Source organism: Macaca nemestrina, chromosome 17, assembly GCF_043159975.1.
Source record: "Macaca nemestrina isolate mMacNem1 chromosome 17, mMacNem.hap1, whole genome shotgun sequence".
In the NCBI taxonomy this organism is placed as follows: Eukaryota; Metazoa; Chordata; class Mammalia; order Primates; family Cercopithecidae; genus Macaca; species Macaca nemestrina.
Window position 1 is genome coordinate 91,505,905 of NC_092141.1, and position 141,041 is coordinate 91,646,945.

The window sequence follows — 141,041 nt, forward strand, 5'->3', positions numbered from 1 at the left end:
CGAGCCCCAGCTCCTCAGCACTGTCATGAGGTGGGAGTCGGGTAAAGGCTCTGTCCGACCCTGAGGGGTTGAGGATGCTCGGGTGGTCCAGCCTCTCGCAGAACACTTCCCCGTCACCCTTGACGGACAGGTTTCTTCTCACACACAGCCCTGGCCCATCCACCCGCCATGCAGCCCTCTGTGCTCAGGGTGATGGAGCCCCCTCCATTCTGGCACGGCACTGCGGGCATGAGCTTGCCTTAAAAAGAAAGGAGAGGCTGGGCATGGCAGCTCTTGCCCTATAATCCCAGCACACTGGGAGGCCACGGCGAGAGGAGTGCTTGAGTTCAGGAGTTTCTACATGGTGAGACTCCGTCTCGACAAATTTTTTTTTTTTTTTTGAGACAGAGCCTCAGTTTGTCACCCAGGCTGGAATGCAGTGGCGCGATCTCGGCTCACAGCAACCTCCACCTCCTGGGTTCGAGCGATTCTCCTGTCTCAGCCTCTGGAGCAGCTGGGCTCACAGGCGCATACCACTGCGCCCGGATATTTTTTGTATTTTTAGTTGAGACGGGGTTTCGCCATGTTGATCAGGCTGGAACTTCTGACCTCAGGTGATCCGACCACCTCAGTCTCCCAAAGTGTTGGGATTACCGGCGGGAGCCACTGCACCTGGCAAAAAAAAATTTTTTTAAAAGGAGAAAGCAGTTTAACCATGGACAGTGAAACAGAGCTGGCAGACACCTGAAAATCCGCGGAACTGCGCAGCTGCACCCTAGGGCTCATCCCAGGAGAAGAGAGATGTCAGTGTGGCCGGAGGTGTCCTGAAGCACTGGGATTGGGTTAACTCGACTGGTGGCCTTCCCAGCCCTCCGTGCTGCAGAGCCTCTGTACGCTCGGCTGCCTTCATCTCACTCTGTGCTGTGCCTGTGCACCTGTCTTGTGGATAACTGCGTATATTGTGTTCCATTGCCTGTCTTGCTGGATGACTGCATATATCATATTCAGTTGTGTATTTGTTTTGCTTTCAGTCTATATACAGTTGGGTTTCCAACCTCTGATTCTGGAATAAACAGTTGCAGCGTGTCTGAGTGAACGGTTGAGTGAGCCTAGCCACCTGCTGCCCCAGCAGGGCCACATCTTGTGGTGCATTGCCGTCCTCACCACGGCCACGCCAGGTGGCCTCGCCTGTGCTTCCTGAGCTGCCACCTGGTGTGGAGTCAGGAGAGTCCTCTGTCTTCCTCCAGGAAGATGCTCACCAGGCCCAGAGCACCAGGAGGCGGCAGAGGGCCACCCTGCTACAGTGAAGAAATCACCTCCCGCAGTAACCACTGCACAGGGCACCACAGCTGGCCTGCCATGAAGCCATCCCTGCAGGTCGTGTGGGGCGGCCAGGCTGAGGGACTGGGCACCAACATGAGATGCTGGGGTCCCCGTGCCTGCTGGTGGGTTATAGCTATGGGGACCATGTGCATTTTGTTCTGCACAGGCGAAAAGTGGCGAGAGTTCCTTCATTATAACGGGAACGCTATTAGCGGCCAGACCAAGGTGCCTAGATGTGGTGCGAGGCAGCACGCTGGTTGGGGAGGATGGATGGTGTGCCCGGCCCGTGCCCGCTGGTGAGCCAGGCTGGTCCTGGTGCGAGGCAGCACACTGGTCGGGGAGGATGGATGGTGTGCCCGGCCCGTGCCCGCTGGTGAGCCAGGCTGGTCCTGGTGCGAGGCAGCACACTGGTCGGGGAGGATGGATGGTGTGCCCGGCCCGTGCCCGCTGGTGAGCCAGGCTGGTCCTGGTGCGAGGCAGCACACTGGTCGGGGAGGATGGATGGTGTGCCCGGCCCGTGCCCGCTGGTGAGCCAGGCTGGTCCTGGTGTGAGGCAGCACACTAGTCCAGGGGGATGGTGTGCCCGGCCCGTGCCTGCTGGTGAGCCAGGCTGGTCCGGGGGGATGGTGTGCCCAGCCCATGCCCGCTAGTGAGCCAGGCTGGTCCTGGCGTGAGGAGGAGGAGGAGAAGATGAGCCCTGGTGGCATTCCGTGCTGGCACCACCATGTAGGAACACGGCCATGTGTGCTCTGGTGCTGCTGTGTGCTGCAGGGGCCCGGACATGTCTGATCTGATAAACGTGTTACCGTCCCAGTGAATAGATCTGCTCTTCGGTGCCTGTGGTCTGAGCAGCAAAGCCCAGATTTCTCAATTCCATTTCCACCTGTCCTGAGAGCTTATACTTGTTGCAGCCAGTGTAGACTGTCCACACTGGTCCTTCCTCAGTGTTGCTGGAGTTGCAAACAGGCTCATCCACTGTGCCCGCCTGTTGGTTTGCCGCTTGCCTGGGGTGTGGATCTAGGGTGAACCCTTGGGTGTGTGCTGGCTTTGAGGGTGTCCCCTGGCCTCATCTGCGGGCCCAGAGCTGAGCAACTGAGGCGTTTGGACACATGGCCTCCCACAGTCGTGTGACCTTCATGCTGAGTCTAGACCAGAGATGTCAGAGGAGGGAACGGTGGCCCAGGCAGGGCTGACCTGCCAAGGCCACTTCGCCTCTAGATGGGGCCCGGTGTTTATGTTTCCACTGCAAACACAGCATCTGTGTAAATCAGATCAACCCTCAGCTCGTGGTGAGGAGCCCTCGGTCGGCCGCTGCAGAGGGCGAGCTGTGGGTTTTGGGTAGAGGCCGGCTCTGCTTTCTGAGGAGGAGCCTTGTGTTCTGAAATCAAGGAGAGCAGGTGCCAGGGCTGAATGCTTCAAAGCTGAAATGCAAATTGTCCGATAGGCAAAGGTTTTTATTAAGTATTCAGCACAGTAAGAAGAGGAAGTGCTCACGGCTGCTGGCTGGAGTGCAGTTTGGCAGTAACACCCCAACTTGATAAAAGTCGTATAGCTCACGCCTGTAATCCCAGCACTTTGGGAGGCTGAGACGGGCGGATCACGAGGTCAGGAGATCGAGACCATCCTGGCTAACATGGTGAAACCCCGTCTCTACTGAAAACATGAAACATTAGCTGGGCGTAGTGGCGGGCGCCTGTAGTCCCAGCTACTCGGGAGGCTGAGGCAGGAGAATGGCGTGAACCCGGGAGGCGGAGCTTGCAGTGAGCCGAGATCCGGCCACTGCACTCCAGCCTGGGCAACAGAGCAAGACTCCATCTCAAAAAAAAAAAAAAAAAAAAAGGTCGTATAGCTTAGCTGTTAGGAACTGTCCCTGGAGCAGTCCACCTCACAGGTGCCCAGTGCGCAGGACCTGGAGGATGTCTGTTCTACGTCTGCATTTGCTGTAAACAAGCTGCAACAGCGAACTAAAAGCCCACCGGGGCAAGTGTCAGGACATCCAAAGCTGGGGTTCTAGGAGTGGTTAAAGTACAAAATGGATGTTTATGTCCTGACATGGACTTTTTTTTTTTTTCTTCGAGACAGGGTCTGGCCCCGTCACCCAGGTTGGAGTACAGTGGCACCATCATGGCTCACTGCAGACTCAACCTCTCAGACTCAATCAATCCTCCCACTTCAGCCTCCTGAGTAGTTGGGACTGCAGGCATGCGCCGCTACTCCCAGCTAATTTTTTGTACTTTCTGTGGAGACAGGGTTTTGCCATGTTGCCCAGGTTGGTCTGGAACTCCTGGACTCAAGTGATCTTCTCCCTTCAGCCTCCCAAAAGTACTGGGATTACAGGCGTGAGCCACCGCACCAGCCTGGTTTGAAATTTGATTAGAAGAAGAAGGAAAACCTGCAAGGCAGAGTGACAGACACGGCATCTGCATGGCGAGTGTGGACGAGTGGCAGTGGAATTGGGAGGAGGGACTGGAGCGGGAGCAGTGGCTGCTAACCACTGCCAACACTTCGCCTCCTCTCTGATGCCCCTAAGCCTTCCTCTCACATCGATCTTGGCAGAATCCTCCTGTTCCTCTGTCTTCGGCTTTAGCCACCATCAGGGTGTCTGTCCTGCAATTTCCCCCCTCCTTTTTGCCCTGTCATGGAAAGACCATGTAGCAGCCGGCAGTCCTTCCCCACTCCAGGCCCAGAGCACAGTGTTTGCAACTGTCCTGGGCTCTGGTACCTGAGGAGTCTGTCCCTGAGCCAGTCTGGACACAGACAGCCAGGCAGCAGCACGGGCACTTTGGGATGTCAGTGCCATCCTCATGGGTACTGTGTCCACGTGGGATGCCGGGGCCTGGTGGTGGGATGTACGGGGAGTACTGCGGCTGCATTTCTCTCCTGTTGGAGCGAGGTTCTCACCTCCAGCTTCTGATGTCAGTGGAGCGGGAATGCCAACCCAGAGGGCCATAACATCCCAGCCCCAGCCCCCCCCCGCTTTTTTTTTTTTTTTTTTTTCCTGAGACAGGGTCTCATTCTGTCACCCAGGCTGGAGTGCGGTGGTGCAATCTCAGCTCACTGCAGCTTCGACCTACCAGGCTCAAGAGACCCTCCCACCTCCCAGGTAGCTGGGACCACAGGCGCATACCACCATGCCCGGCTAATTTTTGTATTTTTTGTGGAGACAGGGTTTCACCATGTTGCCCAGGCTGGTCTCCAACTCCTGACCTCAAGCGATCCGCCTGCCTCAGCCTCCCAAAGTGCTGTGGTTACAGGTGTGAGCCACTGCACCTGGCCTTGATCTTCTAGCCAAAACTAGAGAGAGAGAAAGACAGAAAGAAAGAACGTTAAAAGGGAAAGAAAAGGCAGGAACCCCTAAGCCCACACCCTCAGGAAAGGAAGGGAAGAGAGGATGGGGATCCAGCCAGACCCTTTTGGCAGGAGAACACTTGCTGGGTTCAGGAGGGGTCCCTGGTGAGTTGGTTGATGGCAGGAGGCTCCCTGGCAGGCGGACAGGGAGAAGGGTGCCAGCCTCTGCAGGCACCTTTGGCCACGTGGAGGAGCAGATCTAAGTGTGGCCAGGGAGGTTTCAAAGCCTCAAAAACGCTGCAGACAAAGGATGCATGTACTGTGCCCAGACCCTGTTCTCTAAGCCATGAGCAGGTACTGATGGGGGGGTCCCGGGCCAGGTGGACACACAGAGAAGAGGACTGAGGAGTACAAAACCCCTCCCCCGCTCTCAGGGAGGGTTCTTGCCCAGGCCAGGGAGTGCAGAGGGCAATAAGCCCACTACTGCCATCCTCATCCTTCCCGGGACTAGGCTGTGAGGCAAGGTGGGTTCACATCGAGATTTGAACTCGGATTGCTGCTGCTGCCCGTCCTCCGCGCCTTGACACGACCAGGGATGTTTACTGGGGCCTGGGGAGGAATTAGAAAGGGGCCCACAGGCTGCCCAGTCAGGAAGGAAAACAAGTCCGTAGCAGAGGATGGTTTCGATCCATCGACCTCTGGGTTATGGGCCCAGCACGCTTCCGCTGCGCCACTCTGCTGTGAGGGGGAAGCGTGAGTCAGATCATGACCACACGAGTCATCTCCCTGCAGGCGGCGACCTCTACTGGCCAACAGGGGCCAACCGAGGACTGACTGGGCAAGGCACATGCTCAGCCTACTCCTCTTCTCTCAACTTCTTATAGATAAAACTCTCTGAATTCATGTCCTTTTCTGCTGTTAAAACATTGGCTGGAGGCCGGGCTTGGGGGCTCACACCTGTAATCACAGCACTTCAGGAGGCCAAGGTAGGCAGATCACCTGAGGTCGGGAGTTTGAGACCAGCCTGACCAACATGGAGAAACCCCATCTCTACTAAAAATACAAAATTAGCTGCGTGTGGTGGCGCTCACCTGTAATCCCAGCTACTCGGGAGGCTGAGGCAGAATTGCTTGAACCCAGGAAGTGGAGGTTGTGGTGAGCTGAGATCATGCCATTGCACTCCAGCCTGGGCGACAAGAATGAAACTCTGTCTCAAAAAATAAGAAAATACGGGAGGCTGAGGCAGGAGAATGGCGTAAACCCGGGAGGCGGAGCTTGCAGTGAGCCGAGATAGCGCCACTGCACTCCAGCCTGGGCGACAGAGCGAGACTCCGTCTCAAAAAAAAAAAAAAAAAAAAAAAAAGAAAAGAAAATAAAATTAAAAACTGTTGGCCGGGCACAGTGGCTCACGCTGTAATCCCAGCACTCTGGGAGGCTGAGGCAGGAGGATCACTTGAGCTCAGGAGTTTGAGACCAGCCTGGGCAACACAGGGAGACCCCGGCCTCTACAAAAAATACAAAAAGAAAACATGGCCAGGGGTTGGCAGCGAGCGCCTGTAGTCCCAGCTACTGAGGAGGCTGAGGTGGGAGGATCGCTTGAGCCCAGGAAGCAGAGAGCAGAGATCGTGCCACTGCGCTCCAGCCTGGGCGACAGAGCCAGACCCCAGTCTCAAACAAAACAAAACAAAACAAAACAAAAACCTGAAACTCCTGGGATCCAACTGAAAGTATGAGCCGGGACACTGAAAGGAGACAGGTGCAGCTAGTCCAATGAACTGTCTGTGAGGAGCATCTTGACACGAGCCACGGTCAGCACGGAGGCCTGAGCCCAGCAGCCTGGACCCTGTGAGAGCTGGAGCTAATGGGATGGGCCACCAAACAGGAGGCATGGCTCTCCTGAGAGGAGCCATCGACCCTCGGCCAGGCAGAGAAAGAGCTGAGGAATACCCAAGCCTCTGCTCCACCCTCCAGTCTCCTTGCCAGTGCCTCCCATTGGCTGCAGCCCGTAGCTGTCTTGCCCGCTGCCTTCCAGACGGCCTCGGGTAAGAAAGGCGGAGGTGGGCCTAGAGCACACATCCCAAAGCACTACACGAAGCAGCTGTGGCCCTACGCGTATGGCCACGTTGCCAAGAGCACCGGAGGGAGGGGAGGCTGCAGCCAGGGAACTCTGTGATGCTGCTGGCACCCGGCAGGGCACAGGGTGCAGCCCTGGGCTCAGAACCTCCAGACTGGGGGCTGCCGATGGGGTGAGGATCCCTGTGCTGCACCCACAGGCCTGTACTGCAAACCTGCACCTCCGCAGTCTAATGGGTGTTGTGTGAGTCTTACAAACCCAAGCACACGGATACAGGAACAGAGGTGAAAAGGTGTCGACTGGGAGAAGACAGGGAAGTTCAGGACTGTCCCGGGCTGGGCCAAGCTGCTAGGCTCAAAACCAGATTGGAGGGTTGGTGTCAAAAGCTTGCTGATGAGGTGTGTAGGATGCACTTCTTGGAACAGGCCCAGAATTTGAGAAGAGATGGTCCCCACTCTTCTGGGTGTACCAGGCAATCTAAAGATGCGGGCCAGACTCTCTCCAGCCCCCTTAGTGATGCTTGTTTTACGGCATCGGACCAAAATGGTCATGAGGACACGGAAGGAGGGCACGCCCAGGCTTCTTTCTTCGTTCAAGCCTGCCCGGGCAAGGGCTCCTGCTAAAATGTTTTGGCGGCCAAGCACACATCGCAATACCAGTGGGGTGGGGCAGCCCGCCCCTGGTGACAGGTGGCCTCTCTCATCCTCCTCCTGTGGAAGGCGCAGGAGCCAGGCTGGAACAGACCCTGAGGCTGGACCTGGTCGGATCTGCGTCCCCGCAGGAACCCACTGTCGCTGCCCCTGCACGATGCCCGCCCGCCCGCCCACGGTGGCAGCAACAGGCGATGGGCCCGTGCAGGTGGGAAACCGATTTTCCTCTCAGCTGCTCGCCCTCCGCAGGCAGCTGGCCCCAAAGAGGGGCGTCGGGCGTCCTCCTCACACAGCCTTAGAGGGGAGGTCGGCACCAGCGTCTTTCCCACGCCCCTGGCAGATGCGCCCGCGGCTTCTACCCCGGATGCCCGAGCGTCAGGTCAGCGTCAGCCGCGCGCGCCGGAAGCGTTTACTCGTCCCGATCCCCGGCGCGGAAGTCCGACTACGAAGCTGCGACGCCTCAGGCCCCCACCCGACTCCCCCCGGGTTTGCGGACAGAGCTGGCGCCTCTGAAGGCGGAGGCGAGGGTCCCGCTCCTGGACGGCTCTTGTCCCTCAGCGGGAGCCGCCGGCGGTCACGTGGGGGTCACGTGGGAGGTCCCGTGGGAGGCCACGCGGGGGGGTCACGTGGGTGGTCACGTGGGTGGCCTGTCGGGTGCTCGGCGACACCTTCGCGCGCAGCCCAGGCCCTCACGGGGGCGTCCGGTCCGAGCATGCGCAGCAGGAGGCGCGGGTGTCCACAGCGCGGCGGGGCGGGAGGCCTCCCTGTCACCCCGAGCCCGCGGGTCTCTCACCCCCGGCCCCCGCCGACCTCCCTCGGCGCTCGGGACAGGCTCGGGACGCTGGGGCCGGGTCCGAGCACCGAGCAGCCCGCGCCTGTCCTTAGGAAACCCAGGGAGACGCGGGGTATTCGCATGCGGTCGGCGGGGAACGGGCGGCGCCCACACCCCCGCGCTCGGAGAACTCCCCAGGGCCGCCTGGAACGAACGCGGTGCCGCCCGACAGTGCGGGCTGCAGGCCCTGCCGCTTGTCGCGGCGATGGTTGGAGGCACCGCTCTGAGGAGAGGATAGAAAGGACCCTGTCTCCGTTCCCCGGTGGATGAAAACGTGCTTGTTACCGCGAGGCGTTTAGAAAAGCTTCTGTTCACTGTGGATTCTGCGGGTAGCGCCCCGGACACTTGGAGGGTTGCGGTCCGATCGGGCCGAGCCTCTCCTGTGTGCGGGGAAGGATTTCAGGCCTTTCGAGGGCCCCGCGCAGGGACTGGCCCGGAGTTCCGCGCGTCTTCCCCGTGGCGTGTTTCGTTGTTTTTGGTAGAGGATTGGGGGGGGGGGGGTCACACTTGCGCATGCTGGTCTCGAACTCCTGAGCTCGGTGGATCCTCCCGCCTCGGCCTCCTGCGCGCTGGGAGTGCGGGTGTGAGTCACCCCGCCCGGCCCAGAGCGGCTTGACACTCGCCTTCCATCGTTGTGATTGCAGGAGACACGCAGGCCGACTTCCATGTTGACCATTCACTCCTCTCCACTAATGACACCACGTACGTTCTGTTCCTTTTGCCTGTCCGTCAAGAAGAGGCCTCGTGTGTTTTTATGTGATTTCTGTGTGACCCAAGTCAACACATGCTTCGTGTGCTCTGCGGAGCCTTTGTGATTTTCCGGGGTTCTCAAGATACTCACCGATAGGGCCGGGCGCGGCGGCCCACGCCTGTAATCCCAGCAGTTTGGGAGGCCCAGGTGGGTGGATCACAAGGTCAAGAGATCGAGACTATCCTGGCCAACATGGTGAAACCGTGTCTCTACTAAAAATACAAAAATTAGCCGGGCTTGGTGGTGTGCTCCTGTAATCCCAGCTATGGGGAGGCTGAGGCAGGAGAACCATTTAAACCTGGGAGGCGGAGGTTACAGTGAGCCAATATCATGCCACTGTACTCCAACCTGAGTGACAGTGGGAATGTCTCAAAAAAAAAAAATTCATTGATGTGAAAGACTACCTGATGTGGGTAATGTCGGTCTGATTTAAAAACCTATACAACCAACCAACATAGGCAATGTTTAGTCTTAGGAAAGACTAACCAACATCAGGTAGCAGTTTTTCTGTTTAAAAAAACTTATTTTGGCCAGGAGTGGTGGCTCCTGCCTGTAATCCTAGCACTTTGGGAGGCCTGTGCGGACGGATTGCCTGAGCTCAGGAGTTCAAGACCAGCCTGGACAACATGGTGAAACCCCGTCTCTACTAAAATACAAAAAATTAGCGTGGCGTGGTGGTGGGCACCTGTAATCCCAGCTACTCGGGAGGCTGAGACAGGAGAATCGCTTGAACCTGGGAGGCAGAGGCTTCAGTGAGCCAAGATGGTGCCATTGCACTCCAGCCTGGGCGACAGAGCGAGACTGTCTCAAAAAAAAAAAAAAAAAATTGTTTCAAAACGTTTCGAGAAGCATCTGTTTTGTCTGATGTGTTTTAGTTAAGAAGTTGCGGGCCAGAGCGGTGGCTCAAGCCTGTAACCCCGGCACTTCGGGAGGCCGAGACGGGTGGATCACAAGGTCAGGAGATCGAGACCATCCTGGCTAACATGGTGAAACCCCGTCTCTACTAAAAAATACAAAAAAACTAGCCGGGCGAGGTGGTGGGCGCCTGTAGTCCCAGCTACTCGGGAGTCTGAGGCAGGAGAATGGGGTAAACCCGGGAGTCAGAGCTTGCAGTGAGCTGAGATCGTGCCACTGCACTCCAGCCTGGGCGACAGAGCGAGACTCCGTCTCGGAAAAAAAAAAGAAGTTAGGGGATTGGAATCTTGAACAATATATCTTTCACTAAAAAGTGTTGGGTGGAATCACTGCTCATCCTAACAGGTGGAATGAGACAGCCTGGTACTGAAATCAACAAATTCGTGGGTGTGTCTGCGGCCAGCCCAGTGTGTGTCCTGCTGACTGGACCATCTGTGGTTTTCCTGTCTGTGACCTTCAGCTTCCTTCTGCATCTTTGCTTTCTGTTTGGTGTGTCCTCTCATAATATCTGCATTGTCATTTTCTTTTTTTTTTTTTTTTTTTTGAGGCGGAGTCTCGCTCTGTCACCCAGGCTGGAGTGCAGTGGCCGGATCTCAGCTCACTGCAAGCTCTGCCTCCCGGGTTTACGCCATTCTCCTGCCTCAGCCTCCCGAGTAGCTGGGACTACAGGCGCCCGCCACCTCGCCCGGCTAGTTTTTTGTATTTAGTAGAGACGGGGTTTCACCGTGTTAGCCAGGATGGTCTCGATCTCCTGACCTCGTGATCCGCCCGTCTCGGCCTCCCAAAGTGCTGGGATTACAGGCTTGAGCCACCGCGCCCGGCCTGCATTGTCATTTTCATTCTCCATATTTTTTTAGTTACGACGATTCTTTTCCTTCATGGTTTTGACCATTAGTGTTTTAAATTTCTGTGTGATACAATACTTTGTCTTGAGCTCCACAATTGTGTGATAAAATAACAATACACTGGCTGGACGCAGTGGCTCACACCTGTAATCCCAGCACTTTGGGAGGCTGAGGTGAGCAGATCATGAGGTCACGAGATGGAGACCATCCTGGCTAACACGGTGAAATCCCATCTCTACTAAAAATGCAAAAAATTAGCCAGCCGTGGTGGCAAGCGCCTGTAGTCCCAGCTGCTCCAAAGGCTGAGGCAGGAGAATCGCTTGAACCCAGGAAGCGGAGGTTGCAGTGAGCAGAGATCATGTCCCTGCACTCCAGCCTGGGCGACAGACAGAGACTCAGTCAGTAAATAAAGTAACAATACACCCCACGTACTGACTAGCAAGTGTGTGAAGGGTTCTGTCCCGAGAACACACATCTCTTCAGCTACTTTTGCTGTGTTATTAGCAATTTGAGTGTTACTTCTTCTGGAACTTCCAGAATTTGTCGGGACAATTGCGTATGTTTCAGATGTGCAAAGCCTTGATGTGACTTCACACTCCAGGGCTCACGGTTGGTGCTGCCACAGGCGTGTGCCCTGCAAGCACGGGCATTCCAAGAAATGGCTCAGTGTAGCGAAATGTCAACTGCGGGGCGGGGGCCAGCTCCATAGGATCTGCCCTCCAGGAGGGATTTCAGGAGGGTTTTCCCTTCCTGACCAGCATTCAAGGGCAGGTTCTCTGCACACGCTGTGGGGGTCTGATGTTTGGAGAATGTTCCAGACTGGGTGCTGGGAAGTATTTCAAAGCTCGATCTCCCCGAGCATTGTGTGCTCTTCTTGCCTGGGGCTAGGGGTCAGGAGCCCCATGGGTCAACTTCTGGCCAGGTGAGCACCTGGCAGCTGGCCATAGCATAGCTGGGTCGAAGGGACTGCAGAGCCCAGCACACCCCCCATGCCTCCTCCAGTGCTTCCCCAGGAGGCAGAGTGGACACTGCCCTACCTGGGGCCGTACGGCTGGGCCTCAGATCTTCCCAGCCTCTTTGACCAGGTGAACTCAAACTCCTGGACTCCAGGGATCCTCCCACCTCAGCCTGGTGAGTATCTGGGACTACAGGCATGAGCCACCATGCCTAGCCAAAAAAAAAAAAAAAATTTTTTTTTCTTTTTTTTTTGTTTTGAGAGAGAGTCTTACTCTGTCACCCAAGCTGGAGTGCAGTGGTATGATCTCGGCTCACTGCAACTTCCACCTCCCAGGTTCAAGCAATTCTCCTGCCTCAGTCTCCCGAGTAGCTGGGATTACAGGTGCCCACCACCACCCCCGGCTAATTTTTGTATTTTTAACAGAGACGAGGTTTCACCGTGTTGGCCAGGCTGGTCTTGAACTCCTGACCTCAAGTGATCCACCCTCGGCCTCCCAAAGTGCTAGGATTACAGGCATGAGCCACTGCACCTGGCCAAAAAAGGTTTCTAAAATTATGGTTGTGGAGGTGTGGAGTCACTTGTCGCAGGAGCAAGAGGTGTAGACTTGATTGCACAGTGTCGGCAACAGCCACTGGAGACTGGGGCCCCAGGTCCTGCCTCCCCACCCTCCACCTCCACCCCCAGTGGAGGCAAAGACTTTGACTCTCAGTCTCCAGCTTTCTTCCCTCTACCAGGTCCCCCTAGCCCGGACACTCACATTCTCTGATTGTGTAGATAGCAGCGACTAAAAAACCTTTGCCGTGATCATGGCTAGTCAACGCATGAAAAGATGCACAGGCTGGGCACCGCAGCTCTCGCCTGCAACCCCAGGACTTTGGGAGGCCAAGGCTGGCGGATCACTTCAGGTCAGGAGTTTGAGACCAGACTGGGCAGCATGGCAAAACTGCATCTGTACAAAAAATACAAAGATTAGCCGAGTGTGATGGTGCACAGCTGTAGTCCCAGCTACTTGGGAGGCTGAGGTGGGAGGATTCCTTGAACCTGGGAGGTTGAGGCTGCAGTAAGCTGAGATTGTACCACTAGTACACTCCAGCCTGGGTGACAGAGTAGACCCTGTTCCCAAAAAAGAAAAAAAAAAAAAGATACTCAGCATCATTAGTCATTATGGAAATGCAAGTTAACACCACAGTGAAATGCTGCCACGTACCCACTGGAGTGACTGTGATGAAAGGAAAAGGTGGTCATGGCCAGGCGCGGTGGCTCACCCTTGGAATCCCAGCACTTTGGGAGGCCGAGGCGGGTGCATCACTTGAGGTCAGGAGTTCGAGACCTGCCTGGACAACATGAAACCTCGTCTCTACCAAAAATACAAAAATTGTTGGGCGTGGTGGCTCACCCCTGGAATCCCAGCACTTTGGGAGGCCGAGGCAGGTGGATCACTTGAGATCAGGAGTTCAAGACGTGCGTGGACAACATGGTGAAACCTCGTCTCTACTAAAAATACAAAAATTGTCAGGCGCAGTGGCTCACCCCTGTAATCCCAGCAGTTTGGGAGGCCAAGGCAGACGGATCATGTGAGGTCAGGAGATCGAGACCAGTCTGGCAACATGGTGAAACCCCGCCTCTACTAAAAATACAAAAATTAGCCAGGTGTGGTAATGGGTGCCTGTAATCCCAGCTACTTGGTAGACTGAGGCAGGAGAATGCTATGAACCTGGGGGTGGAGCTTGCAGTGAGCAGAGATCGCGCCACTGCACTCCAGCCTGGGCGGCAGAGCAAGACTCCGTCTCAAAAATAAATACAAATAAAATAAATAAATCAATAAAATACAAAAATTAGCTGGGCGTGGTGGTGGGCGCCTGTAATCCCAGCTACTTGGGAGGTTGAGGCGGGAGAATTGCTTGAACTCAGGAGGCGGAGGTTGCAGTGAGCCGAGATTGCACCACTGCCCTCCAGCCTGGGCAACAAGAGCAAAACTTCGTCTCAAAAAAAAAAAAAGTGTGGTCATGCCAAGCGTTGGGAAGAGCAAGTGGGACCCTGCTACATGGCTGGCGGGGTATAGAATGGGGCAGTCACTTTGGAAAGGTTTGGCAGTTTTTTAACATTTGTCCAAGGAGCACTGGCAATTCTGGTGAAGAATGGTGTTAGGAACCAACATCTGGGCACTGGGTGTGCACGTTGCTGCTGGAGTGTCATTGTTTGTCAGCATCTCGGGGGACGGAACCGGGAAATGTGTGTGCACTTGGCCCGTGTATGCAGGCATGTCTGGAACTGTTTGGTTTCTTTGTTTTTCTTTTTTTTTTAGAGACAGGGTCTCATTTTGTCACCCAGGCCAGGCTGCAGTGGTATGATCTCAGCTCACTGCAGCCTCAAACTCCTGGGCTCAAGTGAGCTCCTCCCTCAGCCTCCCAGGTAGCTGAGACTACAGGCACATGCCACCATGCTTGGCTAATTTAAAACAAATTTTTTTGGTAAAGACAGTGTCTGGCCGGGGTGATGGCTCATGCCTGTAATCCCAGCACTTTGGGAGGCTGAGGTGGGTGGATCACGAGGTCAGGAGATCAAGACCATGCTGGCCAACACGGTGAATCCTCGTCTCTACTAAAAATACAAAAAAAAAAGATTTAGCTGGGCGTGGTGGCGGGCGCCTGTAGTCTCAGCTACTGTCAGGAGGCTGAGGCAGGAGACTGGCGTGAACCCGAGAGGCGGAGCTTGCAGTGAGCAGAGATGGTGCCACTGCACTCCAGCCTGGGCAACAGAGGGAGACTCCGTCTCAAAAAAAAAAAAGACAGCGTCTTGCTTTGTTGGCCAGGCTGGTCTCAAACTCCTGGACTGAAGTGATCCTCCGCCTTGGCCTCTCAAAGTGCTGGGATTACAGGCGTGAGCCACCACACGTGGCAGAGGGATTTTCATTTGATTCTCTGTGCTTCACAGAATCTCGGAATAGGTTTTTGCATGAGTCAGTAACTGCTTGGAACATTACTTTTTTGTGAAATTTCTCCAGCCTGATTCTGCATCTGACAAGTGCTGACCTGGATCCCAAGCCCCCCTCAGGGCTCAGAGTCTGTTGGGGAGAAGGTGTGTGTAAGTGAATGGCTGTCCCAGACTCTGAGCTGTAGAGGTGATGCTAGGCATGGCAGCCACTCAGGAGAAGCAGCAGCCCTCACTGTGCAGTAGCAGGTGGTCGGGTGGCTGACGGAGGGGCCGTGGGGGCAGGTCTCGCACACTGGTGGGCAGGGCCATAAGCTGGGGCGCACAGGTGGGCAGAGGGCCTGAGGAATGGGGCTGGCAGGGTGTGAGGCATTTGGGTGCAGGTCCTCGGTAATGATGACCCAAGTCACAGCTGCTTCCATCCTGGCCTCATGAAGGTGGGGTCCATGCCCCTCTGCTCAAGTGGGCCCTGGAATCCGGCCCAGTGTCCAGTGTGAGAATGGAGGAGGGAAGTGTCCTGGATGAGCAAATGAGTATGCGGCAGCCCTGAGCTTTGGAGCCTAGGAGGTGGGAGGAACAGGGACGCCACCACAAACGTGAAGCATCCGCGGGAGCACCCGGGGGTGCAGATTCTGGGGAGCAGAGGCCCCGAGCTGAGGTGACACGGGCCGCTCCGTTTAAAAACAGCCTTTGCTGTCAAGCTGGAGTCTGTCCGACTGTCCGTGCGCTGCATGTGGATCTGCTTTTCCGTGTGAGCCTTGGGGAGCACCAGTTTCAGCACAGAAATTCAGAAGGGCAGCCCGGACCATCAGACTGAAGCAGGTAGAGAACTCTGTACATGATCACCAGGGGATGCCCGGCGCTGTGAGGGAGGCCCCAAGCCTTGTGCCCCCTTGAAGCTTCAGTTCCCCTCCCAGGCTGTCCTTGAGGCTCTTCTCACACTCAGATGCACGTGGCTCAGAACACAGAGGTTGCAGTGGAGCTCCTGCTGGGGCTGCCTGCACTCCAGGGCACGTCCCGAGGAGGCTCTTCAGACACGGTGCATTCACTTAAAAGGTCAGTCGGTATAACCTGAATATGACTGGAGTTCGTCTGGTGCCTCCCAGGACACAGCTACAATTGGGACACTGGGGTCAGCCTCCTTCTGGTCCCCTGGAGGGCATACGTTACGAACAGGCTCTCCAGGTCCAGGAGCTCCCGAAGGTCTGCGGAGAAGTTCAGGTGCAGGGGGCCTCAGAACCATAGTTCCTTTCAGATCCAGATAATATCAGTAAATTTAAACATTTTCTTGACCAGGCAAGGTGGCTAACGCCTGTAATCCCAGCACTTTGGAAGGCTGAGGCAAGCAGATCACTTGAGCCCAGGAGTTCAAGTGTAGCCTGTGCAACACACTGAGAACCCATCTCTACAAATAATAAAAATAAACAACATTGTCTTAGTATATTCTTTTAAAAATAGGTATTATAAGAGTTATCGCTGAAGCTCTCATTTGTTTAAAATGAGATTCTATTAGAAATATATGTATTATTCGGCTGGGCACAGTGGCTCACGCATGTAATCCCAGCACTTTGGGAGGCCGAGGCGGGCGGATCACAAGGTCAGGAGATGGATACCATCCTGGCTAACACGGTGAAACCCCATCTCTACTAAAAATACAAAAAATTAGCCGGGTGTGGTGGCGGGCGCCTGTAGTCCCAGCTACTCAGGAGGCTGAGGCAGGAGAATGGTGTGAACCTGGGAGGCAGAGCTTGCAGTGAGCCAAGATCGCGCCACTGCACTCCAGCCTGGGCGACAGAGCGAGACTGTGTCTCAAAAATATATATATATGTGTGTGTGTGTTTGTGTGTGTGTGTATTATTCCTCTGTTAATCTATAAATCTCACTTGTTCCTGAAATCTGGTGAGATTTAAAAGATTTCATGGCTGGGCGCGGTGGCTCAAGCCTGTAATCCCAGCACTTTGGGAGGCCGAGACGGGCGGATCACGAGGTCAGGAGATCGAGACCATCCTGGCGAACACGGTGAAACCCCGTCTCTACTAAAAAAAATACAAAAAACTAGCCGGGCGAGGTGGCGGGCGCCTGTAGTCCCAGCTACACAGGAGGCTGAGGCAGGAGAATGGCGTAAACCCGGGAGGCGGAGCTTGCAGTGAGCTGAGATCCGGCCACTGCGCTCCAGCCCCGGCGAGAGAGCGAGACTCCGTCTCAAAAAAAAAAAAAAAAGATTTCACTGGCCAGTCGCGGTGGCTCATGCCTATAATCCCAGCACGTTGGGAGGCCAAGGCAGGAGGATCACTTCAGCTCAGGAGTTTGACAGCAGCCTGGCCAATGTGGTAAAACCCCATCTCTACTAAAAATACAAAAAAAGAAATTAACTGGGGTGGTGGCAGCGCCTGTAATCGGAGGCTGAGGCAGGAGAGTCGCTCGATCCCAGGAGGCGGAGATTGCAGTGAGCCACGGTCATGTTCTTGCACTCCAGCTAGGGCGAGAAGAGCAAAGCTCCATCTCATTTAAATAAATAAATACATAAAAATAAAACATTTACCAATTTTTAACTTTTTAATTTTTTTTTTTTGAGATGGATGGCTGACTTAGTTCATTTTGTGTTGCTATAACAATACTAGAGACTGGGTAGTTTATAAAGAAAATAGGTTGATGTAGCTCATGGTTCTGCAGGCTGGGAAGTTCAAGGGCATGGTCATGGTTTCTGGTGAGGGCTTTTTTTTTTGAGACGGGGTCTTGCTCTGTCACCACCCAGGCTGGAGTGCAGTGGCGCAATCTCGGCTCACTGCAACCTCTGCCTCCCGGGTTCAAGTGATTCTTCTGCCTCGGCCTCCCGAGTAGCTGGGATTACAGGTGCCCGCCACCACGCCTGGCTAATTTTTGTATTTTTAGTAGAGATGGGGTTTTGCCATGTTGGCCAGGCTGGTCTCAAACTCCTGACCTCAGGTGATCCACCCGCCTCAGCCTCCCAAAGTGCCGTGATCACAGCGTGAACCACCGCACCCGGCCTCTGGCGAAGGCTTTCATGCTGCATCGCAACATGGTAAGAGTGGTCGAAGCGGAAGTGGTCACACTGAAGGAGTAGGGACCTCAGGGGTATCCTATCCTTGTAACAACCCATCCTCCCAGGAACTGAGCCGCTCCTGGGAGAACTAATCCAGGCTCTCGAGACTGAGAACTCACTCACCACCGTAAGAATGGCACCAAGCCGGGCGCAGTGGCTCACACCTGTAATCACAGCACTTTGGGAGGTGGAGGCAGGTGGATCACCTGAGGTCAGGAGTTCAAGACCAGCCTGGCCAACACGGCAAAACCCCATCTCTACTAAAAATACAAAAAAAATTAGCCAGGTGTGGTGGCGCATCCCTGGCGCATCCCAGGGAGGCTGAGGCAGGAGAATCGCTCGAACCCAAGAGATGGAGGATGCAGTGAGCTGAGATCGCACCACTGCACTCCAGCCTGGGCGACAGAGTAAGACTCCATCTCAAAAAAAAGAAAAAAGAATGGCACCAAACCATCATGATGGATCCACCCCCATGACTTAAACAAACACCGATAGATCCCACCTCCCAGCACCACCACACTGGGGATCATTTTTTTTTTTCTGTTTTTTTGTAGAGATGGGGTCTCCCTATGTTGCCCTGTTTGGTCTTCAACTCCTGGGTTAAGCAATCCTCCCAGCACTTTGGAAGATCAAATTTTAACATGAGTTTGGGGATCAAATTTTATTTATTTATTTATTTATTTGAGATGGAGTCTCGCTCTGCCGCCCAAGCTGGAGTGCAGTGGCCGCATCTCAGCTCACTGCAAGCTCCGCCTCCCGGGTTCACGCCATTCTCCTGCCTCAGCCTCCCGAGTAGTTGGGACTACAGGCGCCCGCCACCTCGCCGGGCTAATTTTTTGTATTTTTAGTAGAGACGGGGTTTCACTGTGTTAGCCAGGATGGTCTCGATCTCCTGACCTCGTGATCCGCCCGTCTCGGCCTCCCAAAGTGCTGGGATTACAGGCTTGAGCCACCGCGCCCGGCCAGGATCAAATTTTAACATGAGTTTTGGTGGGGACAGGCAAACCTTACCCAAAGCCCAGCACTGACCTTTCTTGGGACATAGACCATCGATCAGTGGTGTCCTTTGTGCCCACACCACACCGCGTGGCCATGACCACAGCCAGGACTGTTTGCCCCTTTCATTCATTTCTTCTTTTTTTTTTTTCTTTTCTTTTTTTTTTGGAGAGAGACTCTCACTCTCAGGTTCACGCGATTATCCCAAATAGCTGGGATTACAGGTGCCAACCACCACGTCGGCTAATTTTTGTTTTTAGTAGAGACCGGGTTTCGCCATGTTGGCCAGGCTGGTCTCAAACTCCTAACCTCAAGTGATCTGCCCACCTTGGCCTTCCAAAGTGCTGGGATTACAGGCATGAACCACCACGCTCAGCCTATTTTTTATTTTACTTAACTTATTTATTATTATGATTATTATGATTATTATTATTTATTTTGAGACAGAGTCTCACTCTGTCGCCCAGGCTGGAGTGCAGTGGCACCATCTCGGCTCACTGCAACCTCCGCCTCCCAGGTTCAAGATCCTCCTGCCTCAGCCTCTGGGGTTGCTGGGACTACAGCTGCCAACACAGACGGCTAATTTTTTGTATTTTTAGTAGAGATGGGGTTTTACCGTGTTAGCCAAGATGGTCTCGATCTCCTGACCTCGTGATCCACCTACCTCGGCCTCCCAAAGTGCTGGGATTACAGGCATGAGCCACCGTGCCCAGCCTCTTCTTATTATTAGAGACAGTGTTGCCTTGTCACCCAGCCTGGAGTGCAGTGGTGTGATCACTGTTCACTGCAGTCTCCACCTCTCAGGCTCAAGTGATCCTCCTGCCTCAGCCTCCTGAGTAGCTGGGAGTACAGGTGTTACCTACAGTTGTCCAGGTTCTTGGTGTTTTGAACAAAGACTTGGACAAAACGCACAGCAAAGCAAGGCAAGAATGAAGCAGAGATTGATTGAAAATGAAAGTACACTCCACAGGGTAGAGGCGCCCGAGCAGCAGCACAAGGGCCAGGGTTACAGAACCTTCTGGGGTCCTTAGAGGTTCTCCACTGGCCAGTTGGTCACACTCCATGCAAATGAAGTAGCAGCCTGTGATCAGTCTGATCTGTTTCGGAAAGCGGCCAATCAGAGGGACTTTCATTTTCCATCTGCCATGCAGAAAGCCGGGACGGGTTTGCAAAGGGAGTAGCCTCTGGTCCTTTAGTTATTTAGGTGTGGGAAGTTGGCGTTTTCCTTTTGATTCAGTTCTAGAAAGTCAGCGTGAATCAGCCTTAGGTTCCCTGCCTCCGTATCCTATTCTCCTGCCTCACAGGCACACGCCACCACACCTGGCTTTTTTTTTTTTTTTTTTTTTTTTTTTTTAGAAATGGGATCTCACTAAGTTGCCCAGGCTGGTCTCAAACTCCTGGGCTCAAGCAATCCTCCCACTTTGGCCTACCAAAGTGCCGAGATTATAGGCATGAGCCACTGTGCCTAGCCTAAATAAATTATTTAAAACGTCTTTTGGGCCGGGCGCGGTGGCTCAAGCCTGTAATCCCAGCACTTTGGGAGGCCGAGACGGGCGGATCACGAGGTCAGGAGATCGAAACCATCCTGGCTAACACAGTGAAACCCCGTCTCTATTAAGAAATACAAAAAACTAGCCGGGCGAGGTGGCGGGCGCCTGTAGTCCCAGCTACTCGGGAGGCTGAGGCAGGAGAATGGCGTGAACCCGGGAGGCGGAGCTTGCAGTGAGCCGAGATCCGGCCACTGCACTCCAGCCTGGGCGACAGAGCGAGACTCCATCTCAAAAAAAAAAAAAAAACCAAAACAAAAAAACAAAACAAAAAAAAAACGTCTTTTGGCTGGGCACGGTGGCTCACACCTGTAATCCAAGCACTTCAGGAGGCCAAGGTGGGCGGATCACAAGGTCAAGAGATCCAGACCATCCTGGCCAACATGGTGAAACCCCATCTCTACCAAAAATACAAAAATTAGCTGGGCGCAGTGGCAGGTGCCTATAATCCCAGTTACTCAGGAGGTTGAGGCAGGAGAATCGCTTGAACTTGGGAGGCGGAGGTTTCAGTGAGTCGAGATTGCGCCATTGCACTCCAGCCTGGGTGACAAGAGCGAGACTCCGTCACAAAACATAAATTAAAAAACAAAAAAAGGAATAAAATACACAATAATTTCTGTTAGTATTTTTTTTAAGGCTGGGTCTTCTGGTGATATTTTTCAGCTTTTGTTGATCTGAAAATTTCTTTCATTACCGTTCCTTAATTTTTTTCTTTTTTCTTTTTGTTTAATAGAGACAGGGTCTCACTATGTCGCCCAGGCTGGTCTCCAACTCCCAAGCTTAGGTGATACTCCCACCTCAGCCTCCCAAAGGGCTGGGATTACAGGAGTGAGCCACTGCACCTGGCCACACTTCCTTAATTTTTATTTTTTTTGAGGCGGAGTTTTGCTCTTGTCGCCCAGACTGGAGTGCAGTGGCACAATCTCTGCTCACTGCAACCTCCACCTCCCGGGTTCAAGTGATTCTCCTGCCTCAGCCTCCCAAATAGCTGGGATTATAGGTGTGCGCCACCACGCCTGGCTAATTTTTGTATTTTTACTAGAGACGGAGTTTCACCATGTTGGGCAAGCTGGTCTCGAACTCCTGACCTCAGGTAATCCACTCACCTCGGCCTCCCAAAGTGCTGGGATTAAAGGCCACTGTGCTCAGCCAAATTTTTTCTTTTCTTTTTTTTTTTTTTTGAGACGGAGTCTCACACTGTCACCCAGGCTGGAGTGCAGTGGCGCAATCTCTGCTCACTGCAAGCTCTGCCTCCTGGGTTCACCCCATTCTCCTGCCTCAGCCTCCCAAGTAGCTGGGACCCGCCACCACGCCCAGCTAATTTTTTTTTTTTTTTTGTATTTTTAGTAGAGACGGGGTTTCACCATGGTAGCCAGGATGGTCTTGATCTCCTGATCTTGTGATCTGCCAGCCTCGGCCTCCCAAAGTGCTGGGATTATAGGCGTGAGCCACTGCGCCCGGCCGAATGTAATGTACCTTTTAAAGTCTGCCTCTTTTTAGGACTTTTCTCGTTACCATTGGTTTTCAGCAGTTGCACTAGGATATGCTTTCATGTATTTTTCTTTGGCTGTATCTTTTTAGGAGTTTGCTGAGCTGTTTGGATCTGTGGGTTGGTATATTTTCACCAATTTATAAACTTCTTACATATTATCTTCTTAAATATTTCCTCTGCTCATTTTCTTTCTCCCTACTTCTTGGCAGTCAAATTTTACATTTATTTGACCATTTGATCTTGTCCCACAGGTCTCTAATACTCATTTCTGTTTTCTTTTTTTCTCATTTTCCTTCTTTTTTTTTAGTCTCGGCCTTTTGATTCAGATTATTTCTACTGATGTAACTTTGAGTTGAAAAATCTTGTCTTCAGCTGTTTCCAGTTTGGTGTTTAGATAATTCAATAAATTATCCATGTCATATATTTTAACTTTTTCTTTATACTGGTGAACTTAACACTAGTAAAGTTTACACCCCTTAACCCTAAAGCCCTTACTCCTAAGGTGTTCCCTTTCCGGGGTCTCAACTGAGTGCCCGGGTTGGACCAAGATGACTTACCTTTGCCGCCATGTCTCTCAGTCCTGTGTCCTCTGCAATCACTTTTCAGCTCCCTTGTAACACCAGCAATCAAAAGAGGTTCAAAAATCAGAGTTAGGTTGTAATAAAACTTCCTCTCGTTCTATTTATTTTTATTATTTATTTATTTATTTATTGAGACAGAGTCTCGCTCTGCCGCCCAGGCTGGAGTGCAGTGGCCGGATCTCAGCTCACTGCAAGCTCCGCCTCCCAGGTTCACGCCATTCTCCTGCCTCAGCCTCCCCAGTAGCTGGGACTACAGGCGCCGCCACCTCGCCCGGCTAATTTTTTGTATTTTTAGTAGAGACGGGGTTTCACTGTGGTCTCGATCTCCTGACCTTGTGATCCGCCCGCCTCGGCCTCCCAAAGTGCTGGGATTACAGGCTTGAGCCACCGTGCCCGGCCAGTTCTATTTATTTTTATGTATACATTAATGAAATAACAGGGATAATATTTATATACACCCTGCCTCATTATAGCAATAAGCACTTTTCATCAGTGGGTACATGAGTGAATTGTCAGGGGGGAAAAGCCCCAGACTTATTAAAATATGTATCTCCAATGTAATTCAATTTTTTGGTCTTTTTTTTTTTTTTTTTTTTTTTTTTTTTGAGACAGAGTCTCGCTTAGTCGCCCAGGCTGGAGTGCAGTGGCCCGATCTCGGCTCACTGCAAGCTCCGCCTCCCGGGTTCACGCCATTCTCCTGCCTCAGCCTCCCGAGTAGCTGGGACTACAGGCGCCCGCCGCCTCGCCTGGCTAATTTTTTTTGCATTTTTAGTAGAGACGGGGTTTCACCATGTTAGCCAGGATGGTCTCGATCTCCTGACCTCGTGATCCGCCCGCCTCGGCCTCCCAAAGTGCTGGGATTACAGGCGTGAGCCACCGCGCCCGGCCATTTTTTGGTCTTAATAAAAATTTACAGACTGAGCACGGTGGCCCACCCCCGTAATCCCAGCCCTTGGGGAGGCTGAGGCGGACAGATTGCCTGAGCTCAGGACTTCAAGGCCATTATAGGCAATATTGCAAAACCCTGTCTCTGCAAAAAAAAAAAAAAAAAATTAGCCAGGTGTAGTGGTGCACACTTGTAATCACTACCATGTCTGGCTAATTTTTTGTATTTTTAGTAGAGACAGGGTTTCTCTATGTTGGTCAGGCTGGTCTCGAACTCCTAACCTCAGGTGATCTGCCTGCCTCGGCCTCCCAAAGTGCTAGAATTACAGGTATGAGCCACCGCGCCCAGCTCTAATTTTTTTGTTTTTGTTTCAGACGGAGTCTTGCTCTGTCTCCCAGGCTGGAGTGCACTGGCACGATGTCAGCTCACTGCAAGCTCTGCCTCCTGGGTTCACACCATTTTCCTGCCTCAGCCTCCCGAGTAGCTGGGACTACAGGCACCTGCCACCACGCCTGGCTAATTTTTTGTATTTTTAGTAGAGACTGGGTTTCTTCATGTTGGTCAGGCTGGTCTCGAACTCCCAACTCAGGTGATCTGCCTGCCTCAGCCTCCCAAAGTGCTGGAATTATAGGCATTAGCCACCGCGCCCAGCTCTAATTTTTGTTTTTGTTTTTGTTTGAGACGGAGTCTCACTCTGTCTCCCTGGCTGGAGTGCAGTTGTGAGATCTCGGCTCACTGCAAACTCTGCCTCCTGGGTTCACGCCATCCTCCTGCCTCAGCCTCCTGAGTAGCTGGGACTACAGGCGCCCGCCATCACGCCCGGCTAATTTTTTGTATTTTTAGTAGAGGCGGGGTTTTACTGTGTTAGCCAGGATGGTCTCCATCTCGTGACCTCGTGATCTGCCCGCCTCGGCCTTCCTAAGTGCTGGGATTACAGGTGTGAACCACCGCGCCTAGCCAATTTTTCTATTTTTAGTGGAGATGGTGTTTCACCATATTGGTAGGATGGTCTCATCTACTGACCTCGTGATCTGCCCACCTGGGCCTCTCACAGTGCTGGGATTACAGGCGTGAGCCACCGCGCCCGGACTGTCCATCTTTTTTTGTTGTTCTTTTTTTTTTTCTTTTCTTTTTTTGAGACAAAGTCTCACTCCGTCACCCAGGCTGTAGTGCGGTGGGCCGATCTCGGCTCACCGCAACCACCGCCTCCCTGGTTAAAGCAATTCTCCTGCCTCGGCCTCCTGAGTAGCTGGGATTACAAGCATGTGCCACCATGCCCAGCTAATTTTTTGTATTTTTTTTTTTTTTTTTTTTTTTGAGACGGAGTCTCACTCTGCCGCCCAGGCTGGAGTGCAGTGGCCGGATCTCAGCTCACTGCAAGCTCCGCCTCCCGGGTTCACGCCATTCTCCTGCCTCAGCCTCCCAAGTAGCTGGGACTACAGGCGCCCACCACCGCGCCCGGCTAGTTTTTTGTATATTTTTTAATAGAGACGGGGTTTCACCATGTTAGCCAGGATGGTCTCGATCTCCTGACCTCGTGATCCACCCGTCTCGGCCTCCCAAAGTGTTGGGATTACAGGCTTGAGCCACCGCGCCCGGCCAATTTTTTGTATTTTTAGTAGAGACAGGGTTTCACCATGTTGGCCAGGCTGGTCTTGAATTCCTGACCTTTAGTGATCCCCCTGCCTCGACCTCCCAAAGTGCCGAGATTACATGTGTGAGCCACCACACCTGGCCTGTGTTTTTTGTTGTTGTTAAATGATACAATTCCTATTTATCATTTCCATAGTTATCTCAATGCCCCCTAAAACCCTCTAATATGGCCGGGCACGGTGGCTCACACCTGTAATCCCAGAACTCTGGGAAGCCAAGGCAGGCGGATCACTTGAGGTCAGGAGTTTGAGACCAGCCTGGCCAACATAATGAAAACCTGTCTCTACTAAAAATATAAAAATTAACCAGGGCCGGGCGCAGTGGCTCAAGCCTGTAATCCCAGCACTTTGGGAGGCCGAGACGGGCGGATCACGAGGTCAGGAGATCGAGACCATCCTGGCTAACACGGTGAAACCCCATCTCTACTAAAAAAATACAAAAAACTAGCCAGGCGAGGTGGCGGGCGCCTGTAGTCCCAGCTACTTGGGAGGCTGAGGCAGGAGAATGGCGTGAACCCGGGAGGCGGAGCTTGCAGTGAGCTGAGATCCGGCCACTGCACTCCAGCCTGGGCGACAGAGTGAGACTCCGTCTCAAAAAAAAAAAAAAAATTAACCAGGCATGGTGGCACAGGCCTGTAATCCCAGCTACTTGGGAAGCTGAGGCAGGAGAATTGCTTGAACCTGTGAGGCAGAGTTTACAGTGAGCAGAGATTGGGCCATTGCACTCCAGCCTGGGCAACAGGGCAAGACTGTCTCAAAAAAAAAAAAAAAAAAAAACCCGAAAAGAAAAGAAAAGAAAAAAAATCCCTCTAATATATAAGTGAATATTGAATGAAACAATTTTTTTCTGTCTAGGAAATCCTGCCAGAACACTTCGCACCTGTAGGAATTCACTATAATTACAAACACATATACGGCAATTAAGACATGTAAATGTAGGCCGGGCGCGGTGGCTCACGCCTGTAATCCCAGCACTTTGGGAGGCTGAGGCGGGCGGTCACGAGGTCAATAGGTGGAGACCATCCTGGTCAAAATGGTGAAACCCTGTCTACTAAAAATACAAAATTAGCCAGGCATGGTGGTGAGCACTTGTAGTCCCAGCTACTTGGGAGGCTGAGGCAGGAGAATCTCTTGAATCCGGGAGGTGGAGGTTGCAGTGTGCCGAGATTGCACCACTGCACTGCAGCCTGGGCAACAAGGGCAAAATTCCACTCAAAAAAAAAAAAAAAAAAAAAGACATGTAAATGTTACATTCAGAGGGACACATTAATTTCCATTTCTTTTTGAAAAAGCTTTTACCCACTGAACGAATGAAAATGCATGAACTGACCCTAATGTCTCTTGCCTGGGGCCCCCACTTGGCAGTTCCTGTTCAGGATTTCCTCTTTATCCTGCTCCGCTTAAGTCTAGTCTCAAGTCTTTCTACTCTAAACTCCTTTTGTACCTACATTATTATGATTATGATTATTATTTTGGAGACAGAGTCTGGCCTTGTCACCCAGGCTGGAACGCAGTGGTGCAATCTTGGCTCACTGCAACTTCCACCTCCCGCGTTTAAGCGATTCTCCTGCCTCAGCCTCTCAAGAATTTGGGATTATAGGCGCCTGCCACCACACCCAGCTAATATTTGTATTTTTAGTAGAGATGGGGTTTCACCACGTTGGCAAGGCTGGTCTCGAACTTCTAACGTCAAGTGATCCACCCACCTCGGCCTCCCGAAGTGTTGGGATTACAGGCATGAGCCACCGTGCCAGGCCTCTGTACCTAAATTATATCATTTCTGTCTTCTAATTGTTCTTTGCTATTTAACAAGCAGCAAATAGAGGAACCCTGGGGTGTTTGCTATAACCTGTATATAAAGGCTATAATAGGATCTTCTCACACACCCTGCAGGAACCACCATGTTGAAAGAAGTGAGACAATTCAGGGGGCAGTCCCTCCCCAGCAGAGACTAAATTAGTACCATTTGTTGCTATTTCAGTTTTGCGAAGATGCACTTGGAGCCTAAGCTGTGGTTTCTAGGGCTGACACTGACTTCCCACAGAATTCTTTCTGTTTAAGAGGTTGCAGACTTTTCACAATCCTGAACCTTGAACGTCTCCACAACTGGTTAAGTACCCGTGAGATACATTTACAGGATTTTTTCTTTCTTTTCCTTTTTTTTTTTTTTTTTTTTGAGACGGAGTCTCGCTCTGTAGCCCAGGCTGGAGTGCAGTGGCCGGATCTCAACTCACTGCAAGCTCCGCCTCCCGGGTTCACGCCATTCTCCGGCCTCAGCCTCCAGAGTAGCTGGGACTACAGGCGCCCGCCACCTCGCCCGGCTAGTTTTTTGTATTTCTTTAGTAGAGACGGGGTTTCACCGTGTTCGCCAGGATGGTCTCGATCTCCTGACCTCGTGATCCGCCCGTCTCGGCCTCCCAAAGTGCTGGGATTACAGGCTTGAGCCACCGCGCCCGGCCTTTTTTTTTTTTTTTTTTTTTTTTGAGACGGAGTCTCGCTCTGTTACCCAGGCTGGAGTGCAGTGGCGTGATATCTTCTCACCACAACCTCTGCCTCCCGGGTTCAAGCGTTTCTCCTGCCTCAGCCTCCCAAGTAGCTGGGACTGCAGGCGTGCCCCACCATGCCTGGCTAATTTTTATATTTTTATCAGAGACAGGGTTTCACTATGTTGGTCAGGCTCGTCTTGAACTCCTGACCTCGTGATCCACCCGCCTTGGCCTACCAAAGCGCTGGGATTACAAGTTTGAGCCACCGCGCCCGGCCCCAGAATTTCTTCTTTTTAATGGAAGGAATTTCATTGATTAGTAAACATCTGGACTATTGATCATCTTGATTTAGATGGGATCTCATAATTTTTTTTTTTTTTTTTTTTTTTTTTTGAGACGGAGTCTCGCTCTGTCGCCCAGGCTGGAGTGCAGTGGCGCGATCTCGGCTCACTGCAAGCTCCGCCTCCCGGGTTCACGCCATTCTCCTGCCTCAGCCTCCGAGTAGCTGGGACTACAGGCGCCGCCACCACGCTCGGCTAGTTTTTTGTATTTTTAGTAGAGACGGGGTTTCACTGTGGTCTCGATCTCCTGACCTTGTGATCCGCCCGCCTCGGCCTCCCAAAGTGCTGGGATTACAGGCGTGAGCCACCGCGCCCGGCAGATCTCATAATTTTTTAAACTGTGGCAAAATTCTGTTTTTTAAAAACTTAGTATCAGATTGGTTAAGACATTAACTATTCGTTCATAAGAGAGAGTTCATGTGTGTGTGTGTGTGTATGTGTGTGTGTATGTGTGTGTATATGAGACGTAGTTTCATTCTTGTTGCCCAGACCGAAGTGCAGTGGCGCGGTTTTGGCTCACTGCAATCCCCACCTCCCAGGTTTAAGCAATTCTCTTGCCTCCTCCTCCTGAGTAGCTGGGACTACAGGTGTGCCCCACCACGCCCGGCTAATTTTTTTTTGTATTTTTAGTAGAGCTGGGATTTCACAATGTTGGTCAGGCTGGTCTCGAGCTCCTGACCTCAGGTGATCCGCTCGCCTCGGCCTCCCAAAGTGCTGGGATTACAGGCGAGAGCCACCGCGCCCGGCCTCGTGTATATTTTTAAACTGCGTGCTGACGACAGACAAGTGAATGTGATTCACAACTTCTGGGTATTTTGCAGAACACTTTTGACACAATGACATGACCCGCTGGCCAGGAAAGATAACGACATCCAGTCCTGGAGCTGCTGGTTAAAAACGAACGTGTCACCGGGTGCCCTGGGTCTGAGGCCACGCGGCCCGCGGCCCCTCCGCGATGTTCCCGCACCTCGCGGGGAAAAGGCCGCTTGGCGGCCGGGCCTGGGCGCACTGGCCGTCGCCTATCCGCACCCCGGCGTCCACGCCGGGTTGGGGGCCGACGCGTGCCCGGCGCCCGCTGTGACCTTGGGCCCGGTCCTGCCCGCCGCGTCTAAGGCGCTGCCAGGCCGGGCTCAGACCCCCGGGCCCCCGCGCCCGCGCCGCCCCCCGCGCCAGCCCCGATCCCGTGCGGGTTCCCGGCCGTCCGCCCCGGGTTTTCCGCGGCGCCCGGAGTCGGGACTGCGTCGGGCGTCGCCGCCGGACGTGCCGGCAGCTCGGCGCAACGTGTCCTGCCATTGGTCCGCCTCGGTAGCCCCACTGCCGTGCGCCGCCGCCATTGGCCGGCGTGGCCGTCCGTCAGCGAGGGGCGGGCCCGGCACGCCGGCTCGGTGGCGCGGCCGCGCGTGCTCCCGCCCCTCGCCGCCGCTCGCTCGCTCGCCGGCCGGCGGCCTCGGCTCGGCCCCCTCCCTCAGCTCCGGTGCGCGGCGGCCGACGACCCGCGCGGCCTGGGCCTCGGCCCGCGCCACCGGCGCCCGCGCGGAGCGGCCTGGGGGCCCTCACGCAGGCCCATGGCGGCGGCCGCGGCGGCGCTCTCGGACGCGGGCACGCCACCCGCGGGCGGCGGGGCCGGGGGCGGCGGGGCCGGGGGCGGCGGGTCCCCGCCGGGCGGCTGGGCCGTGGCGCGCCTGGAGGGCCGCGAGTTCGAGTATCTGATGAAGAAGCGCTCGGTGACCATCGGCCGCAACTCGTCGCAGGGCTCGGTGGACGTGAGCATGGGCCACTCGAGCTTCATCTCCCGGCGCCACCTCGAGATCTTCACGCCCCCGGGCGGCGGCGGCGGCGGCGGCCATGGCGGGGCCGCTCCGGAGCCGCCGCCCGCGCAGCCCAGGCCCGACGCCGGCGGCGACTTCTACCTGCGCTGCCTGGGCAAGAACGGCGTGTTCGTGGACGGCGTGTTCCAGAGGCGCGGGGCGCCGCCGCTGCAGCTGCCGCGCGTGTGAGTGGCCTCGGGCGAGGCGGGCGGGGTCTGCGGCCTGCAGCGCCTGGCGGGACGGGACGGGACGGGACCCGAGTCCAGGCCCGGGACCACCCACGGCCGGGGCCCGACTCCGTCCCACGGCCGGGACCACCAGCGGGACCCAGGCCCAGCTGGATCCCAACCCTCGACAGCCCCTGGCCCCGACCCCGTCCTCCCGGTCCCCGGCCTGGCAGGTGCAGCCCCCGGTCTTTCCCCTTCCTGGAGCTGGAGCTGCGGGCGGCTGCGCGCGCGGGTCAGGGTTTCTGGGTTCGGTGCGTGCGGGGAGTTGCCATGTGCTGTTCCTAACCTGCAGCGAGGTCGCGCTGGACAGAAATGTTAAAACGTGCGGTGTGCGGTGGGAGGAACTGTCCCGAACTAAAACCTGTGCCTCTTAACCGATGAAGGGTTGTCTGTCGTCTTTTTGTTGTTGTTGTTCACTCGTTTTCAGTAGTGAGCTATTTCTAGAGTGCGGTGTTTTAAGCAGCAACGACTCCTTTTTCCCTGCCGTGTTTTCAGTAGCCCAAATTGGAAAGCTCTTCAAGCAGGATGGATTTTCAATCTGTGCTCTGAACCTTGAAATTTAGGGAAAACTAGATACTTTTCACTTTTCACGTAACTTTTACAGAAAGACGGTTGATTAGGAATTAGTTTAAGATCATGTAGAGTGTTAAGTGAGCCTCATGGGGTACTGTCAATCCTGCTACAAAACAATTTAGCTTGATCCTGTGGTTTTATGAAGTTATATCATTTACTCTGCTTGAAACACAAACTTGCTGTCTAGGAAATGCTAATTATTCCTCAGGGGATCGCTTCTAGATCGTTGCAAGTACAGCCTTTGTCCACACACACTGGAATTTTTGTGTTTTTTGAGACGGAGTCTCACTCTGTCGCCCAGGCTGGAGTGCAGTGGCGCGATCTTGGCTCACTGAAATCTCCGCCCTCGGAGTTCAAGCGGTTCTCCTGCCTCAGCCTCCCGAGTAGCTGGGATTACAGGTGCCTGCCACCGCGCCCAGCTAATTGTTTGTATTTTTAGTGGAGACGGAATTTCACCATCTTGGCCAGGCTGGTCTTGAATTCCTGACCTGGTGATCCACCCGCCTCGGCCTCCCAGAGTGCTGGGATTACAGGCGTGAGCCACAGCGCCCGGCCTACAAACTGGAATTTTTAACCGTTTTCAGTTGTTGGAGATGTTGTAGGAGCTGTTGCTTTTTTTCTTGACTTGCATGTGTGGTGTGTGTTTACATGTGCTGTTCTGTTTCTTGGGATGGAAAGGGGTACCAGCATATTCCTTAAACTTTGGTAGTAGCATTTTAAAGAATGTTATTTTCAGACCGGGCTTGGTGGCTCATCCCTGTAATCCTAGCACTTTGGGAGGCCAAGGCTGGGGGATCACGAGGTCATGAGATCGAGACCATCCTGGCTAACACAGTGAAACCCCGTCTCTACTAAAAATACAAAAAAAAGAAAAAGCCAGGCTTGGTGGCGGGCGCCTGTAGTCCCAGCTACTCAGGAGGCTGAGCCAGGAGAATGTGAACCTGGGAAGTGGAGCTTGCTGTGAGCCCAGATCTCACCACTGCACTCCAGTCTGGGCGACAGAGAAAGACACCGTCTCAAAAAAAAAAAATTTCAAATGAAAATACTGTTTATGTACGGTCTCTGTTACCTAGCCTGGAGTGCACTGGTGTAATGACAGCTCACGGCAGCCTCAAATTCCTGGGCACAAGCGATTCTCTTGCCCCAGTGTTCAGGAGTTTGAAGTTGCTGTGAGCTGTGATCTCACCACTACGTTCCAGGCCGGGAGTACAGGTGTGGGCTGTGGTCTCACCGCTGCATTCCAGGCCGGGATTACAGGTGTGAGCTGTGATCTCACCACTGCATTTCAGGCCGGGATTACAGGTGTGAGCTGTGATCTCACCACTGCATTCAGGCCAGGATTACAGGAGTGAGCTGTGATCTCACCGCTACATTCCAGGCCGGGAATACAGGTGAGCTAGGATCTCACCACTCCTTCCAAGGTGCTGGGATTATAGGTGTGAGCCACCACACACCTGGCTAAGATTTTGAGTTTTTTGGAATTCTTTTTTTTTTTTTTTTTTTTTTTGAGATGGAGTCTCGCTCTGTCCTTGAGGCTGGAGTGCAGTGGCGTGATCTCGGCTCACTGCAAGCTCTGCCTTCTGGGTTCACGCCATTCTCCTGCTTTAGCCTCTTGAGTAGCTGGGACTATAGGTGCCCGCCACTATGCCCGGCTAATTTTTTTTTGTATTTTTAGTAGAGATGGGGTTTCGCTGTGCTAGTGTGCTAGATGGTCTTGATCTCCTGACCTCGTGATCCGCCCACCTCAGCCTCCCAAAGTGCTGGGATTACAGGCATGAGCCGTCGCGCCTGGCCCGATTTTTAGTTTTTAAAGAAAATTCTCCTTACCATTCATCCAGAGCCATTTGTATTGAATTGAATTCTACCCACGCTAACGTGATAAACATCAAAATAAGTCGACTTTTCAGTGAGGGCCAGAATTCAGACCTTATTTTTTTGAGACGGCATCTCGCTCTGACGCCAGGCTGGAGGGCAATGGCGCGATCTTGACTTGCTGCAACCTCCGCCTCCCGGGTTCAAGCAGTTCTTGTGCCTCAGCCTCCTGAGTAGCTGGGATTACAGGCACGTGCCACCACACCCAACTAATTTTTGTATTTTTAGTAGAGACAGGGTTTTACCATGTTGGCCAGGATGGTCTTGATCTCCTGACCTCGTGATTCACCCGCCTTGGCCTCCCAAAGTGCTGGGATTACAGCTGTGAGCCACTGCGCCTGGCCGAATTCAGAACTTTTGAACAGTAATAATGAGCCTTGCAGTAGAGATGAGTAAGAAGGGTGGTGAGATGGAGGCTGGGCCTCCCACTTGTGCTCAGGGAAGAGTCTTGTGGCCACCGAGGCTAACATGTATCCTGGACTTCTCATGGGCCTGGGAACCTCTACTGGTACTGAGTACACAAGGGGATGAATGGCTTTTTTCACAGAAGGGAGCTTAGCATTTGTTTAGTGTGAATTACATTATTAACCTAGAGGATATTTCGGCACCTCCTTTTTTGTAGGGCATCATTTCCAAATTTTAACCTGGGTGGTAACACAGGTTAATGGAATAAATTGTAAAGAATTGGTACCAGTGAAATGCAGATAAATTGTTTAAAATCTTTTTTTTTTTTTTTTTTTTTTTAGACAGAGGTTTTCCTCTTGTTGCCCAGGCTGGAGTGTAATGGTGCGATCTCGGCTCACTGCAGCCTCTGCCTCCTGGGCTCAAGTGATTCTCCTGCTTCAGCCTCCCGAGTACTTGGGATTACAGGTGTGCACCACACCACCCCACCCAGTTAATTTTGTATTTTTAGTAGAGACAGGGTTTATCCATGTTGGTCAGGCTGATCTCAAACTCCTGACCTCAGGTGATCCGCTCGCCTCCGCCTCCCAGAGTGCTGGGATTACAGGTGTGAGCCACAACACCTGGCCCTAAAATCTTTTTTTCTGAATTTAAGCTCAGTGTTCAGGTTGATGATACAAGTTCTTTTTAAGTTTAAAAATCAAATTAAATATATAAGCTTAAAGCATACGTAACGTAGAGTAATTATGTAAAGGCCAAAGTGTTATTACGAGTCTCACTCTGTCGCCCAGGCTGGAGTGCAGTGGCGTGAATCTCAGCTCACTGCAACCTTGGCTTCTTGGATTCAAGCAATTCTCCTGCCTCAGCCTCCTGAGTAGCCACTGCGCCCGTCCTAAGGCCGAAATAGTATTAATGCTTATTTCAGATTCGCCTACTAAATTCAGCATCACTGTAGAGTGAGAAAATAATGTAACAACCCATGGTTGGTCCCTTATTTGAACCATAATGATTTTGTTAGAATTCCAACTTTAAAGTGAATTTATGTTTTGAATTTATATTAAAAATTATCAGAAATTTTGGAAGAGTACATAAGTAGTTTAGGTTTAAAATTTGGCTCATTTCATTGAAATACTAAATAATGTATTAATGTGGGGGAAGAGAGAAAGATGAGGACTGTGATCCTGTCCTTGGCTGCTGTATTTTAGTAATTTGACTAAGATGTGGATCCAAGTACCGTTTCCACAGTGGCTGGGGAGCCTCGAGCCCAGTGTGGATGGGTGGGGGCGCAGCGTGTACAAGATTGTCAGGGTGCATGGTTTTCCGGAAAACAAATGGCTTCTTCAAGTCCTTGATTTTTGGATACACAGGCTGCCGGGCTGTGTGTAAAGGAAGGCAGCGTTTTCCTCTCTCAGAGCCTCAGACTGGCTGGAGGCACAGGTGTTCCTGGGAGACTGGAGGGTGGGCTCCAGGGGGGTGTTCTGGGCCACCTGGGCAGGGCTCTTGGAGGTGAGCCAGTGGAGGTTGCCTCCCACATGTGACTGGCCCTGTAGCCTGGCTCTGGGGAACCTGGAATTCAGGCTGGAAGAGACTTTGGGGCAGATTTTAGAGCAGCTGGAGCGTGAGGTCTGCCTGTCTGGTGGGGAGTATTTTTACTTTGTCAGTGATAGACTGAAATGCCCTCTTTGAGGACAGGGTGTTTGTTTGTTTGTTTGTTTGTTTTTAAAGACGGTCTCACTCTGTTGCCCAGGCTGGGGTGCAGTGACACAATCTCCGCTCACTGCAACCTCCACCTCCCGCATGCAAGTGATTCTCCTGGCTCAGCCTCCTGAGTAGGTGGGTTTACAGATGCCTGCCACCACACCTGGCTCATTTTTATATTTGTATTTTATTTATTTATCTATTTTTTGAGACGGAGTCTCCTCTGTTGCCCAGGCTGGAGTGCAGTGGAGCGATCTCGGCTCACTGCAACCTCTGCCTTCTGGGTTCAAGCAATTCTTCTGTCTCAGCCTCCCCAGTAGCTGGGACTACAGGTGTGCGCCACCATGCCCGGCTAATTTTTTTGTATTTTTAGCAGAGACAGGGTTTCACCATGTTGGCCAGGCTGGTCTCTATCTCCTGACCTCGGGTCATCTGCCAAAAGTGCTGGGATGACAGGTGTGAGCCACTGCACCTGGCTAAGGACAAGGCACATATTTGTCCAAGGGCCTGGTTTGGAGCCTGTGACTGGTAAAGTGTTTTTAGGAAGATCAATTGGACAGGACAGTTTGGGTTTGTTGTTGCTATTTTTGTTGCCATGGTAACAAACTATATGTACTTTATGAATAAAAATAGGCAACTGTTTAACAGTTGTTTATACTTTGAAAATGTCAAATGAATTTGACACATTTTGATCAGTAAGATCCCAGAATATCTAATAGTCAAATATAAAAAGAACAAGTTGAATTTACTATTGCCTACGACAATTTAACGTGCTAAACTAAAACTGTGTTTATTTAGAAAAGTGACCCCTGTCCTATGCCAAAAGAACTATGGGTTCTGCCTAGTGGTAATTCAACACTTTCTTTCTTATGTGGCAGATTGTGTTTGGTAATGTCACATTTGAAGACTTGCTCATTAAATCAGATAGTATCTTCCAAGGTGAAGACTGGAGAGGGGTGAGCCGACAGCCAGTGGCTTCTGGAGCTTTCCAGGTGGAGACTCCAATAAATGAATTGAGGGAACTCATAGTGATTCTATCCTACTCAGAATACGGATAGGCAGAACTGAGCTTCCTGGAGAATACCAGTACCAGAAAGAAGAAGTAAGAAGGAGGGGGTCCTGGGAAGGAGATGGCCAAGGGACATGGCTTGGCAGTCAGGACAGTAGCCTTTGAGAGGGCTGTTGTCTCCAGGATAAGGAAGGAGGCTGGACATAGGGCTGGGGAGGAAGGAGGGAGTGGAGGTAGAAGGAGTGCATGTAAAGTAGGGGCCTTGTAAGGAGAGCAGGGTTGAGATTAGGGTTAGGAAGAGTGGAAACCTCATCACTAAACCAAGGTGAAGTGGCTGAAGGAACCACCAAGAAATGGGAGCCGAGGCCGGGCACGATGGCTCACGCCTGTGATCCCAGCACTTTGGGAGGCCGAGGCAGGTGGATCACAAGGTCAGGAGATCGAGACCATCCTGGCTCACACGGCGAAACCCCGTCTCTACTAAAAATACAAAAAATTAGCCGGGCGTGGTGGCGGGCGCCTGTAGTCCCAGCTACTCAGGAGGCTGAGGCAGGAGTAGTCCCAGCTCCTCAGGAGGCTGAGACAGGAGAATGACGTGAACCTGGGAGGTGGTGCTTGTAGTGAGCCAAGATCGTGCCACTGCACTCCAGCCTGGGGGACGGAGCGAGACTCCGTCTCAGGAAAAAAAAAAAAAAGATGGAGTTGAGACCTGGTCAGCTCTTTGGCCGAGTAGGCAGCAGATGACGTGTGAAGGAGGACAGCTCCCAGTGGAAAAGAAAACGAGATTGTCTTGTTTGAAGAGCTGAGCAGAGCGGGTCAGAACGGAGCTACTTGGAAAGTCTGATGTGTTTCCATATTGAAGGGCTGCAAGGGTGGCTGAAATGCCTTCGTTTTGCGACCTGAAACTCCTGACAAGCTTGTAAGTGGAGCTGAGCCTGGGACACAGGAGTTGGCATGTGTTGGCATAAATGGAAGTTCACAGCAGAGGGCAAATGCCGCTTTGCACTTTGAAAAGTGCTCAGTGTACAAGTCAATTGCCTTTAATAACTACTGTGTATTTAAGCTCCACCTCCCGGGTTCAAGTGATTCTCCTGCCTCAGCCTCCTGAGGAGCTGGGATTACAGGCATGCACTACCATGCTGGCTAATTTTTGTATTTTTAGTAGAGATAGCTTTTTTTTTTTTTTTTTGAGACGGAGTCTTGCTCTGTTGCCCAGGCTGGACTGCAGTGGCCGGATCTCAGCTCACTGCAAGCTCCGCCTCCCGGGTTTACACCATTCTCCTGGCTCAGCCTCCCGAGTAGCTGGGACTACAGGCGCCCGCCACCTCGCCCGGCTAGATTTTTGTATTTTTTAGTAGAGACGGGGTTTCACCGTGTTAGCCAGGATGGTCTCGATCTCCTGACCTCGTGATCCACCCGTCTCGGCCTCCCAAAGTGCTGGGATTACAGGCTTGAGCCACCGCGCCCGGCCGAGATAGCTTTTAAAGAAATTTTGGCTGGGCCCGGTGGCTTTTGCGTGTAATCCCAGCACATCGGGAAGCTGAGGCAGGCAGATCACCTGAGGTCAGAAGTTTGAGATCAGTCTGGCCAATATGGCTAAACTCCGTCTCTACTAAAAATACAAAAATTAGCTGGACGTGGTGGTGGGTGCCTGTAATCCCAGCGACTCAAGAGGCTGAAGCAGGAGAATCGCTTGAACCCACCGGGTAAAGGTTGCGGTCAGCCAAGATGGCACCCCTGTACTCCAGCCTGGGTGACATAGCAAGACTCCGTCTCAAAACCCAAAAGACTCATTTTGCAAATTGAGATACATTGTTATCACTGATTTGTAGACATGGAGCACAGTGCAGCTATTTTAGCATAATTGTTACTTTAAGTTAAAAACCCAGTAACCAACTTACTTCTTTCTCACCTAGTGTTCAGTACTTCATCCAGTGGTAAAACTCTGTGTTCCTTTTATTTTATTATTTAGAGTCTTACTCTGTCACCCAGGCTGGAGTACAGTGGTGCCATCATAGCTCACTGCAGCCTTGAACTCCTGGACTCAAGCGATCCTCCCACCTCAGTCTCCCGTGTATCTGAGAGTACAGGCCTGCATGGCCATTCAGGGCTAATTTTTTTTTTTGGACCTGGGGTCTTGCTATGTTGCCCAGGCTGGTCACAAATTCCTGTCCTCAAGCGGTCCCCCCACCTCGGTCTCCCAAAGTGCTGGGATTACAGGCGTGAGCCATCCCACCTGATCTATACATGTTTTCAAGTGCTGATCATTTACTAATAGGGAAGGGATTGTAGTCAGGCATGGCTCCCCCACTTACTGGCAGGTCCCATTAAGACCTGCGGTTGCAGAAGTACAGCACAGCCCCATGCGTTTTTGGTGGAAATATTCCAGGAGATGAGGCTGTTATAGTAACAGCAGATTTTTCCATTGTGAAAATGTAACTATTCTTGCTTTGTTGAGGAGAAAGGTTTTTTTGGAAAATGAAGAAAAGAGGGTTTCTAAGTTAAGGAAGCTTTTCATGAAGGCAGTTGGCATTTGGGTAGTGTTCTTATCTGTTTAACATTTTTGTGGGGCTCTTATTTTCTTTTATGTTTGGTTTTTGGAGCAATTTATAATATCTTAAATAATGACAGTCATAGCAAATCAACCTCCACACTTTTTCATGAGGAATTTTGGAATTTGCTGCTAAAATGCAGTCCATGAGGGCACGTTTGAGGCACATATTACCATCTCTACGATGTGAAGCGGGCTTTGAGCATGGAACAAGGTGTTACAGCTACACCCTAGGAAGTGGTGGCAGGGAGACCAGGAAGTACCTCACGCGAGAGCCACGGCCCCAGCGGCCCTGCTTTCCTCGTGCACGTCAGCTTAGAGTGCGTGTTGGGCTTCAAACGTCTCCGCTGATTTGTTAGGAACAGAGAAGGTGCTCTGCTGAGAATTCCATAGATTTTTAGACAGTATTTGGTTTTTGCTGCAGTTTGTCATTTGAGATGGAATACTTATGTTCTTTGTCCTGTGAAAGGCATTGGAGTATGACACCAGGATGAGTCTGCCTGCGTCCCCTCCCTGGGATGTTTGACAGTGTCTGGAGACACATTTGGTTAGCATAGACTGGGAGGACTGGTGCTACTGGCATCTAGTGGACAGAGGCCAGGGATGCTGCTAAAAAACCTTACAGTGCACAGGATGCAGGAGGGGAGAGCCGCCTGTTGCATAGCAGCCTAGCAGTTGATAATATAACAAGAATTGAGTATGACTCTTGGTCCTATTGGTGGTAAGTTTTGATAGTTTTTTTTACAGATGATTCCTGCTTAAAACTTTTATGCTACCAAAGCATCTGTTCAAAGTAAACCTGAAAGCGCCTTTTTTTTTTTTTTTTTTTTTTTTTGAGACAGGATCTGCTCTGTTGTCCAGGCTGAAGTGCAGTGGTGTGATCTCGGCTCACTGCAGTGTCCACCTCCCGGTTTCAAGTGATTCTCCTGCCTCAGTCTCCTGAGTAGCTGGAATTACAGACATGTGCCACCACGCCCGGCTAATTTTTCTTTGTTTTTTCAAGGTGGAGTCCTGCTCTGTCTTCCAGGCTGGAGTGCAGTGGCAAAATCTCGGCTCACTGCAACCTCTGCCTCGCGGGTTCAAGTGATTCTCCTGCCTTAGCCTCCTGAGCACCTGGGATTACAGGTGCCTGCTACCACGCGTGGCTAATTTTTTTGTTTTAGTAGAGATAGGGTTTCACCATGTTGGCCAGGCTGGTCTGGAACTCCTGACCTAAGGTGATCTGCTCACCTCAGCCTCCCAAAGTGCTGGGGTTACAGGCGTGAGCTATGGTGCCTCACCTGAAAGTGGCTTTTCTTTTTTTTTTTTTTTTGAGTCGGAGTCTCGCTCTGTCGCCCAGGCTGGAGTGCAGTGGTGCAATCTGGGCTCACTACAAGCTCTGCCTCCTGGGTTCACGCCATTCTCCTGCCTCAGCCTCCCGAGTAGCTGGGACTACAGGCGCCTGCCACCACGCCTGCCTAATTTTTTGTATTTTTAGTAGAGACGGAGTTTCACTGTGTTAGCCAGGATGGTCTCGATCTCCTGACCTCGTGATCCGCCCACCTTGGCCTCCCAAAGTGCTGGGATTATAGGCGTGAGCCACCGCGCCCAGCCGAAAGTGCGTTTTCTAAAACAGAGCCTGGGGGTTGAGACTCATTGCAGTCATAGGTAACTCCTCCTCCTTTGCAGCTTTGAAAGGACGCTCCTGGAATGCAGTTCTGTCTTGCTATCCCTGGTTGTGAGAAGGTTCAGCTAGGTCCCTTAAGGCAGTAGTAGCCTAGCACTGTTATACTTGTGTACTCATAGTCATATTTATTGACTTAATTAGGCTGATACATATAGTCTGAGAACTAGGAATACCTTAGTTACATTGATACAGACATTCTGAGAACGTTTAGTGGGATAAAAGACACTGAGCTGTAGCTGAATTGTTCCAGTTTTTTGTGTTCCTGGTTCCACTGGAGAATGAACTGATGATGTGACATCAGTGTTAGCACAGCCATGCTGGGAAAGACGGCTCTCAAGGTGCTGTTTTTAATGGTGTTTAGTCATTAATAATCGGCAGTAAGAAAACTCATCTTTTGACTTTTATTTGAACAGATGGAATATAGAAAACTTAAAATAGGCCGGGCACGTTGGCTCACGCCTGTCATCCCAGCACTTTGTGTGGTCGAGGCGGGCAGCTCTCCTGAGGTCGGGAGTTCGAGACCAGCCTGACCAACATGGAGAAACCCCGTCTCTACTAACAATACAAAATTAGCCTGGTGTGGTGGCGCACGCCTGTAATCCCAGCTACTCGGGAGGCTAAGGCAGGAGAATCACTTGAACCCGGGAGGTGGAGGTTGCGGTGAGCTGAGATGGCGCCATTGCACTCCAGCCTGGGCAACAAGAGCGAAACTCCATCTCCAAAAAAAAAAAAGAAAGAAAGAAAGAGAAAGAAAACCAGAAATAAGTAAATTTAAAACTACTGTTGTGTTTTTTTTGTTTTGTTTTGTTTTTTTGAGACGGAGTCTTGCTCTGTCACCCAGGCTGGAGTCTTGCTCTGTCACCCAACTTCCTCCTGCCGGGTTCAAGTGATTCTCCTGCCTCAGTCTCCCAAGTAGCTGGGATTACAGGTGCCCACCACCATGCCTGGCTAATTTTTGTATTTTTAGTAGGGATGGGGTTTCACCATGTGGGCCAGGCTGGTCTCGAACTCCTGACCACAAGTGATTCTCCTGCCTTGGCCTCCCAAAGTGCTGGGATTACAGGTGTGAGCCACTGCGCCTGGTCTACTGTTGTGTTTTCAAAGTGGCTTTTTTGGTCTTGTATTTTTCAGAATACAATAGCATTTTGAGTGTATAGAGAATGTTTTAAAAATTCTGTGTTTTTGCCATTTCTGAACTGTTGGAGGATGTCAGGGTAATGAACATCATTTTTATAGTCGTTTGAGCTGGGTGGAAGAAGATGTGGTTTAAATATAAACTGTCTGTTCTGGGTCCTCCGTGAGGACCTGTTCCCACCGCGCCCAGCTTCCCCTGGACTTGCCTACACGTAGTTAAACAACTCAAATCCTGTACACTGGAGTGAACTGCATGTGAGTGTTCTGTGGGCTGGCTGGGCTGATTCATCTTTACGTTGTACACTTCCTGGGGTTGTGGCCTTTGACCCCTGGGTGACCTCCAGGAATTCTGGGTACTCGATAGGACTCAAATGTTTATTGCTGAATTGGTTGGATGTAGGCTTCTGAGTTGGATTGGGTGAATACTGTACTGTAGAAAACCATGTAAAACAGTTATAAATGTAAGTCAGGTTAAATTCACTTCTGATTCTGCAGTTGCTCCCACTTTTTTTTTGTTTTCATTGATGGTAGACTCCCCAGAGTGGCCTTTTTGGCCTTGTACAGTCATGCATCACTTAACGGTGGGAATCATTCTGAGAAATGCATCGTTAGGTGATTTCATTGTTGTGCCAACATCATAGAGCATACTTGTGCAAACCTAGGTGATATAGCCTGCTACACACCCAGGCTGTGTGTACATCCTTTTGCTCCTACAGCCACAGGCTGCACAAACTTAAGCAACATGTGACTGTACTGAACGCTATAACGTGGTAGGTGTTTGTGTGCCTAAACATACTAAAACAGAAAAGACAGTAAAAATAAGGTACAAAAGACAAAAGATGGTGCAGTTCTCTAGGGCACTGAGTGTCAGCAGAGCTTGCAGAACTGGGTGAGTCAGTGAGTGAATGTGAAGGCCTAGGACATGGCCATACACCACTGTCAACTTTATAAACACTGGACATTTAGGCTACACTTTATCTATTTATTTGAGAAGGAGTTTCGTTCTTGTCGCCCAGGCTGCAGTGCAATGGCATGATCTTGGCTCACTGCAACTTCCGCCTCCTGGGTTCAAGCGATTCTTCTGCCTCAGCTTCCCGAGTAGCTGGGATTACCAGCGGTTGAAACCATGCCCAACTAATTTTTTCATTTTTAGCAGAGACGGGGTTTCACCATGTTGGCCAGGTTGGTCTTGAACTCCTGACCTCAGGTGATTCGTCCGCCTTGGCCTCCCAAAGTGCTTGTATTACAGGTGTGAGCCACTGTGCCTGGCCTAAATTTATTTAAAAAGAGTTTTCTTGTCAGGTAGAAGAAAAAAATTTTCAATAATAAATTAGCCTTAACATACTATAACTTTTTTTACTTTATAAACTAATACTTAGTTTAAAACACACATTATACAGACATAAAAAATATTTTTTGTTGTTTTTTTCTGAGACCGCGTCTCACTGTGTGGCCCAGGCTGGAGTGCAATGGTGTGGTCTCGGCTCACCGCAACCTCCACCACCTGGGTTCAAGCAATTCTCCTGCCTCAGCCTCCCAAGTAGCCACCTTGCCTGGCTCATTTTTGTGTTTTTAGTAGAGATGGAGTTTTGCCATGTTGGCCAGGCTGGTCTCGAACTCCTGACCTCAGATGATCTGCCTGCTTTGGCCTCCCAAAGCGCTGGGATTACAGGTGTGAGCCATGCGCCTGACCACAGAAATATTTTTGTATTCTTATTTGATAAGCTTTTTTCTGTTTGTAAAATTATTATTTTTTTTCTTTTTAAACTTTTTTTGTTTAAAAACTAAGACTGAAACACACACTAGCCTAGCCCTATACAGGGTCAGTACCAGCAGTATCACTGTCTTCCACCTCCACATCTTGTCCCACTCCAAAGTTCTCAGGGGCAGTGAACGGGTGCACGGAGCTGTCACCTCTGCTGATAATCACGCCTTCTGGATACTGCCTGAAGGACCTGCCTGGGGCTATTGTATAGTTAACTGTTTAAAAATAAGTAGAAGCAGTATACTCTAAATTAACAATAAAAAGTATAGTGCTGCCGGGCACAGTGACTCATGCCTGTCATCCCAGCACTTTGGGAGGCTGACGCGGGTGGATCACCTGAGGTCATCAGTTCGAGACCAGCCCGGCCAACATGGTGAAAGCCCGTCTCTACTAAAAAAATGTTAGCCGGGCTTGGTGACACACGCCTGTAGTCCCAGCTACTCTGGAGGCCGAGGCAGGAGAATTGCTTGAACCCGGGAGGCGGAGGTTGCAGTGAGCCGAGACCAAGCCACTGCACTCCAGCCTAGGCAACGGAGTGAGACTCTGTCTCAAAAAAAAGAAAAGTATAGTGCAGTAAATACATAACCAGTAACAGTCATTTATTATTGTCAAGTATTACATATTGTACGTGATCATATGTGCTGTACTTTCTTTTTTTTTTTTGAGACGGAGTCTCGCCCTGTTGCCCAAGATGGAGTGCAGGGGCGTGATCTGGGCTCACTGCAAGCTCCGCCTCCCGGGTTCACGCCATTCTCCTGCCTCAGCCTCCTGAGTAGCTGGGACTACAGGCACCCGCCAACACGCCTGGGCTGATTTTTTTTTTGTATTTTTAGTAGAGACGGGGTTTCGCCGTGCTAGCCAGGATGGTCTTGATCTCCTGACCTCGTGATCCGCCCGTCTCGGCCTCCCAAAGTGCTGAGATTACAGCTGTGAGCCACTGTGCCGGGCCATGTGCTGTACTTTCATATGGCTGTTCGCGTAGTGGGTTCCTTGACACCAGCATCCCCCTAGACTCGTGAGTAATTCATTGCACTATGACATCACAATAGCTAGGAATAGGAATTTTTCAGCTCCATCATAATAACGGGACCCTCATATATGCGGCCCATCATTGACTTGAAACGACATGAATTGTGTTAGCCGGGCCTGGTGGCGCGCAGTTGTAGGTTAGCCGGGCCTGGTGGCGCGCCGTGGAAGGTTAGCCGGGCCTGGTGGCGCGCAGCTGTAGTCCCAGCTACTCGGGAGACTGAGGTTGGAGGATCACTTGCACCCAAGAGGTGGAGGCTACAGGGAGCTGAGATCACACCAGTGCGCTCCAGCCCAGGCAACAGAAGGGGAGACCCTGTCTCAGGTAGATAGGTAGATAAGATTGGGAGACCCTGTCTCAGGTAGATAGGTAGATAAGATTGCCGTGCATGGCGGTGCACACTTGTAGTCCCAACTGAGTAAGACCCTGTCTCAAAAAAAAGTAGCCAGATGTTGTAGTGAGGACCTCTAGTCCTAGCTACTTGGGAGGCCGAGGTGGGAGGATCACTTGACCCTAGGAGGTTGAGGCTGCTGTGAACTGATTGCACTATTGCACTCGAGTCTGGGCAACAGAGCAAAACCTTGTCTCGAAAAAAAACCAAAAGATGGCTGATATGTGGAGGGGTAACCTGTGGAAGCCTGGCTGCACATGGACAGAATTTCTTGTGATTGAATAAAAATGTTCTAATAATGTGTGACAGGGAACGTGACTTGTGGTACTGCTTGATCGTTGTTAGGGCTCTGGTATCAGAACAAGTCAGACGGACCATGAAGTGGGTGGCTCGTTGTGCCTGAGCCTTTGCACCGACCCGGTGCTGCTGCTCTGCTTCTGCAGAGCCTGTGCACAGACCTGGCTCTTGGGTCTTCGTGCCTTGGGCTAGAGGAGGGGCTAGAGGAGGGGCCAGGCTCCTTCTTGCTGAGAACTTTTGCAGAGCTCTGGAGGCGACCCTCCTGGGATTGTGCTACTGGTGCACATCCTTGTCCCAGATGAGATGGTCTGTTGCTCTGATCCTTCCCACCACACGCCTCAGCCCCTCCAGATTTGACTTTAGTGACTAGGTGGCTCAGCATTCACTCTTGTTCCTGTCTCCTCTTACAGATGGTAACGAACTTGTTGAAACCTGTCCCCAAAAGTAGTAGTTTATTTTCCATGGATCTTTTATTTTGTTCTCTCTTAAAAGTTGTTTTTCAGGCTATGCATTTTCTTGTTGACACAAATCTACCTGTTAATTATTGAGTGCTGAAAAACACACATTTTTTTGAGGCAGGTTCTTGCTCTGTTGCCCAGGCTGGAGTGCAGTGGCACCTTCTTGGCTCACTGCAACTTCCGCCTCCAGGTTCAAGCGATTCTCCTGCCTCAGCCCTCGGAGTAGCTGGTATTACAGGCGTCTGCCACCACGCCTGGCTAATTTTTGTATTTTTTTTGTACAGATGGGGTTTCCACATGTTGGTTAGGCTAGTCTTGAACTCCTGACCTCAGTTTATCCACCCGCCTCAACCTCCCAAAGTGCTGGGATTACAGGTGTGAGCCACCATGCCCCGCCTTGGCCTTCATGATTTCTGATGAGAAGTCAGCTGTTGACAGTTATCCAGGCGCTTTTCTCTTGCTGCTGTCAAGATTCTCTCTTCTTTGTCTTTTGGCTTTCAACACTTTTATTAAAATGTGTTTCGGCCGGGTGCGGTGGTTCACGCCTGTAATCCCAGCACTTTGGGAGGCCGAGACGGGCGGATCACGAGGTCAGGAGATCGAGACCATCCTGGCTAACACGGTGAAACCCCGTCTCTACTAAAAGGTACAAAAAACTAGCCGGGCGAGGTGGCGGGCGCCTGTAGTCCCAGCTACTTGGGAGGCTGAGGCGGGAGAATGGCGTAAACCCGGGAGGCGGAGCTTGCAGTGAGCTGAGATCCGGCCACTGCACTCTAGCCTGGGCGACACAGCGAGACTCCGTCTCAAAAAAAAAAAAAAAAAAAAAAGTGTTTCATTTTGGGTCCTGTGAGTTTATCCTACTTGGAGTTTGTTGAGCTTCTTGGATTTGTAAAATTCTTGTCTTTCATTAAACTCGAAAAGGCTTTTTTCCATTATTTTTTCGAACATTCTTTCTGCACATTTCAGACTCCCATACTGTGTGTGTTGGTTGGTAAGCTGACATCTCAGGTCCCTTAGGCTCTGCCTGTTTTGTTCCTTTTTATATTTTCTGTCTCTATCGATAGTCCTGTTGGTTCACATACGCGTTGTTTTCCTTTTCTCTTTTAGTTGTGTGTGGGGTTTTTTGTTTGTTTGTTTTTTTTGAGACGGAGTTTCATTCTTGTTGCCCAGGCTGGAGTGCAGTGGCGTGATCTCGGCTCACTGAAACCTCTGCGGGTTCAAGCAATTCTCCTGCCTCAGCCTCCCAAGTAGCTGGGATTACAGGCATGCGCCACCACGCCCGGGTAATTTTGTATTTTTAGTGGAGACGGGGTTTCTCCATGTTGGTCAGGCCGGTCTTGAACTCCCGACCTCAGGTGATCTGCCTGTCTCAGTCTCCCAAAGTGCTGGGATTATAGGCGTGAACCACTGCACCTGGCATTTTTTGGTATTTTTAGTAGAGATTGGGGTTTCACTGTGTTGGCCAGGCTGGTCTCAAACTCCTGACCCCAGGTGATCTGCCCATCTCGGACTCCCCAAGTGCTGGAATTACAGGTGTGAGCCACGGTGCCCGGCCTGTGTTTTTATTTAAGTTTTTGAGCATGTTTAAGGCAGTTGTTTCAAAGTCTTTGTCTAGTAAATCCAGTGTCTGGCCTTCCCCAGAATAGTTTGTTAGTTTTTATTTCTTTGACTGAGTCATACTTTTCTGTTTCTTTGTGTGCCTTGTGATTGTTGTTGTTGTTGCAAACTAGACCTGTGATTATTACAACGCAGTAGTTCTGGAAATCAGATTCTTTTCCTTTGCTTGGGTTTGGTGGGTTTTTTGTTTGCTGAAGGATATAGGGGCCCTTTTATTTAATGACTTTCCCAAGCTGTTATTATTGCAGACTATCGTCCTTCGTTATGTAGTCACTGAAGTCCTTGTTCCTTAGCTTGTGTTTAGCTGGTGTTTTGCAAAGATTTCCTTGAATGTCAGGAACTCTTCCAGTCTTTGCAGAATGACTTTGTGCCTGAGCCCTCCTTGAACTCTTGGTCAGGCTTGCGCTTGGCCTGAGGATCAGCCCAGAGTGAAAGCAAGGTGGAGGCCTGAGATCTTTGCAAAGTGCACATTTTGCCCTGGGCATGTGCTAGCTTTCTGAATTTTCCAGCACAGGCTGAGGCCTCTGAATGTCCTGATTTCCCGGGAACACACCCAGGTTTTTGCCTTAGGCAGTCTGTTGTATGTTGGGACTGGAATCTTTTGCCCCAGGCAACTGAGAGTTGTTAAATGGGTTTGAAATGTTTTTAAGCTTTTTTACCCTTGGATCTGACTTAGGCAAAACAGAAGAGGAGTGCCTTGTGTCAGTCAAATCTCCAGACAGGTTGGAACAGACACACACAGTAGATTTTGAATGAGGTCTCCAGCAGCTTCTGGTAGGCACCTAAGGTTAGAAAACATTGTTTCGGAAAAGAACAGAACATAAAGCTTAGCGGCTGGTTGTAGAAGATTCTTGCTGCTGGATCCACTCGGCTACTGGGCACTTGGTGGGGGCCAGCCTCCAGCTGCCCAGTGAGTGGGACCCTGGGCCGGAGCTGCTGGTATTATGTTAGGGAAGTTATTCCTGAGAAATTCAGATACTTGTTGACTGAATTGGTATGATGCTTACAGTCTTTCTTAAATGATTAAAGTTTACTTTAAAATATTATTAATTTTAAAAATATTGTGAAATAATACTTCTTGTGGAACATTTAGACCGTAAAAGTGGATGTGAAAAAGTATCCATTGCTGGCCGGGCGCGGTGACTCACACCTGTAATCCCAGCACTTTGGGAGGCCATGGCTGGCGGATCATGAGGTTAGGAGTTTGAGACCAGCCTGGCCAGCTTGGTGAAACCCCATCTCTACTAAAAACACAAAAATTAACCAGGCTTGGTGGTGTGCGCCTATAATCCCAGCTACTCGGGAGGCTAAGGCAGGAGAATTGCCTGAACCTGGGAGGTGGAAGTTTCAGTGAGCTGCGATCACGCCACTGCACTCCGGCCTGGGCAACAAGAGTAAGACTCCGTCTCAAAAAAAAAAAAAAAAAAAGGCCGGGTGCACGGTGGCTCATGCCTGTTTGCCAGCAGTTTGGGAGGCCAAGGCAGGCAGGTCACGAGGTCAAGAGATTGAAACCATCCTGACCAACACGGTGAAACCCCATCTCTACTGAAAATACAAAAATGAGTTGGGCATGGTGGCACACGCCTGTAATCCCAGCTACTCAGGAGGCTGAGGCAGGAGAATCACTTGAGCCTGGGAGGCGGAGGTTGTGAGATCGCGCCACTGCACTCCAGCCTGGTGATAGAGACTGTCTCAAAAAAAAAAAATTATCCATGGCCGGGCACAGTGGCTCACACCTGTAATCCCAGCACTTCTGGAGGCTGAGGCAGGCAGATTGCTTGAGGTCAGGAGTTTGAGACCAGGCTGGCCAACATGGTGAAACCCTGTCTCCGTTAAAAATACAAAAAATTAGCTGGACTTGGTGGCAGGCACCTGTAATCCCAGCTACTGGGGAGCCTGAGATGGGAGAATCGCTTGAACCCAGGAGGCAGAGGTTGCAGTGAGCCGAGATCATGCCACTGTACTCCAGCCTGGGTGACTGAGCAAGACTCCGTCTGAAAAAAAAAAAAAAGACATAGGCCCGGTGGGAGGCGGGAGGGTTGCTGGAGGCCAGGAGTTCGAGACCAGCCTGGCCAACATGGTGATGCCACTGTCTCTACAAAAAATTTAAAAATTAGGTGTGGTGGTGCATTCCTCCAGTCCTAGACACTCGGGAGGCTAATTTGGGAGGTTCGCTTGAGCCCAGGACGTTGAGGCTGTAGTGAACCATGATCGTGCTGCTGCACTCCAACCTGGATGACAGACCGAGATCCTGTCTCCAATTAAAAGAACATTCAGTTCATTTGTCAAAGGAAAAATTACCATGCTCGCAGTTGCCTTTCTTGTTGCGGACAGAAGAGTGCCCTTGTCCTCTGTTGGTGGACACAGTCCCCACAGGAGCCGCATGGGGCTTTTCTGTGTATCAAGTACGGTATAAAAGTAAAAGAGCAAAATGCTCTGTGCCATGTTTTATAGGGAGTGAAAAACAACCCCACCAAACTTAGGATACATCTTTCCAGCCAGGCCCTTCCTGAAGCCCCTCACTGTCACCTCTGACCCCACTGAGGCCCAGCCCAGGGAAGGGACTTGTACGCCACACCATTCCCACAGTTCACAGCCACTCAGCCCAGTGTGGGTTGCCCTTGCCAGATCTTCCAAAGCAGTTAGAAGAGTAGTGATGAAGAGTGCTTCAGAATTTTCATTCTTCCTCTCCCGGTTTATCTTCTGGTGGGAAGAGGAAACACTTTTGGAATGTTTAAGACTGAGAGGTGATGGGATTTCTTTTTGAGGTAGAAAATGTGGTATGAGAGTGGGAGGGAGAAGTAGGAAAGTATTGAAGCTTTTAAAACTGTGAGGTGCTGGGCATCGTGGCTCAGGCCTGTAATCTCAGCACTTGGGGAGGCTGATACGGGAGGATCACTTGAGGACAGGAGTTCAACACCAGCCTGAACAACATAGTTGGACCCTGTCTCTACAGAAACAATGAAACAATTGGCTCTGTATGGTGGCACACGCCTGTGATTCCAGCTACTTTGTAGGCTGAGGTGGGGGGATTGCTTGAACCCAGGAGGTCAAGGCTGTAGTGAGCCATGATCATACCACTGCACTCCAGTCTGGGCAACAGAGTGAGAACATGTTTCTAAAAATAAAAAAGTATATATATATGTATGTATGTATATACATATGTATATATATGTATATATGTATGTATATATGTATACATTTGTGTATATATGTATATACATGTATGTGTATGTATATGTGTATATATATATATGAATGGGCCGGGCATGTTGGCTCACGCCTGTAGTCTCAACACTTTGGAAGGCTGAGGTGAGTAAACCATCTGAGGTCAGGAGTTCGAGACCAGGCTGGCCAACATGGTGAAACCCTGTCTCCATTAAAAATACAAAAAATTAGCTGGACATGGTGGCAGGCACCTGTAATCCCAGCTACTCGAGAGGCAGAGGCAGGAGAATCTCTTAAACCTGGGAGGTGGAGGTTGCAGTGAGCCGAGATCATGCCACTGCACTCCAGCCTGGGCGACACAGCAAGACTCCATCTCAAAAAAAAAAAAAATTGATAATTGAAAGCTGGTTGGATGTGGTGGCTCATGCCTGTAATCCCAGCACTTTGAGAGGCCGAGGCAGGCAGATCACCTGAGCTCAGGAGTTCAAGAACAGCGTGGCCAATATGGTAAAACCCTGGCTTTACTAAAAATACAAAAATTAGCCAAGTGTGGTGGCTTGTGCCTGTATTCCCAGCTACTTGGGAGGCTGAGGCAGGAGAATCTCTTGAACCTGGGAGGCAGAGGTTGTAGTGAGGTGAGATCGCGCCATTGCACTCCAGCCTGGGCAACAAGAGCAAAACTCTGTCTCAAAAAAGAATAAAAGAAGAAAAGAGTTACTTTTCAGAATGGTCTCAACCGCTTCAGTGATTTGGAGAATTGGAAGTAAGAGATTTTGGTGTTAGTGACTTTAACTTCCCTGTCTCATGTCCATTCTTCCTGCATGATTGTTGTTTCTGGGCATGTGTCCTTCTGCACGTAATCTGTTTGAAACCTTTCCAGTGATCCCATGGCATACCCCCATTCCCCAATTTAGCCATCCCATTGGCCTGGATGCGGGGGGATGGTTTGTCTACTCATACCCCTGTCTCTTCTCCTGGAGTTGGCACACTCTAGTCCAGCACCCACCCTCAGGCGTAGCCCTTTCCTTCCTCCCACGTGCCTGCCCACGGGATGCTACTCTGCAGCTGCCTCTCCTGTAAGACCAGCTGTGAAGATTCCTGCTCAGGTCCTTTCCTTTTGTCTGTCTCAGTGTCACCTAGGGAGGGAGCAAATAGTTGTAAGTTAGCACTTGCTTCTGTCTTGAATTCTCTAATTGTTTCATGCGCACTAACAAGGTTGACAGCTGAGGTCCCGTATCAGTAAGTGAGCTTTTATTGATTTTTTTTTCCCAGTGCATCACACCTGGGCTTGTTGAACAGAAAGGCCTTTTTGTGTGTTAATACTGTGTTGGACGGAAAGCCTTTTTATGCGTTAGTACTGTGTTGGCTTGAAATGGAGTGGCACCTTCAGGGGCTGACGCTGGCATAGCTTGGAGTGTGAGCTTTCTCAGACAGATGGGCCCGCCGTGGGTGTGTGGGGTGTGGGGTGTGGGGTGTGGTGTGTGATGTGTGGCTGCTGCCTCATTGTCCTTGGAGCGGGCTCTCCCAGCGTCGGAGGGTGTTCGAGACCAAGCACATTCCTGTGCGGGCAGCTCCATCTTCTCTGGTTCTGCTGATGGGTTCACTTTTTAGTGGAGGTGTCAGTGGGCCAACGTCAGGGTGTTCAGGGACAGGGATGAAGGGTGTGGTATAAGCACAAGTAGGCCTGAAATAGACAGGTTTTTGGATTTAGAATTTTAAAAAATAGTTGTAGATTCTAAATAACTAATGATTTACAGGTTTTTTTGTTTTTTGTTTTTTTGAGACAGTCTCGCCATATCGCCCAGGCTGGAATGCGGTGGTGCCATTTTGGCTCACTGCAACCTCCGTCTCCCAGGTTCAAGTGATCCTCATGCCTCAGCCTCCCGAGTAGCTGGGATTATAGGCGCCCACCATCATGCCCAGCTAGTTTTTGTATTTTTAGTAGAGACGGAGTTTAACCTTGTTGGCCAAGGCTGGTCTCGAACTCCTGACCTCCCGCGTCAGCCTCCCAAAGTGGTGGGATTACAGTCATGAGTCACCGTGCCTGGCCAAATTTTTTAATTTATTAATGCGTATCTGTGTATTACAAGTTGATGCTTGTGTGACAAGATAAATTTTTTTTTTAGAAAAACTGATAAATGTTTTTTTCATACTTAATGCACTGTACCTGTTTCGAGAGGTAGGAAGGGTGATCTTTTTTAAAATAGATGGAGTCTTACTTTGTTGCCCAGGCTGAAGTGCAGTGGTGCAATCATGGCTCACTGCTGCCTTGAACTTCTGGGCTCAAGGGATCGTCTTTACCTCAGCCTCCCGTGTAATAGGGACTAGCGGCACAAATCACTGCATCCAGCTAATTAAATTTTTAAATTTTTTTTGAGATGGAGTCTCACTCTCTTGCCCAGGCTGGAGTGCAGTGGTGCGATCTTGGCTAACTGCAACCTCCGCCTCTGGGGTTGAAGCAGTTCTTCTGCCTCAGCCTCGCAAGTAGCTGGGATTATAGGCGTGCACCACCACGCCTAGCTATGTTTGTATTTTTTGGTAGAGACGGGATTTTGCCATGTTGGCCAGTCTGGTCTTGAACTCCTGGCCTCAAGTGATCCACTTGCCTCGGCCTCCCTCCACAAGTTTTTTTTTTTTTTCTTATTTCTTTTTTTTTCTTTGAGACAGTTTCGTTCTTGTTGCCCAGGCTGGAGTGCAGTGGTGCGATCTCTGCTCACCGTAACCTCCGCCTCCTGGGTTCAGGCGATTCTCCTGCATCAGCCTCCCGAGTGGCTGGGATTACAGGCGCGCACCACCAGGCCCAGCTAGTTCTTTTTGTATTGTTAGTAGAGACGGGATTTCACCATGTTGGCCAGGCTGGTCTCAAACTGAACCCAGAAGATCCGCCCACCTCTGGCTTCCCAAGGTGCTGGGTTTACAGGCGTGAGCCACCACGCCTGCCCCCAATTTTTTTGTTTGTTTGTTTTATTCAGACAGGGTCTCGCTGTCCTGCTCAGGTTGGTATAGTACTACTGGGCTCAAGCAATCCTCCTGCCTCCACCTCCCAACCTTCCATTACAGGGATTACAGGTGTTTGCTGCCACGCCTGGCAGAAGGGCAGTGTTGGTGTTGATATGAGAAACGGCAGAGGACCCTGCTGGCAGGAGAGGACAGGTGCAGAGTGCGGCCAGAGCAGCATTACCAAGGGCTTGGTCAGCTCTACAAGTGGTCTCTGGGCCGGGTGTGGTGGCTCATGCCTAGTACTTTGGGAGACTGAGGCAGGAGTACAGGAGTTTGAGACCAGTCTAGGGAACATAGTAGAACCCTGTCTCTACAAAAAATAAAAAAAAATTAGCTGGTGTGGTGGTGTGCACCTGTAGTCCCAGGTACTCAGGAGTCTGATGTGGGAGAACTGCTTGAGCCCAGGAGGTTGAGGCTGTAGTGAGCCGTGATTGCAGAGTGAAACCCTGTATATAAGAATAAGCGAATGAATGGTCTCTGGTACTTAACAGGTTATTTACCTGGAAAGGAAAAGTAGAATGAGCTAAACTTCTTGAGTGTTGTTGCCAGAACGGCCAGTGGGACCCCAGCAGAGGACATTTCCCATGTGGGGGTTTCGTTTGATACTGTGATTTTTGTCTTATAACTATTTTCTAAATCCACTCCACAACTATTTGTAAATGCTTAGTAAATAAAACCAGACATGCCATCAGAAGACTATTTTGAGAGATCTTTTATTTCGTTTTGTTGTTTTCGAGATAGGGTCTTGCTCTGGTACCCAGGCTGGAAGTGCCAGTGGCCCAGTCATAGCTCTTACCGCGAACTCCTGGGCTCCCGTTCTCCAGGGAGGCTGTAGGTGAGAACTTTCGGCATCTGTCTGAAGGCGTCTTTGAAGGGGCAGACTGTGCTCAGTGCTGTGAGTACCTGCTGTGGGGGCGCTGTACCAGGAGCTGAGCAGAGTGAGTACCTGCTGTGGGGGTGCCGTACCAGGAGCTGAGCAGAGTGAGTACCTGCTGTGGGGGTGCCGTACCAGGAGCTGAGCAGAGTGAGTACCTGCTGTGGGGGCACCGTACCAGGAGCTGAGCAGAGGCTCACCGCAGCTGCCCACTTGGAGCCCAGAGCTCAGTGCTGTGAGTACCTGCTGTGGGGGTGCCGTACCAGGAGCTGAGCAGAGTGAGTACCTGTTGTGGGGGTGCCGTACCAGGAGCTGAGCAGAGTGAGTACCTGCTGTGGGGGTGCCGTATGAGGAGCTGAGCAGAGTGAGCACCTGCTGTGGGGGTGCCGTACCAGGAGCTGAGCAGAGGCTCACCGCAGCTGCCCACTTGGAGCCCAGAGCTTTGGCCGCTTCTGGCAGCTTCTCTTTGCCTGTTTGAATCGTTCTGGGCTCTGCTCTGAGAATGGTCGTGAGAAACTAGAGCAGCAGGAAGGCCTTGATAGGGAAGAGTCTTTCTTTTATTTTTAGTTTTTAGTGGAACAGGGTCTTGCTGGAGTGCAGCGGCGTGATCATGGCACACTGCAGCCTTGAACTCTTGGCCTCGAGTGATCCTCCTGCCGCAGCCTCTTAAGTAGCTGGGACTACCTGCCATCATGCTTCGCTTTTTGTTTTTTTATAGAGATGAGGTCTCACTATGTTGCACAAGCTGGTCTTGAACTCCTGGGCTCAGTCGACCCTCCCACTTCAGCCTTCTAACATGCTGGGATTGTAGGCGTGAGCCACTGTGCCCCACCTCATTTTATTTTGAAAATTCTTTGGCGTTTACATTTTATGCCATGTGCATTTATCATCTATTAGTGACAACAACAAAAATACTAATTGATCATCTCCTCTGGACAGTAGTTAAATGGATTTATTCTCTCTTTTTTTTTTTATGTAAGCTGCCTAATTTTCCCCTTAAATCAGAGTATTTGTGGAGAAAGTCCTAGGGAAATGGCACTGTGCTGGTACACACACAGATGCCGCCCAAACCCAGAGATGCTTTGGCATCAGAGCAGACTGGATTTACAACAGTAGCACAGCGTGTGTGCTGGGTATGATTTCTCTCTCCCAGCACTGCGTCATCGAACACGTGAGCATTTCTATTGCTGAACTCAGGAATATTCTCACTAAGTGGGCTAATTGAAGGGTATAATTAGCTTTTTCTCAGTTTGGGTCAGAATTGGCTGCCAGATGATTTCAGGTCAGAGTTTTTGGAGCTTTTTGCTTTTTGGAATTGTGGAAAAGGGATTGTGGACCTTTATGGGGCATAGAGCTACTCCAGGCAAGTGGCTGTGGGAGGGGTGTGCAGAGTGAAGTGCTGGTGGGTGGCCGTCCTCAGTGGCGTTGGGACCTGGCTTCCGTCCAGCTCTGTGTCTGCAGTGCCACTGTCCTTCTTTCCTCTTGTGAGCCAGTGCTGCCCACCCAGGTCCTGGGAGGCGTACCCCCTCCACGGTGTGCTCTGCTGCTCTGCGTTCACAGGGATGGAAAAAAATAATTAAAAAAAAAAAAAGAATTGTTGATCTGCCCGTCTGTCCTCCTCTAGCGTTTCTCAGATGTGTCACCTGCTCTTCCTCCTGCCCCATCTTGCCGTTGACCTAGCGGTTTCTCACTTGGACTTCTGGAGTGGTTCTTAGTTGGTCTCCGTTACTCTCCACTTTGTAAAAGTATCATCTAGACACAGAAAAGTGCGCAGATTCTACGTATAGCTCAGTAAGCACTGCTGGCATGGTCTGTTCTAGTGAAGACATGTGACGTCATTGGCATCCACCTCTCCCAGCCAGAGCCTCCCACTCCTCAGTGTGGAACTCCTATCCTGCGTTCTAAACCATAAATTAGTTTTGTTTGCTTTCGATCTTCATATACATGAAATTGTTCAGAGTCTTTGGTAGGAGAGGGTGTTTGTTTTTTATTGAATACTGTGTTTCTGAGGTTAATCCATATTTTTGCACATAGCTATTGGACATTTATTCTCATTACCGGAAAGTATTTAGTAACGTGGATATATGACGATTCAATATTCTGCTATAGGTGGACATTTAAAGTAATTTTATTTGGGGCTATTACGGATAATGCTGCTGTGAATAATCTTATAGTTTTTTTTTTTTTTTTTTTTTTTTTTTGAGATGGAGTCTCGCTGTGTCGCCCAGGCTGGAGTGCAGTGGCCGGATCTCGGTTCACTGCAAGCTCCGCCTCCCGGGTTTACGCCATTCTCCTGCCTCAGCCTCCTGAGTAACTGGGACTACAGGCGCCCGCCACCACGCCCGGCTAGTTTTTTTGTATTTTTTTTTTTTTTTTTTTTTGAGACGGAGTCTCACTCTGTCCCCCTTGCTGGAGTGCAGTGTCTGGATCTCAGCTCACTACAAGCTCCGCCTCCCGGGTCCAGGCCATTCTCCTGCCTCAGCCTCCCGAGTAGCTGGGACTACAGGCGCCCGCCACCTCGCCCGGCTAGTTTTTTTGTATTTTTTTAGTAGAGACGGGGTTTCACTGTGTTAGCCAGGATGGTCTCGATCTCCTGACCTCGTGATCCACCCGTCTCGGCCTCCCAAAGTGCTGGGATTACAGGCTTGAGCCACCACGCCCGGCCTTTTTTTTTTTTTGGATGTTGGAAGGCTTTTTTTTTTTGAGACAGAGTCTTGCTCTGTCTCCCAGGCTAGAGTGCAGTGGCATGATCTTGGCTCACTGCAGCCTCTGCCTCCCGGGTTCAAGCGATTCTCCTACCTCAGCCTCCTGAGTAGCTGGGACTACAGCTGTGCACCACCATGCCTGGCTAATTTTTATACTTTTAGTAGAGACGGGGTTTCACCATATTGGCCAGGCTGGTCTCGAACTCCTGACCTCAGGTGATCCACTTGCCTCGGCCTCCCAAAGTGCTGGGATTACAGGCGTGAGCCGCCAGATCTGGCCGTGTGTTCAGCTTTCTTACCAACATGCTGGAAAGTGCTTTGTGCAGTTTATAGCCGTTTATACTGTGTGAGATCCAGTTCAGGGTGCCTCACAGCTGCCTCAACTCTTGGCATTTTCTCTCTTTTTTATTTTAGGTATTTTGGCAGGTATTGTGGTTTTAATTTGCATTTCCCTTGTGACTAATGATGTTGAAGAGCCTTCCATGTGCTTACTGGCTACCAAGCATGGTTTTTTTTTTTTGAGATGGAGTCTCGCTCGGTCGCCCATGCTGGAATGCAGTGGTACCATCTTGATTCGCAACAACCTCTGCCTCCTGGGTTCAAGCTTCTCCTGCCTCAGCCTCTTGAGGAGCTGGGACTACAGGCGCCTGCCACCACGCCTGCCTAATTTTTGTATTTTTAGTAGAGACGGGATTTTGCCATGTTGGTCAGGCTGGTCTCAAACTCCTGACCTTGGGTGATCCACCCACCTCGGCCTGCCAAAGCGCTGGGATTATAGGTATGAACCACTGCACCTGGCCAGCATGGTATATTAAAAATGCTTTCCTGTACATTCAGCAAATGTTCACCTCTTGGTGCTGCTCACCTTGTAAGTGTGGTGGAGAAGCTAGAAGTCTGAGCACTTGTAAGTGTGATGGAGAAGCTAGAAGTCTGAGCACTTGTAAGTGTGGTGGAGAAGCTAGAAGTCTGACAAGTGTGGTGGAGAAGCTAGAATTCTGAGCACTTGTAAGTGTGGTGGGGAAGCTAGAGGTCTGGGCACTTGTCAGTGTGGTGGGGAAGCTAGAAATCTGGGCACTTGTCAGTGTGGTGGGGAAGCTAGAAATCTGGGCACTTATCAGTGTGGTGGGGAAGCTAGAAATCTGGGCACTTGTCAGTGTGGGGAAGCTAGAAATCTGGGCACTTGTCAGTGTGGTGGGGAAGCTAGAAATCTGGGCACTTATCAGTGTGGTGGGGAAGCTAGAGGTCTGGGCACTTGTAAGTGTGGTGGGGAAGCTAGAGGTCTGGGCACTTGTGAGTGTGGTGGGGAAGCTAGAGGTCTGGGCACTTGTGAGTGTGGTGGGGAAGCTAGAGGTCTGGGCACTTGTGAGTGTGGTGGGGAAGCTAGAGGTCTGGGCACTTGTGAGTGTGGTGGGGAAGCTAGAGGTCTGGGCACTTGTGAGTGTGGTGGGGAAGCTAGAGGTCTGGGCACTTGTGAGTGTGGTGGGGAAGCTAGAGGTCTGGGCACTTGTTTTTTTTTTTTTTTTTTTTTTTGAGACGGAGTCTCGCTCTGTCACCCAGGCTGAAGTGCTGTGGCCGGATCTCAGCTCACTGCAAGCTCCGCCTCCCGGGTCTACGCCATTCTTCTGCCTCAGCCTCCCCAGTAGCTGGGACTACAGGCGCCGCCACCTCGCCCGGCTAGTTTTTTTGTATTTTTTTAGTAGAGACGGGGTTTCACCGTGTTAGCCAGGCTAGTCTCGATCTCCTGACCTCGTGATCTGCCCGTCTCGGCCTCCCAAAGTGCTGGGATTACAGGCTTGAGCCACCGCGCCCGGCCAGGTCTGGGCACTTGTAAGTGTGGTGGGGAAGCTAGAGGTCTGGGCACACATGCAGGAGCTCTTCGCTGCAGGTCCCCGAGTGGAGGGCCCTCAGGATGAAGTACTGCGTCCCAGTGTCAAACAGTAGTAACAGCTCACCTTTTTGTTTTAGACAGTGATGGGGGTCTTACCATGTTTCCCAGACTGGTCTTGAACTCCTGGACTCAAGTGTTCCTCCCACCTCAGACTCCCAAGTTCAGGGATAATTGGTGTGAGCCACTGAGCCCAACCTGAAACTTGCTTTTAAATAAAGAACTCAGGCTGGGTGCGGTAGCTCATACCTGCAATCCTAGCACTTTGGGAGGCCGAGGTGGGCGGATCACCTGAGGTCAGGGGATTGAGACCATCCTGCCCAACATGGTGAAACCCCGTCCATCTCTACTAAAAATACAAAAATTAGCCAAGCGTGGTGGTGGGCACCTGTAATCCCAGCTGTGGTGAAGGCTGAGGCAGGAGAATCACTTTAACCCGGGAGGTGGAGGTTGCAGTGAGCCGAGATGGTGCCACTGCACTCCAGCCTGGGCGACAAGAGCAGAAACTCTCATCAAAAAAAAAAAAAAAGGAAGGAAGGAGAAAGAAAGAACTCCATACACTGATCTGTTTTATACTGTGTAATTGTCTATTATTATTGATTTTAAAGCTACAACCCTAAGCATCACACTCCCTCTGTTTAGAGTATTCAGGGTGTAGTATTAGTCTCCATCATTGTCCCCAGAAGTGATCAAGGTGACACTTTACACTCAGGGTGCCCAGTCTTTTGGCTTTCCTGGGCCACACTGGAAGAAGTATTGTCTACACTAACAAGAGCTGGTGAGCTGAAAAAATCTCAAAAATCATCATGTTTTAAGAAAGCTGATGAATTTGTTTTGAGCTACATTCAAAGCCATCCTGGGCTGCATGCAGCCCATGGGCCATGGGTTGGACAAGCTTGTTTTAAGAGTTTAGGAGGAAAAATAATACTTCTGGTTATTTTTTTTTCATCCTGCTTAGTTGCTATTTTTCTGTTTTACAATGTGCAATACTGTAATATAATTTATACATATATTAATATATTGTGCCACCTTATTTTTACTTTAAACTTTTTTTTGAGGTATACTTCACATAAAACAAACTTATTTTAAGGGTACCTTTCAAAGAGTTTTGACAACTGTATATATCCGTGTAACTGAAATCCCAATCAAAATAATAGATTAAGATATTACCCCTCACCCCCAGACCTTCCTCTTGCCCCTTGGCAGTCAGCTCATCCCCCCTGGAGAGTCCCAGACAGTCACCTCTGTGCCTCCCCTTCCGTAGAAGTGTTTTCTTCCAGGGTTTCATAGACATGGAGTCATGTAGAACATGCTGGTGTTTGGCCCACTCTTATTCACATGGTTTATTTGGGGTTCACCCATGTTACTTGTGTGGGCAGTTTTCCTTTGCGATTGCCGGGCGGCAGTTGAGTGGATCAGGCAGTTTTCCTTTGCAATTGCTGGGTGGCAGCTGAGTGGATTCTCTTCCATGGATGTGCCATTTGTGGATCCATTACCTATGGCTGACTGTCTAGACAGTGTCCAGTCTGGGCTGCTGCGCATCACGCTGCCGTGAGCCTTTGTGGAGGAGTCACATCTGTGTGCACTGGTGCTCTCATTTCTCTTGGCGGATAACTACGGGTAGGTTGGTGGGGCTGGGTGGGCAGTGTGCGTTTATTTCACAAAAAGCTGAGCCGCTTTTCCAGAGCATTGCACCGGTTCGTATTCTTGCTGGCAGCGTGTGACAGCCCTAGTTGCCCTCTATGCTTGTTAGCACTTGGCTTTGTCAGTCTTGATCTTAGCCATTCTCCGGGTGTGTGGTGGTATCTCGGTATGTGTATTTTTTTAATACTTTGGATCATTTACATCAAATGTGGTTTAATTGGCCTTTTACTGATGATCAGTGGTGTTGAGTGTCTCTGCATATGCTTTTGGCCATTTCTATGTCATCTATAGTGAATGACCATTTTTATTGGGTTGTTTACCGTCTTACTGAATATTAAGCTTATTATTACACCCTGAACAGAAGTCCTTTGTGAGGTAGGTGTATTGTGAATATTTTCTCCCATTCCATCCTTTGCCTTGTTTCTTGATATTGTATTTCATATATTCAAATATTGATTTCTACTTAGTTTTTCACTGAGAGGTGTACAGTCAAAACCATTTGGAGGCTACTGCTCTGCTGAATTGGCAGAAGGAATTGCTGTGGACGGAAGAGAGGAAGGAGGGGACCCAGGCGCTGCCCCACAGCCTCTCCTGTGGCCTCACCCCGGGGGAGGCGTGGATGTTTGGTGGAGAGCCCGCTTTGGTTTTCCGTGAATGTCATTTGGGTGGTGGAGGTAGAATGATCTCAGGAGCGTTCTCACCTCCGAGGAGTGGCTGCATCTTGATGTGTTGGCACCGGAGGGCTGTGCTGCTGTGTGCTCGGTGTGCTTTCTGCCACCACCTGCGAGACCTCCAGAGAGCCTGACCCCACAGTCTGCACCAAGATCCCAGCTGTTGTCTGGTGATCCAGATGAGAAGACCTGTGCGATAATTTCTCGCAGCAGCCTCTGGCAGGACCTGGAGTCGAAATCTTCCTTAGTCTAAAACATCCCAAATGACCGGACGTTAAATGAGAGCGCGTCTTTGTTTTACGAGGCCACTCGAGGTCGGCCTCCCTCCTCCTCTGGGTGTGGCCCTTGCCCGTAGCTCCGAGTGTGAGGATCTTACATGGGTGTGCGCTCCTGAGCCAGCCTTTACCCCTACAGCAAGTTGCCACACCGAATTGCAGACCTGGCAGCCCTTTCCAGCACCTTCCTTATTACAGTTACCATGCAGCAAATGGGAGAGGGGGGCCAAAAACCCCAAAATTATTCTCCAGGCCAAAGAAAAACTCTGGAGTGCTCGACAGCCACTTACAGACCTGCTCATCACCTGTTGTTGGAACACCCAACACCAGCCTCCTGGTTGTGAATGTTTCTGGGATCGAGGCTCCCTGATACCTGCCTACAGAAGCAGATCCGCCTGAGGACATGCACCATTTCCTGATATTTGTACCTTAGAATATAGGGCCAGCTTCATGATATGTGGGGTCCAGTGCAGAATGAAAACGTGGGACGTGTTGTTGAGAAAGCAGGAAAAGGCTGGGTGCGGTGGCTCATGCCTGTAATCCCAGCACTTTGGGAGATTGAGGTGGGTGGATCACTTGAGCCCAGGAATTTGAGACCAGCCTCAGAAATACAGTGAGACCCCCCATCTCTACAAAAACAAAACAGGTGTGGTGGTACGTGGCTGTAGTCCCAGCTATTCAGGAGGCTGAGGCGGGAGGATCGCTTGAGCCTGGGCTTGCAGTGAGCCATGATCGTGCCACTGCCCTCCAGCCCAGGCGACAGAGCAAGACCTTGCCTCTAAACAAACAAACACACAAAAAAACAAGAAAAGAGCTTCTTCATGTCTTCTGTGGACTCCTGGCCTGCCATAGTGTTTTTAATTTGCCATTTGACTTCAGGCTTTCCCAGGAATACGTGTCTGAAGCAAGGCACTGCTGTTCACACCCCACCGGGGACAGTGGACAGTTGTGGGGGAAGAAGGGGGTGCAGGAGCAAGATGGGCTGTGTCCTGTTGAACCTCACTACAGAACACCAGTTTAAAGATAAATGATGAGGAATTTCAAGATGTTGGCAGTAAGGCATTAAACTCCATGCCTGGCCCTTCTGAGGCGGGCCTTCTGCAGCTGTGCTGGCCACACAAGCCTGAAGCTGGCCTTGTCTGTATGGAAAAGTTTTGTGTCAAAACTATGTGGTTCCTAAGTCACTTTGAAGCAATGCATGCAGTAAATGTGCTTCACTGAAAGATTACACTTGCCGACCAGTGCTGAGCCAGGTGATTAGGTGCCAAAGCCTGTTTGAAGCTTCGGAGGCTTAGGTTAGAAGATTTGTGCTGAAAGGCCGGGAGCGGTGGCTCACACCTGTAATCCCAGCACTTTGGGAGGCTGAGGCCGGTGTATCACGAGGTCGGGAGATCGAGAGGAGACCATCCTGGCTAACACAGTGAAACCCCGTCTCTACTAAAAAAAAAAAAAATACAAAAAACTAGCCGGGAGTGGTGGTGGCGCCTGTAGTCCCAGCTACTCGGGAGGCTGAGGCAGGAGAATGGCGTGAACCTGGGAGGCGGAGCTTGCGGTGAGCCGAGATTGCACCTCTGCATTCCAACCTGGGCGACAGAGCGAGACTCCGTCTCAAAAAAAATGAAAAGTAAAAATAAACATGATGGCCTGTCATGAGTTCTGAAGGATAAGAAGTTAAAGCTGACCGGGCACAGTGGCTCACGCTTGCAATCCCAGCACTTTGGGAGGTCAAGGTGGGTGGATCACTTGAGATCAGGAGTTTAAGACCAGCCTGGCCCACATGGTGGAAACCCTGTCTGTACTAAAAAAAAATTACAAAAACTTAGCCAGGTGTGGGGACACGTGCTTGTAGTCTTAGCTACTTGGCAAACTGAGGCAGGAGACTCGCTTGAACTTGAAAGATGGAGGTTGCAGTGAGCTGAGATCACACCACTGCACTCCAGCCAGGGCAACAGAGCAAATCTGTCTTAAAAAAAAGTTGAGGCTGAGGTGATAGATGTTGCTTGAGGGTTTTTTGCTGATGAGTGACAAAGTGTGGACTCTTTAGGGTTTCTAGTGTATTCCTCATTGTCTTAAACTGTCTTCAACGTTGTCAAGCTCTCTATTTGTAATTTGTGTGCTTTAAGATGACACTTGCCACTCAGACCTCCTCCAAGGAGGGGCAGGGCAGCCCATTCCTGGGCCTGGCACGGTGCTCCACCTCCAGCATACCCCTTTCTGGGGCGAGTCCTTGGACTGTGGGGAAGCGCCCGCTGCACTCTGGGTGGTGGCAGCCTCGGGCCCTGGGCTCCCCCTTGCGGAGTCCTCAGGGTGTGAGGCACAGGGAGTTGACGGGTGCTGCTCTTAGCGCAGTTGAAAAGGCCGGGTCGGTGGGTGCGTGCTTAAGGGTCACTGGTGTATGTCAGGCCTCCTGATCGTGAAAGATTGTATGACCACGTTTCAGTTCGGGGGTTCTTCCCTGTCCTGTGGGCCCCTCTTACCCACTGGCAGCAGGCTTAGCTGTGGACGTGCTTCCATCTTTGTGTTTACCCCCCCACCTTGGGACCAGCAGTTTTCCTAAATGGGGCCACTGCGTCAGCCTGGGCCCCAGAGGAAGGAAACGTGGCACTGAGCAGCTACTAACGCAGATGAGCACGGTGGAGCCAAACCAGACGTCGAGTTCGAGCCCAGAGACCCAGGGGCCGCTGTGACAGCAGCAGGGTTCGGCCTGTGCGAATGGGACGTCACCGGGGGTCGGGACGCCCAGGGCCATGCTGGAGTAACATGGTTGGGAAAACATTGTTCTGCTGAGTACGTATAGGAGTGGGATGAATGTTTCCCGAAGAGAGAAGAAATCTGAAGTGTGTACAGTGGCGTCACCAGACTCAAGTTTCTTGGACATGATTCGGAAGCCCATACAGGGCGGCGCGTGGGCGCAGTGGACGTCGCTTGTGCTGCGCGGGTGACAGAACACAGGATCAGCGAGGTCGCTTGGTGCCACTGCCCTGTCCTCGACAGCACTGGAGCTGCACCTTCCTGGCCCAGCGCGAGGCCAACTCTAAGGAACACGTGTGGCCCTCGAGAAGGGTCAGGAATTTGTGGGAATTGCAGTGAGGCAGTGTTTTGTGACTGTTCAGCCCACAACGTGGTCCGTGGAATCTGGCTGATGGGACTGACACAGAGACGGCCCCAGGAGCAGAGACGCTGGAAGAGTCACCGGTGTCTGGAGCAGGCTTCTCAGGCTGTCTGTGGTGAAGGCCCAGTCCAGCATGAACCGGCGCTTCTATCAAACACCATAAACTGATTCAAAAAATGAAGTGGTTTCCAGACACTCCCCATGTCCACACTCCCCTCGTGGTGCACCAAGGCACACGCTCCCAGCCTGGCCACAGGCCTAGACTAGCGTTGAGGTTTGCATTGGACGTTTTGAAGGCTTGCACATGTTTTTCTTTTTCTTTTTTTTTGAGACGGAGTCTTGCTCTGTCACCCAAGCTAGAGTGTAGTGGCCCAATTTTGGCTCACTGCAAGCTCTGCCTCCTGGGTTCACGCCATTCTCCTGCCTCAGCCTCCTGAGTAGCTGGGACTACAGGTGCCCACTACCACGCCCGGCTAATTTTTTGTATTTTTAGTAGAGACGGGGTTTCACCGTGTTAGCCAGGATGGTCTCCATCTCCTGACCTCGTGATCCACCCACCCCGGCCTCCCAAAGTGCGGGATTACAGGCGTGAGTCACCGCGCCCGGCCTCTTTTTCTTTTGAAATTACTTGAGAATTAAAGCAAAGTTACAAAAATAGTCCAGAGAATTTCCATTTTCCCAGATTCCCACTCTATTACTGTTTCACCAAACCCGCATGTTCAGCTTCTCTCCCTCTCCTGAAGCATTCAAGGGGCACTTGCAAAGGTGACGCTTTACCTGCAGGCATCCTCTTCTGTACCTGCCCCAGTGAGCGCTGCTACGGCACCTGTGGCCTAACAGCCGATCTTCTCCAGGCTTCATCCACCATCACTCCTGCCCTTCCCTGAGTAGGCCCTGTGTCGCGTTGAACGCTCCCGTCGCTCTGATCTCCTTTGAGGTGTGGCCATCCTCAGCCTTTGTCTTCTGTGACATTGATGTTTTTTTTTTTGTTTTTGTTTTTGTTTTTTTTTTGAGACGGAGTCTCGCTCTGTCGCCCAGGCTGGAGTGCAGTGGCCGGATCTCAGCTCACTACAAGCTCCGCCTCCCGGGTTCACGCCATTCTCCTGCCTCAGCCTCCCGAGTAGCTGGGACTACAGGCGCCCGCCACCTCGCCCGGCTAGTTTTTTGTATTTTACAGTAGAGACGGGGTTTCACTGGGTTAGCCAGGATGGTCTTGATCTCCTGACCTTGTGATCCACCCGTCTCGGCCTCCCAAAGTGCTGGGATTACAGGCTTGAGCCACTGCGCCCGGCCTGACATTGATGTTTTTGAAGAGCACAGCATTAGTGATTTTGTCGAATGTCTCTCGATTAGGATTTGTTGGATGTTTCCTCTTGATTAGATCTAGGTTAGTTACCTCTGGCAGGAACTCTAGAGGTGAAGTTGTGTCCTCTCGGGGCACCACGGTCGTGTCACCATGGTGTCATTTTGTGCCGTGGACAGTGATGCTGGCCGTGAGCACTTGGCTGAGTTGGACGAAGAGCGGCATCCCGAACAGGGCTCTGGAGTGCAGAGTGACCTCTGCAGCCATTCTGGTCAAGCGTCTCCACGTGGTCTGCAAGGCTCCAAACCTGGCAGGTGCTCTGTAGGTCACCCCGTTATGTAAAATCACAAATTGGAAAGAGTTAATTAAACTTTCTTTTCTTTTTGAGACGGAGTCTCGCTCTGTTCTGAGGCTGGAGTGCAGTGGCATGATCTCAGCTCACTGCAAGCTCCGCCTCCCGGGTTCAAGTGATTTTCCTGCCTCAGCTTCCCGAGTAGCTGGGACTACAGGCCCCCTCCAATGCTCCCAGCTAATTTTTTGTATTTTTAGTAAGAAGGGGTTTCACCGTGTTAGCCAGGATGGTCTTGATCTCCTGACCTCGTGATCCGCCCGCCTCGGCCTCCCAAAGTGCTGGGATTACAGGTGTGAGCCACCGTGCCTGGCTAATTTTTTTTTATTTTTAGTAGAGACAGCATTTCACCATATTGGTCAGGCTGATTTCGAACTCCTGACCGCAGGTGATCTGCCCACTTCGGCCTTCAAAGTGCTGGGATTACAGGCGTGACCCACGGCGCCCAGCCCCAGATAAAGTACTTTTAGGAGTACACAGTGTCAGGAATTGTGATGGGCTGACTGTGTGAGACAGCCTAATGTCTTTCAGACACTTAAACTCCATCATCGACCCCAAGTGCTTCTCTGGAGGAAAGCTGCAGGGCCAGGGAAGGCACCTCAGGCCTTGGGGAAGTCAGGAGCCCTCCCAGCCAAGACACCGACTGCACGTGGACCTGCACTGGGCTCGTTGCCCTGCAGCCGTGTGGGGAAGACACGGGTCTCAGGAGGATCTGAGCCCCTGGCATCTGTTTTCACCCCCACCTCCGTTCTGTTGTAATATTTTGTGCCTCTTTTTAGTGTCGTGAGGCAACTCATCCAAAATTATTCCAGTTTTTAATTTCTAGTTTTGAAAAGGGGAACAAGGATTTCCAAGGTAACTGAACTCCACAGAGAACCTGAAAACAGTTTTAATGTATCTTGTTTTGAATGTAACCTACATTCAAATAAATTATAATTATAGTGTGGGTATCCGTGCAGTCACAACCCAGGTAAAAGAAATAGGTCATTGTGGCCAGGCGCGGTGGCTCACGCCTGTAATCCCAACACTTTGGGAGGCCAAGGTGGGTGGATCACAAGGTCAGGAGATGGAGACCATCCTGGCTACACGGTGAAACCCCGTCTCTACTAAAAATACAAAAAAGAAAAATTAGGTGGGCGTGGTGGTGGGCACCTGTAGTCCCAGCTATTCTGGAGGCTGAGGCAGGAGAATGGCGTGAACTCGGGAGGCGGAGCTTGCAGTGAGCCAAGATTGTGCCACTGCACTCCAGCCTGGGCGACAGAGCGAGACTCAGTCTCAAAAAAAAAAAAAAAAGAAAAGAAATAGGTCATTGTCAGCACAAAAGCATAGAAAATGGCACAGTGAACCCCCATACCTGTCACATGATCCACGTTTTGCTACTTTCTACATCCATCTGCATGGACGGCTTTTATTTTTTTAAAAAAACTGTCTATTGAAGTGTCCAGAAAGGTGTGTGTATCATGCATATGCAACTGATGCATTTTTGCAGACAGGAACTCTCACCGATGCAGTCAGAATCCAGATTAAGAAAAAGCAAGTTGGCCGAGCGTGGTGGCTCAAGCCTGTAATCCCAGCACTTTGGGAGGCCGAGGCGGGCGGATCACGAGATCAGGAGATCGAGACCATCCTGTCTAACATGGTGAAACCCCATCTCTACTAAAAATACAAAAAACTAGCTGGGCGTGGTGGCGGGCGCCTGTAGTCCCAGCTACTTGGGAGGCTGAGGCAAGAGAATGGCGTGAACCTGGGAGGCGGAGCTGGCAATGAGCTGAGATCGCGCCACTGCACCCCAGCCTGGGCGACAGAGCGAGACTGCGTCTCAAAAAAAAAAAAAAAAAAAAAAAAGAACAAGTTGGCTGGTCACGGCGGCTGGCCTCTGTCTTTTTTTTTTTTAAACTAGAAATAGGATCTTGCTCTGTTGCCCAGGGTAGAGTACAGTGGTACGACCACAGCTCACTGCAGCCTCAAACTCCCAGGCTCAAGCAACCCTCCTGCCTCAGCCTCCAAGCCACTGGAACTACAGGTGTGCACCACCACGCCTGGGCAAGTTTTTAAACATTTTTTGTAGATAAGCGGGGATTTTGCTGTGTTGCTGATGCTGGTCTTGAACTCCTGGACTCAAGTGATCTTCCCGCCTCAGCCTCCCTAAATGCTGGAATTACAGGTGTGAGCCACCGCGCCTGGCCCCTCTCCTCGTTTTCAATGCCCTGTGCTGAGGATCCTCTGCCGTGGAATGTCATCACAGCACTGATCGTCCGTTGTCTTTAACTGGAAACATTGGGGTTGGGTCCAGTGGCCCACACCTGTACTCCCAGTACTTTGGGAGGCCAAGACAGGAGGATCACTTGAGCCCAGGAGTTTGTGACCAGTCTGGGTGACACTGGGGGACCCTGTCTCTACAAAAAATGATAATAATAAAAATTAGCTGAACATGGTGGCGTGTGCCTGTAGTCCTAGCTACTCAAGAGGCCGAGATAGCAGGATCCCTTGAGCCTGGGAAATTGAGGCTACAGTGAGTCATGATTGCGCTGCTGCACTCCAACCTGGGCTACAGAGCGAGACCCGGCCTCAAAACGAAAAGGAAACAGAACCAGATACAAGGGAAGGATGGCTCAGTGTGGCAGTGCCCTGTCCTGCGGAGAGCACTCCGCCAGGCCTGGACTAGGACGTGCGTGACTCTAGGGAGAAGTGCGAGCTCACAGGTAATATGGGGGTGTGGTCCTGTTGTGTGAAAAGCAAGCGGAACACTCAGAGGATATTGGGTTCCCCATCGTTCCAGAGCTGCTGCCCCAGCAGAGGAGGAAGAGCTCGCCTCTTTGCGTGCTGGAATTGTGTGCACTGCTGGAGCTCTCTCCTGGGAGGACCGGCAGGGAGTGTGTTCTGGTCAAGGGTGAGCCTTCTGCAGAAGTTCAGGGTGGACGTAGAATAAATACAGCACAGTGGACACCAGATGCGTCTGTGGGAAGAAGTCACTGCTGACATCTTTTTTTTTTTTTTTTTTGAGACAGAGTCTCGCTCTGTCGCCCAGGCTGGAGTGCAGTGGCGCGATCTTGGCTCACTGCAACCTCCACCTCCCGGGTTCACGCCATTCTCCTGCCTCAGCCTCCTGAGTACCTGGGACTACAGGCGCCCGCCACCACATCCGGCTAATTTTTTGTATTTTTAGTAGAGACGAGGTTGTTAGCCAGGATGGTTTGCATCTCCTGACCTGGTGATCCACCCGCCTCGGCCTCCCAAAGTGCTGGGATTACAGGCGTGAGCCACCACGCCTGGCTGTTTTTTCTTTTCTTTTCTTTTCTTTTTTTTTTAAAGACAGAGTCCCGCTCTGTCACCTGGGCTGGAGTGCAATGGTGAGATCTCAGCTCACTGCAACCTCCGCCTCCCGGGTTCAAGTGATTCTCCTTCCTCAGCCTTCTGAGTAGCTGGGATTATAGGTGCCTGCCACCACGCCCGGCTAATTTTTGTATTTTTAGTAGAGATGGTGTTTAACCATGTTGGTCAGGCTGTTCTCAAACTCCTGACCTCAGGTAATCCTCCTGCCTCGGCCTCCCAAAGTCCTGGGATGAGAGGCGTGAGCTTCTGTGCCTGGCCTAGTAGTACAGTGTTTGATTTGATGTCCTGAGTGTCTGTATGTGGGTGTGGAGTGCGGTTTTCCACTGGGCTTCAGTCTGAGGTTGCGCGGTTGGTGCTCGCTGTTCTTCCCATCTCTGCTTCTGGCTGGCGACTGTGCGGGTGTGGACTCCGCAGCTGCCCAGCTCAGACCCAGAGTCGTGTGCGGAGCCCAGCAGGGATGGCGGAGCCGCTTGGCATCCACGCAGCTTGCCCTGTTTGTGTCCACGTGGTTCTGCTGTGAGAACCCCTGGGTTGTAAGCTGTTAGGCTGGTATGAGAGGGTGGGTGGTCCTGGCAACATGCCCCCGCGTGAGACAGGCTGCTCGTTAGCGGTGAGGAGGACTCAGGAGAGGGTGGGTGGGAGTCTAGGGTAGCTTGCGGATCCTGCTGAAACCTCGTGCCAGGCCGGTCTTCCTTGTTGTCCTCAGAGGCGACAGCTATACACACACACAACGCGCCATCCACCCCCCTTGTTTGCAGAATCTACAGGTAATGTCTGTGTAAAGGGAGCCGAGCTCTGTCAGATCTCAGGTACATGACAGGTGATCAGTTTTATTATTTATTGTGTATTTATTTAGAGCAGTACTGAAAGCTTATTAAAAAGCTCTAGAGCGGAAGGAAAAGAGGAAAAGTGCACTTGGAAGATTCGGTGCCAGTTTTCTTTAAAATGTGTTTGAATTTGGAAAGTCTGAAGCCAGCAGTGAATGTCACTAAATGTGAAGTGTTGCAACTCTTTTTTTTGTTGTTTTGTTTTGTTTTGTTTTGTTTTTTTTGAGACGGAGTCTCGCTCTGTCGCCCAGGCTGGAGTGCAGTGGCCGGATCTCAGCTCACTGCAAGCTCCGCCTCCCGGGTTTACGCCATTCTCCTGCCTCAGCCTCCCGAGTAGCTGGGACTACAGGTGCCCGCCACCTCGCCCGGCTAGTTTTTTGTATTTTTTTTTTAGTAGAGACGGGGTTTCACCGGGTTAGCCGGGATCGTCTCTCGATCTCCTGACCTCGTGATCCGCCCGTCTCGGCCTCCCAAAGTGCTGGGATTACAGGCTTGAGCCACCGCGCCCGGCCAGAAGTGTTGCAACTCTTTGCTCTAGATATTTTTTTTTTTTTGAAATGGAGTCTCGCTCTGTCGCCCAGGCTGGAGTGCAGTGGCGGGATCTCGGCTCACTGCAGCCTCTGCCTCCCGAGTTCAAGAGATTCTCCTGCCTCAGCCTCCCGAGTAGCTGGGATTACACGTGTGTGCCACCACCCAGGCTAATTTTTTTGTATTTTTGGTAGAGACGGGGTTTCAGCATGTTGGCCAGGATGGTCTTGATCTCCTGACCTCATGGTCTGCCTGCCTCGGCCTCCCAAAGTCCTGGAATTACAGGTGTGAGCTGCCGCGCCCGGCCGTTCTCCCTGTTGTTTAAGGGAAGTGGTCTCACTCCGTTGCACAGGCTGGCTTTGAGCTCCTGGGCTCAAGCCATTCCACCCCTGGCTTTGTGATGCAGCTGGAAGCATTTTGCTGTCTTCTATTTTACCGATTCTTTTTCTTTTTCCTTTGGTTTCGATACCAGTGGTCTGTTTCTGTCTTGGTCTTAGTTGATTCAGTTAATAATTTTCAAGGATGTAAAATAAAATAGAGCTTTATACACCAAAAGATCAGTGTCTTAAATGTATCATTTACAGATGAGGTCAGGCACTGTGGTTTATGCCTGTAATTTCAGCACTTTGGGAGACTGAGGTGGGCGGATCTCCTAAGCCCAGAAGTTTGAGACCAGCCAGGGAAACAGAGCCTGGCATGGTGGCATGTGCCTCTAGGCACTACTCAGGAAGTTGGTGTGGAGGATCGCTTGAGCCTGCGAGTTCAAGGCTGCAGTGGGTCAGTGACCGTGCCACTGCGCTCCAGCCTGGGTCACAGGGTCTTTGCTGACCCGGCTAGTCTTGAATTCCTAGGCTCAAGCAATCCTCCCTCCCCAGCCTCCCAAAGTGCAAGGATTACAGGTGTGAGTCACTCTGCCCAGCCTTCAGACCTTTTCTCCTGAAGGTGAGCAAGAAAGGAAGGTGGCTTATTTTTTCAGTGGCGTAACAGGGAATTTGTCAGAGAAGCTTTTTCAGTTTTCACGATAGGCAGGTTTTGAAGGCCAGAGCTGATGGCACTGGTGGATGGACTCCAGTGTTTCTGGCCTGAGTGCCTCCGTGCTGCCTGTCTGCTGAGGGGAGTCCTGGGAGGGGAGTGTTGGCTAGGAGTCTTGTTGGAGACCCAGTGTTGATGCATATGAGGGGCCAGAGTGTAGGGAAACCCTGCAGCTGAAGGTGGGGATTTTGGAGCTATTTGGGTACGTGTAGAGTTCAAGGTCCAAGGCCTGGATGAGCCAGGAGTCAGGATAGAGGGAGAAACTGGAGTCGAGGCCTGGAGCATTGAACATTGAACATTGGGTGGTAAAGAGAGGAGGCTCTGGTAAGGGATTGAAAAGGAGCGCTGCAATGCGGGAGCCAGAGATTCTGGTGTCCTGGATACCCAGGAGGTGGTCGCTCTGTGAGGTTCTGCTCTGTCCCCCAAGACTGGGGCAGGACTGGCTGTCCTGCCTGTGCCTCACCGGGGAAGGAGAAGGGCGAGGGGAGGCAGCAGCATGCAGCAAAGAAGCAAGTGTTGAAACCCTCGCGTGCTGCCCTTCCTGACCCCAGCTAGTGTCGGGAAGTGTCTCCTCGGAGATGTCCCTGAAGTGGGAGGGCCATGGCGTAGCCTCTGACCTCCTCAGACTGGACCCTTCTAGGGCAGGTGCCCTGTAGGGCAGGGTGATGGGCAGAGCCTTCCTCTGTGGCCGGAGTGCCCGTACTGGGTGCACAGATGTGAGCTGGGCTGAGTGTGGCCAGCCACTTGTTTGGGTTGTTTGTAGACAGACAAATAGGCTGTTGTTGAACTGGGTTCATGGTGGGAACTTAGAGACTCTCAGAGTCTAAAATTTAACTGTTGTGTTAAATTTTATTCTTTGAAGGTATTTGGCTTGCATGACCTTTGTTTGGTTACGTTTTACGTGAGTCATGTCAAGGAAGCTACATGAAGTGTGAACCAGAGTTTTCCACTGCAAACCTTCTCCCCTGTAGCTTTAATGTCCCTGGCTTTGGTTTGCCAGAGCCAACAGTGAAAAAAGTATAGGAGTTTTTTTGTTTTTTTTTTTTTTTTTGAGACGGAGTCTCGCTCTATAGCCCAGGCTGGAATGCAGTGGCCGGATCTCAGCTCACTGCAAGCTCCGCCTCCCGGGTTCACGCCATTCTCCGGCCTCAGCCTCCCGAGTAGCTGGGACTACAGGCGCTGCCACCTCGCCGGGCTAGTTTTTGTATTTCTTAGTAGAGACGGGGTTTCACCGGGTTAGCCAGGATGGTCTCGATCTCCTGACCTCGTGATCCGCCCGTCTCGGCCTCCCAAAGTGCTGGGATTACAGGCTTGAGCCACCGCGCCCGGCCAGGAGGAGTTTTTATTTAAAGAAAAGGAGGCCGGGTGCCCTGGCTCATGCCTGTAATCCCAGCACTTTGGGAAGCCGAGGTGGCAGATCATGTGAGGTTGGGAGTTCAGGACCAGCCTGACCAACATGGAGAAACCCTGTCTCTGCTAAAAATACAAAATTAGCCGGGCGTGCTGGTGCCTGCCTGTAATCCCAGCTACTCGGGAGGCTGAGGCAGGAGAATCTCTTGAACCTGGGAGGCGGAGGTTGCAGTGAGCCGAGATAGCACCGTTGCACTCCAGCCTGGGCCACAAGAACGAAACTCCGTTTCTTTAAAAAAAAAAAAAAAAAAAAAAGGAAAGGAATTATTTTTCTTAAATAAGAAAACTACCACAGAGTTATTGCTTTGTGACCCAGATACATTTGTATGTTTATTTTGAAAGGAAAAATAGACACTGGGTGGTATTTGAGTTTTAAGTCTACTATAAGACCCAAAACATATTTGTGCACTTAGTTTAAAAGGAGTCATGTAGACTAAGTGGTATTTGAGTCTTTTTGAGTCTATGCTTTTTTTTTTTTTGGGAGAGACGGGGTCTTTTGCTCAGACTGAAGTGTGGTGGCCCCGTCAGAGCTCACTGCAGCCTCCACCTCCTGGGCTCAAGCAGTCCTCCTGCCTCAGCGTCCTGAGTATCTGGGACCACAGGCATGCACCACCACACCTGGCTGATTTTTTGCAGTTTTTGTGGAGGTGGGGTCTTGCTGTGTTGCAAAGGCTGGTCTTGACCTCCTGGACCCAAGTGATCTGCCTGCCTCAGCCTCCCAAAGTGCTGGGATTACAAGCATGAGCTACGATACCTGATCTTTTCTGCGCTTTTAATTTTCCTGTGTGGCTGGTCTAAATAGTGTTTTCTTATTGGTGTTTTTTAAGTCATGAAGCAGTTTGTTAGACAACTTGTAAGAACGCGGTGAGCTGAGCTTGGAGGTGTTGCATACACGTCCTCAGCTGCTCCGGTGTTGTGGGGACTCTGCTCCTACCCTGGCTGGGACAGCAAAAGGGTGCTGATGGTGGGTTTTTCTTTTCCAGGTGCACGTTCAGGTTCCCGAGCACAAACATCAAGATAACGTTTACTGCCCTGTCCAGCGAGAAGAGGGAGAAGCAGGAGCTGTCTGAGTCTCCGGTGAAGGCCGTACAGCCGCACATCTCACCCCTGACCATCAACATTCCAGACACCATGGCCCACCTCATCAGCCCTCTGCCCTCCCCAACAGGAACCATCAGGTGTGGCCATGGGGATGGGGGAACTGGAACGTCCTCAGTCCCAGCGGCAGCCCCAAGTAACGCCTTTCTCCTTCCCTGGTGCTGACTTACGTGGAGAGAGAGATGTGAAGTGGTGTTTAAAATACGGAATTTCCTGAATTTTCTGCATTAGGAAGTGCAGTTCCCAAAGGTTCCTGGTTTTTATTTACTCATTCTTTTTTTTTTTTTTTTTTTTGAGACAAGAGTCTCTCTCTGCTGCCCAGGTTGGAGTGCAGTGGCGCGATCTCAGCTCACTGCAAGCTCCGCCTCTCAGGTTCAAGTGATTCTCCTGCCTTAGCCTCCTGAGTAGCTGGGACTACAGGCATGCGCCACCACGCCTGGCTAATTTTTGCATTTTTAGTAGAGACGGGGTTTCACCATGTCGGTCAGGCTGGTCTCGACCTCCTCACCTCAAGTGATCCACCCGCCTCAGCCTCTCCAAGTGTTGGGACTACAGGCTGAGCCACTGTGCCTGGCCTGTTTGCTCATTCTTTAAAAGATGTTTTTAAAGTGTTGTGTTTTTTTTGTTTTTTTTTTTTAAGATAGAGTCTTGCACTGTTGCCCAGGCTGGAGTGCAGTGGTGCAGTCTCGGCTCACTGCAACCTCTGCCTCCCAGGTTCAAGCGATTCTCCTGCCTCAGCCTCCTGAGTAGCTGGGGCCACAGGCACGTGCCACCATACCCGGCTAATTTTTTGTATTTTTAGTAGAGACGGGATTTCACTGTGTTGGCCAGGGATTACAGGCGTGAGCCACCGCAGCTGGCCATTGTTTTTTTTTTTTTTTTTTTTTTGTGAGACAGGTTCTGGCTGTGTTGCTAGGATGAACTCAGACTCCTGGATGTTAGCGACCCTCCTGCCTTGGCCTCCCGAGCAGCTGGGACAACACGTGCTCCACTGTGCCTGGCCTGGATGCTTTTCATTGGAGTATAAATGGAAGGGCAGACAGTGGTCTAAAGTCTGAGATAGATTTTAATTTGAATTTTGAATTTTTTAGAGAGCCCACAGCCTGAAGAACCATGAGCCAATTAAACATCTTTTCTTTCTTTTTTTTTAAAAGAAGAATAGAGAGCCGAGAAATAAACCCTCACATAATGTAGTCAAATGATTTTTTTTTGAGATGGAGTTTCGCCCTTTTTGCCCAGGCTGGAGTGCAATGCGTGGTCTTGGCTCACTGCAACCTCTGCCTCCCAGCTTGAAGCAATTCTCATGCCTCAGTCTCCTGAGTAGCTGGGATTACAGGCACGTGCCACCACGCCCGGCTGATTTTGTATTTTTAGTAGAGACGGGATTTCTCCATGTTGGTCAGGGTGGTCTTGAAATCCTGACCTCAAGTGATCCTCCCGCCTCGGCCTGCCAAAGTGCTGAGATTACAGGCGTGAGCCTCTGTGCCCGGCCTCATCAAAATGGTTTTTGACGAGGGTGCCAAGACTATTCATTCAGACTTTCCAACAAGTGGCACTAGGTAAACTGTGTCCACATGGAAAATAATGAATTTGGGCCCTTATATCATGTGCAAAAATTAACTGAAAATGGATCAAAGGCCTAAATTTAAGGCCTGAAACTGTAAAATTCTTAGAAGAAAACTTAGGCAAAACCCCCATGACATTGGATTTGGTATTGATGTCTTGCATTTGATACCAAAGGCACAGGCAACAGAAGAAAAAGACAAATTGAACTTCTTGAAAATTAAAAAAATTTGTCCACCAAAAGACAACTTAAGTAGTAAAAAGGTGTTCTACAGAATGGGAGTAAATATTTGCAAATCATACATCTGACCAAGGGATTAATATCCAGATTATAGAGACAACTCCTAAAACTCAACAACAAAGAAACAAAAGACTCAGTTCAAAAGAAAGACATTCTTTCAAAGAAGATATAGAAATGGCCAAAAGTACATGAAAAGATATTCAACATCAGTAGTTATTAGGGAAATGCCAATCAAAATACAGTGAGATCCCACCTCACACCCATTGGATTGACTGCTGTTAAAAACAAAAAACCCAGAAAATAGTGTTAGTGAGGATGTGGAGAAATTGGAACTGTTGTGCGCTGTTGCAAGGAATGCCAAACCGTGCAGCTGCTGTGGAAACAGTCTAGCGGTTCCTCAAAAAACTAAAAATAGAATTACCATGTGATCCAGCAACCCCACTTCTGGATATAGACCCAAACTGAAGGCAGGTTCTTGAAGAAATATTTGTATGCCCGTTTTCATAGCAGCCTTATGCACAATTTCCAGAGGATAGAAGATACAATGGAATATTATTCAGCCTTAAAAAGGAAGGAAATCCTGACATATGCTGAAACATGAATTAATCCTGAGGACATTATACTCAGTGAAATAAGCCAGTCATTGAGATTCCTAGAGTATCACATTCGCGTAGACAGAAGGCAGAATGGAGGTGGCCAGGGGCTGGGGGCGGGGAGGGGGAGCCCGTGTTTCTCGGGGACAGAGCTTCAGTTTGGCAAATGAGAACATTCTGGAGGGGGTGGTGTGATGGCTGCACCTCCATGTGAATGCGCTTCATGCTGTTGAAGTGTGCAGTTTAAAATGGTTAAAATGGTAAATTTTATGTTGTGTATATTTTACCACAAAGGAAAAAAAAAAGGCCCCCTGGAAAAGCTTCTGTCATGCATGTGTTTGTGAAATGGAGGCATGGCTGGTGGACTCTGGCCACCATCCTGTGCCTGGTGCTGTCCCAGAGCAGCCCTGGCTGGTGTCAGGGCCTTCCCGTCGCTGCCCTGTCTCCTGTTGCTCCTTCGCTGAGGCTGCCATCTCTCTTTCCCACTTTGGTTGAATTTGGCTGAACATAACTGAGTGGGCCAAATAGTAGATGTGTGGGTGGGTAGGCATAAGTCAAGTCCTGCCACCCAGTGCTTATTAAGCACTACATAAAAAGGACACAGAATTCACTGGAGGAGAATGTGCCCGAGTTTGCCTGAGTCACATACAGCTCACTGCCGAGCAGCAGCCTTGAAGACCCCACATACAAGAGTGACTGACAGCAGCGGTGGGCGCAGGGGAAGGGTCGCAGCTGCAGCCCTGAGGTTGGGTCGGCTCCCGACTCAGCCTCTCCTCTCGCCGACCACTTTCTCTTCGTCCTGTGTTTCCTTGCTTGCCCCACTCCACACCTGCACAGACCTTTGTCAGGGGAACCCAGGTCCCCGGGGCCTCCAGGTGGAGTGAGCCTGAGCGACCTGACTTTCCAAACCTGCCATCCAACCAGCAGGTCACTTGCCTTCCTCAGGCCACACTGGCTGCATCCTCCACTTGTTAAAAGTTGGCTCTTTAAACTCATAAATTGTAGATGCCATGAGTCTGTCGTTCCTGCTGTTTCTCAGTGCTTTAAGGATGTTTGCTGGCATTGAGCAAATACTTGTTGAATGGACGAGTGAGTATACCAGTGGTGCATATTCGTGGCGGAAGGTCTAAGAAGCACTGTGGAGGGCACAAGGCCACTGGTGGTTTGCCCTTTCCCTCCTCCTCCTCCCCACCTCTCCATCTCCCTGGTCCTCCTTTTCAGTTGTTTCTCAGAGGTCACGACTTTAGGTTTGTTATTTTTTTCTAGACCTTTTCTATGCATTTGCAGTGTTTTTTCCCCAAAACTCTTCTATAACGTAGAAAATGATCTTATCTTGATTTTGTTCCATTTCAATGGCTCGTTCTTTTTATTGAAGTGCAGAAAATGAGGCATGGAGAGAACCTGCAGCTCCTTGACTTACAGAAATGCACGTGCCCTTTAATTGGCACAGAGATCAAGATCAGAACACTCCCTGTGCCCCAGTCCAACCTGGTGGGAAAAAGTGCATGTCTGAAAACAGGGGCCTGATTCTTCGTCCTGGGTGCCCCTAGCTGACCTGCTGCTGTGCCTTCAGCGGGTGTCCACGCCCACGGCTTCATCTTCAGTGGAACCGCTTGTTCCACTTCAGTTCCAGGGGCCTTGGCTGTCAGACCCCCTCCCCTGCGTAACTTTCCCTGTCTTTTCTGTGCCCCCTGTCACAGCTCCTCAGTGAGGACCTCTGCGCCTGTCCTGTGTCAGTTTGTGTCTTTAATAAGTTCTGGAACCATCTGGAGCCTAAGTTTCCTCACTGGTGAAATGAGTGGGCCACTGCCTCCCTTGAGAGCTTGTTTTACATATCATGAGCTGGCGTTTACAGAAGCAAATACCCTATTTCCACATTGCTTCTTGGGACGATCTGAAATTTCACAGATAGTTTATAAGAATCTGTGTTTCCATAGGAAATGCTGATATTCTCTTCCCTTTTTTTTTTTTTTTTAAACATTTTCTTATGTTTTCCCTATAATTAGAGCCAGTTGCTGAAGCACAGTAGGATGTGTGCTCTGTGACAGACTAATAGGAACAACCTTTTCTCTTCCACAGCGCTGCAAACTCCTGCCCCTCCAGCCCCCGGGGAGCGGGGTCTTCAGGGTACAAGGTGGGCCGAGTGATGCCATCTGACCTCAATTTAATGGCTGACAACTCACAGCCTGAAAATGAAAAGGAAGCTTCAGGTGGAGACAGCCCGAAGGTAAAGGCTTTGTAGCCTTGAAGCAGCCCCTGGGGGAGAGTGTGCAGCCACAAGGCCCTCAGTGTCACCTGTCTGTCACTCACCTGCTGTCTCGTGCGGTGGGCCCCAGCCCTGCCAGGGCGTCGGTGGGGATGTGGGCTTGACTCTGGTGTTGCTGCTGTGTTCTTGGTATTGGGGTTTTGCAGGCGTACTCTTTTAGTCATTCAACACACATCTTAGGATTCCCCTAATAGCAGCTGTAGGCCCAGGTGCTGAGCAGACAGCGGAAGATGGAGGAGTGCTTTGGTCTTTGTGGAGCTCATGTGCGTTTGTGCTGGAGTTTAGCCCCTTGTCCCAGACTCTGAAGGTTATGCAAATGCACACCCTGCCATTCATGATTGTATGGGGCACGTTTGTCCCTTGTTTGGACAGCAGTTGTTGAGAGTCACACTATGACCTGGCACGTTTGTGTTCTTTGACCCAGTAATTTTCCTTTTAGGACTTAGACCAAAGGAAATGGCGGAAAGTTTGTATAAAACAGCAGTATGCGGCTGGGCGCGGTGGCTCACGCCTGTAATCCCAGCACTTTGGGAGGCCGAGGTGGGCGGATCACTTGAGGTCAGGAGTTGGAGACCAGCCTGGTCAACATGGTGAAATCCCACTTCTACCAAAAAAATACAAAAAGCCAGGCGTGGAACACAACGTGAATCTCAGCTGCTCTGGAGGCTGAGGCAGGAGTATCACTTGAACCCTGGGAGGCGGAGGTTGCAGTGAGCTGAGATCATGCCATTGCACTCTGGCCTGGGTGACAGAGTGAGCTCCTGTTTCAAAAAAAAAAAAAAAACAGAATGCAACCTCAGTGTCCCTAGGGAACGGTGAAGGGTGATGAGGCTATTGTGGTTCCACTTAGGAAGAGCATACAGAGTATTTGCTGATATGGAAATATTCCGGATGTAATGCTAGGTGGAAGAAAGAGAGTAAGAACCACGCGTGGTATTACTTGACATATTTAGGAAATGTGGTCTATCCCAGCAGAACGCAGCACAGCCATGAGAATGAATAAGCCACAGCCGTGCATCCCCCACCTGCGGCCGACTGCGGTGTCTGACACAGGGTGCTAGGCAAGGAGGGCACAGCCTGTGTGGTACCATTTCTGTCAGGCTTAAAATTGGACAAATCTAAATTGTATTGTTTCAGGATGCAGTCAAGTGGTAGGTTAGTAAATCCCAGCAAAACTGCAGTCACTGTAAGAAGTCAGTAGTAATGGTGGCCTCTTTGAGAGGTAGAGGTAGTGGGCTGAGAGGGCCCATATGAGCGTTTCGGGGATGCTGGTGGTGCCCCTGTCTCTTGACCTAATATACTGATGTTCACTTTGCAAAAATTTGTTCAGCTGACATAAATGTATCGTGAGCTTTTCTGTCTGTCTTAATGTTTTTCAATTTAAAAAGTTTTTAGAAATATAGAAAAAAGATCACAAGGAAATACACCAACAGCATAGGCACAGTGACGAAGGCTTTGTTAGCTGTTTAAAAGAAGAGACGTAGCAGGCAGTGTGGCATGCACCTGTAGTCACAGCTGCTCGGGAGGCTGAGGCAGGAGAATCAACTTGAGTTCGAAGCTGTGGTGAGCTGCGATCAAGCCTTGAATAGCCACTGTACTCTAGCCTGGGCAACATAGCAAGACCCTACCTAAAAAAAAAGAATTGGGTTTGTGGAGGGTCTTCTTGTGATTACGTTTTTCTGTTTAGAAAAAAAAGCGATAGGCCGAGCATGGTGGCTCACGCCTGTAGTCCCAGCACTTTGGGAGGCCGAGGCGGGTGGATCACGGGGTCAGGAGATAGAGACGAGACCATCCTGGCTAACACGGTGAAACCCTGTCTCTACTAAAAATACAAAAAAATTAGCCGGGCATGGTGGCGGGCACCTGTAGTCCCAGCTACTTGGGAGGCTGAGGCAGGAGAATGGTGTGAACCCGAGAGGCGGAGCTTGCAGTGAGCCGAGATTGTGCCACTGCACTCCAGCCTGGGCGACAGAGTGAGACTCCGTTTCAAAAAAAAAAAAAAAAAAAAGTTGACTTTGGGAGGCCAACGTGGGTGGATCACTTGAGCTCAGGAGTTTGAGATCAGATTGGACAAAAAAGCAAGACCCTGTCTCTACGAAAATTAGCCGGGCCTAGTGGCATGCGCTTGGAGTCCCAGCTACTGGGGAGGCTGAGGTGGAAGGATCACCTGAGCCCTGGGAGTTCAGGCTTCAGTGAACCAAGATCACACACTGCACTCCGGCCTGGGCAACAGAGTGAGACCCTGTCCCCAAAAAAGAAAGAAAGAAAAGACAAATGTCCCTTTGTCCACGCTGAGCTGTTAGCGCTGAACGCGGCCTGTGCTGTGGAATCCCATGTGGGCACGTCCGATGTCCTTGCCTCCTGTCTGTCGGCCTGCCTGTTTCCCGTTCCATTTGTGTTATCCTCGAACAGTATCTGTAATTGTGCAACTTCATGTAAATAGTGTCATCGTGAATGTATTGTTTTGCAAATGCCTTTTTTCATCCAACATCATCTGTTGCTTTTCATCCATGTTGACAAGTGTGTTGTCCAGAAGTTTACAACCAGGGGTGGTTCCCTTTCCCAGTGGGCTTGTGCCGATACGTGTGGGTTTCAGGTTGTCACTATGACGAGGAACCACCAATGGCCTTGAAAGGGCCAGGCCCAGGGATGCCAGCCTGTCAGCAGGGCACACAGCAGCCAGGATGTCTCCGACCCCAAGGCGGGGTCTCCATGGGGCTCTCTGTGGGCCGGGGGCTGCTCCTCGTGGGCGGCAGGGGCTCCTTGTGGATGGGTGTTTGGTGAATCCAAGGGCTCTGAGCTGTCCTGGCCACTCCTGGTGCTCACGCCTGGGGAGGGGTGCTGCTGGCTCTGAGCCCTCAGCCAGCCTTCCCCACCCCTCGCCTGGACCCCTGTGGTGGCCAACAGGATCTGGTCTTGGTTGAGGTGCTTTGCCTTGGACTCCACTGCGGTCAAACAGCCTTTATTTCTTCATTTTTGACATTTGTGTTTTTACTTATGTAATTTTTAATGTTCTTTATAGTCTATAGTTTTCCATTTGCTTCCTCCATGTTTTCAAATTATGTTACTTTTATAGTAAGAACAATGAAGTATCAGGCTGGGTGTGGTGGCTCACGCCTGTAATCCCGTCACTTTGGGAGGCCAAGGCAGATGGATCACCTGCGGTCAGGAGTTTGGGACCAGTCTGGCCAACATGGTGAAACTCCTTCTCTACTAAAACCACAAAAACTAGCCGGGCGTGGTGGCGGGCGCCTGTAGTCCCAGCTACTCAGGAGGCTGAGGCAGGAGAATCGCTTGAACCTGGTAGGTGGAGGTTGCAGTGAGCCGAGATTGCGCGGCTGCACTCCAGCCTGAGCGACAGAGCGAGACTCCATCTCAAAAAAAAGAAAGATGAGGTATCAGAGGAACACTTAAAAGCACTGAGAATCTTTAAATCTAGTAAATTTAATACAAAATGTGTTAACTTCAATATTCTTTTTTGTTTGTTTTTTTAAATACAGGATGATTCAAAGCCACCTTACTCCTATGCACAACTAATAGTACAGGCAATTACAATGGCTCCGGACAAACAGCTCACCCTGAACGGAATTTATACGCACATCACTAAAAATTATCCCTACTATAGGACTGCGGACAAGGGCTGGCAGGTAAATGCCTTTCAGTTTGTTGTTAAATCGAGGCCGATTGATGCTGAGAAGAAAGTTGAGTGGCTGCTGTACTTAACACAGGCACAGGTTAGGAAGGTAGAAGGTGGCGGGGGGAGGGGGTGTGGTGTGGGGGCGGTGGTTGGAGCCTCCTGTGCTGAGAGGAAGAGGAGTTGGGGCCGGTGCTGCCATGCTCTGCCTCACCTTCCTCGCGTGGAGCAGAAGGAAACATGGTTCTGGAAGAGCATCTAGGCCTGCGTGCTTTACTGTTGTGGAAATTCATGCGTCTGCACAGGATTTGTGAAGTGTGGATTGTCTGAGATATTTCCCTTTGACCAGTGCAGTTCATATTTGAAATGTAGGAAAAATTTGAAACCCAGCCCATCCTTCCCTTTGGCATTCTCCTGTCTTCCTCATCCAGTCCTGCTAACGGACAGAAGTTTTGAAGTTTGCAGAAACAGTTTTCAAACCGTGTTTTACCAAGGAACACGTAGAGGGCATCTTACCCAGTTGGTCGGAATATAAAACAGATGAACGTGGTGTGCCCTGTCTCAGCCGGGGAGCCCACCTGCTCGTGGAACCCCAGGGCTGCCTCCAAAAAACACTTTGAAATCTGCAAAATGTTCCCTTTGGTCAGCTCACACACCAATAATTTTAACCCTTTAGACTATGTAGGTTTTTTCTCTTTCTGTGTTATCTGTGTTGTGTTGGCTGTTTACTGGATGTATACGAGAATCTTGCTATTTGAGATAATTTGGCAGTGGGTAGGTTTGAAATATAGCATATTAAAAACATAGCAAGAGAAGAAATGTATGCATGCTTATAGTTTTTTAATTCGTTAAGTAACCAGGAATATCTATAGAATTTCTTTGAGGCTTTCATGTAATGATTAAATGATCCTTAAAAAAACGTCTAAACTGCATGGCTTAGTGATGAGGGTGGTGCAGGGGCACCTGTTTTCTGTTTATTGAAGGGAAAAACCTTTTCTCTTTTAACTGCAGATGTATAAACATGTTATATTGAAAAATAGCCCACCAGCCGGGCATAGTAACTCATGCCTGTGATCCCAGCACTTTGGGAGCTGAGGCAGGTGGATCACGTGACTCTAGGATTTCGAGCGCAGCCTGGGCAACATGGCGAGACTCTGTCTCTACCAAAAAAAAAAAAATTAGCTGAGTGTGTTGGGTCACACCTGTAGTCCCAGCTACTCCGGAGGCCCAGGTGGGAGAATCACCTGAGCCCAGGAAGCAGAGGCTCTATCGTAAAAAGAAAAGAAAGCCTACCAGCCACGTCTTCCATATTTCCCTTGTGGAGGGGCTTGGGGGTCTTTAATCATGGAAGGTACAGAATGAGACCCAACCTCCCCTCTGACCCCCTTGGTGTACCCCATGCCTGGAGTGTCTGTGCCCGGCCCTGCCCACCTCCCTGTTTACAGCAAGGGGGCATCTCTTGACCATTAGGAAAATGCCGGATTCGGAGAGTTGTTCATATCCAGCCATGTCAGGGTCTCTTAACACATTGCATGCTGAATTCTGGCCGTATTTCCTCTATTTTAAATAAAAAAGTGAGGCTGTGCTTCAGACTATCTATATGTGTACACACACACACATATACATACTAACACACACAAAACTAGACGATAACTTCTACCCATGTTCCAGTGGCCATGGCTTTATGGCTTCGTCAAGGAGAGAAACTCCACATGGAGTCCAGCTGGCTCTGGGGGAGCGTGTGAGGATCCCTCAGAGTTTAAGTGCAGCTTATTCTGATGGTTTGAAGTACCAGTTACCTGGGGCTTTGTGAGTATGTGTTTCTAAGAAGCTTTATTAGACTTTAATCTGTTTCTCTTAAGTGGTATTTCCGTGTGTTTTTTTCTAACATCTGTTTATTTGAGAACTACCTATGAATAGGACAAGGCTTTCTTGCTAAAGAGGGTGGATGGATAAAGGCCCGGCCTCAGTTTTGGGGGTGCCCTAGTCAGGAAGTCAGGACATGCCTTTTGGGGAGCAGAGCCCTTGGAGCAAGGCTCTTCTGGACCACATTCGCGAAGTGGCGAGGACCCCATGGGACCGACCCCTCATGCATGCACTGCTTTCTGTCGTCTGTTGCAGGTGCCTGCACAGCTCACGTAGGCAGGGAATGACAGACTAGCACACATCAGGCACCCCTCTCTGCTGAACTGCTATTAAACTTGTTTCTGTTGAAACATTTTCTTTCCTGTCTAGATCAAGGTCTGTAAGTCTACAGCTGCATCTCTTGCCCCAGTAAGGCCGCTCCTGTGTCATTTCACACCTCGTGGCTCCAGCTAATTTAGCAGGAGAGGGATGAGTTTCTCCAGATTCCCCTTAGTTCATGGACACCTACTATCTCTCTCTTTTTTTTTCTGAGACAGAGTTTTGCTCTTGTTGCCCTGGCTGGAGTGCAGTGGTGCGATCTCGGCTCACTGCAACCTCCACCTCCCAGGTTCAAGCGATTCTCCTGCCTCAGCCTCATGAGTAGCTGGGATTACAGGCATGAGCCACCACACCAAGCTACTTTTGTGTTTTTAGTAGAGACAGGGTTTCTCCATGTTGGTGAGGCTGGTCTTGAACTCCTGACCTCAGGTGATCTGCCTGCCTCGGTCTCCCAAAGTGTTGGGATTACAGGCATAAGCCACCACCCGGCCAATGTACTCTTAATTTCTTTCTGTCCTCAGCTGTACCCTTGGCTGTTGGAATACTGACCCTCACGGGCTGTTCCTCTGCCATGAGATTCTCTGAGCTGCCCTTCCCAGTGCGTCAGACCTTATTCTGACCTTGTCCCTCTTGGCTTAAAACAAAAGCGAGGTGTTTTGCATTGTCTACCAATGGTGTGGCTTTTTGGTCAATCCTCAGAGGATATCCGAGGGTGAAATGAGACGGTCTGAGGACATCCGAGGGTGAAATGAGACGGTCTGAGGACATCCGAGGGTGAAATGAGACGGTCTGAGGACATCTGAGGGAGAAATGAGACGGTCTGAGGACATCTGAGGGAGAGATGAGACGGTCTGAGGACATGCGGGGGTGAAATGAGACGGTCTGAGGACATCTGAGGGAGAGATGAGACGGTCTGAGGACATGCGGGGGTGAAATGAGACGGTCTGAGGACATCCGAGGGAGAAATGAGACGGTCTGAGGACATGCGGGGGTGAGATGAGACGGTCTGAGGACATGCGGGGGTGAGATGACACGGTCTGAGGACATGCGGGGGTGAGATGAGACGGTCGGAGGACATGCGGGGGTGAGATGAGACGGTCGGAGGACGTCCGAGGGAGAGATGAGACGGTTGGAGGACGTCCGAGGGAGAGATGAGACGGTCGGAGGACGTGCGGGGGTGAGATGAGACGGTCGGAGGACGTGCGGGGGTGAGATGAGACGGTCGGAGGACGTGCGGGGGTGAGATGAGACGGTCGGAGGACGTGCGGGGGTGAGATGAGACGGTCGGAGGAATCCTGTTTGAAAAGATGCCGTATGTCTTTCCTTTGTTTGCATTTACCTGCTGTGGTTTGTTTTTTTCATGGTAGAAAAGTATTTAATAAGTGACACATCAGTACAGAAACACACGGAGCTTATAGCTTGTCCTTTAAAACCAGGATGGCCAAGTGAAAAGTCAATACAGATTCTTATTTTTACTATTTAAAGAAATCAAAGGGACACACTGGGCATTGAACTATGTTTTTTCTTCTTTCTAGAGATGATGTACGTGTTTTCTGATAAGTAATCTACCACACATTGTACTAAAGCAGAGCAGCAAACAGCCAGGAAAGCTGTGCCCTGCCTGCTCCTCCCGCTGGGCTGCTCCTCCCGCTGGGCTGCTCCTCCCGCTGGGCTGCTCCTCCCGCTGGGCTGCTCCTCCCGCTGGGCTGCTCCTCCGGCTGGGCTGGACCAGTGGAACAGCATCTCGGTAGGAAAGGAAGAAACTGCAGAGTCCCTAACCCAGAGAGCCTAACAAACTGGTTTATACAGAAAAGATCTTCAGCAAACACGCAAAAACAGCAACATGCTGTAAGAATATGTTTTACTCTTATTTCTAGCGCACACATACATGCATAGGTGCCCAGTCAAATAGGAACGAATGCCAATGTAGAAAGCATTTTTGCCTTCACAGCACTAACACCTAAAACGCACACGGCATATAATACTTTGATCTTTAAGTGGATAATCATGGAAGTCTCAAGATCACATCCACTAGGTTAGCCTGAGTATTCATTTATAAATATACATATTTTTAAAATAATGCTTTGGCAGGGCGCAGTGGCTCACCCTGTAATCCCAGCACTTTGGGAGGCCAAGGTGGGCGGATCACGAGGTCAGGAGATCAAGACCATCCTGGCGAACACGGTGAAACCCCATCTCTACTAAAAATACAAAAAATTAGCCAGGTGTGGTGGCGGCGCCTGTAGTCCCGGCTACTCTGGAGGCTGAGGCAGGAGAATGGCGTGAACCCGGGAGGCGGAGCTTGCAGTGAGCCGAGATCACGCCACTGCACTCCAGCCTGGGCGACAAAGCGAGACTCCGTCTCAAAAAAAAAATAAAATAAAATAATGCTTCAAAGAGACTTCTGGAAACAGTGGGACTACATCTGGACCAGAATGAAGTGACACAAGGACTGCAAATATTAAGACTGGGGGTGGCTTTTCACGTGGAGCTTTTATGTAGAGGGCGTCTCTTTCTGTTGATTCCTGCAGCCGAGACAAGCTGTGATCACAGGAGACTCCAAAATCTCAAGCTGGGCTTGAGTAACACCCTGGACAGACATCAGGAACCCCATTGAGGGTGAAGTACTGAAACTGATCCATGTGAGAAAGAGATGCAAATGTGTGAAGATTCACGCAGAGCCTGCTGGGACAGAGGGTGGAGGCGGATTCGTCCACACCTACACACCAGCGGTGTGCTCAGGTGGTGGCCGTGGGTTTGTCCGCACGTACACACCAGCGGTGTGCTCAGGTGGTGGCCGTGGGTTTGTCCGCACGTACACACCAGCGTGTGTGCTGGGAAGGGCCCCCCAGATGGAGTGCTTGACATGGGCTCGCTCCAGAGGCGTCTGACTCAGAAGCTCCTGAGCAAAGTGTCTACTTGCGGGGGGAGGAGTACTACGGTTAATGGATACAAGAAGGTGTTTCGGGAGAAATAGGTCTAGAAGGGTTAGGTCATTTTGGTTTTGACCTGTCAGTACTTAACATAAATGAAGAGTTACAAAATAGAGTCAGTCTTTTTCCAAGATGTATTCTGTCATCATGAGCTGAGCCTCTTGGGCCGGTGACATCCAGAATGTTCTCAGTTCATTGGCTGGCGGGAGGACCCAGTGCCGCAGATTGTTCTGGGAAGCTGGCACAGATGATTGACACAGCGAAGTCACCACCAAGCGACTGCTTAAGTCTGGTCCTCGGTCCTCAGTCTTCTTTTTCTGCTCTGTAGTCCAAAGAATCTGTGAAGGTAGCAGCATGTCCAGTGTGTCACCCGCTGCTTCATTTTTATGGTGCTGTGATGTGATGGTGAAAGCTGCCGTGTTGAGTCCAGGAATCCGCCGCAGCAGCTGTTCTTCAATACAGTTTTCTACCCAAAAAATGTATTCAGGCTGGGCACGGTGGCTCATGCCTGTAATCCCAGCACTTCGGGAGGCTGTGGCCGGTGAATCACCTGTGGTTGGAGGTTCGAGACCAGATGACCAATGTGGAGAAACCATGTCTCTACTAAAAATACAGTATTAGCTGGGTGTGGTGGTGGGCACCTGTAATCCCAGCTACTCGGGAGGCTGAAGCAGGAGAATCGCTTGAACCCGCGTGGCGGAGGTTGCAGTGAGCTGAGATCGTGTCATTGCACTCCAGCCTAGGCAACAAGAGTGAAACTCCGTCTCAAAAAAAAGAAAAAGAAATGTATTCATTAAAAATAGATGTGTAGGTGAGTTTATTCTCTTCCATGTCTTCAAACTCCAGGTCGTACCTGTTAGTGAAATTACTCTGTAATAACTGGAACTCGTCATCCATGATAATGTCATCTAAATATCCCACCACAATATCAGATTCATCAGAGGCGGAAGAGAAAGATAGCACAAAGCTCTCTTCTTCTAAGGCGTCCATCACTGCTGCCCCTATAGACTCCTGCCCTGCCTGCGGCCCAACCCGCATGCAGGGCGTGGCAGGCGACCTGGTTAAGGCCTCGCAACCAAGGCTGCAGCCTGCTCACTGCCCAGTCAGGTCAGCACCTGTGCGCCAGGCCCAGCCCTGGGTACCCGGCTGTGCCCACGTGCTGGCCCGGTCTCTGCACACCACCAACACCACGGATCCGGGCCTCGGTGACTCCAAAATGATTTTTTATGGTTTTATAATTTTACCTAACCCGGAATTGAGATAATTGTTGTGACTGTGAAAAGTTTGAAAAGACGGGGCTCTCAGCCTCCAAAGGGACTAGAGCTGGTTCCTTTTATTTTTATTTTATTTTATTTTTATTTTTTTTGGGACAGAGTCTTACTCAGTCGCCCAGGCTGGAGTGCAGTGGCGTAATCTCAGCTCACTGCAACCTTTGCCTCCTGGGTTCAAGTGATTCTCCATCCTCAGCCTCCTGAGTAGCTGGGACTACAGGTGTGCGCCACCACGCCCAGCTAATTTTTGTGTTTTTTACTAGAGGTGGGATTTTGCCATGTTGGCCAGGCTGGGCTTGAACTCCTGACCTCAGGGGATCCACCCACCTCGGCCTCTCAAAGTGCTGGGATTATAGGTATGAGCCACTGTGCCCATCCCTTGATCTCTTTTAAAGGAAGGACTCTGCTCTGGACTCACCCTCACCCCTGCTGTTTTGGAGGCATTCCTGGACATTAGACCCCTCCTCTGAAAGGAACGTGGCCTGTTCCTTCTCCTCAGTTTCTGCACACGTCCTTACTGTGCAGAATGCACACTGGAGGGCACTCAGGGCTGGGGGGTGTTAGATAGACAAACAGTCCTTGAGAAACTTGAGGTCTGCTTAGGAAGGCTGACCAGGAAGGCACAGAGGAGAGCCCCGGAAGGGAGGGAGCTGGTGCTCACGGAGGGCTGATTGTCAGTAGATGCTCAATTTGGAAAGCCTTTGGGAGAAAGATAATTTGCTCAGAATTGCACATCCTTTTCTTCATGTTTAGCGTTAAAGAATAACAGCCCACGTTTTCTCTGAAAGCTTTATAATTTCTGAATCATTAGAGTCTAGTCAATGTGGTTTTAGTACGTGTAGCAACAGAATGAAGGTACATCCATCCTGGGTTTGATCAAATTACAACGGCCTTAAATTACCTTAGAAACATAGTTAATTTATTCTCTTTGTGTCTACATTAAATGTCTCATTACTTCCCCATATTTTCTAGAGTCTTGTTGGCTGGCAAATCGCAAGGAATCTTTCCTTATTTGCCCTTGAAGTTGTTGTTAGGGAGATGGATTGGAGAATAAAATAGGTTAGAATCTATTCTGATGATGCAGACTGTGTTCTTGTATGTTTTCAGGACAGAAAGTAGCAGCTCCCCAATTCCACAGACCGACTTTGCGTCTCGTAAGTGATGGTGGTGGTGATGCAGGAGCAGGGCTTCTGGCCCATGTCGCGTTCTTCTGCTCACAAGGCTAGAGTCTGGCCCCGAAGTCACCTTTTCTGCTTCCAGATTCCCACTGTACTGACCTTCTTTCCTCCTAGCAGCATGCAAATTAAATGACTCTGCGTCAGTCAGTACAGCCACAGTCTTCACTCCAGGGATGGTTGACTGCTTTCTGCTCTCCAGCGTCGGATGCCATGTGGGGCAGTTCTTTCTGAGTTCCTGCTTAGGAGTACTGGTCCTGGCAGAACAGCCGAGAGGGTAACTGTCAACCTTCTCAGGCAGTGGCTGGGATTGCCATTTGCACTGCTTGAGGGTTTTATATTACCATCGTCTGGGTTTGCTTTTCTTCAGTCACAGTCTTAGAATCCACCTTCTACTTCACACTTAAAATTGGTCACAGTCTCAGAATCTACCTTCTTCTTCACACTTAAAATTCTGAGAGCAGTTGGCAAAGCTTTGCCTTCTCTGTCCAGTAACAGTCATGTTTGATTTTCTGGAGGAATTGATAGAAAGACTGGGTGTCAGCTAAAGCGAAATAAAACATCATAGCAAGTATCTGTGGTTATTAGAATATTGGAAATCTCATGTGACGCCTGCACCTGTAAACAGTTCCCCAAAATCCCACACACAGCCTCGCCCCCTCTTCATGTTGCCCACCAAGTAGCTCCCATCCGTCCACAGGGCCCAGAGGCGTTAGCATGGCACTTGAACAGCCACTGAGATTGGTTGTAAAGTGTTATTTTATATGTTGGATTTCTTAGTCACCTTTGACAATTTCCGAGGCTTGTGATTCTAATAAGATTAATTGGGAAATTTAGAAATGACTTTTTGGGTAGGTTCAGATTGTGTTTTGAGTGATCACCGTTTTAACACTTTAATAGCTTAATTTTAAATCTACACATTAATGTAAATCAATGGAATGTTTCTGTGAACCCATGACTTTTGTCCGGTTTTGGCTGTGATGGTGCCTGAATCAGGTCACAGCGGGGGCTTTCTTCAGGTTGTCTGTAAACCCTTAGCTGGGCTTTTTTTTGAGGTGGAGTCTTGCTTGTCTTGCCCAGGATGAAGTGCAGTGGCATGATCTGGGCTCACTGCCACCTCTTCCTCCCAGGTTCAAGCGATTCTTCAGCTTCAGCATCCTGAGTAGCTGGGACTACAGGTGCGAGCCACTGTGCTCGGCCGATTTCTGTGTGTTTAGTAGAGACGGGGTTTCACCATGTTGGCCAGGCTGGTCTCCAACTCCTGACCTCAAGTGAGCCACCGCGCCCGTCTGGCTTTTTCTAATAGAAAGAATGATGCACTGACGAGAAGCTGGGAGGGAAATTTTTCCTGTGTATCTTATGAAATTATTTCAAGGATCAAATAAAAAACAGAGGCACTTTGCCAAGTCCTCTCTTACTGGAAGATGGTGTCCGTCCTGATTTTCAGCCTCTTGCTCATTTTTCTTTTTTGCTGGTTCGCCAGATACTTTATACTGGATTAATTTAATTTTAATGGCATGACAGATTCTGTAAGCTAATTCTGTGTGAAAAAGTATCTTAACAGAATGGCTCACATCAGCTCTGTGTGTCTCCAAGCAGGGAGAGGTTGGCAGCTGTAAGTCGTTGACTCCACCTGGAATGCTCTGTGCTGACAGTCGCAGTCCTGGGTTTCCCACCTTGAAAGGAGATGGAGTCAGAAAGGGCCTCTGTGTGCAAGCGCTGTGTGGATCGCCCATCCCTCCTGTTCCCCAGCTCCCCACCCTGCCTCCCGGGCCTGTCCTACCACAGAATGCAGTGTCCTTTCCTCTTTGGAAGCCCGTAGCAGCCTTGGACTCAAACCCCCGGCTGCTCCTTCCCTTGAGAGTTACTCACCAAGCGGGGAGGGCTGCTCCTTCCACACAGCACAGCCCGTAAACGTCACTCTCTGTTGTCGTTTGTAAGCGTGACGTCTGGGTTTTCACTCCTGTGCAGGACGGGCCTCCCTCAGACCTTGTGAGCTGTCAGTACATTACCTGTGTGACGCAAAAGAGAAACAGTTCACTCTGCAGGCTGCCGGCGCCCCACGTCGAGGTTCTGCTTTGGAGGGCACTAAAACTAGGACGTGTTTTCATTTCTCAGCAAAGAAATATACGAATTCTATGTATTTTTTTATGTTTCATAGAATTCCATTCGCCACAATCTCTCTCTGAACCGTTATTTCATCAAAGTGCCACGTTCCCAGGAAGAACCAGGCAAAGGCTCGTTCTGGAGGATAGACCCAGCCTCTGAGAGCAAATTAATAGAACAGGCTTTTAGGAAACGACGGCCCAGGGGCGTGCCCTGCTTTAGAACCCCTCTGGGACCGCTCTCTTCTAGGTAAGGAGAAAGAGGAACAAAAGGCCTCACTTCATGCTCACTAAACTCACCTTCAATGTATTGGGAAAATTTCCTTTTGAAAATGAAGGAACTACCAAATGCATTATGATTAAATGTTGGGATGGGGATTTGAGCAAAAGTGTTGAGTGGCTGCCCGGGCATTTTCTGGTTCTAGTGGTTGAAACATTTGAGACCGTTTGCAGAGTTTAAACTGCACTCCACTCAGTGATTGCTGCTTTGTGGGGCTCGTCGCATATTGTTCACGCCAGTGCCATGGTGACATTTTTCCTTTCCTTTGGCACAGGAAAAGTTCTTTAAAACTACTTTTTAGGCCGGGCGCGGTGGTGCACGCCTGTAATCCCAGCACTTTGGGAAGCCGAGGCGGGTGGATCACCTGAGGTCAGGAGTTGGAGATCAGTCTGGCCAATATGGTCAAACCCCGTCTCTACTAAAACTACAAAAACAATAGCCGGGCGTGATGGCGGGCGCCTGTAATCCCAGCTACTCGGGAGGCTGAGGCAGGAGAATTGCTTGAACCCGGGAGGCGGAGATTGCAGTGAGCCGAGGTCGCGCCACTTCATTCTAGCCTGGGCAAAAGAGTGAAACTCTGTCTCAAAACAAAAACAGACGCACTACTTTTCAGCTGCTTAAACTCGTGTTGACTTACAGTGTTAATTTGCCTGAGTTTAAATACTTACTTTTAGCTTCATGAATACTGTTTTTAACCAGAAAAATAAATGAGCATAATGTCAGTCTTAAGTGCCCACTGACTTGCCCACTGCTGGCTCCTACGTCTGTGCACAGGAGCTGTTTAAAGAGGGCAGCCAGCCCTGCCCCGTAGCCGTGCTGCGTATGTGGGCAGGGGGCCTGTGATGGCCCTGTCACACAGGCTGAGGCTGTCTCCCCGACTGTCCTGCTCAGTTCACAGGCGTACAGAGAAGTGGAACTTACACAACAGTAGTTGGTGGTCAGGAGACAGATGACATCCCCTTTGCAAAGTGCTTTCTGAGTGTGTAAACATGCAATGTGTTCTTCTCGGTGACACAGGAGTGCCCCAGCCTCTCCCAATCACGCTGGAGTGCTGTCTGCTCACTCTAGTGGCGCCCAGACCCCTGAGAGCCTGTCGAGGGAAGGTTCGCCCGCCCCCCTGGAGCCTGAGCCTGGCGCCGCACAGCCCAAACTCGCTGTCATCCAGGAAGCCCGCTTTGCCCAGAGCGCACCAGGTGAGACAGTGGGAGAGGAAGCGAAGGCCAGACAGTGTGAGCCAGACGCGGATGCCTGGGCTCCACAGAGAAGAAATAGCTGGACTGGAGGCCTCCCTGTCCCTCTGTACCTTATACTAGTACCTGAGTGTGATTTTATAGGCCTTGGAAAACTAGTAGCACTGGGAGTGTTTTTTAAAAATGAATGAACGTTCTTTAAACGATACTGAGTAGATGCCTGAAAGAACTTAGAATTAACCTGTTTCTTAGTTTGTCATTCAAAAATCCATGAAACACCCCCCGTTCCCTTGCCCCCCCACCAAAAAAAAAAAACCATGAAGTAGACAAACTAGACACTGGAAGCAAAAACATGTCAGTTTTTTTTTTTTTTTGGAGACGGAGGAGTCTCACTTTGTGGCCAGGCTGGAGTGCAGTGGCACGATCTTGGCTCATTGCAGCCTCTGCCTCCCAGGTTCAAGGAATTCTCTTGCCTCAGCCTCACAAGTAGCTGGGACTACAGGCACGCACCACCGCGCCCAGCTAATTTTCGTATTTTCAGTAGAGACAGGGTTTCACCATGTTGGCCATGATGGTCTCGATCTCTTGACCTGGTGACCTCGTGATCCGCCCACCTTGGCCTCCCAAAGTGCTGGGTGTACAGGTGTGAGCCACTGCACCCAGCCTAACATGTCCATTTTAAGGAACAGGTAAAACAGCAGTTTACTTAGAAAGTCATAATGTGGAGTAAAATTGTGTGCCCTGGGGAATTAAACAAACATAGTGTGGAAATGTGTCCAAACTGAGTCTGTTGCAGTTGACAGAAATGTGAATTGGATCAGTTGGGATTACTGGCCCTCCTGGGCCAGAGAACAGCCTTCCCCTGCCCACTGGCAGTGGCCCCTGACAGCCATGTCTCTCTCTCTCTCTGCTCTAAGCCCCCAAACCACAAAGGGCAGAGGCTGGGTGCCAGAGGCTCTGTGACAGCCCCACTCTGTTTTTGAACTTTCTGCTTCCCCTCACAGGAGGAAGATGTTGATCCTAGGTGAGTGTGGCCCTCGTCTTTCTGGCCTACAGGGGCAGTTTCTTCTTCTTCTTTTTAATTTTGTTTGTTTGTCTTGAGACAAGGTCTTGCTCTGTCACTCATGCTGGAGTACAGCGGCGTATTCTTGGCTCACTGCAGTCTCCACCTTCCAGGCTCAAGCAACCCTCCCTCCTCAGCCTCCCAAATAACTGGCGCTGCAGACACACACTAACATGCCCAGTTAATATTTGTTGTAGAGACAGCGTCTCCCTATGCCCAGGCGGGTCTCAAACTCCTCCCACCTCAGCCTCCCAAAGTGCTGGGTGGCATGAGCCACCGTGCCCAGCCCAGTTTCCTCTTATATTGAGTATTGACATTTTCTTTTTCATAAGGAAAGAACTGTGGGAAGAGGTGTTACCAGATATCTAAATAGAGCTAAAATTGCATTTTTAGCAGTTAGAGATAGGAATTAAATACCCCTATTAAAATACTACATCTCCCTCATTCTTAGTAACTTTACTATTGTGAGGTGAAATAGGGCCACATCCTGTATTTTAAAGTTTGTATGTTGCTGTCGGTGCTGAGTGTGGGAACCTTTGTAGAAGTATCTGTAAGTGTCGGTCCTGTTGTGTCTTTCACCAGGGTCACCTCTGTCCAGTCAGCCGGTCTTAATCACCGTCCAGCGGCAGCTACCACAGGCCATCAAGCCTGTCACCTACACTGTGGCCACCCCAGTGACCACCTCGACCTCCCAGCCACCCGTCGTGCAGACGGTTCACGTCGTCCACCAGATCCCAGCGGTATCGGTCACCAGTGTGGCCGGACTGGCCCCAGCGAACACGTACACTGTCTCTGGACAAGCCGTGGTCACCCCGGCAGCCGTGCTGGCCCCTCCTAAGGCAGAGCCCCAGGAGAACGGAGATCACAGGGAAGTCAAAGGTGGGCACTGGGGGAAAGGAGGAGAGGCCACCCCATCAGCCTCACACTCTTGGACGTCCGTAAGGTTTGCTCATCCTTGGCTGGGTGCGGTGGCTCAACGCCTATAATCCCAGCACTTTGGGAGACTGAGGCAGGCGGATCGCCTGAGGTCGGGAGTTCAAGACCAGCCTGACCAACATGGAGAAACCCCGTCTCTACTAAAAATACAAAATTAGCTGGGTGTGGTGGTGCACGCCTGTAATCCAAGCTACTCGGGAGGCTGAGGCAGGAGAATCACTTGAACCCGGGAGGTGGAGGTTGCAGTGAGCTGAGATTGCGCCATTGGACTCCATCCAGCCTGGGTAACGAGAGTGAAACTCCATCTCAAAACAAAAAACAAAGATTTGCTCATCCTTTTCTTTTCTTTTTCTTTTTTTTTTTTTTGAGACAAGTCTCGCTCTGTCGCCCAGGCTGGAGTGCAGTGGCCGGATCTCAGCTCACTGCAAGCTCCACCTCCCGGGTTTACGCCATTCTCCTGCCTCAGCCTCCCGAGTAGCTGGGACTACAGGCGCCCGCCACCTCGCCCGGCTAAGTTTTCGTATTTTTTAGTAGAGATGGGGTTTCACCGTGTCAGCCAGGATGGTCTCGATCTCCTGACCTCGTGATCCGCCCATCTCGGCCTCCCAAAGTGCTGGGATTACAGGCTTGAGCCACCGTGCCTGGCCTGCTCATCCTTTTCTAATTTGCCATTTGTTTTAGAGACATTTTCTAGCAGGTGTGGTGGCCATCTGACTATTATGTTTTAAACTGGCAAGATTTTTATTTGCTTTCCAGTAATATTAGTGTCGTTTCTTTCCTTTTAATTTCAGTGAAAGTAGAACCTGTCCCCGCCATTGGCCACGCCACGCTTGGCACTGCTAGCCGGATCATTCAGACGGCACAGACCACCCCGGTCCAGACGGTGACCATAGTACAACAGGCACCTCTAGGTCAACACCAGCTACCAATAAAAACTGTCACACAGAACGGCACTCATGTGGCATCAGTCCCCACTGCGGTCCACGGCCAGGTGAACAATGGTAAGACATGCCGATCTGTGGCTCCCGCGGGTGGGGAGCAGAGACCCTTCTCACTCGGGGTTTTGGTTCTGACTGTAACGATTTTAACTTTTGTCTGAGGAAATACTTGCATTTCGAAGCTGCAGGAAATCTAGTAATGCTATAGGAAGTGGTCATGGAGTCGGCTGTCATGGGATTCCCGTTGGAGGACCTGTCTGAAAAGAGATGAGGGTTTCTAATACCTTGAGAGAGAAAAATATTCTCGCCTTTTGTAGATTTCCTGGGTGTGGCCTGGAAGCAGCCTGAAATGGCGGAAGGCTGTGGCCCGCCAAGCTCCTGTGTGGAACCGCCGCCTGTCTTTTCACTTGGCCTTGCGCGTCCTGCGGCGGTGCCGTGTTGCTGAGGGTGGGAGAAGGGCTGCTTTTCTGTGCGCTTTGCTCTGAACGTCCGTCGGAGGCCCGTGCACAGAAAACTGAAAGCAGAGACAGCAGAACGTCCGCGCCGACACCAGGCGATCTGCCTTCGCCCTGCGCTGCGGAGTGTGGAAAGGGCGGGAGTCCCTGCCAGCTGCGGGTCAACTCTGGCGTTGGGGCCTGGCCCAGGTGTGGGCTCCCGCTGCTCTGGGTTGGGTACACGCGGGCTGTCGGCGGCTGCGCTGGCTGATCCTGCCGCTCGCAGGCTCTCAAGCAGGCAAATCCGAAGCTACCAACTAAAACTGTCTCTGTGCCCACGACACACTTTCTCTGAAAGAGGGTGAAGGTCAGAAGGCTTTCTCACGAGTTCGAATCCTTATGGAATGTTAGGAACAGAGACCTGGAAACCTGCAGGTGCCTCCTACTCTGACTCAGCACCACCCTGCCTCTCCCCACATTTATGAAAGAACAAGGTCTGGAACCTTCTCTGGGGAAGACTAACTACCTGAGGGTTTTTTGTTTTTAAGTAACAGCCACATGTGCTGCCTGTAGATAGAATGCGAAGTTTGCAGTCATCAGTTACCTGTGTGAACGCCTTCGTCCCCAAGCCCTGTGTCTCGTCCTCTTCTCTCTGGGTAACTGTGGCTGTCATGCTCTAAGGTGACAACCTGGTGGCACTGCCGGTAGCTGGGCGGAGACGGACGCTGGGAGGAGGCGGGCGCTGGGAGGAGGCGGGCGCTGGGAGGAGACGGACGCTGGGAGGAGGCGGACGCTGGGAGGAGACGGACGCTGGGAGGAGGCGGGCGCTGGGAGGAGGCGGGCGCTGGGAGGAGGCGGGCGCTGGGAGGAGACGGACGCTGGGAGGAGGCGGACGCTGGGAGGAGACGGACGCTGGGAGGAGGCGGGCGCTGGGAGGAGGCGGGCGCTGGGAGGAGGCGGACCCTGGGAGGAGATGGGCGCTGGGCGGAGACGGGCGCTGGGAGGAGGCGGGCGCTGGGCGGAGACGGACGCTGGGCGGAGACGGACGCTGGGCGGAGGCGGACGCTGGGCGGAGGCGGGCGCTGGGAGGAGGCGGGCGCTGGGCGGAGACGGGCGCTGGGAGGAGGCGGGCGCTGGGCGGAGACGGGCGCTGGGAGGAGACGGGCGCTGGGCGGAGACGGACGCTGGGAGGAGGCGGGCGCTGGGAGGGGACGGGCGGTGGGAGGAGGTGGGCGCTGGGAGGGGACGGGCGGTGGGAGGAGGTGGGCGCTGGGAGGGGACGGGCGGTGGGAGGAGACGGGCGCTGGGCGGAGACGGGCGCTGGGAGGAGGCGGGCGCTGGGAGGGGACGGGCGGTGGGAGGGGACGGGCGGTGGGAGGGGACGGGCGGTGGGAGGAGGCGGACCCTGGGAGGAGGCGGACCCTGGGAGGAGGCGGGCGCTGGGAGGAGGCGGACCCTGGGAGGAGGCGGACCCTGGGAGGAGGCGGGCGCTGGGAGGGGACGGACGCTGGGAGGAGGCGGGCGCGGGGAGGGGACGGACCCTGGGAGGAGGCGGGCGCTGGGAGGAGGCGGACCCTGGGAGAAGGCGGGCGCTGGGAGGAGATGGGCGGTGGGCGGGGACAGACCCTGGGAGGAGGCGGACCCTGGGAGGGGACGGACGCTGGGAGGAGGCGGGCGCTGGGAGGAGGCGGACCCTGGGAGGAGGCGGGCGCTGGGAGGAGGCGGACCCTGGGAGGAGGTGGACCCTGGGAGGGGGCGGACCCTGGGAGGGGGCGGGCGCTGGGAGGAGGCGGGCGCTGGGAGGGGACGGACGCTGGGAGGTGGCGGGCGCTGGGAGGAGATGGGCGGTGGGAGGAGGCGGACCCTGGGAGGAGGCGGGCGCTGGGAGGAGATGGGCGGTGGGCGGGGACGGACCCTGGGAGGAGGCGGGCGCTGGGAGGAGGCGGACCCTGGGAGGAGGCGGGCGCTGGGAGGAGGCGGACCCTGGGAGGAGGCGGGCGCTGGGAGGAGGCGGACCCTGGGAGGAGGTGGACCCTGGGAGGGGGCGGACCCTGGGAGGGGGCGGGCGCTGGGAGGAGGCGGGCGCTGGGAGGGGACGGACGCTGGGAGGTGGCGGGCGCTGGGAGGAGATGGGCGGTGGGAGGAGGCGGACCCTGGGAGGAGGCGGGCGCTGGGAGGAGATGGGCGGTGGGCGGGGACGGACCCTGGGAGGAGGCGGGCGCTGGGAGGGGGCGGGCGCTGGGAGGGGGCGGACCCTGGGAGGGGGCGGGCCCTGGGAGGGCAGGCAGTTGTCTTTCTGGTCTCAGTCATTCTTCCTAGTCTTAAGACAGGGCGCAGGCCTGGTGATGCCCAGACTTGATATGTGTCAGAATCACCCAGAAGGCTTGGCTTGTTAAGAGGCCAGAGTGCTGCGTTCCCCAGAGTTCCCGACTAGGCACATCTGATGTGGGGCCCAAGAATGTGCATTTCTGAAACATTCCAGGTCTGCCTAGAGCCACCGGTGCAGGTCAGAGGCCTTCTGGGTCCACGTCTCTTAGAAGCAGTTTGAAAAACTGTATCCCGGCCTGGTGCGGTGGCTCACGCCTGTAATCCTAGCACTTTGGGAGGCCGAGGTGGGTGGATCACTTAAGGTCAGGAGTTTGAGACTAGCCTGACCAAGATGGTGAAACCCCGTCTCTACTAAAAATACAAAAATTAGCCGGGTGCGGTGGCTCACGCCTGTAATCCTAGCACTTTGGGAGGTCATGGTGGACGGATCACGAGGTCAGGAGATCGAGACCAGCCTGGCCAACATGGTGAAACACTGTCTCTACTAAAAAAAAGACAAAACATTAGCTGGGCACGGTGGCGGGTGCCTGTAGTTCTAGCTTCTTGGGAGGCTGAAGCAGGAGAATCGCTTGAACCCGAGGGTGGAGGTTCCAGTGAGACGAGGTCGCACCACTGCACTCCAGCCCAGGCGACCGTGCGAGACTCCGTCTCAACAACAAAAAAAAACTGTATCCCTTTTGTGTTTTTAAGTTATCCGAAATAATTTTTCACTATTGAAAATATTGATGTTTTAAAATAAAGCTTTTATGGGATTATTTTCAGTGTACTACTGGACTCCAAATACAGACGTCGTGAGTTGTCCACTCACCTGCACGTGGACACACAGGCAGGAGTGGCCCAGATCTTCCCTCGTCCGGGGCCTGGTCTTTCCATCTCATGTTCCCCCACAGGCTTTGTACGAGTCACGTACTTCAGGCTTAAATTTTTTTTTGTTTTTTTGTTTTGAGACGGAGTCTCGCTCTGTCCACCAGGCTGGAGTGCAGTGGCGCGATCTCGGCTCACTGCAAGCTCTGCCTCCTGGGTTCACGCCATTCTTCTGCCTCAGCCTCCCGAGTAGCTGGGACTACAGGCGCCCGCCACTGGACCTGGCTAATTTTTTGTATTTTTAGTAGAGACGGGGTTTCACCGTGTTAGCCAGGATGGTCTCGATCTCCTGACCTCGTGATCAGCCCGCCTCAGCCTCCCAAAGTGCTGGGATTACAGGCGTGAGCCACCGCGCCCGGCCCTTTAGGCTTAAATGTTATTTATTAGTCATATATTTTCTCTGCAGCAGTAAAATGTAGATATAAATATTAAAGTTTAATTTGTCTATGAATAACAGAATTGATAAAAACCAAGAATATAACAAACTCTTATAAAACCAAAAATTAAAATGTTACTGAAGATGTCTTTCTTAGTTTATTTAGCTTTAAAGGAAACCACCTGATTTGTTTTGTGTTCACTGATGGTTGCCCAGTCCTAGTGTCAGCACCGAGGGCCTGTTTCCACTCAGGAAGGAGAGGACAGAAGGAGCACGGAAGCTCCTTCCAGATAAGTGATCTTGGCCGGGCGTGGTGGCTCACGCCTGTAATCCCAGCACTTTGGGAGGCCGAGGCGGGTGGATCACCTGAAGTCAGGAGTTGGAGACCAGCCTGGCCAACTACAAAGATAGCTGGGTGTGGTGGCGGGCACTTGTAATCCCTGGTACTCCGGAGGCTGAGGCAGGAGAATCACTTGAACCTGGGAGATGAAGGTTGCAGTGAGCGGAGGAGGTAACACCACTGCACTACAGTCTGGGGTGCAGACAAGAGCGAGACTCCATCTCAAAAAAATAAAAGGTCTTGTCAGTGATTTTTTTTTTCTTTTTTTTTTTTTTTGAGACGGCGTCTTGCTTTGTTGCCCACACTGGAGTGCAGTGGCACAATTTTGGCTCACTGAGAGCTCCACCTCGCCGGTTCATGCCATTCTCCTGCCTCAGCCTCCTGAGTAGCTGGGACTACCGGTGCCCGCCACCACGCCCGGCTAATTTTTTGTATTTTTAGTAGAGACGGGGTTTCACCGTGTTAGCCAGGATGGTCTCGATCTCCTGACCTTGTGATCTGCCCACCTGGGCCTCCCAAAGTGCTGGGATTACAGGCGTGAGCCACCGTACCCGGTGTCAGTGATCTTTGAACAAAAACGTTTTAAATGATCTGTTATTGGGAATGGTTCTCCGTTGATTTGGTTGAAACCTTTGACTAAGAAACAACTCGGTTCGAGAAAGGATTTTTTCAGGAAATCATAATTTGGGTTCCTAGCACGACTTTTTTCTTTTCCTTTCCTTTCCTTTTTCTTTTTTTCGAGACGGAGTCTTCCTTTGTTGCCCAGACTGGAGTGCAGTGGCACGATCTCGGCTCATTGCAACCTCTGCTGCCTGGGTTCAAGCAATTCTCCTGCCTCAGCCTCCCGAGTAGCTGGGATTACAGGCGTGCGCCACCACGTGGGGCTAATTTTTTTTGTATTTTTAGTAGAGACGGGATTTCACCATGTTGGCCAGGTTGGTCTCTTGAACTCCTGACCTTGTGATCCACCCACCTTGTGATCCTCCCAAGTGCTGGGATTACAGGCGTGAGCCACTGCGCCCGGCGTTTTGTTGTTGTTGTTGTTGTTGTTGTTATTTTTTAGGCAAGATCTCACTCTCACCAAGGCTGGAGTGCAGTGGCGTGATCTCACTGCTTCATGCAGCCTCCTGTGCTCAAGCAGTCCTCCCACAGCAACCTCCTAAGTAACTGGGACTACAGGCATGTGGCACCACACCTGGCTAAATTTTTACATTTTTTAATACAGAGTCTCACTCTGTTGCCCAGGCTGGACTCAAACTCTTGGTTTCACACAGTCCTCCCACCTTGGCCTCTCAAAGTGCTGGGATCACAGATGTGAGCACCACGCCCAGCTGGCCCCAGTATTTTCTATTACTGCTTTCATACTCCATCCCAGAGTTTTCATCCCCAAAGCCAGTGCCCAATTGAGCAGATGAGAGAGGCTGTTGAGGGAGAGGAGGTGGCAGATGGGCTTTAAGAAAGACTTCACTACCAAGTGGAGATTCTGGAAATGCTTTTCCTTAAAACAGGTCAGCTCTAGCCTGGATGCCAAACACCCGGCATGGGGGTTCGCGGCTTTGGCCTCTGGTGTTTTTGTTTTTCTGTTTTGTAAGAGGTAGTGTCTCGCCATGTTGCCCAGGCTGGTCTCGAGCTCCTGGGCTCAAGCAGTCTGCCCACCTCAGCCTCCCAAAGTGCTGAGATTACAGGATGAGCCACCGCCTCCAGCCAGAACATCTTTTCATGTACTTTATGGTTGGCTGTATTTCTTCTTCGAAGAAATGTTTTTTCAAATCCTTTGCCCATCATTTAATTGGGCTGTTTGTCTTTTTGTTGTGACATTTGTAGTTCTTTATGCATATGTAGAGATTTCAGGCCCTTTCAGGCATGTGGGTGCACCTCAGAGACTCTGCAGGGTTGGATCCAGACCACTGCAAAAAACGAATACTGCAGTAGAGCTGCCAGTCACGTGAAGCTTTTGGGTTCCTACTGTATTAAGCAATTATGTTGATACTGTATTGTGGGTAATATATTACCCCAAGGTAAATTTAGTATTTTTACTGAAGGATTATGTGGATGTGGCCAAGTTTTCTGACCTAAGCATGGGGTTAGACTGTCACGTGCAGGCAGGAACTGCACAGGCTGCCTGAGACTCCCCCAGGGGCACCAGAGGGGTCACCACCACGGGCAGAGAGGCCGAGGCCAGGGACCTGCCCTAAGGCTGTTTCCAGGAGCACTTTTCTGCCCTGGTGCCCTCGTCACGCCCCGAGACTGTGCACACGTGGGGGCTGTTTCCAGGCGCACTTTCTGCAGTCAGTCTGTGTGGCAGGGCCCCCGTCCGACTCCTGCAGCCTCATCGAGTCTCCCACTCAGGTGTTGCTCCTCCAACTTTGTTCTTTTTAAAAATCGCTTCAGCCATTCTAGGTCCTTGGCATTTCCATGTGAACTGTAGAATTCTACACCAAGTCTGCTGGCGTCTGGATTGGGACGGTGTTGAATCCAGAGTGTGTGGCAGCGTTGGCAGAGCCCCTCTTCCTTTGATCTCTGCCCATCTGCTTGATTCCATGTTTGTTTTATTCCACGGACCACCCCCTCCCATCTTCTCAGCTACTTCGGGTTCCATTTCATGGAAATTCCTGAGTCGTCCTGGGCTTGTTAAGGTGATGCGTACAAATTAAAGTCCCTGGGGTCGTCAGGCGTGGCAAGAGCTCCTTGTGCTCAGAGCTCTCACGGAACACACAGCAAGCCTGTCTAGATAGAGTTCAGCCGGTGAGGGGCAGGGGCTGGTGAAGACGGCTGCGCCTGTGTGTGTGCTCAGGGGCACCACGTCCTGAGCCAGGACTCCCTGGGCCACGCCTATGTCCACGCAGCTCACGTGGGCCCAAGGTGCTCATACATCACGCTCCTTGTCCAGGATGGTCCTTTCTGGCACCGTGTGGTCCTCAGTGCACACCCGAGTTTGCAGAGCTTTCGGGATGGAGCCTTCTGCCTTGTTTAGCTTGTTTAGATTAACAGAGCTCAGTGCCTTCCCAAGAGAGCACGTGGGGGCCTCATTAGGAGCATCTGCCGAGCTCGCGTGCGCGTTCCTTCTCCGCCCCTCTCGTGGTCAGCCCACCACGGTGCTGCAGGGCTAATGGCCGCTCCCTCGCCAGCTCCAGCACCTCCAGGGCTCTGCCGCCTGTAGCCTTCCTTACGTGTTCTCCACCTCCCTCAGCACCTCTGCTGAGACCTCTGTCTTCAGGGCCGGGCATGTTAGCACAGCCCTGCTGCTGGGTTACAGGGGTTCATGTGAGGTCCCCATGTGGTGGGGCACCTCGCGACAGAGGCTCTCTGAGGGCAGGGCTGGATGGATGAGAGTATTTAAGTGTCACCATTTCTTTTTTCTTTTTTTTTTTTGAGATGGAGTTTTGCTCTTGTTGCCCAGGCTGGAGTGCAGTGGCGTGATCTCGGCTCACTGCAGCCTCCGCTTCCTGGTTTCAAGTGATTCTCCTGCCTCAGCCTCCCGAGTAGCTGAGATTACAGGCGCCACCACCACGCCCGGGTAATTTTGTATTTTTAGTAGAGACGGAGTTTCACCATGTTGGCCAGGCTGGTCTCAAACTCCTGACCTCAGGTGATCCGCCCGCCTTGGCCTCCCAAAGTGCTGGGATTACAGGCGTGAACCACTGCGCCCGGCCGCCCAGTTTCTTTTCACTCCAGGCCTCTCACTGCTGTGCTCTAATTGAGATAGAATAATTGTGCATGTGTGCAGGGCACGGCGACGTTTGGAAGCGTCCAGCTCCTGGTAATCAGCACAGCCATCATCTTGTTTACCGTTTCTAAGTGTTGGGACCTTCGGTATCCTGGCTGTTTGAAACTCTAGTGTTGACTCTCATCGCCTCGCAGTGCTGCAGACCACTAAACTTAGTCCTCCTGTCTGGCTGTCATTTCTAGTTTTATGTCTTGTTAAACGTTATTTATTTTTTATAGAGATGGGGTTTTGCTGTATTGTCCAGGCTGGTCTCAACCTCCTGGCCTCGAGGGACCTGCCTGCCTCGGCCTCCCTTGGGATTGCAGGCGTGGGCCACTGTGCGTGGCCTACGCCACTTAGATTCTCTGGGTCATTCAGTCACCCTGAGTCCTGGTGAGGGTGAGGCTCTCTGTGGGGTGACTCAGTTGTGTTGTGCTGCTGTGACACAACACCCAAGATGGAGTAATTTATCATGGGCAGAAACGGATTGGCTTGCAGTTCTGGAGGCTGGCACGGGCCGTCTTCCTGTACGCTCACGTGGTGGTGGGGCCAAGGCGTATTCACCCTTTCACAATGAACTCACTTCTGGAATCGTGAACCTGTCCCTTGGTGACAGCATTAAGCTATTAGTGAGGACAAAGCCTTCATGGTCAGGTCACCTGCAGATGCCACCTCTTAATTAGGCTGCGTGGGCAAGTGAGTTGCAGCACACGTTTCAAGAGACAAATGCCCACATCACAGCAGTGACCTCGTCTCTTTCAGGGTATCGGTGCTTGTCAGACACTGGCCGTGACTTGCATCTGGGTGCGTGTGCGCCTCTCTGTGGGGCCACCCTGCTCTCAGGCGCCAGGAAACCAACGTCAGGGAATGTGGGGGTCTCCCTGAGAGGCTGCCGAGTCAGCGCGGCTCCTCTGGGTCACATGGGTGGGCTCAGCGGCCTCCCGTGCCTTCCCCAGGCCTGGAGCCTCCCCTGCCCTCTGGTGGGCTCCAAGCCTCTTCCTCAGCCCAGCCTCCTGCTGTGCGGCCGCCGCGCTTTCTGGAAGCTGAGCAGCTGCTTGTTTTTTGTTTTTTGTTTTTTTTTGAGACCGAGTTTCTTTGTCACCCAGGCTGGAGTGCAATGGCACGATCTCGGTTCACTGCAAGCTCCGCCTCCTGGGTTCAAGCAATTCTCCTGCCTTAGGCTTCTGAGTAGTTGGGACTATAGGCCCAGCTAATGTTTTTGTATTTTTTTTTTTTGAGACGGAGTCTCGCTCTGTCGCCCAGGCTGGAGTGCAGTGGCACCATCTTGGCTCACCGCAGCCTCCGCCTCCCGGGTTCATGCCATTCTCCTGCCTCAGCCTCCCGAGTAGCTGGGACTACAGGCGCCGCCACTATGCCCAGCTAATTTTTTGTATTCTTTAGTAGAGACGGGGTTTCACCATGTTAGCCAGGATGGTCTCGATCTCCTGACCTCATAACCTGCCCACCTCAGCCTCCCAAAGTGCTGGGATTACAGGCGTGAGCCGCCGTGCCTGGCCATGTTTTTGTATTTTTAGTAGAGATGGCATTTCACCGTGCTGGCCAGTTCGAGACTAGTCTTGAACTCCTAACCTCAGGTGATCCACCCGCCTCAGCCTCCCAAAGTGCTGGGGATTACAGGTGTGAGCTACCACATCTGGCCTCTTGGTCATCTTTTATGTGTAAATTCATCCTCTGCTATTTCTGTTGCTCAGGGGTGGAAAGGAGAGGGGAACCCAATAAAGTCACATCCACACTGTTGACAGGAGTTTGGCTTCCAGGCAGCGCACATCTGTGACCTCAGGGCCATGTCCCGAATTCCAGAATGGGGCTCTGACCGCCGAGACCCGCTGCCACTGGGTCCCTGTTTGCTGCTTGACTCTCTTCGGAGCCCAGTGTTGACTCCCGCTCTTTGTGGCTGCCCTGGCTACCGGGCCATGTGTGTTCCCTACCCACGAGGAGCTGGCCATGCATCTGGCTGAGCTCACATCCGCTCTGCTGGGGAAGAGCTGAGGGCGGAGGTCGGTCCCTGACCAGCCAGCATCCCTGCAGTAGGAGGCGGGTGTTGCCCACGCCAGTGCCTGTGGTCTGAGGGGGCTGGCCCTTGATAGACAGGTGGGGGAGTTCCCCTCCCACACCTCTGGGCACCAGGGCAGAGTGCACCGTGTGTGCTGTGTTTGTGGTTGGGTTCAGGTACTGCCTGGTAGGGCCTGTCTGCTCTGAGCCTCCCGGGACAGCCTGAGGGGCTGCTGTACAGCTGCGTTGGGGCCCCCCGGGGGTGTGTTTGTGCTCCCATCCTGGGTGCTCCGAGTTGGTCTGAGGTTAGAGAAGTGCAGTGAACGGTGTGTGCGCAGCCTGGGGCTGGGGCCTGCTTCCGAGAGCATCTCGGGGCCCCCTGAGACGTGCCCTCCGGGGAGGTGATGGCGCCTTCCAGAAATGCTGCCGCCCACACGGAGGAGACTGGCCTGTGCCGGAAGCTGGAGGTGGTGGGGTCCCGTTGGCACTTGGGGGATGAGAGTGCCCCAGAGAAACAGCCCAGGGGGCGGCGTGGAGTCGTGTAGAGTCTGTGGGATCTGCCCACTCTGCTGTGGACCTGCCAAGCTCAGCATCTGCGGATCCGACCCAGGGAAAGAGTCGGTGCCGGGGAGGGGGGGGGGGCGGTGTTGGGGGAGTCGGTGTTGGGGGGAGTCTGTGTTGGGGGAGCTGGTACTGGGGGAGTTGGTGTTGGGGGGGTCAGTGTTGGGGGGAGTCGGTGTTGGGGGGGGGGGTCAGTGTTGGGAGGGGCCGGTGCTTGGGGGGTCGGGGGGTCAGTGCTGGATTTTCAAGAGTCCAGAGACCATCCAGGGCAGAGTGTTTCCCTCAGAGGACGTCAGTCTTTTCTTAGTCCTTCACCTGATCGGATGAGGCCCACTCATGGCAGTCAGCTGATTTACTCAGAGCTGACTGATTTAAACGTTAATCTCATCTAAAGAAGTAACTATACAGAAACCTCCAGAGTCATGGTTGACTGAAATCTGGGCACTATGGCTCAGCCAGGCTGGCACGTAACATTACCCATCGCATGTCAGTTGGAAGCTTGGCCTTTGGAATTAACTCATGAGAAACTGTGGTGCTTCTCTCCTATGGGACAGGTGCAGCCCTGCTCCTTTCTGTGTGGAAACGGTCCAGGAGCATCTCATGTGGGTGGTGGGCGAGGGCAGGGCCTCTGCGTGAGGGAGAGCAGCGGCAGCCACTCCTTCGCAGAGCCAGCAGGGCTGTCTGCCCCAACCATTACTGGACTCAGCCTTTCTCCCCCAGCAGTGACATCAAAATTGCCTGTTTATAGGATATAACAAAGATGATGCCAGCCGTTAATAAAAATGTCCGCTAATCAGGCAGTTAACCTGCTGCAGTTTTTTGGGATCCCAAGGGCCCAGCCCAGGCTCCTGTGCCCTTGGCCACCGTGGGCCAGTCCCTGGGGGCTTGTGGGAGCCTCAGCGGGCCTGGGAGTGCCAGGACCCTTAGAGGGCGAGGGTTCATCTGAGACCATGGGGTTCTGACTCCTTCGTGTCATTTCAGCAGCAGCGAGTCCTTTGCACATGTTGGCAACACACGCATCCGCCTCGGCCTCCCTGCCCACAAAGCGGCACAGCGGTGACCCGCCGGAGCAGCCCGAGCTGAAGCGGGTCAAGACAGAAGACGGCGAGAGCATTGTCATTGCCCTGAGTGTGGACGCACCCCCAGCTGCCGTAAGGGAAAAGGGTGTCCAGAACTAGCGGCTGGGAGAGCTTTTCTTTAACAATATCAACTTTGTGGTGCCAAAAGGAGACGTGGCCTCCCGCCAGCACTCGGGGTGCAGGGCCCTGTGGTTGGACTTCACCTCCCAGCACTGAAAACACAAAACCCAGGTGGCCTTAACACTCCTTAATGTAAAGACAGAAGTCACACTTGAGCAAAATCCACACACAATAAAACCTGATTTGGGAGAGTCGTCACTGAGTACCTGCTGGGCTGCCTGTGGGCTCCGCTCTTCCCTACAAGTGAAACTGTCCTCCCACGAGGACCGGGCAGCACTGTGTGAGGACGGCATAGTCAGCACCTGCTGTGAGTGGCTCTCCCAGGACTGGGCCCTCAGGATCCACCAGGCAGCGGAGACGTGTGGAATTAGAGTATTTTGAGATGTCCTTTCTTTACAAAATGATGGGGTCTTGGGCATTTCACATCACTCCATTTCTCCTCAGACTTTCGGAATCACACAGGCCCTTTCCGTGGATTTCATTTGGGGAAAAAACAACGTAGTTTTGTTTTTGTTTTCAGCCTATGGAATGATTTCCTTTTGTCTGTCTTGTTAAAGTTCAGATGAAGCTACTTTGGCATCTGCACATTTCCGTGTTACAGCAGCTGCCTGATGAATTTTATCCACCTCCATTTCAGCGTGTGGCTCGCATGGACAGGTGGACGGACATTGTGGCCACATGGAACCCTGAGAACCCAGGGATGAGCTGGTGCCGGGAAGGAACTGCCGGGACTCACCGAGCTGCACTTAACTGTTCTCTTTCTGGCGACTTTTTGTTGTTTGTTTCTTTGTGTTGACTTTGTCCCTGGCAAAATTTTCCACTCTAAGTAAAATAAGTCTCCTAAGTATTGTGTATGTTTAAAACGACAGAACCATTTCTACTTAATTTGGAAAAAAAGATTCAGTCTTTTATCACAGGCCCGTTTGAAACTCAGATCCCAGGTCTCTCCGTGGTATGTTTGTATTTGGGGTGTCACCCCCGGCTCTGGGCGCCCTCTGACCCGCCGTGCACTCCCCACCTTCGGTGAGTGGCCGCCATGGTGGAGCGGGGTCCGAGCCACGTCCTTCAGGGGACGTCCGGGGCATTTCCTGTTTTGTGGTAGGAAACCTCCCTGACCTTTCAGAACTGAACCCAATCCTGAGGCTGACTCCTCTACAGAAAATGAGAGGGGAGGAGGGGGGTGAGGGAATGAGTGGGAGGTGCCCGCACCTCCTCGCCCGGCTCCTCAGGAAGAAACCGCGCGCCCTTCCCGAGTATGCTGGCCGAGGGCCACAGCCTGATGCTGAGCTTTTTAATGTCATCATCGTAACATTATTTATTTAAATGTAGTTATTTTGGTATTTAATTTTTTTTTTTTAGAGAGGAAAAAACCTGTATTTTCGTGGTGGGATGAAATGGCTCAGAATGGTATCTTTAGGCAATTTTAAACCATTTATTATTTACATAAAGACCAAATATGGTGAATCTGTTCCGTGAATTGTGTCGGCCCTCAGCGTGGGGCTGTAGCAGCGTCACTGTGGTGACAAACATTGAAAGGCATGAAATCACTGCACACTAGCTGGATGATAACTCAGCCATGTAAGAAATAAAAGCGAAACCGTCACGTGACTGAGACCGTGTGTGTGACCGCAGCAAATCGCAGCGTGTGGATGGATCAGAGACCCTCAGTGCAGCTGTCTGCATCTTCCAAGCACTTTACAGATACCTTGGAATGTATATTTTTGTCTTACTCAGAAGGTTTGCAGTTTGTAAGATCATTAGGATTCTGCTGTATCCTGTGTGTGGAGTCAGGTCCCTCCACAGAGGGCTGCAGCTCTGTAGGTCACAGCCGATGGGGTTCTCTGACAGGAGACCAGCTCTCGAGCTCTGAGTCAAGGAACAGCTAGGTCACCGGGGAGCTTGGCGTGGACATCAAGCAAATGCATCGTATGTTCCCTTGGAGACGTTTTTACGCAGCTGTGTATGTTACTATCCAGGAGTCGGGGGTGGACTTTCCCATGTGAGCTCAGTCCATAAACTGGTTACTTCTGATCCTGGAACGTAGACTTGACTTGACAGGTCTGGATCTGTTTCTCCTGGGATCACAGGTAAGGAAAACGCCCAACTGTCAAATGGTAAAGAACGGAGGAGGGTTTTGTTTGTTTTGTTTTGCTGTAGGCACCATTCTGCACCTTGAGGCCAGACTGAAGTGTGCCTGTCACAGATGGGAAGGCGCTCCTGTCCCCTCCTCACTGCCACGCTCACTTGGCTTTTTCATTGGTACGTAGGAATTTAGGAATATCGAGGCGAGAGCAGTAACAAGACCATAGATGAGCAGACTGCCACAGCCCGGGTTTTCTTGCCACTCTTTAAGGCACTGTTTCTAAATCTGGAACTTAGCTCTGAACCTCCAGGAACTCGAGCACGGCAAGGGTTACTGAGCTGCTGTGGCCCCTGGTGCTGGAGCTGCGGCACCTTCCGGAGAGGTCCAGCGTCATCCCCAGCTGCGTTGCTGTGAACTCCCAGCTCTCCACTGTGTTCCTCAGTGTCTTATTTTCAGGAAGTCTCTTTGACCTTTGCCCAACTTCTGAGCTCCTCAGGGACTAGAAACAATTTCAGTAGCTTTGCCCTGAACCAAACAAGACAACAAAAGGGAACTCCCGCATGACCCACGTCACGTGGTGCCCTCGGAGTGTGTGCGGCAGGTCCTCGAGTTGCTCCTCTCGCTTCAGTAGAGTGCGCTGTGGACAGCTGATCTCCTTCAGTCGTCTACCCACTTCCGTCAGTGTCCTCCTAGAATAACAGTAGTTGGTCATCATGGCCCTTCAGTCAGTCTGCCCACTTCCGTCACTGTCCTCTGCTAGAATAACAGCAGCTGGTCATCGTGGCCAGAAGGGGGATGCGGGCAGTGTCAGGACTTGCGGTTTCTGTGCTGTGTGACACAAGGAGATAAGTGACAATCTTAGTCCTAACATCCACTATTCTAGAAAGTATAGTGGTGATTTATGTGCAAAGATTTGAAATTTTAAGAGTACCAAGTTCCTGAAATTCAATAAAATATTTTTATTAATTTTAATGGAATGCAGAGTATCATTTTCATTTTGCTAGACTTTTCTTTTTAACTTCATGCTCTCTTCTGAGCACACTGGAGGCCTAGCACATTGGAAGAACTCACCAGGGAGCTGCACTGAAGACCAGCAGTGTAGGCCCCACCAGCGGGACGGCGTGTTGAGTGTGCAGGCGGAAAAGGCGCCGTGTTACGGGCAGTGGTAACAGGGTCTTGATGATTTATCTATGATATCGGAGTTTTAAAGTTACCTGGAGATCGTGGCTGTCACTGTTTCTTCTGCAGACTTTCTCTCCAACCTGAGGATGAAGATCACTGCAAAGCACCTTGAGGTACATTTTCTCAGGAAGTGAAAAAGCAGCTCGTGGCTGGGCGCGGTGGCTCACGCCTGTAATCCCAGCACTTTGGGAGGCCGAGGTGAGTGGATCACGAGTTCAGGAGATCGAGACCATCCTGGCAAACATGGTGAAACCCTGTCTCTACTAAAAATACAAACAATTAGCTGGGCGCGGTGGCGGTGCCTGTAGTCCCAACTACTCGGGAGGCTGAGGCAGGAGAATGGCGTGAACCCGGGAGGCAGAACTTGCAGTGAGTGGAGATGGCGCCGCTGCACTCCAGCCTGGGCGACAGAGTGAGACTCCGTCTCAAAAAAAAAAAAAAAAAAAAAAAGAGAAACCAGCTCTTCTGAAGACGTACTTAGTATTCAAGTACAGGAACACTTTGATCTTTCAGCCCCTGAAAATCGGGTGTGGATTGCTAATGTCTGGAATTGTGAGGACATTATCAGCACTCACCAGGGCAGCAGAGGGAAGAAATCATGCTGAAAATGACACAGAGGCCTTTGGGAGCTAAATGATGTTCACGGACAGTTCATAATGGAGTGTTTTGTTCCTTACACTGATCCCCTAATTTAAAACAGTTCATATTGGCATAAAACAACCGTTTGTCACACCCTGCGAGACTCTCTTCCAGCAGGGGTGAAGCAGTCGTTTGTAATCTGTTTCTGCCAGGCCTGTGTCTGCAGTGCACCCGGGCTGTGTTCATGGGTGCTGGGAAATGGGCACTGTTTGTTGCCCCCTTTCTGAGCCATGTCCACAGCAACACAAAATGAGAATTCAGAGTGGGTCTTGGGTGACCTCTGATGACTAAACTGGCCACAGAGGTCCCCGCGGGCTCCTCCACTCTCCTAGGGGTTGTGACTGTGGACCCAACAGAGCAACTATCTCAGTCCTACAGCAAGTCACCCGTATGTAACACAGAACAGGCAGACCACAGCCGGAACAAGGACCGGTGTGACGGGTTTTTCCTGGGTTCTCCCCTCCCGTTGCTGGGCCTAGTCCACTGCTGAGCCTAGTCTGGGGTAGTCTATCAGAACCACACATTAGGGATGAACATTAGAATCTCCAAGAGAAGCCCCCTTCCCTCTCCTCCTGGGCAGAGAAACTCCTGCAAGCTGCAGCCCTCCAGACACGACTCCCACAGAACCCGTCACTCTGACGAGAGGAACTGGAAAACGGCTGCTCTAGTCCAAAGAGCGTGAGGGAAATCCCTGCTCCACTTTGGCCCCAGGCTGGACCTAGTCATAGGAATGGGATCAGCACAGAGAGGCTAAAACCTGGGCTTTTAAATCAAAGGACACAGCAAAGGAGTTAGAGACCCCTAAAGCTCCAAAGGAACGGCACTGACCTGGGGAAAACAGCAAAGGCTGCGTGAGCCCAACTCCTGTGTAGACTGGCCCCTGGGTGAACAGCACAACAGAGAATGGAAAACTAGCCTGACACCAGAGCCACAGCTCCAGCAGGCAGGCTGGCACACGCGGTCGGAACATCCCTGGGTGACCTGCCTGCTGAGACGAAACTCAACATCCTGCAGAGGGTGTTCATGGACGTGGACTCTCCAGGTATCCAAATGTCTAGAATACAAAATTACTAAACGTAAAAAGAGCCAGAAAAATCCAACCCTCAAGTGAAAAGACCGAATGCCAACTCTCACGTGACCCAAATGTTGGAAACATGAGATAGAGCACAGTGATGATAACCATGCTCTGTGAAAAAAGGGCAAATGCTCCTGAAATGAATCAAATACATGAAAAAATTCAGTGAATGAACAGAAAACGTTTGGAAACAAAAATGAACTGGGGCTTGTAGGACAAGACCAAGGGTCGAGTGTGTAAGTCACCAGATTCCTATAGAACAGAGAAACAACGTATACAAACATTTTTAAATAAATATTTTAGTCCGGGCGCGGTGGCTCATGCCTGTAATCCCAGCACTTTGGGAGGCCAAAGCAGGTGGATCACTTGAGGTCAGGAGTTCGAGACCAGCCTGGCCAACATGGTGAAACCCCCGTCTCTGCTAAAAATACAGAATTAGCCGGGCATGGTGGCTCACACCTGTATTCCCAGCTACTTGGGAGGCTGAGGCAGGAGAATCACTTGAGCCCAGGAGGCAGAGGTTGCAGTGAGCCAAGATTGTGCCATCGCACTCCAGCCTGGGAGATAGTGAGACTCTGTCTAAATAAAGATTCACAAAGCTCAGTGAATTCCAATAAGATAATCTCAAGGAAAACCATGTTGAGGCAATAAACTAAACAGATTTTTTTTACCCTGGAAAGCAGCCAAAGACAGTTGACTTATACAGGTTGAGTATTCCTAATCTGAAAATTCAGTAATCTAAAATCCAAAACTTTCTGAGTGTTGACACGATGATCAAAGGAAATATTCATTGGAGCATTTTGGACTTCACGTTTCTGAATTAGGGATGCTGGGCGGGGCATGGTGGCTCATCCCAACACTTTGGGAGGCCAAGGCGGGAGGATCACATGAGCCCAGGAGTTGGAGACCAGCCTAGGCAACTTGGCAAAATGCTGTCTCCACTAGAAATAAGCCAGGCGTGGTGGTGTGTACCTGTAGTCCCAGCTACTCAGGAGGCCCAGGCGGGAGGATCACCTGAACCCAGGAGGTTGAAACTGGACTGAATCGTGATTGCACCACCACAGTCCAGCTTGGGTTATGGGAGTGAGACCTTGTCTCAAAAAAAAACAGGCATGCTGAATTGGAAAGTACATTGCAAATACTCCAAAATAAAAATTTTTAAAATTGCATTCTGAGACTGGGCACGGTGGCTCACACCTGTAATCCCAGCACTTTGGGAGGCCGAGGTGGGCAGATCACAAGGTCAGGAGATCGAGACCATCCTGGCTAACATGGTGAAACCCCATCTCTACTGAAAATACAAAAAATTAGGTGGGTGTGGTGGTGGGTGCCTGTAGTCCCAGCTACTCAGGATTCTGAGGCAGGAGAATAGTGTGAACCCGGGAGGCGGAGCTTGCAGTGAGCCGAGATTGCACCACTGCACTCCAGCCTGGGGACAGAGCAAGGCTCCGTCTCAAAAAAAAAAAAAAAATTGCATTCTGAAAAACTTCTAGTTCTAAGCTTTTCAGATGAGGGATACTCTGCTTGTATACACAAAGGATAACAAATCAGATTAACATTTTTTTTTTTTTGAGACAGAGTCTCGCTCTTGTTGCCTAGACTGCAGTGCAGTGGCGTGATCTCGGCTCACTGCAACCTCTGCCTCCTGAGTTCAAGTGATTCTCCTGCCTCAGCCTCCCAAGTAGCTGCGATTACAGGCACTCACCACCACGCCCACCTAATTTTTGTATTTTTAGTAGACACAGGGTTTTGCCATGTTGGTCAGGCTGGTCTTGAACTCTGACCTCAGGTGACCCACCCACCTCGGCCTCCCAAAGTGCTAGGATTATAGGCAGGAGCCACCGTGCCCAGCTGACTAGAACATTTTTTAAGGGCTGAAAGGAAATTTTCAATCCAGAGTACTGTATCCACGAAAAATAGGAATATAGGAAAAATAAAGATATTCTTGGATGAAGGAAAACTAAGAATTCTTCACCAGTAGAACAGCTCAAAAAGATGCTTAAGGAAGTTCTTCAGGCTAAAACAGAGGAAACCTGTAACTTCAGGAATGAAAAAAACAAAAATATATCTGAGTGAATATGAGTTCTTTAGAATATGTATGACTTTCACAGCACAAATTTTAAACTGCTCCTTCAGAATGTTTGGTGTATGTAAATATAGAAAAAGTTATGAAAGAGGAAACACAAAGTTTGTAAGTTTTACCACTTCAAACAAAATGTAGCCCTTACTCTGAAGTAGACTGTGAAAGTCAGTTTTTCTATTATCACCCAGTGCAATCACGAATACTGCTTGTCAAGATCAAGTTTAAAAGTCAGTTGGTTAAATTTAAAATGGAAGGTTGAAAAGAATATTAAATAATACAAAAGGCAGCAGAAAAAAGGGAACCAACGTGGAGACGAGAGAGAGGAAATAAAGCGGAAAATAACACGGTGGCCAGCATGGTGAAATCCCGTCTCTACTAAAAATACAAAAATTAGCCGGGCGTGGTGGCGGGTGCCTGTAATCCCAGCTACTCAGGAGGCAGAGGTTGCAGTGAGCCGAGATCATGCTACTGCACTCCAGCCTGGGCGGCAGCGAGATACTGTATCAAAAAAAAAGAAAGGTCTAAAATCAATTAAGTTTCCACCTTAAACTAAAGAAGAACAAAGTAAATCTAAAGCAAGCAGGTAACAAAATTGAAAAAGGAAATCAAAATTGAGGGGAAAAAATCTTATTTTTATTTGTAGAGACGGGTCTTGCTTTGTGGCCCAGGATGACCTCAACCTCCCGGACTTAAGCTCTTCTCCCGCCTTGGCCTCCCAAAGGGCTGGGATTACAGGCATGGGCCACCACACTTGGCCAGTTCTAATTTTGTTTAAAAAAACAGAAAACAGGCTGGGTGTGGTGGCTCATGCCTGAAATCTCAGCACTTTGGGAGGCCGAGGTGAGCAGATCACCAGGTCAGGAGATGGAGACCATCCTGGCTAACACGGGGAAACCCCGTCTCTACTAAAAAATACAAAAAACTAGCCGGGTGTGGTGGCGGGCGCCTGTAGTCCCAGCTACTCGGGAGGCTGAGGCAGGAGAATCGCTTGAAGCCAGGAGGCAGAGGTTACAGTGAGCCGAGACCTCGCCACTGCGCTCCAGCCTGGGTGACGAGCGAAACTGTCTCAAAACAAAACACACAAAGGAACAGGAAACAAGGAGCCACTCACGAGCCCGGGGCAGGCACACGGTGACAGAAACCGTCCTTGAGGAAGCCTGGAAATTGGACTTACTAGACAAACACTTTGTCTTAAATATGCTCAAGGAGTGGAAGGGATCCAGGGACAAAGAAGTATAAGAAATAGGCCGGGCGCGGTGGCTCACGCCTGTAATCCCTGCACTTTGGGAGGCCGAGGCGGGCGGATCACGAGATCAGGAGATCGAGACCATCCTGGCTAACACGGTGAAACCCCGTCTCTACTAAAATACAAAAAATTAGCCAGGCGCGGTGGCGGGCGCCTGTAGTCCCAGCTACTCGGGAGGCTGAGGCAGGAGAATGGCGCGAACCTGGGAGGCGGAGCTTGCAGTGAGCCGAGATGGTGCCACTGCACTCCAGCCTGGGCGACAGAGTGAAGACTCCGCCTCAAAAAAAAAAAAAAAAAAAAAAGAAGTATAAGAAATAAGAACAGGGCCGGGCGCGGTGGCTCACACCTGTAATCTCAGCACTTTGGGAGGCCGAGGTGAGCAGATCACCAGGTCAGGAGATCGAGACCATCCTGGCTAACACGGGGAAACCCCGTCTCTACTAAAAAATACAAAAAACTAGCTGGGTGTGGTGGCGGCGCCTGTAGTCCCAGCTACTCGGGAGGCTGAGGCAGGAGAACGGCGTGAACCCGGGAGGCGGAGCTTGCAGTGAACTGAGATCCGGCCACTGCACTCCAGCCCGGCGACAGAGCGAGACTCCGCCTCAAAAAAAAAAAAAAGAAAAGAAACTCAAAATCTAGGGCTGAAAAGTAAAATAGCTAAAATAAGAAATTCACTAGAGGAATTTATCAGCAGATTTCAGCAGGCATCAGAAAGCAGCCACGGACTTGAAGGTAGGGTCAATGAAATTACCAGTCTAAGCAGCAGAGAAGAAAAATGCAGGGAAAGTAAACGGTAACGGGCCTATGGGACCATCAAGCATAACAACATATACCTGATGAAATTCCAGAGTAGAGAAAGAGGAAGAAGAAACACTTCAGGAACCCCTGATCAATGAAAACTTCCCTGATCCGATCAAGACATGAATCTGTACGTCCAACAAGCTCAACAAAATCCAAGCAGGAAAAATGCAGAGAGACCCAGAGCTAACCGTATACGTACTCAACAGTGAAAGACTGGAAGCTTTTCCTTTCGGATCAGGAACGAGAATATCTGCCTTCACTACGGCTGGTCGGCGCTGCTGTAAGTCTTAGAGCAACTGAGCAAGAAAGGCAGGCATCTGAATTGGAAGGGGTGATAACTACTTGCAGATGGAATGATTATGTCTAAAAACTCCCACAGAATACACACACACACTCAACCTACTAGAGCCTGACAAATGAATTCAGCAGTGTTGTAGTGTACAAGATCAAGACAAAACTAAGTTGTATTTATATGCACCAGCAATGAACAATCGAAAAGGAAATTAAGGCCAGGCATGGCTTCAATGGATTAAGGCTCACGCCTGTAATCCCAACAGTTTGAGAGGCCCAGGCAGGAAGTTCGCTTCCGCCCAGGAGTTTGATACAAGGCTGGGGCAACCCCACCTCTAAAACCCCCATCTCTAAAACAAAATTATAAAATTAAGAATTAGCCAGGTAGGCCAAGTGCAGCGGCCCACACCTGTAATCCCAGCACTTTGGGAGGCACAGGCAGGCGGATCACCTGAGGTCAGGAGTTTGAGACCAGCCTGGCCACCATGGTGAAACCCCATCTCTACTAAAAATACAAAAAAATTAGCCAGGCGCGGTGGTTCACGCCTGTAATCCCAGCACTTTGGGAGGCCGAGGCGGGCAGATCACAAGGTCAGGAGAACGACACCATCCTGGCTAACATGGTGAAGCCCTGTCTCTACTGAAAATACAAAAAAATTAGCCGGGTGTGACAGTGGGCACCTGTAGTCCCAGCTACTCGGGAGGCTGAGGCAGGAGAATGGTGTGAACCCGGGAGGCAGAGGTTACAGTGAGCCGAGATGGCGCCACTGCACTCCAGCCTGGGCGACAGCGAGACTCCGTCTCAGAAAAAAAAAAAAAAATTAGCCAGGCGTGGTGATGCATACCTGTAATCCCAGCTACTCGAGAGGCGGAGGCAGGAGAATTTCTTGAATCCGGGAGGCGGATGTTGCAGTGCGCTGAGGTTGAGCCACTGCGCTCCAGCCTGGGAGACAAAGTGAGACTCCGTCTCAAAAACAAAAAAACATAAATTAGCCAGGCATGGTGGTGTATGCCTATAGTCCTAGCTATTTGGGAAACTGAAGCAGAAGGATCACTTGAGTCCAGGAGGTGGAGAAAGAAAGAAAAGCATGACTGGGCTTGGTGGCTCACACCTGTAATCCCAACACTTTGGGAGGCTGAGGCGGGAGGACTGCCTCAGGCCAGGTGTTCAAGACCAGCCTGGAGAACATAGAGAGACACTGTCTCTACAAAACATTAACAGAAATGAGCCGGGCATGGTGGTTTGCGCCTGTAGTCCCAGCTACTCAGGAGGCTGAGGTGGGAGGATTGCTTGAATCCAGGAGACAGAGGTTGCCGTGAGCTGAGATCGCGTCACCACACTCCAGCCTGGAGTGAGACCCTGTCTCCAAAAAAAAAAAGAAAAAGAAAAAAGATAGGCAGCTGTCAGTATAAGGTGATAATGGTAAGAATAGTGTGAGACATGAAGTTCAAGTCCCTTGTGCAAATATCGAAATTGAGGTAGAACAGTGCCGATTTTCTGGAGTTACACTCTGCTATAAAGGTCAGGACGACACCCTGTTCCACAGTATCTGGCCAGATCCTTGCCTGTTTTTTTCCACACGTCCATGAGAGACTAGGAGATAATTAGCCCTCAGCTCGCATGCCCCAGAAGCGTCGTCAGACTCACCATCTGAAACGTCTTACACGGATGACAGGATTCTGGCTGGCAGCCAGCATGGACAACTCAAGATGGGGCTGCAGGTGTCTGTGGGAGGCTCAGAGCCCATGTCGGGGGATTCGCGGCCTCTGAGACGGTGGCGTTTCTCTTGAACAGAGCTATGAAAGAAACAACATTTCACTAGGTGCCACCTCAGTCTCAAGTCTACATTTGCTTTTGTTAAAACCTGCTGTATGTCTACATTTTGGTGGATGTTGCCTAAGACAAATCATTTTAAAATTAATGCCAAAACCACAAAATCACTAACCTGATCCCTAATTCCAGAATGTGGCAAGGATATAAGCAAAATTAGAAATCAGAATCCTTTATAAATATACATCCAAAAAAAATCCCCAACTATTAAAATTTGTTTAATCCCTGAGACAGTCTCACTGTCAGCCAGGCTAGAGTGCAATGGCACGACCTCGGCTCACTGCAGCCTCTACCTGCCAGGTTCAAGCGATTCTCCTGCCTCGCCCTCCCGAGTAGCTGGGATTACAGGCGCCCGCCACCTCGCCTGGTTAATTTTTGTAGTTTTAGTAGAGAGGGTTTCACCATGTTGGTCAGGCTGGTCTCAAACTCCTGACCTCACGTGATCCACCCACCTCGGCCTCCTAAGGTGCTGGGATTCCAGGCATGAGCCACTGTGCCTGGCGAATTCAACGGTATTTACTTAAGGATAACACACCATGACCCAGTGGGCTTTCCCGCAGGACAGCAAGGTTGGCCGAACATTCAAAAGTCAATGTGATGCCACATTAATGAGTGACAGGCAACCGTGATCATCACAACAGATGCAGAAAGTCACTTAACAAAATTAAACAGCCATTTCTAGCGGCAGGCATGGTCACCCCCAAGTGGCTTGTTTGCTTCTCTCGTCCGGGCCCCGCCCATCCTGCCCCAGGGCAGACTCGGAATGCAGTGAGTTCAGTCTCAGCACCTGCCTAAAACAGAAAGCCCAGATTCCTCGGATGTACCGAATCCGTATCTGCAACACCATCTGCAGTGTTCTCCGTAGAACCCACAGTTACTAGGCAGTGAGGCAAGCGTGTCCCCACTCAGAATAAAGGAAGATCAGGAGGCAGCCTCCGAGAAGACTCAGATGGTGGAATCAGCAGACGAGGATTTTTTTTTTTTTTTGAGACGGAGTCTCACTCTGTCGCCCAGGCTGGAGTGCAGTGGCCGGATCTCGGCTCACTGCAAGCTCCGCCTCCTGGGTTTACGCCATTCTCCTGCCTCAGCCTCCTGAGTAGCTGGGACTACAGGCGCCCGCCACCGCGCCCGGCTAGTTTTTTGTATTTTTTAGCAGAGACGGGGTTTCACCGTGTTAGCCAGGATGGTCTCGATCTCCTGACCTCGTGATCCGCCCGTCTCAGCCTCCCAAAGTGCTGGGATTACAGGCTTGAGACACCGTGCCTGGCCAGCAGACGAGGATTTTAAAGCGTGCAGAGTGCATACAAATGGGCAGACACAAGTCATTGCCGTGAATTAGAAACCAGCTTTAGAACTGACAAATGTATCTGAAATAAATGTGGCCAGGTGTGGTGGCTCACGCCTGTAATCCCAGCACTTTGGGAGGCCAAGGTGGGAAGATCGCTTGAGCCCAGGAGGTGGAGGATAACCGTCTCTACCAAAAAAAATTTTAAATAAAAACAGATGTTACATTCAGGTGTGGGGCCGTCCAAGAGTGATCTCTGCAGGTGGAAACACGGGGCAATTTTGCTTACAAATTTGTATTTTTCTATTATGTTATTTTACAAGGAACATTGTGTTTTTTCACTGTATTTTCTGAACCATCTGGAAAAGAAAAATTTTGGTACAAGATTCAAAAATATCATCAACCAAATGCCTCTGACACAACAGAAGAGGTGAGGACTAAGTCACGTGAGAGATCTCCGGCATTCAGGAGCTTGGTTTGGTTGCAGAAAGAAAACACAAATATAACACTCTGGTCACAGAAGGCTGCAGACGGCCAGCGCCCGCAACTACAGTGGTGGAGGGAGGGGGAGGGGGCCAAGGGTTCACACAGGCGTCACCGTCAAACACAGGGTGGGTGTGGGTCAGGGCTGCGTTCCCCAGGGCACAAGCCACCTGTCCCCACAAGACATCCCAGGGCCACGGGGGAGGGAGAGCAGACCAGAAACACAGCCAGTGTCATCCATGCCCACGCACCTGTAAGATCAGACAGGAAAGCTGCTGAGTAGGCACCTTCTGAAGCAGTAGCTCTAAAGACCCTTCACCCCATGTCCAGGGTACAGGAGGTTCCCGGGGGACGCAGCAGCCCGGCCTTGTCTTCTGTACGGCGCGCTTCCCATCAGTTCCATTTGAAAAGCAGCCTGCTGCGCTCCCGACAGTCTGCCGGCCCGAGGACACTGCGCCCTTGCCGCTCTACAGTGATTTTTAAGAAGCACACGCCTGGGGAGGGCCGGTGCTGCCAGGCCCTCACCATGTTCCTGGTAAACGGGGCTGTCACACAGCCCGGCCGTCCGCATCAGCTCTCGAGAAAGCCCACCCTTCTTGCATGCATTTTCCCCAGCTTCATGTTTATCAACTGGTAATTACGTTCCTACTCCCCCACCCAGAGTCAGATCTCAAGTGTTAGACAAGTCAGGTGACCCCGGCTCACTTCAAGCTGCCACTTCAGCATGCAGGGACATTGCTACTCACAGCCACTCTCCACCTCTGCAGGCAACAGGAGCCTCAGACCTCCCGGAGCCACACAGGCCTCCTACAGATGCATTTCCTCCCTCCCTCCTCCAGAAGTGCCCTCCAGGCAGGGGCAGGCCGTCAGCCCCGACACAGGGAGTGAGGAGGGCAGGCCGTCCCCGCCTCAGGGAGTGAAGCTCTAGGCTCTGCACCCAGTGGCCCTGGCTTCCACCTTGTCCTGTCACAGGCCGGCCCCCCTTCAGTCCCACAGGCTGTTCTGAAACCTACAGTCCAACCAGATTCTCACAAGGGCAACAGCGTTTGGCTTCATAACACACAATTCTATTTCCCATTACAGGTCCAGAGTACAACAAAATTAGTCACTTTTATTTAAAAGAAACATTACAAATAAGTGTGCAAAATTAAACATGATTAAATACACATAAAAGGAACATGCATACTTTACATCAAAATCCACATACAAAGTTAGTTGATTACATGACAGTAACAGTAAAGGAACTGAAGGAACTGGCAAAACCAAGAACTCGCTGCTACGCAGGTTTTATATGTTTGCAATCTGAAATCAAAACCATAAAATAGAGTTTCTTTAACGGGAATTTAAGAAAATTAAATATATATCCCAAGTAGCTGACAATATAGAGCCCATAACCTATTTTAGTTACCAAATGTTAAAAAAAGTTATGTGCCTTTCCTTCCCAAAATGTTAGTGTGTAGCTATTCTTATAAATGAGGGGAGGGGAGACGGTGGACTTGGGGGCTCGGAGGCCAGACCAAGGCATTTCCCTCCACGCCAGCGGGAACCGCAGCGGGCCCTCCCAGACCCTGCTCTGGCAGATGACCCCGACGTGACAGGATGTTTTCCCCCATAACAAATGTTCAAAGTCCGTGCATCACTCTGCTGTTCCCTACACGTAACCGGGAAACAGATTTAACCCAGAATGTAACCAGGAGACCCGCGTCCCTGCCCCGCACACGCCTGAGGTCCGACGGCTCGGCTTCTAGGGTGGCCTGGTGTCTGCCTCGTTCTAATGGCCCCAGCAGAGACGGGGACGCCACACACGGGCACAGATGACCACGCTGCGGGTACGGAGAAGACCACAGGCTGGGCTCACACGAGGGGACCATTCACGCTGCGTTCTCTCTACAGGGTCAGGTCGTTTTTCTTCATGTTCGGTCGGGAGAAGGAATTCCTTTCTCCTTTTCTAAGGCAAGCTGCTGGTGTTCTATTTAAATCTGCTTATAATGTAAGAACTTACGTTTGCACACGTGTTCACTTCCCCACTGCAGACTCAGTCAGAACGATGGAATCTGTTGCAAAAACAAACTTGAACTCGTCCACCCTCAGCCCAGTCCCCAGGTCTGTACGGAGCCCCTGTCAGTGTGAGACGCTGTGGAGCCACTGAAGCGAACGTCACAGCTGAACTCATGGGGGCAGCCACGGCCACTCGAACTGGTCACAGCTGAGCTCATGGGAACAGCCACGGCCACTCGAGCTGGTCACAGCCACTGAGTACCTACGGTGCCTTGATGATGATTCTCTCTTTAATACTGGAAATGGGAGTCCTTAGGAAAGCAGACAACCACATATGGCTTTGAGACCAAGGTCCCTGGGCAGCCCCTCCAGCCCGTGGCCCAGGAGGCCCCTGGGGCGCTGGCACCAGCCCCGAGAGCCTGAAGGCGGCAGGTGGTGGGTGCTGTGGCGCTCCCGGCTGGAGTCACAGCTTGTCATCGGTCATCTCTAGAAACTGCGCGTAGACATCCCGGATGCACTCCCCCTTGGGGTTGAACAGGAATTTGTAGTAGCTGCCGTCTGCACAAATCGCTGGGATAGAAGGAGACCATTTTACCCGTGTTTCTTTCCCCCAAAGTTAAAAGCAACAAGTCCCACTGAGCTGAACTGCAAACAGTCTCTTGGAGCCAGGCAGCTGCTCTGACAGCCCCAAACAGCCCCAAGTCCCCACTGAGTGCACTCGGCACTGTGGCTGGGCGCCCCGACTGTCTTGGGGTGAACATCTAGTCACCTAGTGTTGGCTACAGGGTAAGAAACATTCTTTGGTCATCTATACAAACACTGGAAGACCCGTCCCAGTGATTTCCTGGGGAGACTGGAGGGATGGGATGGGGGTTGAAGACATCCCAAATGGCCGTGCAGACCATAAGCGGACACACTGAGCCCACAGGAGAAATAAGGGGAACTGGGCGGCCATTGGTGCCACAGTGCGGCGGTGGGAATTTTATGGGAAGTTGGGTCTGAGGCTCAGTGGATGTAGCCCAGGTGGGATGGGCTGGGACGTTCCCTCCAGGAAGGACCACTCACCAATGACAGCGTTTGGCTCTGTTCCAAAGGCACAAATGCACGGAGAGCCTGAGGGAACCTGAAACTTGGAGAAACTCCACTTGGAACTGAAGTATTTTGGAAGGAAACTGGCTGAGGCCAAACTGTGAAGACAAAAAAATAAAGGGTGGTTGCATCTACAAAAGTTTACAGGGAAAAAAAAAATCACCTGCTTAAACTCAGACTGCTGCTGAAAATATTAAAATGCTATTTCATATAGTTTGAGCTTTAATGAATTTTTTTTTGCCATGCATGACAAAGCCTGTTGTATGATTTTATTTTTAAATTCTATTTTTGCTTTTAATTTTTTTTTTTTTGAGACGGAGTCTTACTCTGTCACCCAGGCTGGAGTGCAGGGGCGCAATCTTGGTTCATTACAAGCTCCGCCTCCGGGTTCAAGTGATTCTCCTGCCTCAGCCTCCCAAGTAGCTGGGACTACAGGTGCCTGCCACCACGCCCGGCTAGTTTTTGTAGTTTTAGTAGAGACGGGGTTTCACCATGTTGGTCAGGCTGGTCTCGAACTCCTGACCTCAGGTGATCCGCCCACATCGGCCTCCCAAAGTGCTGGGATTATAGGTGTGAGCCACTGTGCCCGGTCTGCCCTGATTTTTAAACCCCAAGAAATATCAGATGAACAAGACTTCAGCACTGATAGCATGTGAGGTCTATCCACACTGCTCTGCTGGCGTGGGGGCGTCTGTGTACACTGCCCTGATGACATGTGGGGTCTATCCACACTGCCCTGCTGGCTTGGGGGGGGGTCCCGTCCTGTCCACACTGAAACAACAAGGACTCCTTTCATCCTTGAGCTTTTCCCACCAGCAGGCCCCCTAACACCTACCTGGACTGTTTATTCCTTTTTGGATCTTCAGCTGCAAAGATATGCACTGTGCCGTGGTCACTGGAGACGCAGATGAGGGATGCGTCCTGATTGAAGTTAATGCTGCAGAGAAAACCAGCACGGCTCGGTCTTGTGTGGAAGTGGACAGAGACTTAACCCACAGCACTGTCAACGCCGCGGAAGACCCCAACATGCCCACTCTGGAGGCGCCGATTCTGAATGCGGCCCTTTCTTTAACAAGCCGACAACCATCCCCACGGCACCAGAGGTTGAAGCCACAAAGCCACAGCCACAATCCAGTGTATCACGGCAACAGTCTTCCTCGGGTGCCCCACAAATGCAGCTGGCGAGCTGTGTGTCTGGGACAGGGAAGGGGCTTCCTGCAGACCACCCCCCACATGCCACTCAGGGCTGCCCTCAGGAGACTCAGGTGAGAAACACACATTCTCTCCCACGATCCTGGCTCCAGGAGGTGCAGGCTGCCCCCGTGGAGGTCACCTGGGCTGGGGCAGGCATCGGCTGCGTGCTGTCTGTTCTGGGAGCAGACAGGCGTGTGCTCTGCACACCACAAGGCCCAGGACCTCACGGGTAAAGCCACTGTATTTATATATTAATTACATTTTCTTTCTTTCTTTTTTTTTTTTTGACACAGAGTCTTGCTCTGTTGTCCAGGCTGGAGTGCAGTGGGCATGATCTCGGCTCACTGCAAGCTCCACCTCCCAGGTTCAAGCGATCCTCCTGCCTCAGCCTCCTGAGTAGCTGGGATTACAGGCATAAGCCACCACGCCCAGCTAATTTTTGTATTTTTAGTACAGATGGAGTTTTGCCATGTTGGCCAGGCTGGTCTTGAACTCCTGACCTCAGGTGATCCACCTGCCTTAGCCTCCCAAAGTGCTGCGATTACAAGCGGGAGCCGCCACGCCTGGCTTAATTAATTACATTTTCATCTCAAAGACCCAAATGCTGCTCAATACTAGCCAAGGGGGAGGCACCAGGCCTCCTGGCCATGGCCACAGGGCATGAGATCCTACCGAAGTAGGGCTTCAGCATGAGACACCCAGGGGCTGTAGGGACACCACTGTGGGCGGCCATGCGGCCTCTGAGACTCTAACAGGCTGGAATCGGACAAACCAACACGGTCTCCAGCATCGCCTTAAACACAAGCCGGAGCGCTGGTCAAGAGGTGACACTGGCAAAAACACCAGAAAGACTAAAAATAAACAGGAGTGAACCCGAGCCCGCCAGCCAGGGCAGCAGCGCGACCCTGCTACAAAAACACAACCGGCCTGGCGTGTGGTACACAACTGTGGTCCCTGCTACTCAAGAGGCCGAGGCAGGAGAATGGCATGAGCCCAGGAGGTCGAGGCTGTAGTGAGCCGTGATAGCGTCACTGCAGTTCAGCCTGGGCAACAGAGCAAGACCTTGCCTCAAAACAAAAACCCCAAAAAACAACAACAACAAAACCCAGCAACTACTGATAAATGCGGAAGCAGGGTTAATTACGACATTCTTTCTACTTTTGTGTAATTTCCCACAATAAAAACTTAAAATTAATCACAATTTAAAAAGCTGAAACCCAACCCCCTAGCAGCCCAACATTCTCCCTCCTCCAGCCTTGTGGGGTAGAGGGTGCCTGCTCCTACCCCCTCCCACGTCCCAAAGGCCCATTTCCGTGCTGTTAGCCCAGAGCTCTTCTCCGGTGAAGGGGTGCCCTTACCAGTAAATATTGGCTGCTTGAGAGCCTCTTCGCAGTTCCTGGATTAAATGCCCTGATGAAGTATCAAATATTCTTATAAGGGTCCCCTTTGAAAAACAGTGAAGTGTTTCATTATCAAAGATTCAAAACTTTTTCGTTAGTTTTTGAAATGATTTACATTCACAAACCCATTAGTCCACACAAGCCTTTCTCCGACTCACCCACATCATCTAATACTTAACGTTCTCCTCCAACTGCCAGCACACGCTATGCCTCTGAGAAAGAGTTGGTTGGTGGCTCCTGGTCCCACAGCACTGGGCACAAGTCGAGAGAGGCTTCAGGAGACAACCCCCTGATCGGGCAGTGTGGACTCTGCCCCTGAACGCCTGCATCCCTGGCTGACACCCAGGAGGAACGCCCAGGCCCAGGCTCCTGCTCCTGCTACACGGTGTGCTCACCTCAGAAGCACTGTTGGAATCCTAACTCCCTCAAATAGCTAGGAACAGCAGCATGGGAATCCTGCCATCAAAAAGGTGAGGCAAAAAAAATAATAATAATAAAATAAAAGGACTTAAAACCACTCACGTCAGCTATGCTGGCTTTCCCAAGAAAGAGGTGCCCAAGACCTCGGGTGCCGGGGGCGTTTTTAACATTTCCTCCCGAACGAGGAGGACTCTTCAGCTGATTCCGACAGGTGGGAAAACGAGAACTGTTGCATCTTTTGTCGAACACTCTTTGACAACATCCAACAAAAAATCTGTATATCCTTCAACCCAGCAGCCCCTACTCCTGGGAGTTCAGTAAGGAGCCAGCTTGTGGGGGACAAGGCGGGAGCAGCTCTATAGGTGACTGCCGACAGCACAGGATGGGTCACAGATGTTGCAAGGCTCTGTGTAATCCCATCTACCTGGCTAACCCAGAGGGCACTGCTGAGCTAAGAAAGCAGGAAGCAGAGAAGCACCCACATTCGTAACAGGGAGATAAAGAAGAAAAAGTTGCAGGGAGGTGGGGATGGAGAATCTGAAGGTAAAAAAGATAAAATCCCAGCACTTTGGGAGGCCGAGACGGGCGGATCACCTGAGGTCAGGAGATTGAGACCAGCCTGACCAACATGGTGAAACCCCGTTTCTACTAAAAATACAAAAATTAGCCAGGCGTGGTGGCAGGTGCCTGTCATCCCAGCTACTCGGGAGGTGGAGGCAGGAGAATAGCTTGAACCCGGGAGGCGGAGGTGGCAGTGAGCCAAGATAGCACCACTGCACTCCTGCCTGGATGACAGATCAAAACTCAATCTCAAAAAACAAAACAAAACAAAAACAAACTACCTAGAAATAACTAAACCTGCTCTCAGCTGTGTCTCAGGAGTGAGCGGGACGCGCCCCAAGCCACGTGTCCCCACATGCTGAGGAGGGACCCTGGTGCTGGCACCGTGTCAAAGGGTAGGAGCAGGGCCCCCACACCAAACCTCCGCGGACAGTGCCCACAAATGGATCCCATCACTGGCTTGTGGTCTCACCTCCTTCACAATTTATAATTTCCTACAAAGCAACACTGGGCTTGCAGTCTTCAATGAAAACTATAGTAAAAGATACCAATTTTCTTTGTAAAAATCTGAATTCAGGCAAAAAGAAGTATAAAGAATCCCAGATTTAAAATTATTTTAAAAAGTTAACAGTTCTTCTGATCTCACACATTAAAAGACAATGTGTCCAACATGTCAATATTTTAAGTTATAATCTGGTGGTAATTCAATGAAGACATGTAACTAAGCAGGTAAAAAGGGTTTGGAGCTGTCTGTTCTCAGGCTGTGAAGACAGAAACACAGAAACTGTGGTTCTGCAAAATCTACAACAACATGACAAACCTGTCATGTCTGATTCTTCTAATAAACTTGGATGTGTATGTATTTTTGTTTCTTTTTTTTTTTGAGACGGAGTCTCACTCTGTCACCTGGGCTGGAGTGCAGTGGTGTGATCTCGGCTCACTGCAACCTCCACCTCCTGGGTTCAAGTGATTCTCCTGCCTTAGCCTTCTCAGTAGCTGGGATCAGAGGCACACACCACTATGCCTGGTTAATTTTTGTATTTTCAGTAGAGACGGGATTTCACCATCTTGGCCAGGCTGGTCTCAAACTCCTGACCTCAAGTGATCCGCCCGCCTTGGCCTCCCAAATTGCTGGGATTACAGGTGTGAGCCACTGCCCCTGGCCCTGTTTCTTTGGTTTATCATATTTTACAAGGCACTGCTTTGTAAATAATTGGAAATAAAACCAGTCCCTGGGTACAAGACGACCTGTGACATGACCAGCCAGGTCCACAGGCCCCTGAGGGGCTCCAGGTTGGGGCAGGCCCACTGCCTTTTGAGTCTTGATACAGGGAGTGGCCATTTTGCCGAGCCTGCTGCTCCAGGAGGCACAACGCCAACAAGGTGAGGGGCACACTTACTTTCTCAGATGCAGTTGCGATTCTTGTTCCCTGCAGGTTGAGTGCGATGCAGCTCAGGACACCCTCGTGTGCAGGGATGTCCACTGGAGGCTTCTCCGTGCTGGCCAGGTCCACGAGCTGCACATGGCCCGTGTGTGTGCCCGGGAAGGCCAGGAGGGAGTTATTACTATTGGGACAAAGGACACAGAGGCCTGCGTGGAGACAGAGGACACCAATCAAGAACTGCCTTTGATTTCTCGCAGCCAAAGTCCACTTTCTGCCCCCGAGTTCTCCGAAAAAATAGACGTATAGCATTTATATCAGAACCACAAATTCAATTTAGACTTTTCATTGTAAAGAGTATGAGAGGGCTAAGCAAAGCTACCTCACATGAGACTTCCTCATAATCAAGACATGTGCTGAATAACTCTACCAACCGTCTGTCCGTCATGGTACGCGCTACCGAAAACGCAATGCGAAACCGATCACTTTACCAATCGTCTGTCCGTCATGGTACGCGCTACCGAAAACGCAATGCGAAACCGATCACTTTACCAATCGTCTGTCCGTCATGGTACGCGCTACCGAAAACGCAATGCGAAACCGATCACTTTACCAATCGTCTGTCCGTCATGGTACGCGCTACCGAAAACGCAATGCGAAACCGATCACTTTACCAATCGTCTGTCCGTCATGGTACGCGCTACCGAAAACACAATGCGAAACCGATCACTTTACCAATCGTCTGTCCGTCCGTCATGGTACGCGCTACCGAAAACGCAATGCGAAACCGATCACTTTACCATCTGGGGCATTTCCCAAAAGATCTCAAAAGGCAAGAACCACAGACCACAGGGAAAGATGTTGCCACCGCCAGTTCTCAGAGAAATGCAAACTACAACCACAAGGAGATGCCATTACCAGTGAGATATCATCACACACGCACGGAACGGCTACAGCTAGAGAGACCGACAATGCTGGAACACTCATAAATCAAGGATGAGATGCAAGAGGACACACGGCCACTCTGGAAAATAAATGGCCGCATTTTACAGAGTCAGACACAACCACAACATGGCTGCGACCCGGCAGCCGAACCCTCAGTGTCAACGCAAGGGAAACAAAACGACCCACACAATGGCTGCTATGGAAACATGCACGGCACTCCTTCGTAACAGCCAAAAATGGCCAGAGACCAATAAAGTCACACACACACACACACACAGAGGACAAATACATGTAAAAACCACATAGACATACACACAAGACAAATACATGTAAAAAACATACACAGCCATCAAATACATGTAAAAAAAAAACGCACACAGAGGACAAATACATGTAAAAAACAAAACCTGGTGGTTGAGTGGGGAGGGGACTGCCCCAAGAAAGTTTTCCAGGAGATGAGACGGTTCTTTTTTTCTTTGGAGTCTCACTGTTGCCCAGGCTGGAGTGCTGTGGCGCAATCTCGGCTCACTGCAACCTCTACCTCCTGGGTTCAAGTGATTCTCTTGCCTCAGCCTCCCGAGTAGCTAGGACTACAGGCGCCTGCCACCACGCCTGGCTAGTTTTTTGTATTTTCAGTAGAGACAGGATTTCACTATGTTAGCCAGGATGGTCTCAAACTCCTGACCTTGTGATCCGCCGCCTCGGCCTCCAAAAGTGCTGGGATTACAGGCTTGAGCCACTACACCTGGCCACAAACGGTATTTATTTATTTATATTTATTTATTTTTTGAGACAGAGTCTACCTCTGTCGCCCAGGCTGTAGTGCAGTGGCGTGATCTCGGCTCACTGCAAGCTCCGCCTCCCAGGTTCCCGCCATTCTCCTGCCTCAGCCTCCCGAGTAGCTGGGACCAGAGGCGCCCGCCACCACGCCTGGCTAATTTTTTTGTATTTTTAGTAGAGACGGGGTTTCACCGTGTTAGCCAGGACGGTCTCGATCTCCTGACCTCGTGATCTGCCCGCCTCGGCCTCCCAAAAGTGCTGGGATTACAGGCGTGAGCCACCGCGCCCAGCCAAGAATGGTATTCTTAAAAAGAGTGAGTTTTATGTAAATTTTACCCCAACAAAGCCAGGGGCAAAACCTCAACATTTAAAGAGATATGAAGATGGTACAACAAATGACAAAGTCACACACAATCCATCCTCCAATTCAGAAGACAAGGGAAGGAAATGCTTGAGCCCAGAGCTCAGTGGCTCCCAATGTGGTGAAAACATAGGTTCCTGGTTCACTGTGGAGGTCCTGAGAGGCCACGATCACTGGGTGGGAGGGGACAGGCCCCCACTCTGTGACTCTGGTCAGAAGGTAGTTTTGGGGTGCTGAGCTCTGGGCCCTGGAAGGTCAGTCTCCTCTGGAGGCCCCTCTGTGCTCAGGACTGCTCTCGCCAAGGCACCCTGCTCAGAAAGAGGCCTGCGCGGAGAAGGGAGTGCCAGGACAGGCGTCGCCCCGTCTGCTCAGTTCCTCACCTTTGGGGTTGTAGCAGGTTTCGAAGACGTGCAGCTGATGGGGATTGTGTGTGAATGTGAACACCTTAATCATGGAGTCCAAAACCACCACGATTCTGCAAAGAAAAACATGGTCAGAGCCGCTTTCCTCTCAAGTCAAACCCAATCATTTTACGCTCCTGGTCTTCTCATACTGAAACTGAGAGACACTGGAAATACCACACAGAAAAGGATCATTCCTGAAGAAAAACCTCTGGAGGCAGGAACCAGCGCCAGGCCTGGAGGCGAGCGCACGAGGCCGGCTCTGCCGAGGGAGCCTCTCGCCCGGGTGCACAACAGCCTAAGAGACGTCGCTGAGGTTCACAGACATCCAACCTTTCATCTGGGTTCAGAACCCAGAAAACACATAGCAGAAGCGATATTTTTATGCTACTGTGTCTGGAAAAAATAAGAAAAGTCTGAAAGCAGAAGTTCCTAGATCTGGCTCAAGCGTTTGCATTATTTTTTTATTTATTTTTTTTTTTTGAGACGGAGTCTGGCTCTGTCGCCCAGGCTGGAGTGCAGTGGCTGGAGCTCAGCTCACTGCAAGCTCCGCCTCCCGGGTTTGCGCCATTCCCCTGCCTCAGCCTCCCGAGTAGCTGGGACTACAGGCGCCCACCACCTCGCCCAGCTAGTTTTTTGTAGTGTTTAGTAGAGACGGGGTTTCACCATGTTAGCCAGGATGGTCTCGATCTCCTGACCTCGTGTTCCGCCCGTCTCGGCCTCCCAAAGTGCTGGGATTACAGGCTTGAGCCACCGCGCCCGGCCTATTATTTTTTTTTAATAGACAGAGTCTTACTTTGTTGCTCAGGCTGGAGTGTAGTGGCACGACCTCGGCTCACTGCAACCTCCACCCCCTTGAGTTCAAGCAATTCTCCTGCCTCAGTCTCCCAAGTAGCTGGGATTACAGGCGCACCTCCATGCCCAGCTAATTTTTGTATTTTTAGTAGAGATGGGGTACAGGCTGGTCTCTAACTCCTGACCTCATGATCCGCCCACCTCGGCCTCCCAAAGGGCCGGGATTACAGGCATGAGCCACGGTGCCGGAGACATTTGCATTACTAAGGGCCTTTAAATACTGACGTTATTAAAATGACAAACCCACACAAAAATGCAGGAAAGCTGGCCGGGTGCAGTGGCTCATGCCTGTAATCCCAGCACTTTGGGAGGCCGAGGCGCACGGATCATGAGGTCAAGAGATTGAGACCATCCTGGCCAATGTGGTGAAACCTTGTCTCTACTAAAAATACAAAAATCAGCCGGGCACGGTGGCTCACACCTGTAATCCCAGCACTTTGGGAGGCCGAGGCGGGCAGATCACCGGGTCAGGAGATGGAGACTATGCTGGCTAACACAGTGAAACCCTGTCTCTACTAAAAATACAAAAAAATCAGCCAGGCATTGTGGTGGGAGCCTGCAGTCCCAGGTAATCGGGAGGCTGAGGCAAGAATTGCTTGAACCCGAGAGGTGGGCTTGCAGTAAGCCGAGATCACGCCACTGCACTCCAGCCTGGGTAACAAGAGAGAGACTCTGTCTCAAAAAATAATAATAATAATTAAAATTAAAACAAAACAAAACAAAAATAAGCCGGGCATGATGGCGTGCACCTGTAGTCCCAGCTACTTGGGAGGCTGAGGCCGGAATTGCTTGAACCCGGGAGGCAGAGCTTGCAGTGAGCTGAGACTGTGCCACTGCACTCCGGCCTGGCAACAGAGCAAGACTCTATCTCAAAAAAAAAAAAAAAAAAAAAAAAAACAAAAGAAACAAAAACAAAAAAAAGCAGGGAGGTGGAATGACCTCTGTTTACATCCAACTTGCTTGGCCACTGTCCTCCCACAGCCGACAGAGATGGAAATCTTAGAGTAAAATATGGAAATCATATTAAATAAAAACCCGAATGAACGAACTCTGCGCTATTTTGCTCAATGTACTAGGACAAACTTCCATATTCCCCCTAAATGCCCCTGAGGCCATGGCTGACAGAGCCACCTGCTACTTTCAACACAGAAAATTCAGTTTTCCTTTACCCTCAAATCGAAAACCTTTATTGAGAGGCAGCATTTGGCAAAGTATGGGCTAAAAGCAAGGTAATTCAAGGCTCAAAACTCATGTCTTCAGCTCTGCACCTATCAGAATGGGACAGAACTCACCACAGTGAGACCCACTGCCTGGGACACTGTGGCGTGTGCCATCCACGCCCACCACCTACTTACCTCCAGTGGAGCCCCGAAAACAAATACAATTCGCTGCCTTTCTTGCAGCAATATAAATAATGCTTATATCCTTTGGGTCATAAAAACCAGGGCCAACATTTTAATACATAATTTCCTAAACATTTTTCTGCTAGAAATAGAAAAGTATTTCAGCCATCTTTAGAGAAAGTAAAATTCCACTTTAAAAAGTTACTGACACCAAACCCACCTATCTCGCCGCAGTTTGACTGCCTTGACTTCTGTAGAAAATTCTATTTCAATAACAGTCTTCTTCTTCAAGTCATCCCAGATCATTACTGAAACATCAGAAAGAACAGATGAACGCAGTCATGAACAGTCACGAACAGTCATGAACAGCCACGGTGCTGGGATGCAGAGATGCCAGCTTGACACCTAAGGCGGTTTCTCTTCCCACTGGCACGGCTGTGCCCAGCCCCAGGCCTCAGACACACACCCGCACCTGGGAGGCCTTGGGGTACAACTCAAACAGGGAGCTGTGCCGGGGATCTGCCCTCGGGCCCCTTCCCCACTCACAGCGTCTCCCCTTCTTGGTAGCTGGCCGCCCACTTGCTCCCTCCCCGCCCGTTCCTCTCTCAGTGCGCACGGCCCGGTCCCGGTCTCAGGCGACCCACTGGCCTCACACACAGGCACGCGAAGCACGTTCATCTCCTCTCTGCCGACCCTTGCCTGGTTACTTTCCTCTCCCTGACCTTCCTTGATTCCACCCAACTGAGCCCACGGGCAAGCTGACCAATGACGTTAAAGTGCTGGAGATAAACCTGCATCAGGAAGGGCGGTTTCAGCTTTAAAGTGAAATCAGAGGGACACAAATCAGGGCCAACGAGGTTTTCACTCCACTCAACGTCCTGAGTTGTTCTTGTTCTTTTTTTGTTTTTTTGAGACAGGGTGGAGTGCAGTGGCGCGATCTTCACTCACTACAGCCCAGGCTCAAGAGATTCTCCCACGTTAGCTTCCCAAATGGCTGGGACTACCGGCCTGCACTACCATGCCCAGCTAAGTTTTGTTTATTTGGTAGAGGTGGGGTTTTACCATGTTGCCCAGGCTGGCCTCAAACTTCTGGGTTGAAGTGATCCACCCTCCTCAACTTCCCAAAGTGCTAGGATTGCACGTGTGAGCCACCGCACCCAGCCCCTGCTCCTTTTTAAGTTCAAAACTTCTTCTGTCTTGTTTGCCTAACATTGCAACATTCTATTAGGATAAATTAGCAGTTTGTGTTCTAAGGGCTGATGTACCAATAAGCTTTAGGGATGAGAATGCCAGCCAGCACCGTGCTTCTGAAGAACCACAGGAGGGATGGGTGCAGTGGCTCACGCCTGTGATCCCAGTGCTTTGGGAGGCTGGGGTGTGAGAGCCCTTGAGGCCAAGAGTTCAGGACCAGCCTGGGCAACATAGTGAGACTCCCATCACTGAAATAAAAAGTTATTAAAAATTAGTCACAGCTACTCAGGTTGAGTCCAGGAGTCTGAGGTTGCAGTGAGCTATAATCACCCCCCCTGCACTCCAATATGGGCAACAGAGGAAGACCTGGTCTCCAAAAAACACAGCCAGGCATGATGGGTCACACCTGCAATCTCAGCACTTTGGGAGGCAGAGGCGGGCGAATCAATGGAGCTCAGAGTTTGAGACCAGCGTGGGCAACATGTCGAAACACTCTCTACTAAAAACACAAAAAGTAGCCGGGTGTGGTGGGTGCTCCTGTCATCTCAGCTACTTGGGAGGCTGAGGCGGAAGGATCACCTGAGCCTGGGGAGTAAGCCAGGATTACACAACTGCATTCCAGCCTGGGCAATACAGTGAGACCCTGTCTCAAAACTAAATAAACAAATAAAAATCAAGTTTACTAGTAAAAAAAAAAAGTACCTTTAGATGTTACAAAAAGTACGTGGTACTCAAAAACCTGCTGAATACTGCTTTCTTCTACATCTGTGAAATTTCTAAGGCTTTTTCACCTCTTAGAAACCTTATAATGAGAATGAGACCTGAGATTTCTCATACAAATGGCTCCCTTGTTAGCACCTGGGGTCCCCCAGCAATGCCAGAGGTAAGGCAAGGGAAGCGGCCCTCGAGGCCTCCTGACTTCCACCTGTAAGCTTCCCTTCCTCCTCAATGGTCGATGAAGTTCTCCATGACAAGACACAGACCAAATCTCCAGCAGGATTTCTGCCCATCCCCAATTAGCCAGGGCAAAGTCATTCTCCTGCAAAGCCTGCCCAGCTCTCTCTGTGGAACCTCCGCTGTCCCTTCTGGGTGGGCTCCTCCAGAGGACCCACAAGCCACAGGCCTCTGCCCCTCTGGGCTAGGCTAGCTCTCAACTCTGCTTTGAAGCTGGCAGACTAACCTCGGACCTGTGAGACTACAGAACTGCTCAAACGCCAAGACCTCAAGCCCTGTCTTCCACTGTTCTTCCTGCCAATAATCTCTCCCCATTTCATTTCTCTGCTCCTAATTCCAAAACAAAAATAAACGTATCAGGCAGGGCCAGCCCTCACCTGAGTGTGTCAGGCAGGGCCAGCCCTCACCTGAGTGTGGACTCTCTTCCGCACATTCATGTTCATGCAGTTCACGGGGCTCTGCTGAGAACTGTGAGCTGGGCCCCAAAGCCTGTCACGAGTCATCTAGAACCTTCTGCCTTTCCACACAATCCCTTTGTGCCTGACCTGGGCTGGGCTATTCTATTCCTAAGTACGTGGTCTCACCCAGATCCTAGTTCACCCGCTCACTTCCCACTTGGCATGCGGCGCCCCCACAGCCCCATCCTGGTCTTGATTCCGAACTGCCTCCTTCACTGAGCCTCTCCTTCCCTCCCCACCTCCTTCCACCCCACCCACCCACCACTGGGCTCCCACTCAGCCATCCTCCAAGACCACCGGCAGCCTTCAACGTCACCAAAACCAGAGCGCTTTTCTCAGGCCTCCTCCCGCCTAGCACTGGGCTCCGATGAGGATGCTCGCTCCACTTTTCCTGCCTCTCCCCATCAACAGCGGCTTTCCACGCCTGCCCCATCCTCTGGTGTCTCTTCACTCACCTCATGCACTGTGTCCAGACCAGAACTTTCCCAAAACACAGATCTGATGGCATCTCCTTCCGGGCCACACGTTACCTGGCATTCGAGCCTCCCAGAGATCTGCCTCCCACCTCCCGCCCCCAGCCTACCTCCCGCCTCCCATCCCCAGCCCACCTCCCATCCCCAGCCCACCTCCCACCTACCGCCTCCTGCCTCCCACGTCTTCCGTGTTCTGCCCTCCATTCCTGGATGTTTCGCCTCGAGCCCTCTTTCCTCAACCAACAGCGAGGTTAGGCTGGCACGAGGCACGCAGCTGTCAGGAAAGCTGTCTGCTCCTCCCTCTACTTAAAAGGGCCAGAGCTCTCATGCCACATTGTCTGCACTCACATGCACGGACTCCCGCCCCAACAAAAATATCCCGAAACCCAGAGCCAAACTGGATTTCTGTTCTACGTAGCTATGAAACTAATGTTCCTTTAAGTCAATGGCTCTCAGTAAGAAAAAAAAAAATCCTTCTACCTTGCATTAAAATGAATTCATGACATTTATGATGTCAACCTAAGGTGCAGCGGGCCCGTTTTCTGTTTACTGACTGACCGAAAAGCACGTGTTCTATGACAACTCAAGCGAGTGATGCTCTTCAGGTGCTCCGTACGGGAACAGAGACCTGGCGCCCTCTCCACCTGCTTCCTCCCCAGCGACCAGTCCTGGGTATTTCACAAAACTGCTAGGGAAAATCACACATGGCCACAAACAGAAACACATTCAAAAAAAGACTGGGATACATGAGGCATGATTCTTAAATACACAATTACAGTACCTTTGTTGGGTGGGTATTTCGGCTTTTTTCCACCACCAACTAAAGCTAAATAGTTGCAGCGAAATAACATTTCAACATGGCCAACTCCTCCTTCCAGAAATTCTGAAATGATAGTTTTAAAAAGACAAATGTTACAAGTTAGTATGTATATTTTACAATAAAAAAGAAAAGAGAAAGTCAAAACAGGTAACGTGGTAATTTTCTTTTTTTTTTTTTTTGTAAGAGACAAGATCTCACTGTGTTGCCCAGGCTGGAGTGCAGCTCTTCACAGGTACAATCACAGCTCACTGCAGCCTTCAACTCCTGGGCTCACATGATCCTCCTGCCTCAGCCTCCCAAGCAAGCTGGGAATACGGGACTTTTTTTTTTTTTTTTTTTTTTTTGAGACAGAGTCTTGCTCTGTCGCCCAGGCTGGAGTGCAGTGGTCGGATCTCAGCTCACTGCAAGCTCCGCCTCCCGGGTTTAGGCCATTCTCCTGCCTCAGCCTCCTAAGTAGCTGGGACTACAGGCGCCCGCCACCGCGCCCGGCTAGTTTTTTGCATTTTTTAGTAGAGATGAGGTTTCATCGTATTAGCCAGGATGGTCTCGATCTCCTGACCTCATGATCCACCCATCTCGGCCTCCCAAAGTGCTGGGATTACAGGCGTGAGCCACCGCGCCCGGCCGGGACTTTTTTTTTTGAGATGGAGTCTTGCTCTGTCACCCAGGCCAGAATGTGGTGGCACGATCTCACTGCAACCTCCACCTCCTGGGTTCAACCCACTCTCCTGCCTCAGCCTCCCCAGGTCGCTGGGACTACAGGCATGCACCACCATGCCCAGCTAATTTTTGTTTTTTTTTTTTTTTGTTTTTTTTTTTTTTTTTTTTTGAGACGGAGTCTCGCCCTGTCGCCCAGGCTGGAGTGCAGTGGCGCAATCTCGGCTCACTGCAAGCTCCGCCTCCCGGGTTCATGCCATTCTCCTGCCTCAGCCTCCCGAGTAGCTGGGACTACAGGCGCCCGCCCCTGTGCCCGGCTAATTTTTTCTATTTTTAGTAGAGACGGGGTTTCACCATGGTCTCGATCTCCTGACCTTGTGATCCGCCCACCTCGGCCTCCCAAAGTGCTGGAATTACAGGCGTGAGCCACCACGCCCGGCCGATTTTTGTATTTTTAGTAGAGATGGGGTTTCACCATGTTGGCCAGGCTGATCTCAAACTCCTGACCTCAAGTGATCCACCTGCCTTGGCCTCCCAAAGTGCTGGGATTACAGACATGAGCCACCGTGCCTGGCCTACAGAACTCTTTTTTTTTTTTTTTTTTTTTTGAGATGGAGTCTGGCTCTGTCGCCCAGGCTGGAGTGCAGTGGCCGGATCTCAGCTCACTGCAAGCTCCGCCTCCCGGGTTTACGCCATTCTCCTGCCTCAGCCTCCCGAGTAGCTGGGACTACAGGCGCCCGCCACCTCGCCCGGCTAGTTTTTTTGTATTTTTTAGTAGAGACGGGGTTTCACCGTGTTCACCAGGATGGTCTCGATCTCCTAACCTCGTGATCCGCCCGTCTCGGCCTCCCAAAGTGCTGGGATTACAGGCTTGAGCCACCGCGCCCAGCCTACAGAACTCATTTTTAATCAGCAATTTATATCTAACTATCATCAGAAATGAGAAAGGTGACTGGCTAAAAAAAATAGTGCTAGGTTTCCAACTTCTCTCAGCTTACTGTCGTCATGTTCACTGTTTCATAAAGGCTGAGCACACAACACCCCAGGAAGCTAACTCAGAAAAATGTGTGAAATACTTGAATCCATATTTCAAGAGATGGCAAAACCCGTAAACTCCAAGAAAGCATCCTAAACCTGTAAACTCCAAGGAAGCATCCTAAACCCATAAACTCCAAGAAAGCATCCTAAACCTGTAAACTCCAAGAAAGCATCCTAAACCCGTAAACTCCAAGAAAGCACACTAAAAGCTTTACTGCTCGGGAGGCTGAGCAGGCAGATCAGCCTGGTCAAGAAAGAGACCAGCCGGGCCAACATGGTGAAACACTGTCTTTACTAAAAACACAAAAATTAGCTGGGCGTGGTGGTGGGCACCTGTAGTCCCAGCTACTCAGGAGGCTAAGGCAGGAGAATCACTGAACCCAGGAGGCTGAGGGTGCCGTGAGCTGAGATCACACCACTGCACTCCAGCTTGGTGACAGAGACTCCATCTCAAAAAAAAAAAAAAAAAAACTTTAATGCTGAGTGATTTTTATCATTTCTTTCTTTTTTTTTTTTTTTTTTAGAAACAGGGTCTTGCTATATTGCTCAGGCTGGAATGCAGTGAAGTGATCATAGCTCACTACAGCCTCAAACTCCTGGGCTCAAGGACCCCTCCTGCCTCAGGCTCCTGAGTAGCTGGGGCTATAGGCACACATCACCGCGCCTGGTTAATTTTTTCAGAAAAATTTTGTAGAACCGAGGTCTACTGTATTGCCCAGGCTGGTCTTGAACTCCTGGTCTCAAACAATCCTGCCATCTCAGCCTCCCAAAAAGCTGGGATTATAGGTGTGAGCCACCGCAGACTGAAATGCTCCAAACTGTTCATGAATTATGTAAGAGGAAAATGTCCACAAATTTTCAGAGGTCATCCATGACAAAAGGATGACCAATGCTCTCTGAGGGGAGCAACAGGGGCACACTGATGAGAAACTCCCACGTTCTGTATGGTTCACGTAACTCAGGACTGTCCACTCACTTCTGTCTGCAATGACCATGAGCTCTACCTCTCCAGTTACAGCTGCACAAAATGACTCAAAAGTGCCTCACCTTGATCTTTGAGATATCTGAAATTCAAGGCAGTTGGGCACAGTGGCTCACACCTGTAATCCCAGCACTTTGGCAGAGGTGGGAGGACTGTTTGAGCCCAAGAGTTCAAGGTCATCCTGGGCAACATAAGGAGATCCCTTCTCTACCAAAAATAAAAATTAAAAACTTGGCTGGCAGCAGTGGCTCATGCCTGTAATCCCAGCACTTTGGGAGGCCGAGGTGGGCAGATCACGAGGTAAGGAGTTTGAGACTAGCCTGCGTAACATAGTGAAACCCCGTCTCTACTAAAAATACAAAAATTAGCCGGCTGTGGTGGTGCATGCCTGTAATCCCAGCTACATAGGAGGCTGAGGCAGGAGAATCGCTTGAGCCCGGGAGGCGGAGGTTGCAGTGAGCAGAGATCACACCACTGCACTCCAGCCTGGGCAAAGGAGGGAGACTCCATCTCAAAAAAAAAAAAAAAAAACACCAGCACGGGCAACGTGCTTTTGGGACATCAAACTTGTGTGCACCAAAGGACACAATCAACAGAACGAAAGCACAGTCTATGGAATGGCAGAGCGTACTTGCAAGCCACACATCTGGTAAGTGGGAATATCCAGAGTACATGAAGGACTTTCCTAACTCAACAATAAAAACAACAACAACCTGATTTTAAAATTGGCAAAAGATTTGAACAGTACTTCTCCAAAGATCATTTACAAATGGCAACAAGTACAAGAAAAGATGCTCAGCATCATTAGGCATCAGAGACATCCAAATCAAATCCGCAGTGAGATGCCACCACCTCACACCCATCAGCATGACTAATGTTTTTCTTTTGTTGAGACAGGGTTGCCCAGGCAAGTGCAGTGATGGGAACAGGGCTCACTGCAGAGGATGGCTAATATTGTTTTTCAACCCAGGAAATAACAAGCACTGGCCAAGACAGGAGGTAAGGGAACTCTCACACCTGTCTGATACAGCTGCTCTGGAAACAAGTATGGCAGGTCCTCAACAAATCAGAGAGATTGGGCGCAGCAGCTCACTCACACTATAAATCCCAGCACTCTGAGAGGCCAAGGCGGGACAATGACTGGAGGCCAGGAGTTTAAGATCAGCCTGGACAACAGTGAAACGCTGCCTCAATTAAAAAATAATAAAAAGGCTGGGCGTGGTGGCTCACGCCTGTAATCTCAGCAC

General features: G+C 51.0%; 2 protein-coding genes and 2 non-coding genes across 6 annotated transcripts in view; 2 read left to right on the forward strand and 2 right to left on the reverse strand.

The window, feature by feature from the left end:
- Positions 1-5,258: 5,258 nt before the first annotated feature.
- On the reverse strand, positions 5,259-5,330 carry TRNAM-CAU (transfer RNA methionine (anticodon CAU)). Its single transcript has one exon. It is a non-coding gene; the product is annotated as a tRNA-Met (tRNA).
- Positions 5,331-29,044: 23,714 nt separating this feature from the next.
- LOC105469351 (forkhead box K2) lies at positions 29,045-108,337 on the forward strand. Of its 3 annotated transcripts, none has more exons than XM_071081890.1 (9): positions 29,045-29,584; positions 73,186-73,380; positions 77,777-77,924; positions 81,464-81,610; positions 91,322-91,515; positions 92,563-92,738; positions 94,381-94,677; positions 95,526-95,735; positions 107,279-108,337. In XM_071081890.1, the coding sequence occupies exons 1-9, from the start codon at positions 29,157-29,159 to the stop codon at positions 107,470-107,472; spliced, it is 1,989 nt and encodes a 662-aa protein (XP_070937991.1). In that variant the 5' UTR covers positions 29,045-29,156; the 3' UTR covers positions 107,473-108,337. The 3 variants fall into 3 exon arrangements, with proteins under 3 accessions (XP_070937991.1, XP_070937992.1, XP_070937990.1); XM_071081891.1 differs by lacking the exon at positions 107,279-108,337 and adding an exon at positions 96,655-96,839 and having other exon boundaries at positions 29,046-29,584; XM_071081889.1 differs by having other exon boundaries at positions 29,049-29,584; positions 107,276-108,337.
- Positions 91,082-91,182, forward strand: LOC112424547 (small nucleolar RNA U13). The gene has a single exon (XR_003015329.2). It is a non-coding gene; the product is annotated as a small nucleolar RNA U13 (small nucleolar RNA).
- Positions 108,338-121,583: 13,246 nt separating the features above from the next.
- Positions 121,584-141,041, reverse strand: part of LOC105469396 (WD repeat domain 45B) — a 32,941-nt gene continuing 13,483 nt past the window's right edge. The window contains exons 3-10 of the mRNA XM_071081892.1: positions 137,079-137,180; positions 133,442-133,529; positions 131,003-131,097; positions 128,555-128,745; positions 126,132-126,217; positions 124,415-124,516; positions 123,556-123,677; positions 121,584-123,060 (exon numbers count right to left, since the gene is read on the reverse strand). Of these exons, the coding sequence (XP_070937993.1) occupies positions 122,954-123,060; positions 123,556-123,677; positions 124,415-124,516; positions 126,132-126,217; positions 128,555-128,745; positions 131,003-131,097; positions 133,442-133,529; positions 137,079-137,180 (893 nt within the window). The 3' untranslated portion in view covers positions 121,584-122,953. The remainder of the gene's footprint in view (positions 123,061-123,555; positions 123,678-124,414; positions 124,517-126,131; positions 126,218-128,554; positions 128,746-131,002; positions 131,098-133,441; positions 133,530-137,078; positions 137,181-141,041) is intronic.

What these genes read in the sequence shown, in the direction of transcription:
- LOC105469351 (XM_071081889.1), top strand. Translation starts at nt 29,157, where the DNA reads ATGGCGGCGGCCGCGGCGGCGCTCTCGGACGCGGGCACGCCACCCGCG. An exon ending in CCGCTGCAGCTGCCGCGCGT is followed by an intron (nt 29,585 to 73,185) that starts GTGAGTGGCCTC and finishes TTTCTTTTCCAG; the next exon opens with GTGCACGTTCAGGTTCCCGA. An exon ending in CCACGGCCAGGTGAACAATG is followed by an intron (nt 95,736 to 107,275) that starts GTAAGACATGCC and finishes GTGTCATTTCAG; the next exon opens with CAGCAGCGAGTCCTTTGCAC.